The sequence below is a fragment of the Staurois parvus genome, unplaced genomic scaffold (assembly GCF_062004578.1).
Source record: "Staurois parvus isolate SC_StPar_1 unplaced genomic scaffold, SC_StPar_1.0 ptg000189l, whole genome shotgun sequence".
Taxonomy (NCBI): Eukaryota; Metazoa; Chordata; class Amphibia; order Anura; family Ranidae; genus Staurois; species Staurois parvus.
Window position 1 is genome coordinate 607,378 of NW_028317985.1, and position 144,179 is coordinate 751,556.

The 144,179-nt window shown below is 43.6% G+C and overlaps 2 protein-coding genes and 1 long non-coding RNA gene across 4 annotated transcripts in view; 1 reads left to right on the plus strand and 2 right to left on the minus strand.

Annotated features, from left to right (window-relative positions):
- The first annotated feature begins 25,190 nt into the window (after positions 1-25,190).
- LOC149461986 (uncharacterized) lies at positions 25,191-65,710 on the plus strand. Its single transcript, XR_016312741.1, has 3 exons — positions 25,191-25,366; positions 62,812-62,918; positions 63,469-65,710. It is a non-coding gene; the product is annotated as an uncharacterized LOC149461986 (long non-coding RNA).
- On the minus strand, positions 56,795-118,918 carry EPN3 (epsin 3). 2 transcript variants are annotated; one of them, XM_089677595.1, is made up of 10 exons: positions 118,573-118,917; positions 80,260-80,860; positions 77,100-77,215; positions 76,417-76,500; positions 75,818-75,922; positions 67,125-67,254; positions 63,448-63,618; positions 61,847-61,939; positions 59,737-59,943; positions 56,795-59,648 (listed from the first exon to the last, which is right to left on the minus strand). In XM_089677595.1, the coding sequence occupies exons 2-10, from the start codon at positions 80,771-80,773 to the stop codon at positions 59,299-59,301; spliced, it is 1,770 nt and encodes a 589-aa protein (XP_089533721.1). In that variant the 5' UTR covers positions 80,774-80,860; positions 118,573-118,917; the 3' UTR covers positions 56,795-59,298. The 2 variants fall into 2 exon arrangements, with proteins under 2 accessions (XP_089533721.1, XP_089533722.1); XM_089677596.1 differs by lacking the exon at positions 61,847-61,939 and having other exon boundaries at positions 118,573-118,918.
- A 15,458-nt stretch (positions 118,919-134,376) lies between these two features.
- Positions 134,377-144,179, minus strand: part of MYCBPAP (MYCBP associated protein) — a 104,187-nt gene continuing 94,384 nt past the window's right edge. Inside the window, exons 18-19 of the mRNA XM_089677594.1 lie at positions 142,536-142,724; positions 134,377-134,616 (exon numbers count right to left, since the gene is read on the minus strand). Coding sequence (XP_089533720.1) covers positions 134,491-134,616; positions 142,536-142,724 — 315 coding nt within the window. The 3' untranslated portion in view covers positions 134,377-134,490. The remainder of the gene's footprint in view (positions 134,617-142,535; positions 142,725-144,179) is intronic.

Sequence of the window (144,179 nt, forward strand, 5' to 3'; positions counted from 1 at the left end):
CTTCCTTCATACAGGCCTGAGGCCTGCTATTCTCCTTTTTGATGCATATTGTGCTTGCTTTATTGTATACATGTGACATACATATATCTAGTATAATTTTTGGATTCCTTGATTGGGATTTGCCTATATGGTTACTGCTTAAATCCCTTATATCCTTCTTTATGGTATGCCCATGGCATAATTTTTGGATACACCTCCCTAGGGAAGTGTTCACTTGTGTGTTTGTGCTACAGGGACACTAGACTCTTGTAGCCATTTTCCCTGCTGCACATACATGTAGACCGGTTCTGGTGTCATTTTAAATGGTTTTAGGTCTGTGTGTATTGTCTTAACTGAGGTGATGGTAAACCAGGGCGAAAGCCCATATGTCATATTTTTATATGTGTAATAAAGCATAATTTTTGGAAATTTCTTCCTGTGTGTCACGTTCTGTTCACTATGTAGCCGCTTTTCTGTGAATCTCTTTTCACAAAACCCCCCCTTTTTTGTATGCCTCTTTTGGCTACTGAATGGAGACCATACATTGGGTGACACGCTAATTTATTCAATAACCTCTTAAATAACTATCTTAATATATAGGCCCCATGAGATGCCCCTGGTACCTTTTTCATAGGCTTTTTTGAGTTTGGGCAAGGACACAGGGGCCCCATGATCCCCTATTGCCCAGGGGCCCCATGACTTGTCAGTCCGCCCCTGGTGACAACCGAATAACATGGGCAAAGTGAGCAAGAAGCAGAAGGGGAAACATATGGCGAATACAGAATGAACGTCTTCAGAAAGAAGCAAACAAATGAGCCCAATATGGACTGGAGGACGAGCGTTTCGGGACGGGAGCTGTTCCATGGCTGGGAAAACAAGATTGAATTTTGGGAACACAGAGAATGCCGAGAAGGAGACTAAAATGAGATCAATATGAAGAATAGGATGAAGGATGAGAACGGACAGCTAAACACCTATCATCCATCACTAGTCACCGCCACTGGATGGCCGTACGTAAGACAATGTGAGAACTCCGGGAAGAGCTCCTCACTGGGAACCGAGGAAGACTCCATTCATAAAACTCTCTGGGATCATCTCCAGCAGCATCTTCCACCTCGATCATCCCTCACTGATACTAACGGCATCCGGCAACAGGTTCCCGGGAGAGGAGGTGGGGGGGGGCAGCCAAGAGAGGGGTGTAAACAGCATCAACATGTAGTCACCACTGTAATTACTGCTGGAACAATCCATTTACCTGACAGCGTGCGCTGGGCAGGAGCGAGGAGCCGCAGCGGCAGCTGCTGGGATAAAGGAAAGTAGGACAGCGGAATCCAGCACATGGAAGACATCAGATGAAGTTCTCGAGACAAATAGAGTGTGACAAAGAAGAGATACTGGGGGGAGAATGAAGACGCAGAGCTTGTGTCTTAAATGAGGAATGAAGGCGAGGGATAAGATATGGAGAAAAATGGAGAAATATTACAGCGGACTGTATAAGCCAGTAGCAATAAATTCCTAAAGTGCACATACAACTAATGTATCATCGATCAAAAAAAAGCTCTACCTTCTACTACTAAAAAAACAGTCATGGAGCTCCAGATAGCTTGAGCTGTTTCAAATGCTTGATGCATTGAAATACCTCCTTTGATCCAGTCTGGCCAAACAGTACAATCACCTGCTGACTTGGCAATATCCAGCAGCAGCTTAACTCTTCAATAAGACAGACAATTGAATCCAATACAATTACTCCAGCTAATTGCAGTACAGAATATGTTTTTCCAGTTGTTTGAAGTGTAAGAAGATAATCATGTTGGTATTGTCCCCTTTTGGGGGGTAATTGGACATGGTTCATGTCTAATCACAGACCACTTCCCCCACCCCCTCTTTTAGTATTCTATATTTGTTGTATATGGTTGTTATTATTGGGTGCATTAACCTTTGTTTCCACAAGATGGGGATACAGCCAATTCAATCAGGAAGTTTGATTAGTCAATTCATTTGTCTATACCAGTGGTCTGCAAACTGTGGCCCAAGGGCTGGATGTGGCCCTTTGCTAGCCCTTATCCAGCCCTTGGGGCACTGATACTCCCAAATGTCACCAACAATGGGGCACTATTCCTCCCAATAATATCAATGATGGGGCACTATTCCTCCCACTGATACCAATGATGGGGCACTATTCCTCCCACTAATACCAATGATGGAGCACCATTCCTCCCACTAATACCAATGATGGGGCACTATTCCTCCCACTGATACCAATGATGGGGCAATATTCATCCAACTAATACCAATGATGGGGCACTATTCCTCCCACTAAGATCAATGATGGGGCAATATTCCTCCCACTAAAACCAATGATGGGGCCCTTTGCTAGCCTTTATCCAGCCCATGGGGCACTAATACTACCACTGATTTGAGTCACCATTCCTAACACAGAAACCAACAATGGAGCATAATTTCTCAACTGACACAAATGATGGGGACTGTTCCTCCCACTAACACCAATGATGGGGCACTATTCCTCTCACTAATATCAATGATGAGGCACTATTCCTCCAACTGACATCAATGATGAGGCACTATTCCTCCAACTGACATCAATGATGAGGCACTATTCCTCAAACTGACATCAATGATGAGGCACTATTCCTCAAACTGACATCAACACCTAGGATGGTAATGTCCATCCTGGGTGTTGAATGCAGTCTTCAATTTGTTTCCCTCCCTTTATTTGCAGATTGTAGGCCCATCTCAGGTGAAGTTTGGAGAAGATCTGGGCTCCATAGAGGCGTTAAAATAATTTGTCAATGAGGGGCAGCAGATACTGATTTTTGACAGTGATGGCATTCAGCCCTGGTAGTCTATGCCACTTTTTAGAGTTCCATCTTTCTTCAAAATTAAGACAAAGCTTCAGAAAAATTGACCTACACAGATAGAACCTGCAATCAGAGCACAGGTCAATTGTACTTCTGTCATAAATGGAGTAAGAGGAAGGCACCAGGAATGACAGAGAACCCCCTAGACAAAAACTTTGAGGGTGGGCCAGTTTGTGATTAGCAAGGTTTGGCAAGTGAATCCAGGGAAGACCTAGCATAATAGAGGAGGCAACATGAAGCAAGACCAAGAAGGTAAAAAGGGTTTACCTATGAAACACTCTAACGAAGGCCTCAAGAGGCACCAAGTACTGGCTAATGGGGCCACTGGAAAGTAAGCAGCCATTAATGGTCAACACAGGAAGGTGTCGTTGAGATTGAGCAACAGGTGAGCCTCAGATCTGGGACAAGCAGTGCACAGCCCCGGAAATTAATGCAAGAAGAGGTATAAAATGGTGTGGAGATGGGCAGTAAGAGTGGGAGAATTTGCAGAAGGTGAAGAGAAATGGTTCACAGGCCCCCTCAAGTAGTACTAGACCAAGGGGTTTCCCAGATGCTGGGGACATCGACTGAGGAAATGCCCCTTGGCCCGAAAGCAATCTCTTTTGTTGGTTGTGCTTGCCGTAGTTGCAGAGGTTCAACTGAAGAGGTTTCCTAACAGGGAATGTCCACCTCTTTGAATGCAGATGGATGAAAAGCAGGGTATAAATTATTAATATGTTGTTTTTAAGGAAACATTTTTTAATTTAATTCTTTTTTATTGTTTATGAATATGGAAAATAAACGTCCAATATATAACTTCATAGAACATGGCCACAACAAGTCGTATTCATACAGGGGCTTAGTTACTAAGGCATACTAAACCAATACCATTAATAGAACATCTAACCTGTATAGGGTGAATTCCCATAAACTAAGGTGTTGTAGTCAATAGCTGAAACTGGATCGCCAGTAGGGAGACTCCTGCCTAGGATATGACAGTTGAGGGGGACAGCACGTAGCGAACGTGAAAAGGAATTTCAGGTGATTTTTACCTAGAGTATGAATAAATTATTAATTTTATGATACAAGGGTATGTGTACCTTTAAAGCTTTTAGGACACAGTGGGGTTGATTTAAAATGGAGAGTGCAAAATCTGGTACAGCTCCGCAGAGAAACCAATCAGCTTCTAGGTTTGATCCCCGGTTCACATCTATGCGGCTGTGTGGGCCGCATTTTGCATGGGCACAAGAGCCCATTCATTTGAATGGACTCCCATTCCCCGGGACACGCAAGGAAGAAGTCCCTACAGTTTTTTGAGGGAACCTCAGTTCCCAGTACGGTTGCGTTTCACAGTGCGGGCGGTGTGCCATTAGAACTAAAGGCTCCCGCCCGCGGGTCCACACTTCTCTGTGCAGGTGGTGCGGCTGAACGGATTTTCGTGCGGATCCACAGCGGCACCACCCGCACAGATGTGAACCTAGAATGATTGTCAAAGCTTAATTGAACAAGCTAAAGTCAAAAGCTGATTGGCTAGTCCATGCAGAACTGCACCAGATGTTACACTCTCCAGTTTTAGTAAATTAACCCCATTTATTAGCGATAAGCTTGGAATCCAAGTAAAAAAAATGAAAAAAAGAAAATTATTGCCAAGCTTTTTAATAAATCAGCTCCTATCGGTTTTACTACGTCCTCCACCTTGGGGGAGCCCCGGAGGGTAAGAGGAAAGTATTAATTGCTTCTGTTTCATGGAGACACTTATATAATGCCTTAAAAATAGGAACGCTTTACATTTCAAAAGTCTTACTTTAAAGTTGCAATAACTCAGATTTGCTTCTATATCACAGCAGTGTGCTTTACTGGTCTCTAGCTGGGTGTGAGCTCAGGTCAGCTCCGCTGTGACTCACTGAACACCAAAGAACACAGATTTATATTACAGTCTTGTAAATTCCACCACACTTGTAGAAATTACAAGGTAAGACGTACAAAATATAACACATTCTCACCAAAATACAAGGGTTTCTTGAAAGGATTTCTACATTTGTTTTGGTTGCCAATTTCCTACTTACAGCTAAAAGCTAAGCCTTTAAGAACTGATGCTTAGTCGGGCCAACATATAGCAGAAGTGGAACATAAGTGGCACTGCAACCAGTTCTGCTTGTAACAGAATGACCATTGGATAAGCTCCTAATACCAGTGACGTTACATAGTTACATAGTTAGTCTGGCTGAAAATAGACAAAAGTCCATCCAGTTCAACCATCAAAAAAAAAAAAAATTATAATCCTACACCCACAGTTGATCCAGAGGAAGGCAAAAAAAAACAGCAAAGCATGATCCAATTTGCTCCTGCGGGGGAAAAAATTCCTTCCTGATCCCCCGAGAGGCGATCGGATATTCCCTGGATCAAGTTTACCTATAAATGTTAGTATTCAGTTATATTCTGTGTATCTAGGAAAGAATCCAGGACTTTTTTAAAGCAATCCAGTGAGCTGGCCAGAACCAACTCTTGAGGGAGTCTATTCCACATTTTCACAGCTCTCACTGTGAAGACACCTTTCTGTGTTTGGAGATTACATTTCTTTTGCTCCAGAGGTGACTGTCTGCAACACCACAGTAGGGAAAGCTCCACGGTCCATCTATTATAATGCCGATATATGCAATGACATATTATTATTATTATACAATATTTATAAAGCTCCAATAGTTCGCTCAGCGCTGTACATTACAAAGGGGAACAGAACATGTGACAGAACAATAACAATACAATGCAAAACATGAGGGGATCGAGGGCCCTGCTCTTTCGAGCTTACAATCTAGGAGGGAGGGGATGGTGGAACAGGAGGAGATAGCTGTGGGGGATGGAGTGGTAGGAAGAGTGGAGGAGGTCGGCAAGTTAGCAGGGGGTGGGGTAGGCTTCCCTGAAGAGATGGGTTTTCAGTGTGCGCCTAAAGGAGAGTAGGTGATAATCTGATGGGTTGGGGCAGGGAGTTCCAGAGGATGGGTGACACCCCGGAGAAGTCCTGGAGGTGGGCATGGGAGGAGGAGACCAGGGAACTAGAGAGAAGGAGGTCTTGTGAGGAGCGGAGTGTGCGTGTTGGGCGGTACTTGGATATTAGGTCGGTGATGTAGTTCGGGGCAGTATGGTGGACGGCTTTGTACGTCAGTGTTAGGATTTTGAATTTGATCTGTTGTGCAATCGGAAGCCAGTGGAGGGATTGGCAGAGGGGGGTGGCGGAGATGGAGCAGTTGGAAAGGTGAATGAATCTGGCAGCTGTATTCAGGATCGACTGAAGTGGGGATAGCCAGCGACAAGGCAGGCCAGTGAGGAGGGAAGGAGGAGGGACATACACCCTTAGATCCAATTTGTTTGAACAGAATGGTCACTTGCTGATTGACAGAAATCCACAGGCAGCTTGGCTCTTCACAAATGCAGTGTAGAAGTTGTCAAGTAGATCAACACATGTTAAAAAAAAATTATCAGCCAATTAAATAAAACATACGATGCTTATTAAATAATCATTACCATGGTGAGCATCCCAAACATTTCCCAACTTTCATAAAGGGCATTTTACATACAGACATTGTTGTATTTAGGTTCTGTGCTGCCCTAGGCAACACAAAACTCGTCCGCCCCTACAGACACCAACCAACAGCATTTCCCCCCCCCTTGCCCTCTCGTGGAGAAAGCTTGACATTGACCAACCCCCACCCCCGGCGATAGAGAGAAAGACACTCATCTTCATCTCCGAACATTCCTGGGAATGAGAGTCAGGCTCTACATACACCATCAAGCAGCCCGAAGCCTCTCTTGGATTCCACTTGGTTCCCATGGAGCACATGTCCCTTCTTTCATCCATTCTTCTGGGGGGAGGTGCTGCCCTCCTTGAAAAATGCCGCCCTAGGCAAGTGCCTTGTTTGCCTTGTGGTAAATACACCCCTGCATACAGACATATAGCAAGGCATTCTTTCTTATAGACATGTCAAATGATATTATACAATACATAGTAAAAGATTTTCTTATAGAGTATTTCATGAATCTACAAGTTTCTTGAGTCTCGCCTGCTTCTTCAGGAACGGGGACAAACCAAAATCTGTGATGAAATTCTCCATATTATTCATTTTTGGCTACAGGAAGGGATGTTTCTTGTAACGAAACTTGTTTTTACTTATGAAGATATTATATAACGACTAAATCTGTGTCTGTGTAGTTGCTTCAAACCTTAATACCATAAATAATAACATATTATTCGATTTTTACTCCAGGAGTATATAATGAGTTTGGAAATTCTAGAAAAATGCTTAAATAATGAATTAAAATTAAACTAAACCCATTAGATTTTAGTCAACTAAACACAAAGAGAACTAAAACAATTCAGATGACAAAAATATGGCTAAAACTAAAAAGGCATTTTAGTCAAAAAACTAAAACTAAATTACCGGCCTGTTTATTAGGTACATCTGTTCAATTGTTTGGTAACACAAATTGCTAATCAGCCAATCACATGGCAGCATCTCAATGCATTTAGGGATCTAGACATGGTGAAGACAACTTGCTGAAGTTCAAACCAAGCATCAGAATGGGGAAGAAAGGGGATTTAAGTGGCTGTGAACGCTAATCTGAACATTTCAAAAACTGCTGTTCTACTGGGATTTTCACGCACAACCATCTCTAGGGTTTAGGGTGAGCAGCAGTTGTGTGGATGAAAATGTCTTGTTGATGTCAGAGGTCAGAGGAGAATGGGCAGACTGGTTTGAGATGATAGAAAGGCAACAGAAACTCATGTCAATATGGACCAAAATCTCTGAGGAATGTTTCCATTTCTATGTTGATTCTATGCCACAAAAAATTAAGGCAGTTCCAAAGGCCAAAGGAGGCTCAACCCGGTACTAGCAAGGTGTACCTAATAAAGTGGCCGGTGAGTGTGTGTGTGTGAAGGAAACTAGAAAGTAAATAACTGAGTCAATGATCATAAATTGTGCCCACCAGGAGCAGACTGACAACTCATGGGGCCCCCAGGCAATAGGCGATCATGGGGCCCCTGTGTTCTTGCCCAAACTCAAAAAAGCCTATGAAAACGGTACCAGGGGCATCTCATGGGGCCCCCTACTGACCCCGGGCCCTTGGGCAGTGCCCGAGTTTCCAAACGATCAGTCCGCCCCTGCCCCAGTATTATCTGCAGTCCTAACTCTATACATTTTGAGAGCCGCCATAGTAGGAGCACATATATAACAATGGATAGATTGAGGGCACATATGCCTGGAGGGAGCCCACCACTCCTTAAAGGCACAGGGGCACACAATAGCAGCAAAGGTGTCCAATGCGCCCCCTCACCAAGTAACCAACAGTACAAACAAACTGCAACAGCCCCAACCTATCACTGGCCTTTGCAACAAGGAGTACATGAAAGATTGAAGCATGTCAAACAACAACAAAGTTAAAGGCTCTGTTGAATGAACGATTACCAATTACTAGGGACTAAAGGGCAGAGTAGATAGGCAGCTCTGAGTTCCAGTGCCACACCATGGTTAAGAAGCTGCATTCCAGGCTGGTAGGACAACAGCTGGAGGGTCTGCCCATCACCACAGACTTTGTCTTCAGGTCTCTGGCACAAAGACACACACCGTATTGTGATCATCCTCAGAGCCCCTGCAACTGGACTTTGCTACAACACTCATCTGGCAGTATCTTTATTATGTATACCCGGTATATATGTGTACACTATGTATACCCGGTATATGTGTACATTTGTCCCGGGACTTCTATCAGGCCATTTGCTGATAATACCTGTTTGTACATTAGATGTATGTACTGATAATAATCTCTTCTTACATAAAGCTTGTATTATTTCTATACTGGTGTGTCATCTATATACTGTACTTACTGTTCATGTAATATGCTGAATGCAGTAGCTCTTCTGCTCCCAATTACTTTGATTAGATTACTGGTTAATTTCCCAGGATGGGAATTCCCCTTGCTGACAGCCAGCTTTTTGCTTATTTATCTAAAGGATTAGCTTGATATCCCGTTTGGGGGGGGGGGAATTTATCATAACCCCCCCTAAAATATGGCTACAACAGAAAAAATATATTTAGATGGGACAGAATACGGGATTTTGAGGGTGTCACCAGATTCAGGTAGAAGCTACACCCTCATACGTATCAAAGCAGGACCTACAGGTGCAATACATAGGTTAGCCACTACTATGAAACATATATAGAAAACTTCCCCTATTCAGACCACATTGGTCAATGGTCTGATTAGGGGGTGCAAGATTATTGTTCATAACCCCCCTCCCCAAAAAAAAGGTTACAACAGAAAAAATATATTTAGATGGGACAGAACAAGGGATTTTGAGGGTGTCACCAAATTCAGGTAGAAGCTGCTGCCACATACTTATCAAACCAAGACCTACAAGTACACTGCATAGGTTAGCCACTACTATGAAACATATATACAAAACTTCCCCTATTCAGACCACATTGGTCAATGGTCTGATTAGGGGGTGCAAGATTATTTTTCATAACCCCCCCCCCCAATAGAAGGTTACAACAGAAAAAATATATTTAGATGGGACAGAACACAGGATTTTGAGGGTGTCACCAAATTCAGGTAGAAGCTGCACCCACATACGTATCAAAGCAGGACCTACAGGTGCACTACATAGGTTAGCCACTGCTATGAAACATATATACAAAACTTCCCCTACTCAGGCCACATTTGTCAATGGTCTGATTAGGAGGTGCAAGATTACCATCAAGGGTCAAAGTCAGATGCCCTCTAGGTCCATTCATGCTAGTGTTTCATGGTCCGGTCATTGAATTTTACAAAATTGGCCATGGGAGGCTTTTTCCTGGCCTGGTGGTAACTACAATAGCAAACAATGACCAATATAGTCTCCTACCACCCTTAACAAGCCATTCAATTATTTTATGTAGAACCTGAAGACGATCATTTCTATATGATATTTCTCCTTTCCTGTTCAGTATTGTGGATTTGCGGCAGCTTCTGGTGCCGTTACCAAGTTGGTAAGTGATTAATATAACCTGATAGATCGTGAGCCGAGAGAGAAACTGTGGGAGAGCCGGTAGTGACAGCTAAGACAGGTTTGTAAAGCAGATTTTGAATCTATGGAGACATCTGTTGTGTACTGTGTGCTGACTCTGCGAAAAGGAACAGCTGTATATAAATTGGACCACAGTCTTGTCTTTCAGATGGAGATGGCGAGACACATGGAAGGGTCGCCAGGCAGCCTGAGATATAGTAAATGTCAGATTATGATCATTACAAGAAAAAAATGAGGATCAGCCAGCTTGAATATTTATGTACCTATGCAGAATGCTGGAATACCTAAAAAAAAAAAAAAAAAAACAATATCAGGAAATAGACACATTGAGATTATGTAGTATTGTGTCTAATAATGCTTGGCTCCATGCCCAAATCCTCTTGTAGGAGGAAACAAGAAAATGTAGCAATTATCAACAGCGTTTATCCTAGAAGAGTTTCCATTTGTAGTTAATTTAATCTTGTAAGGAGATTTGTTTTAGATTCACTTGATTTATCTCTTATTATTTATTTTATTTTTTGTTTAATTTAATTATACTATTTTTTTAAATTGTATTAATATTATACTATATTACGATGGTTTTTCAAAAAATTTCTGCTTGAAAAAAAAAAATAAGGAGGAGCTGGTCTGCACTCTTGAGAGATCCTGAGCAATCCTCAGGCAGGAGGCTTGGCATGTGGTCAGGACAACCCTTAAGAGTGGGTGAGCCTGCTCAAAGGCAGGAGAGTTCAGGTGGAAGATGTGAGGAAGGCTGAGATGCAGGAGCCTGGGAGGGGGCCCAGTGGGAAGGGGCCTACTTGCAGGCTGGAACTTGAAAAGGAGGATCACTCAGCCTCACCAGTCCCCCGAGGGAGAACTACTTGTGGAGCCAGGACAGGAGCCAGGCCAGAGGAAGGTCTGAAGGCAGCCACCTACCTAAACCAGCTCACAGTAAAGAGACTGAGTGAGTAATCCTGCATCCCCTGGGCCAGCTAAGGAGAAAAGAGCATTCTGGTGGGAAACCAGATCAGCTCCTTACCTGGGACTGTTCATCTTAAAGTGGCAGGCACTGGATCCCCTTGCCCAGTGATTCCTCCAGACAGCTGGGTAAAGAAGAAGATTTATCTGGGGTCTGGGGTGGTACACTAGGAGAGGCTGGAGAGCTCTCCAAGAAGAGAAGTTCTATCTTTGGACTTGTATATAGTTGCCAGGAAGTTGTCCTCAGTTTGCAGTTCCCTTGGGCATCCCATACACCCCTTACCCCAAGTTATTAACACCTTTAATAAAATCCCAAACAAGCTCAAGGACTGTTTGTTGTCTCCTGTGTGCAAGATCTGAAGGAAATGTGTGTTTCCTGGCTGTGTAGAACTATAGGGCGATCCAAATCTTCAGTGACTCCTAAGAGGCTAGTGCTACATACCTAATATCCACATTTTTGTTTCAGAATGGGTACTTCCTAAATAATGAAGGACGGATAAGCATAACAGCCCTGGAAGCTGCACCAGGCTATTTTTGGGTGGATATGGTCCTGCAGCAGCTCTGGCTCCTTACCAACCAAACCCAAAGCCATTCTCTGCAGCACTTCTTTCTGCCTGAAGATGTCCTCAGTCTTCTGGATTGAATGACGCCAAGTGAAGACCAAGGACAATGCTGTCAATGCAGGATGTCACAGGCCCACCCCCGAAGGGCTGTCACCACAATGTATTCAGTTTAATGTGCATTATTACATTATTGTCATCATATCAGCATTTTTGAAGACCACTAAGGACCATCTTAATGTCTTTGGAGACGGTATATATATTGGAATTAAAAAAAAACAAAAACAAAAGAAAAAAATAGCAAAACATACAGCAGAGGGATACCAGGGAGGAGGGGAGGGAAGTTATCAGGTGGGGGATTTGCCCACCGGGCTTTAAATGCCAGCCAACTCCCCGCATTTCCTGACAGGTTCTCTTTAAGCTGATCTCTTTCACATGTACATCTGAAAGAAAAAATGTTTGTCTTTAACAGATTCAGCGTTCAGACTGTATAAACGATCTAAACTATTTATATATCCAGTAAATCATTTACAGATAATGCCACAGGCACTTCATAGAGAGGGTGTACCACACTCTGATTTATTTCTCCGCGTCTGAACAAAGCGTAGTACAGCTCGGTGCAGGAGAAGATGAGGGATTTCTGTGTATGGGAAGACAAATGTCCTTACGCTGACACCACCTTTTATTTATAGAGATCAAATTGTTTGTACTACCAAGTACCATATCCCCAGCAGAGCTTCTATTGAACAGCTGAGCAGAACACTGCGGATGGCGGGCAGCCCTCTAGCTCCCCCTCTGGGACCTCATTAGCTTTACAGATATGGAGTCGGGGTGTGTGTGTGTGTGTGTGCGCTTCAAGACGGAAAAAGACCTGATCCTGCTTAGATTATCTATCTTTTTCATTTTAAAGGAAACTATTTCAGGCAGAAACACAGAAGCTGCCAATGCTGGCTTCTCCTTCTGAAAATGCTAGTTGCCTGGCTGTGAAACTGACCCTCTTCAGTCACTAACTCAGATACAGTATGCAGATAAGATTTTTTGACCTAACTTCATCCATTCCTGCATTTGCATGTCAGTGAGAAAGCAAGGCCAGAGGGCAGTGGGTTAGCATAACGGCCAGGCGAGTAGCATTTTTGGATGGAGGTCAGCAATATCAGCTCCCATAATTCTTGTAGTTACGGTTTACTTTAAGAGAAGTCTCTAGTTATTTTTGTATATACATTTTTTTATGTATATTATATTATGTTTGTCTAAAAATATTTGTAAACATTATATATGTCTACACTAGATTTGATTCAGTCTTTTTGCTTCCTACTGTTTCTCGCGCTCCCTTTCCTTTCTTTCTGTTGTTTTCTTTCTTTCTTTCTTAATATTTATAAATATTATACATGTGTAAATTATATTTTATGTCAGTCTTTTTTAGCAAACCAGCAGTTTTCTCTATTTTTCATTCATTCTCTCCCTCTCTCTCTCTCTTTCCTTGCCTTCTTTTGTTTTTCCTTCTTTTCCTCTTTCTTACTCCTATGTCCCGCTGCTTCTTTCTTTCTTTATAAATATCATACATGTGTATATTATATTTTATGTCAGTCTTTTTTAGTAAACCAGCACAGTTTTCTATTTTTTTTCATTAATTCTTTCTTTCTCTCTCTCTCTCTCCTTCCCTTCTTTTGTTTTTCCTTATTTTCTTCTTTCTTTCTTTCTTTCTTTCTTTCTTTCTTTCTTTCTTTCTTTCTTTCTTTCTTGTATAATGTGTTTGTATAACATTATTTAGAAATATTATACATGTGTACATTATATTTTGTCAGTCTTTTTTTTTAGCAAACCAGCACTCCTCCCTTCCTCCCTCCCTCCCTTCCTTCCTTCCTTCCATCCTTCCTTCCTTCCTTCCTTCCTCTCTTCCTCCCTCCCTCCCTTCCTCCCTTCCTCTCTTCCTTCCTCCCTTCCTCCCTTCCTCCCTTCCTTCCTTCCTTCCTTCCTTCCTTCCTTCCTTCCTTCCTCCCTCCCTTCCTTCCTCTCTTCCTTCCTTCCTTCCTTTTTCCTTCCTTCCTTCCTTCCTTCCTTCCTTCCTTCCTTCCTTCCTTCCTTCCTTCCTTCCTTCCATCCTTCCTCCCTCTCTTCCTCCCTTCCTTCCTCCCTCCCTCCCTTCCTCCCTCCCTCCTTTCCTTCCTTCCTTCCTGCCTCCCTCCCTCCCTTCCTTCCTTCCTTCCTTCCTTCCTTCCTCCCTCCCTTCCTTCCTGTGTTTTGCACTCTTTCTTTCTTTCTTTCTTTCTTTCTTTCTTCTCTCTCACTTTCTTTTTCTTTCTTGTATAATGTGTTTGTATAACATTATTTAGAAATATTATACATGTGTACATTATATTTTGTCAGTCTTTTTTTTTAGCAAACCAGCACTCCTCCCTCCCTCCCTCCCTTCCTCCCTCCCTTCCTTCCTTCCTTCCTTCCTTCCTTCCTTCCTTCCTTCCTTCCTGTGTTTTCTTCTTTTTTCACTTTTCATTGCCCTCCCTTTCATCTTTCCTTCTCTATCTCCCTCTCCTGCACATTTTTCTCCTTCCTCTCTTTTTAATGTGCACTATATAACAATGTTTTCAGACACCTGACCATCACACATATATATAAACTTGATGGACATCCCATTCCGGAGCCATGGTCATCAACATGGAGCCCCCACCCTTCTTCCCATTCTTTGCAGCTACAACAGCCTCCACTCTTCTAGAAGGGATTTTTTTAAATAAGAATGAGTACCAATTCAGCCAAAAGGGCATTTGTGAGGTCAGGGACTGATATTGGATGAGAAGAAATGGTTAGCAATCAGCGTTCCAATTCATCCCAAAGGTGTTCAGTTGGGTTGAGGTCAGGGCTCTGTGTCAGACTCATCACCCCATGTCTTTATATAGAGCTGGTTTTGTGCGCAGGGCACAGTCATGCTTCCCTAAACTGTTGCACAAGGGTGGACGAGGACATTTGTCTGAAATGTATTTGTATATTTTACCATTATCAGTACCCTTCACTGGAAGTTAATTTTAGGGGGTAGGGGGTGTCCACATACTTTTGAGCACATAGTGAGCGATTGCAGAGAAACATACTGCATATCAGCTATTCTCAACTAGGATTGCCAGGGGTTCCTTGAGCTGTGGCTAATTAAACTCCCATATGATGGCGCCTACATAGTTCCAGCTCCTGGCAGAGCCATCGGCATGACACCAATGATCTTTTTTAACTGACTGTTCGGGCTAAATTCAGACGTGTGGCCAGGACTGCTGCATCTCTGAAAAGTGTTTCACGTCTGGTTCGCTTTTCAGAGATGTTTGACAGACAGTGAGAAGAAGATATTTCACCTTTCCAACTGCCCAATTTAACCCTTTAAATGCCCCACTACCATTCCGTAATCACGTGCATTTCAGGTGATTGCGGGGGAATTGCAACACAGTTGCGAGGCATTGTTGTGTTTGTTGGCAGCAACACTCGAAAAAGTGCTTCTCTGAAAAGTGTTTCATGCCCAGTTCACTTTTCAGAGATATTTGACAGGTATGCCACCTTCCCACCGACTGATTTAACCCTGCAGATGCCCGACTACCATTCCATAATCACATGCTTTGCACAAGATTGCGGGGGACTTGCAGAGACGTTACAAGGCAGCCCCATAAACCTGCATGTGTTGCATTTGGTGGCAGCAACACTCGCCAAAATGCTGTTTGGTCAGGATGATCAACCGCCTGGTTTTACTGCCTCCCAGCCACATGAAGCCTTACAGTGGTTGTAAATGCTCAAGGTTTTTTACCTTCATGTAGTCTATGCATGAAGGTAAAAAAAACCTCTGTGCAGCAGCCTCCCCTAATTCTCTCCTAAGCCCCCCCCTCGATCCAGCGATGTACACTGGAGTCTCAACTATCCCGGGACTCCCTCTCCTCATTGGCTGGGACAGCAGTGGAGGCCATTGGCTCCCACTGCTGTCAATCACAGCCAGTGAGCAAATGAGAAGAGAGAGGGGGCAGGAATTTTTTCTTAGAAAAAAAATGTAAGCCTTTAGTATCACTTTAAAGCAGAGCTCCACCCAAAAGGGAAAGTTCCGCTTTAAGCCTTTGTCCCCCGCTCCCCATTAAGGATTGGCACCTTTGACAGGTACCCGCTCCCACTTCGATTGCCTAGGCGATCGGAAGCGGAAGTTGTCCTCCCCCCCTCACTCCCTGTAGTCTTCTGGGACACGTGACAGGTCCTAGAAGACTATGGGACCATTCACAAAGCACAGCTCTTCTCGCGCATGCGCAGTGGGCACCTAGCTGTAAAGCCGCAAGCTGTCACAGCCGAGTGCCCACGCTGAAGATGCCGGCACCAGGGAGAGAAGATGGCCGGTGAAACCAGCAGTGGTGTGGACACCGCAGGACCAAGGGACAGGTAAGTGGTTGTATTTTAAAAGTCAGCAGCTACAGTCTTTGTAGCTGCTGACTTTTAGTTTTGTTTTTTAAGGTGGAACTCTACTTTAAGGTGGCCATAGATTTTCAATCAGTGTTGATGGGGGAATGCCTCCCACAAATCCATTGTTGGTGGGGGGGAGCTGTCCCCACTGGGAAAACACAGTGATTGCTGCTTGCGGCTATAATAACTGCTATCAGTAATCACATGTAAAATCCAATAGGCTGGTTGTACCCAAGTTGATCAGTGGACTTAAAAAGGTTGGGAGAACCACAATCGGGCTCAGGGTAGGATTTCTGCTGCTGTTCCTAATTTTGAGATATGGATTGCGTGCACGCCGGAAAATAATTACACGGACAACTGTCCAGTACAACCACTTTCACATCATCTCATCTCTGTTTATTGCAGGGCGGTGCTTAACCTTTTATACATAGAAAACAATAGAGTACACGTCACTATTACGTATATACAGTCACAGTCTGAAAGGCACATTTTGCTTGGTTGAAATATAGGAGAAATGTAGAAACTTGATGCTTGCTTCTCAACCCGTTATCTCTGTTCACTCCCCTTCACATTCCCAAAGTCTAAGTGAAATCATCTCAGTGCGAAGGGAGGGGTTGAGAGCATCGCTCTGAGCAAAACAAGTTAAGGAGGACTGCAAAGCCCAGCAGACAAAATATATATATATATACTCACAACACATATATTTAGAAATATAAAAAAGTATAAAAGTAAATATGTATAAAATGTATATTTTAAACAGAAAACAGAATAGGCATTTTACCAAATCCATCACAGTCCCCCCTTAAAATGACTATTTTACTCTGTCCCTATAAAGCCTAGCTCATCTGTCCTTATGTACCTTGGAACTCTTTTATGCTGTACGTTAGACGGGTGATGACTATTTCATCACCCCCCTTGCCACAGACTTTGTACATAAGGAAGTCAGATGCTATCCCTACAAAATTGTGAGATTGCTGTTGGTGGGGAGGGACTGTAGAGGAGTGAAAGGTTTATCCTCTTCCATCACAAAAGGGTCCTCCTCTTCTTGATGGAGAAATGTAGGTGTGCTGTTGTCTACAACCTTGCTTATTAACTTCTTTACAAATAATAGAATACAACATACAATCAGAGCTAAAAGAACTAGAATTATTAGTACCATTACACCTATTTGGGCGAGCACTTTTTGTCACCCACTCATCCAGCTAAAATATTGATCCCACAGGTCTGAGATACCTGAGTTCTTCTTCAGCTCCACTGACAGATCTTCTAATTTTTTTATAGCCAGAGTAACCTTACCATTCGGGCCAGTATTGTCAGGAATATATGTACAAAATGTTCCAGTTCCTTCTATCATTTTACAAACACCTCCTTTTTCCGCTAAAATCATGTCCAGAGCCATCCTATTCTGGAATGTCATGTAGGATGTAGGGGGCTAACTGGTCAACGATTCCTTGGAGGGCATCTCTGGTGTAATTCACAAACCTCTGTTGGTTGTAGTATATGTAATCTATCCAATCTACATTTTTATTAACAGTTATTATGGGGATCAAAAATTCGAAGCCTGCTTTTACTTGGTCTCTTGCTTTGAATTTATTAGGCACCCCCCTTGGGACTCCAATGGCATCTATATACACTTGTGGGTCAAAACTACCAGAAGGAGCTTTTCGCTTCCTCCTACGGCCAGGCGTTGGGTCAGGGGTATTCTCTGCTAGGATGTGGAGAGGCATAATGACCTTTGCAAGGGCATACTCACCAGTCCAGATCCCTTCCAATCTTATTCTAATCTTTTGGTCCCCAGTAATCATCCATGACACATATGTATACCTGGTCACTACTATCGGAACATGCTCGTTGTATTAAGATCATATAGATTATGGTCATAGCACCACATGGGATCTATACTACAGAAATCAAAGGTAAAAATAACTACATGAGTGTTGGATGAGTTGTACCAAAATATAGTGGTGTCGCCTATTTCGGTGATAGCCACCTGTTGAGCCTCTGTCAGACTTATAAGAAAAAGGATATACAACATAGTTGTCATGGTGTAGATGACTCCTTTTCCTCAGGGGTTGGACATTCTTGCAGTGGGAGGCGTGTATCCAAGTGTTCTTCCCGGCCACCTTGACAGAAGTGGCTGTGGTCAGCAGAACTTGGAATGGACCATTATATCTTGGCTCAAGGGAATGTTTCCTCATAAATGTCTTTACTAATACCCAATCTCCGGGTAATAGGCTGTGAGTTCCTGTATCTGACTCAGAATCTGGAATGGAGAAAACACTTGGACATAGATATGGGTTAATTCACGTGATAATACAGTCACATAATCAGTTAACACATCAGATTGTAATTGCAACTGTTGCGGAAAGTAACAGCCAAGTCTGGGGGGCTGAGCTAAACAAAATTTCTTAAGGGGACAGGGCATGTTTCCCCCGGGGGGTGTGTCTGACACTAAACAGAGCAATAGGCAAACTGTCTGGCCAACTCATGTTAGTCTCTTGGGCCATCTTTAGCATCCTGTTTTTTAGAGTCCCATTCATCCTTTCTACCTTCCCACTGCTTTGAGGGTGATAGGGGGTGTGTAAGGCCAACTCGACCCCCAGTGCTGTCCAAATCTCTTTTATAAGGGTTGCTGTGAAGGCTGGACCCTGATCACTATCACCTCTGGGACCCCAAATCTACAGACTACCTCACTCAGTAATTTCTTAGCCATGGTCTTGGCTGTCATGTTTGTAACAGCATAGGCTTCCGGCCCACCAGAGAACATGTCCACCACCACTAGAGCATATTCATATCGGCCACTTTTTGGCATCTGTATATGATCAATCTGTATCCTCTGGAATGGATAGAGACGTTTTGCCAGATGTTTCTGCGGTGTCTTTTCCGTCCTCCCCGGGTTGCATTTTGCACATACTACACACGAGGCTCAGTAATTTCTGGTTAAGGTGGTTATCCCTAGAGCCCAGTAATACTTGCTGATCAGTGAGTTCATTAAGTTCTTAGAGAGATGTGCATGTCCATGCGTCCATTGGACAATTGCTGGATACATATGTTTTGGTAAACAAATTTTTTCCTTTCATTGAATACAATTCTCCATCGTAGTCTGCCCCTTTATCAATCCATTCCAGCCTTTCTTCTGTATAAGCGGCCATTTACATAAAAATCAGGTATTGCTTGTCAGATGGCACATGCACTGCCAAAAGTATCTGTACTGAGGTCTCACTCTCCTCTTCAGCCACCTCGGACGTTTTTCGTTGGTTTTTCGCTGCTTCTTTGGCAGCTATATCCGCCAAGTGGTTCCCTCTGGCCTCTTGAGAATTCAGTTTACCATGTGCTTTAACCTTCAAGACAGCCACTTGGTCAGGCAGGAGCAGTGCATCCATTAAATCCTTGATGGCTGGGCTGTGTTTTACCAGTGTTCCAGCCTCTGGCTTTCCAGATGATACCAAATTCATAAGCTACTCCAAAGGCGTACCTTGAGTCTGTGTAAATATTAGCTCTTTTACCTTCTGCCATCTTACACGCTGTAATGAGGGCTTGAAGCTCTGCTTCCTGGGCAGAGAAAGTTGGTGATAATGCTCCTGCTTGTAGAATTTCAAATTCCGAGGTCACAGCATAACCTGTGTGGTACTTGCCTCCTTCATCTGCATATCTGGAACCATCCACAAAAAGTGTGTAGTCAGGGTTTTCCAGAGGAATTTCACTCACTGTAGGGAGATGTGTGGTTTCCATGCGCATCATTTCAAGGCAGTCATGTGGAGTAGTGCAGGGGTCTCCTTCTTCGCCTTCTTCTCCCCCCTAGAAAAATGGAAGAAGGGTGGCTGGGTTGAGGGTGAGACACCTTTGGAGGGTCACATTGTCAGGAATGAGGAGGAAGATTTGCAACCGTAGATGTCTGGCCGTGGACTGGTGTCGGGGTTGTACTTGATTCAGGATGGCAGCAATGTCATACGGTGCCAGAAGAAGCAGGAGGTGTGCTAAAACGAGATCTGAAATTTTGTCCAACAGTGCTTGAGGGTTGTCTTTAGACATGAAGGACCACCCCTAGCTACGGGGTCCAAATGGCAAGAATAGTACCCAATGGGTCTGGTTTGCCCTCCATGTTCTTGAGCTAGGACCTCCGTGGCGTGGCCTTGCTTTTCTGACACAGTTTGAAAGGTTTCTCATAATCTGGAAGTCCCAAGGCAGGAGCGGTGGATATTGCTTGCTTCAGCAGAATAAAATTTTCCAGGGCCTCGCTTGACAAAGTAAATGGCACAGACTTGAGAGCATCAGGGATTCATGTCCTGCAGTAGGATATGAGTCCAAGAAAGGCATGCAGTTGTTTAGCTGCTTTAAGTTGAGGAATATCCTGGATTACAGCTACACGGTCCCCCAGTCTTGTTTGAAAATACTGCCATAAGGAGTGACACGGGTTTGCCCATTTCCTAACGAGAGTTGGGGCGTGGTGGTTGATATTCACGCTGCCCTTCTCTGGGGTCCCTGTCTTGTCTAGGATATCTTGGGGCTCTGCATTCTCTTCTAAAGTGTCCCCGTTTCCCACAGTTATAACAGGTGATCCTTTCCCTGATATTTGGCAATGGTGGTGGACAAGTGTAGGTGGGATCTTCATCATTGACCACCATGAGGGGCGCTGGTTTTTTTTTTTTTTTTTTTCTATGCCTCTGGCCGCCAACAGTAAGTCAGACATCTTCATAGAGCAGTATTCAGGGCAGGCCACCATCAGACCTTTCCTAATATCCTCTTTGAGCCATGAAACAAAAGCAGTTGAGAGCATGTGTATGCGTGCCTTTTCATATTGAGAGAAGCCCAGATCATCAAAGGCCTGTATGAGTCTGGCATAATACTTCTCCACAGACTCCCCTTTATCTTGGGTGATGTCTTGAATCGTGGTAGTCTGATCCGCTAATTTCTCCTTTGCCCAGTCATGGAGCTGGGCACAAAACTCCACGCCTGAAGAATAGGAAATAACACTTGTCAGGCAGGCATCATTGAAGGCCGTCTGCATAACTGGCCAGAAAACATGTCCTGCTTTAATTTGGCGTAGACTGAGCAGGTCTTTCCAAGCAGCTGAGTAAGTTTCTTGTATCTGCACTACCCTGCGATAAAAGGGTATTGGCTGTTTCTCTGGGTCAGGCAGACTCGTCACTAAGGCCGCTGCTTGTGATGGGGTAAAAGCGACATACATTACCGGTGCCCCTTCCGGTAATCTTGAATGTCGGGGTTGTCTTGTGTACTGTTCCTGTTTAGGTTGTACTCCACTGTGCGTGGGTTTGGGAGTCAAATCTATTGGCGCCCTTGTCGCTTGCAGCTGTTGATCATTCAGCTCGAATACATTGTCATTCATGTATCCGGCTTGTGAAGGTGATGCTTCCATATTGGGGAAAACGGGAGTGTGGTAGGAAGCATCCTGGTTTAGAACAGGGAGAACTGGGTATATGCCTTATTTAGGCCTTCCGGGTGTACCAAGATGGCTGCCAGGCAGAAGTGCACTGGGCTGGACAGGAAATGACCATACAGATGTAGCAAGATGGCTGCTAGCAGGAAGTGTACTGGGCAGGGCAGGAAGTGACAACACAGGTATAGCAAGATGGCTGCTAGCAGGAAGTGCACTGGGCAGGGCTGGGGTGGTGGGCATAAAGTGGGCATTAGATGAAGGGCAGGGCTGTCCCTCCCCTCTTCCACCCCACATTCCAACATAGGGCGGTGGTTTTAGCACACACTTCCATTTACAATTTTGTGATACAAATACATTATACAATTGCCATTTTCTTGAATTTCTTCCAACTATCCTTCTTTATGCAACACTTTTCCAGTTCTGTTCCAAACTTCTGTCACGTTCAGCAAACCTTCATCACATAACATTCCTCTCTGTTCCTACAATGATTTATGCCAGTCCTCTGACCTTCAGCTTACAAACTTTCGCTACTTTAGATAACTTTTTAACTGCTTCACTTCCTTCTCTCCTCTTTACACTATCACATACTAATAATCCTTTCTGTGGCTTGACTGTCTTCTGACCCATCTTCCCCCCTCTCTCTGGGTCACCCAACTTCTCACTCTGTTCTGTTCTTTCACCTTAGTCTCAGCTAACGGTTTCAGAGGCAGTGAGGGCAACTATTAGATTAATATCCCTATTCCGCTGCTTTCTGTCTTATCTCAGAACAAACAGTGATTCACAAATACACTCAGAACAGGACATTACACCTGCCGCCCCTCGCTCCGTGAAGCCTCAGCAGCTGAGCTAAACCCTCAGGGGTCTCACACCGTCAACCCCGAGTCACCGTCCGTAGACCCTTGTTGCAAGGTTCCGTCTTCCAGGGGCCAACAGCTCACCTGGTCAGAAATCTCATTGCAACATATTGCAAGGTTCCGTCTTCCAGGGGCCAACAGCTCACCTGGTCAGAAATCTCATTGCAACATATTGCAAGGTTCCGTCTTCCAGGGGCCAACAGCTCACCTGGTCAGGACACTCATTGCAACTTATCTTTCAGTCTACTGAGTTATCACAGTCGCACAGGACGACAGACATTGAACAAATACACAGTCAGCAGAGATCCAATGGCAGGTTCGTTAAACAACGAACAACAACCTCCTCAATCCCCTACAGTCCGGCTTCCGTCCCCTACACTCCACCGAAACTGCCTTACTCAAACTCTCCAACGACCTGCTAACCGCCAAAGCTAATGGACACTATTCAGTGCTCCTACTCCTTGACCTCTCTGCGGCCTTCGACACAGTCGACCACCCCCTCCTCCTCAAAAAACTACACTCCCTCGGCCTCAGAGATTCTGCTCTCTCCTGGCTCTCATCCTACCTGTCACAACGCTCTTTCAGCGTTACCTATAATGCTACCACCTCCCCCTCACTCCCCCTCTCTGTTGGGGTCCCTCAAGGCTCTGTCCTCGGGCCCCTTCTCTTCTCCATCTATACCTCCTCCCTTGGCCAACTCATACACTCTCACGGCTTCAACTACCACCTCTATGCCGACGACACACAAATCTATCTCTCAACACCTCACCCCCTTGGTCTCAGCCCGAATCACACACCTACTGAGCGACATATCAGACTGGATGTCGCTCCACTTCCTTAAATTGAACCTCTCCAAAACCGAGTTTCTTGTCTTCCCCCCAGCCCGGACACCACCCCCCATTGATTTCTCCGTCACATCCGACAACGCTACCATCAAACCCGCCCTGCAGGCCAGAGTACTTGGTGTCATTCTGGACTCCAACCTATCCTTCCAGCCCCAAGTCCAATCTTTAACAAACTCGTGCAGACTCCACCTCCGCAACATCGCCAAAATCCGCACGTTCCTAACCCCAGAAACCACTAAACAGCTCATCCACTCCCTCATCATATCACGACTCGACTACTGCAACTCCCTCCTCACTGGCCTGCCTCGCCGCTGGCTATCCCCTCTTCAGTCCATCCTGAACACGGCTGCCAGACTCATTCACCTTTCCAACCGCTCTGTCTCCGCCACCCCCCTCTGCCAATCCCTCCACTGGCTTCCGATTGCGCAACGGATCAAATTCAAAATCCTAACGCTGACGTACAAAGCTGTCCACCATACTGCCCCGAACTACATCACTGACCTAATATCCAAGTACCGCCCAGCACGCACACTCCGCTCCTCACAAGACCTCCTTCTCTCTAGTTCCCTGGTCTCCTCCTCCCATGCCCGCCTCCAGGACTTCTCCAGGGTGTCACCCATCCTCTGGAACTCCCTGCCCCAACCCATCAGATTATCACCTACTCTCCTCTCCTTTAGGCGCACCCTGAAAACCCATCTCTTCAGGGAAGCCTACCCCACCCCCTGCTAACTTGCCTCCCTCCTCCACTCTTCCTACCACTCCATCCCCCACAGCTATCTCCTCCTGTGCCACCACCCCCTCCCTCCTAGATTGTAAGCTCGAAAGAGCAGGGCCCTTGATCCCCTCATGTTTTGCATTGTATTGGTATTGTTCTGTCACATGTTCTGTCTCCCTTTGTAATGTACAACGCTGAGCGAACTATTGGCGCTTTATAAATACTGTATAATAATAATAATAATAATAATAACAACCCCAGGCGAGAAATAAAAATTACCTGCCGCTCTTGATGACCTCTGGAAGCCGACAAAACTGGCGCCAAGGCTGGACAGAAACAAATCGTACAGTGGTATGTATAAAAAGTACCTACCGTACTCTCAGGGGTGCGCAAATCCCTTTTGGTCTGTCCCAGCCAGCCGCTCAGTCCCTCACGCGGCCTTCCATCGGTCACAACCTGGGGCCCCACGTTGGGCGCCAGCTAAAAAGGTTGGGAGAACCACAATCGGGCTCAGGGTAGGATTTCTGCTGCTGTTCCTAATTTTGAGATATGGATTGCGTGCACGCCGGAAAATAATTACACGGACAACTGTCCAGTACAACCACTTTCACATCATCTCATCTCTGTTTATTGCAGGGCGGTGCTTAACCTTTTATACATAGAAAACAATAGAGTACACGTCACTATTACGTATATACAGTCACATTCTGAAAGGCACATTTTGCTTGGTTGAAATATAGGAGAAATGTAGAAACTTGATGCTTGCTTCTCAACCCGTTATCTCTGTTCACTCCCCTTCACATTCCCAAAGTCTAAGTGAAATCATCTCAGTGCGAAGGGAGGGGTTGAGAGCATCGCTCTGAGCAAAACAAGTTAAGGAGGACTGCAAAGCCCAGCAGACAAAATATATATATATATACTCACAACACATATATTTAGAAATATAAAAAAGTATAAAAGTAAATATGTATAAAATGTATATTTTAAACAGAAAACAGAATAGGCATTTTACCAAATCCATCACAGACTGACTTGGGTAGATTCAACCTGCCCATACATGTTTAGAATCCCGGCTGAACCAGCTGAGATTTGAACCGTATATGGGCAGCTTTAGGGTGACATTCTCACAATCACTGTAAGGGGGGCAATTTTCCTTTGGACACCAGTATAAGGAGCTTTTCCCCAATAGACTCATCTTAGCAGGGGGTTCCACAAGACCTGACAATTTTCAAGGGCTTCTCTGGGGTAAAAAGGCTGCTGTAAATGGTTGGAAAAAGGGGAGACCGCAAATGTGTATATGTGAGACGAAAATAGAAATATAAGGCAGTTAGCATGCAAAATGTTGCAGCAAAAATGCCTTTCAGATAAACTATTACTGAAAATATATTCTCCATGAAAATACACTCTAGATTCCTTTTCAGCAAAACCCATTCCAGCAATCTTCAGAGCTTTAAGCACTTCCATTCTGAAGAGCCGATTCAACTCAAAGAACTAACAAAGCCAAGTGACTTCCTTTTTTTTTGCACACTGGGTGTTTTCATTCCTCTTCCCACAAACTTTGGTCTTCCGTCTGATCTGGAGGTTCTATTCAAGTGAAACCGAGCTGACTGCGTGCAACAATAACAATGCTATTAAACTGGAATACAATTGGGGATTTTTACCGCTAATCTAAAACTTGTGATAAAGAAGGGAAACTTCTTGGCAGTCAAGGACACTTCTTAAAGGTAAGCCAGTCTGTCCATTTCTCAAAAGTGTTCATGAAATACTTTAGGGTAGGGAGGGGGGGTAAAAGCAGGCGGTGGAGCTGTGTTTTACAGCCCCTTGACCTCCTGCCTAAACAAGAGCATGCAGCTGCTCAGGGCTGTACACATGCCACAGAATGTCACATTTGGTGGGCTGTACAGCCACTGAATGGGACCCAGTCAACGGCGGACTGACAACTCATGGGGCCCCCGGGCAATAGGGGATCATGGGGCCCCTGTGTCCTTGCCCAAACTCAAAAAAGACTATGAAAAAGGTACCAGGGGCATCTCATGGGGCCCCCTACTGACCCCGGGCCCTCGGGCAGTGCCCGAGTTTCCAAATGGTCAGTCCGCCCCTGCCCACCCAGCAACAATAGATCAAAGGATCAAAGTGAGAAACGTTGACAGCGCCTCTCCAGGAGTGATGAAGGAACAGTAGCGGTAGGTATCAGGTCTTTTTACCATTCAGATCTCTGCACTAATGGCAAATACTCAGCAGCTGCTCCTGCGCGGTTCCTGGTAGTCCTTCTCTTTGGCTTTTCCAGTATTAGTTTAGCCTCTATGTAGAAGCTGTGAACCGTTCATCATCCGATTCAACAGCGAGCGCTGCAGGGTGAAGTATTTTAAACGTCTGAACTGCAGCGATTATCCTGCCAAATCGACGGGACATCTGAGCGCTGAGGACGTCCAAACTGCCATAAACGTTTTTAATCGCCCCTCCGCATCTTCTCATCCTTTAGCTCGATGAAGAACATCAATGTGACATTTGACTTTTTCTAGTTCTTATGCCCTCTTATGCCCTCGAACTTTGTAGGGATGCCCCAGTTTTTTGCCAGCGAGATTGCTCAATGTTTTACATAATCAGAAGCGGCCCTGTGTTTGCTGGGAGCTTGAACAGAATGAGAGAGAGTATGGAAACCCTGACAATGAACTTCTGCTAGTCCAAAGTATGTGGATGGAAGGAGAAGGATCACCCCACCGACAAGCGAGAAGAGGGGAGCATGAGTCCCAGCCATTCTAGTGTCAGTCAATGCAAATGAAGGGACGGCCGCTGCTCAACCAGGGGCGGACTGACAACTCATGGGGCCCCCGGGCAATAGGGGATCATGGGGCCCCTGTGTCCTTGCCCAAACTCAAAAAAGCCTATGAAAAAGGCACCAGGGGCATCTCATGGGGCCCCCTACTGACCCCGGGCCCTCGGGCAGTGCCTAAGTTTCCAAATGGTCAGACCGCCCTTGGACCCAGTGATTGTAAACGCCCTCCCCCCCAGCTTTCTTGGCCCCCATGCCCTTTGAGTGCCCCCATAGCAAGCCGCTTGCTATAGGGCGAGGGTCAGCAACCAGTAGATCTTGGCCAGGTGACTGGTAGATCACGGTCAGGGCTTACTGACACGCCAATCCTAGAGCATCAAACGGAATGCAGTGCAGAGGGACTACTTGTAAAGCTGGAGCTGTAGTAGGGAGCAAGATCTGCATAAGCCTCCTCTGTAGTGCCGGCTTCTATGGTTGGTGGGTGTAGCAGCAGCCAAGCATGACCCATTCAAGTGAATGAGGCCGCTCTGCAAGTGCCCTGCAACCGTGTGCAGTACAGCAAACAAGGGGTTAAACAGGCAGCGGTGCTCAACCAACCCCAGGGGTCCAATGTTGAGGAATGGCCTTAGCCGCCATTCTGGTCACGCCCTCTGGTGCATTTTGCCCCTCCCACCGGGGTTTGGTCACAGAGGTAGACTCTGTGGCCAAGTCGCAGAGGGTGGGGCGAAACGCGTCAGGGGGGCTTGGAAAGAACTGCGGCTGAGGCCATTCCTCAACATTTCCTTAACCCCTTCATGCCTAAGGGTAAAACAAATCTTAAAGTGTTAGTAAACCCACAAGAGTAAGATCAGTCTGACAGAACATCGTGCCCTCCCCCGCTCTATACAAAACAAGAATACATTTGTTTTCACTGGAGTTGTCTGAAGTTCTTCCATTCTTTTTCTTATTTCATCAGTGAGGTTGGTAGTCTCTCTGTCAGCTGGGTGTCCAGAGATGACCATCATTTACACTGGATTTTCACAAGATAAATTACATCAGTGAGCTATTAAAGTGTTACTAAACCCACAACAGTACAATCAGTCTGTAGATGCAGTAAAGCATTCTTGTTATACTCACTGTGGAACCTAAGGGGTTAATCCTCTGCATTGTGTAAAAAGGATGTTTGCTCCTGTCTCTCTCCTCTTGTTGAAATGACCACCTGATACAGACTGAACTCATGGTCACATGCACATGCTCAGTTTGGTGTGTATTGCTAGAGAGGTTTTTATTTTTTATCTTGGGAGGGTATATGTGATCAGCACAGGGCCAATCAGCACTGTCCAGACAGGGGGTCAGGGGTTTCACATCCTCCTAGAGCAAAAAGAAAACTCCTCCTAAATGCTTTAACCAGTGATCTGCTGAAGTCACAAGACTGCTCTAACTGCTGATGAGAAAAGATATTTAGCAGTTTTTATTTACTAAAATAATAGCACTTCCATGTTCTGTGTACTGTGGGAGACAATATATAGTGAATGCAGGGTCCAGGGAGACCAGATATAGTGAATGCAGGGTCCAGGGAGACCAGATATAGGGAATGCAGGGTCCTGGGAGACAAGATATAGTGAATGCAGGGTCCAGGGAGACCAGATATAGTGAATGCAGGGTCCAGGGAGACCAGATATAGGGAATGCAGGGTCCTGGGAGACCAGATGTAGTGAATGGAGGTTCCTGGGAGACCAGATGTAGTGAATGCAGGGTCCGGGGAGACCAGATATAGTGAATGCAGGGTCCGGGGAGAGCAGATATAGTGAATGCGGGGTCCTGGGAGACCAGATATAGGGAATGCAGGGTCCTGGGAGACCAGATGTAGTGAATGCAGGTTCCTGGGAGACCAGATGTAGTGAATGCAGGGTCCAGGGGGACCAGATATAGTGAATGCAGGGTCCTGGGAGACAATATATAGTGAATGCAGAGTAGAGGGAGACCGGATATAGTGAATGCAGGGTACAGGAGACCGGATATAGTGAATTCAGGGTCCGGGGAGACCGGATATAGTGAATGCAGGGTTCAGGGAGACCAGATATAGTGAATGCAGGGTCCTGGGAGACCGGATATAGTGAATGCAGGGTCCTGGGAGACAAGATATAGTGAATGCAGGGTCCAGGGAGACCAGATATAGTGAATGCAGGGTACGGGATACTGGATATAGTGAATGCAGGGTCCTGGGGGACCGGATATACTGAATGCATTGTCCTGGGAGACCGGATATAGTGAATGCAGGGTACAGGAGACCGGATAAAGTGAATGCAGGGTCCGGGGAGACCGGATATAATGAATGCAGGGTCCGGGGAGACCAGATATAGTGAATGCAGGGTTCAGGGAGACCAGATATAGTAAATGCAGGGTCTCTGGAGACCAGATATAGTGAATACAGGGTCCAGGGTCCGGAGAGACATGATATAGTGAATGCAGGGTCCGGGAAGACCAGATATATTGAATACAGGGTCCGGGGAGACCAGATATAGTGAATGCAGGGTCCAGGGCCCGGAGAGACCTGATATAGTGAATGCAGGGTCTGGGAAGACCAGATATAGTGAATGCAGGGTCCGGGAAGACCAGATATAGTGAATGCAGGGTCCGGTTAGACCAGATATAGTGAACGCAGGGTCCGGGGAGACCAGATATAGGGAATGCAGGGTCCGGGGAGACCAGATATAGTGAATGCAGGGTCCGGGAAGACCAGATATAGTGAATGCAGGGTCCAGGGAGACGAGATATAGTGAATGAAGGGTCTGGGGAGACCAGATATAGTAAATGCAGGGTCCGGGGAGACTGGATATAGTGAATGCAGGGTCCAGGGGGACCAGATATAGTGAATGCAGGGTCCGGGGAGACCGGATATAGTGAATGCAGGGTCCGGGGAGACCGGATATAGTGAATGCAGGGTCCGGGGAGACCAGATATAGTGAATGCAGGGTCCGGGGAGACCAGATATAGTGAATGCAGGGTCCGTGGAGACCAGATATAGTGAATGCAGGGTCCGGGGAGACCAGATATAGTGAATGCAGGGTCCGGGGAGACCAGATATAGTGAATGCAGGGTCCGGGGAGACCAGATATAGTGAATGCAGGGTCCGGGGAGACCAGATATAGTGAATGCAGGGTCCGGGGAGACCAGATATAGTGAATGCAGGGTCCTGGATTTAGTACCACTTTAAAGTCTAAGCACAATTTTGCAACTTTGACATGTGTTAGCAAAACCATACATATCATCACAACTACTTTGTCCATCCAGGTGGATTATACCTTGGTTTGTTTTTTTTTCAGAACAAAATGAGCTTTCATTTGGTGATAAATGGTAATAGATATCTCCTGATTTTTTTTATTTTCAAAGGAAAACCATCTTTTTTCAATTTAGCTTATTTAGTATATTTCTTGCTACTACCATAACCAACCACCAAAGAACAACCCGCAGCGATACCACATATTTGTATGTTGTTGTTTGTACCCATAGTACGGCCCATAGTACGGCCCATAGTGCGCATTTTGCTTTTTTTTTATTCATCCTGCCACTAACCGACACTGATACTAATTTAAAAATGTAAAAAAAAAATCCTGACCCAAAAAAATACTGACCCTGACCCTTGACCCAAACACTAACCATGGCACTGTCCTAGATCAAACCTTGATCTAGGTATTTTTATTTTATTTATTTTTTATTATTATTTTTATTTACAAACACTTTTTTTTCCTCTTTAAAAGGAGAGAGAGAGATACAATGCATTTCTTCTCCATTCAGAGAGAGAAAACAAGGGGGGCAGGTTTCACAGTGAATGGTCACTGTCAGGGGTGGACTGACAACTCATGGGGCCCCCTGGCAATAGGGGATCATGGGGCCCCTGTGTCCTTGCCCAAACTCAAAAAAGCCTATGAAAAAGGTACCAGGGGCATCTCATGGGGCCCCCTACTGACCCCGAGCCCTCGGGCAGTGCCCGAGTTTCCAAATGGTCAGTCCGCCCCTGGTCACTGTAATATCCAGTCAGAGGCTTAGAAGGGCCAATAAGGGGCCGTTTGGATCAGCCAGCCCCCCAACTAGGAAGGCACAGAGAAGCCATACTTTCAGTGTATTGAAAGTTTTTTAAAAGGAAAGCTGACAAACTGCATAGGGATTAGGAATGAGCTAAGCGCACCTGGGTTTGATTCAGGGAGGTTCGATCATGCATATGAAAAATGTGGATGCCGAATCCAAACCAGATTGAAGTCAATAGGAGCTGAATCTGTCAAATAACTTTTCTCAATTTGTAAAGCTAATAGCTAAGGCTTTGGCAAAAAAATGCTTGTGGGGCTGGGCACTGCCCCAGGACACATGTAACAAAGCAAAAAAAGAATAAAAATTTAAAATAGCTTTGCAGTGAGCAGTGAATGTAATAATGCTGAAAGTACATTAAAAATGCACTGTTCTTGTAAAAAAAAAAAAAACCTTCGTGGGGTTCCCTAAACCTGCCTATGAATTTTCAAATCTCTACCATGTAAACAAGTATTATAGCAAAATGACATTTAAAAAAGGAAAAAGGTGTAACACATACCAGACCCTCATGTGTTTTGCTGGCACAGGGATGCACAGGTGTTGTGTAGGTCCCCATGCCGGTTTCCCATTGTTGTCTATTGGGACACAAAGCTTCCCAGACTCATCTGCTGTGTCCAAAAATGACATCCATGTGGGCGTGGGTGTGTGCATAGGGTGAGTTCAGCTCTGTACCCCTCTTTTTTTGTATCAGCATGAGTCTTGGTCATTGGAGGACAGGCAAGCTGAGATCCCAGTACAGCCAGAAAACTGACCACATTGAGGTGGATGTGCTCTCATGCCTAATGTGGTCAGTCTGAAATAGGAAAGCAGAGGGACTGGCAGGAACACCGGATATTTCACACAAAGAAAGCAATATAAAGAAAACAGGATACTTTATTTTTATGCATTCTTTATTTATCATGTAACACAGATTATAAATATATATATATATATATATAATCAGGTTATGCAAAAGAGCATCAATAATGTATCGATAAGTCAAGGCACATAAACATAACCAAGTTATCAACATTACACTTTAGGTGGGTGCACAAAAAAATGTAATAACGGGTGAAAAAAAAACCCATAGAGATAATAGACCCACTCAGAATAGATATTTTGAGGAAAATCATCAAATAGGGAGAAGTTAAAGAATTCTTTTACGAATACCAGTGAATCTTGATGATACAGTCAGTCTTCAGCGAGATAGACAGTTCTTAGCGGGGTAACATTAAGATAGGGTTCTACTGAAATCAAATGTCTATGATGAGTGTTGTATATCAATATATGGGGGGAAGAAACACAAAAAAGGAGAGAAAACCCAAGAGCGGGCAAGTTAGAACCAGTGTGGGAGGAAAAAACAAGCAGAGAAGAGTGGTGGGTGGGGGTGGGGGGAGAAGAAGGAGAGGATACTTCTTATCACAAGTCAGTGGTGTCCCTAAGGTTGGTGTCACCCGGTGATGGAACACTTGGTGACACCCCCTCTGACGATCCCCACAGGATGGATCGGATCTGTGGATTGAGCATAATGGATCGGAGTCCTATCCATTATCCTCCCCAATCCCCAACCGTTGGCTTGCTTTAACACTTACTTTTTTGTGGAGCTCGTGCAGAGATCAGTTAACCCCGTATAGGTTTCAAGCTGATGATCCCCGCAGGATGGATCGGATCTGCAGATTGGGGAGGATAATGGATCGTACTCCGATCCATTATGCTCAATCCGCAGATCCGATCCATCCTGCGAGGATCATCGGCTTGAAACCCCCCGCACCTGCCTAGGGACACGCCTGTCACAAGTACATGGTAACACAGACATACATTAGGAATATGAAATTTTGGGGTAACATGCAAGTTATTAGGGCCTATTTTAAAGGTGGGGTGCTTAAAGTGGAGCATTCACTTTTTACCAACCTGCTGTTCTTTAAGATGCACTTAGGCACAAATAGTGTGCAACTAACCCCCCCCAATCCACATAGATAAAATAAAAGTTAGGCATACACCAATCAGGCCTATTATCCCTGAATAAAACTAGACATGTGCATGCCGTACATTTTCTTTATGTTTCTTTTCATATGTATGTATGAGTTCATTGAAGAATTTCATTTCTGCATATTCGTTATGTTGAACTGAATAATTTTGTTATATTCAGCATTTGTTTTAATATACGTTGGTCCGGGGGGATTAAAAAAAATGTAGCATTTTTTTATTCGAGATTGTTATATATTTTGGGTGGATTTGGTATTCATATATTGAAACTTTTTAGAAAGATTCTGTAAGGAAAACCAGATTCCCAGCACCAGAAAACCAGTGTGTGGGCCTGTAGCACGCGCACTTGGTGTCTAGAGGCCTATTTATACTGCTCTGTCACTATGAGCGGTTGCTGAATGGTCTTCATCTTGTTCCTGTGTTCCATTTCAGCCAACTCTCCCTGATTAAAAATGTCCTCCTGATAGCCGATTTTACATTGCTCTTCATTTTAATGAGAATTGGACAGTGGCAAGACCCCTGTACAGTGCTTGGCCAAAAGCAGCAATGCATTTTTAATAAACCAAGAGAAAGGATCAAATGGTTAGCACTTCTGCCTGGCAGTACGAATCCCAACCATGGCACCACCTGCCTGGAGTTTGCATGTTCTCCCTGTGCCTGCGTGGGTTTCCTTCGGGTACTTCAGTTTCCTCCCACACTCCAAAGACATGCTGGAAGGTAATTGGCTCCTGTCTAAATTGTCCCTAATATGTGTATGTATGAATGTAAGTTAGGGACCTTAGATTGTACACTCCTTGAGGGTTAGGGACTGATGTGAATGTACGGCGCTATGTAAGTATCTGTAATAAATAATAATAAAACTGGTGACAATGTACTTATTGCTTTCTCTGCCCCCTGTCCTAGTGACAGCACCATCCTCCATTTTTTTTGTACGGGTATCATATGGACAAGCCCCCATGTGGTCACAGACAGAAAAACCTAAATGTAATAGGTAAAAGAGATATATACGTGTACTAGGTCAAAGAGATATATACGTGTACTAGGTCAAAGAGATATGTACGTGTACTAGGTCAAAGAGATATATACGTGTACTAGGTCAAAGAGATATATACGTGTACTAGGTCAAAGAGATATGTACGTGTACTAGGTCAAAGAGATATATACGTGTACTAGGTCAAAGAGATATGTACATGTACTAGGTCAAAGAGATATGTGCGTGTACTAGGTCAAAGAGATATGTACATGTACTAGGTCAAAGAGATATGTGCGTGTACTAGGTCAAAGAGATATGTACATGTACTAGGTGAAAGAGATATGTACGTGTACTAGGTAAAAGAGATATGTACATGTACTAGGTCAAAGAGATATGTGCGTGTACTAGGTCAAAGAGATATGTGCGTGTACTAGATCAAAGAGATATGTACGTGTACTAGGTCAAAGAGATATGTGCGTGTACTAGATCAAAGAGATATGTACGTGTACTAGGTCAAAGAGATATGTACATGTACTAGGTCAAAGAGATATGTGCATGTACTAGATCAAAGAGATATGTGCATGTACTAGGTCAAAGAGATATGTGCATGTACTAGGTCAAAGAGATATGTGCGTGTACTAGGTCAAAAAGATATGTACATGTACTAGGTAAAAGAGATGTGTACTAGGTAAAAGAGGTATGTATGTGTAATAGGTCAAAAAGATATGTACATGTACTAGGTCAAAGAGATATGTACATGTAATAGGTCAAAGAGATATGTACGTGTACTAGGTCAAAGAGATATGTACGTGTACTAGGTCAAAGAGATATGTATGTGTACTAGGTCAAAGAGATATGTATGTGTACTAGGTCAAAGAGATATGTACGTGTACTAGGTCAAAGAGATATGTACATGTAATAGGTCCAGGGGCGGACTGACCATTTGGAAACTCGGGCAGTGCCCGAGGGCACGGGGTCAGTAGGAGGCCCCATGAGATGCCCCTGGTACCTTTTTCATAGGCTTTTTTGAGTTTGGGCAAGAACACAGGGGCCCCATGATCCCCTATTGCTCAGGGGCCCCATGAGTTGTCAGTCCGCCCTTGAATAGGTCAAAGAGATATGTGCATGTACTAGGTCAAAGAGAGTGCTAACTGAAAATTCCTTAAGAGTCCAAAGCCTTTATTATTCATCTGGTTGCAATAAGCAGGGCAAAAGTAAATCAATGCGTTTTTGGGGGCCACACAATCCCCCTTTATCAAGGCTGAGGGAAATAGCAGAATTCTAAATGGACTCAAACATAGGCCTAAGCACACTGATGTTCATTGTGGATTGTGTGGTCCCCGAAATGTGTTGGCTGTCCCTTACCAGTTTGTAGGCAGGTGCCTATTGTATACTGTCACTTTATTGTGTTTGAAATGCGGGTCAGCACTGTAGCTAAGTGGTTAACACTTGCATCTAGCAGCACTGGGGTGGTCGGTTTGAAACCCAGCCATGCCTGGAACTTGTATGTTCACCCTGTGCCTGTGTGGGTTTCCTCCCACATTCCAAAGATCTGCTGGTAGGTTAATTGGCTCATGTCTAAGTATATGTAAGTTAGGGACCTTAGACTGAAAGCTCCTCGAGGGAAGGGACTGATGTAAATGTACAATATATATGTACAGTAAAGCTCTGTGTAAATTGATGGCGCTATATAAGCACCTGAAATAAATAAATTGTAAGATGATTTTGGTGTAATCTTACTTTAAATATTCTGGATGATTGCTGCAGTGGTCGGGTTGTGACACATTTCCCCTTAGACTTAGCTCATTGACACCTTGTGCAATACTCTTGTGCATCATGAACATTACAAATTCACATCAGCCATTGGCACCACCATAACCTTTTCCTCATTATTTTGTGTTTCCAACCTCTGCTGCCTATGCAGCCAATGGAATGGTATTCAGCTGCATGAAAAAAGAACCCAGAATAATGTCTTTACAATGGCATCATTTGTCCTCACATTTTCATCTCTAGGAACTGGGACATAGCTGAAGATCTCACTCAGCTGGACTATTTTTCATCAAAAGACATCCGTAGAAAAGGCTGTTGAAAAAGCCAGTCATTCAAACGTCAAACAGCAGTTGAGTAACAAAAATTTTGAGTAAAAACTAAAGTGTATGTAAGTCTTAACAAAAAAGTTAAGACTCATAAAAAAACTTTGTTGATTCTGGCAGAAATATGGTGAGCTGATAATGTCCTGTGCTCTCTGCATGTGCTGATTGCAATGAGTTATATTGTTCCCAACTCTCCCTATGAACTACCAGGGTGTTAGACCCCCTCAGGGCTAAGTCCTGCCCGTTGGGTTCCTGGCATCCAGTCTTTCAATTATTTCCACTATAATGGGATATAGAATTACAAGTGGGTGGGGCTAAACAGGGAGTCCTGGGCTGGAGTGCGACCAAAGGAGTACTGTATTCAGCTGTCACAGTGGGCCATTATTAATGGTGTGTCATGACCTGTGAGCATCTTGTTGGGAAGACTTACCCTTGAGAATGGGAGTACTAGAGAGAATGGAGAAAGAACATCTGAATGTTGGGGTAATGAAACAATGGATCCTTTTCATATAGTGATATCTTGTAACACCGTGGTTAAAATGGTTTACTACTTACAGTAAATAAAGAAGAGAAGGAAGATGTTCATTTATTTATTATTCTGTTTAATTGCTATCATTTGGAGTAAAGCCTGGAGGACCTCACTTTGGTGGTCATCCCACCCAAAACTGATTTTTCAACTGGGTCTAGTTTGTGGTGATAGATCGTAGACTGAACGATCCTGAAGAGCAAGGGGGGAACACGTGGCCTTCCAAGTGCATGGGTGGACAAAACCTGTCTTCACGTAGGGTCAGTGTGGTCACTTTCTATGCCTTTGGAGTTCCCATCTTGGGTATTCTGTGGGGTTTGCAGGCCGAATCAGTTGGATGAATCGGTAAGAGGAGTCAGCAAAAAAAAGTCTTCCGGTGGTCCAGTCGGAAGAGGTGCCTGAAGTGGTTATTCTAAGGATTGACACAAGCCGTCTGCTTTATTGAAAACTCCATTTACTTTATTTCACCATCATGACTTTAAATTGCCACTTCCTTGGTTTAAGGTGATAAAATTGGTGTCTAGTATCAGCTGGTATTTGTGTTGCACTTGGGAAACATTCTTTATCGGCCATCTAGTTGGATCACATATCCAGTTGGATGACATCACTGCTACAAACTGTACACTTCACCGAGTGGTCAATAAATATTTCCCAAGTGACACACACTACTAACTGATACTAGGCACCAATTTTATCACCTTTAGCTCAGGAAGTGGCAATTTAAATCCACAAAATGTGTTTCCTGAAAAGTTAATTGGATGTTTCAAAAAAGCAGTGGACTCATGCCAATCCTTAGAATAAACACTTCTGGCACCTTGCTGATTAGACCACCAGCAGGCTTTTTTGCACTGACTCCTCTTACCGATAACATTCCCAGGTTTGATCACCCATTGTGGCTTTTAGAAAGGGATCTCCAGCCTACTTCTTGGATTTTCAATTAATTCCTTATAATTGGGAATGCAACAAGTAATGGGAGCATGCAAGGCCTCGTTACTGGAGAGTAGGAACTTTCTGTCACATACCTTGATGGGAACCTGAGATGGGGAAGACTGGCCTCTATTACTGCCGCAGTCCAAGCACCCCTGCATATTGGGACAAAGAATACAGTGATGATGGAATGGCATAAGTGCTGATGGATGATGATGTCAAAGATGTCACCGCGACTCCTAAGCACTGTCATCTCATGGATGGAGGTGCTGGTTACTGGAGAGAATTCAGGAATAAGGCAGGGTTGGAAAAAATCAGGCAAAACAGTACCAAGGTAGGCAGAGATTCAGGGACAGACAATGTTAACAATGTGTGGCCAGTAAAATACCAGAATGAAAAATAGAATTCAAAATTTGGAAACAAGTCAGTCAGGAGCAGAACAATAGACAGCGGAGAGCCTCAGAAGTGTCAGGAAACAAGCCAGGTCAGTATTGGAAGATCAAGATGACATGCAAAATAGAAGGTCACAGATTATAGCTGAAGATCTTTCAGCACTGGAGTAGAGCAGGTTTCAACCTTAAATTGCCCTCTTGGCACCACACCTAGCAATGAGCATGGATGCCCTCGTGCATCATGCACAATACTGTGAGCATAACTATGCACAAGTACATACACAAGGGCTCACAAAAGAATCCGGTTATGTGGGCTGGCTTAATATTCCTGAGAATTTCAGTGTGGTACCTAAAGGCCATAAGGGATGTAATCATTACACCAAACTTCAGGTCAGCACACTTAGCCAAACTACATCCCGCAGCACTCAGTGGACCATCTAAACGGAGTGCCTAAGATTCAACCCCATCTCTCTATAGACATGGACTGGCTTTCACCCATTAGTCTTACATTCCAACAAAGCTCATATATCCTCTACTCATCTCTTGACCCTTCTCAGGACCCCAGCCATGAGATGTGTGCTGTGGTCACTTTTGGATGGCTGTAGCACCCTACTTCTGGCCGAACCTCCATCCCCAAACCATCACTCACTCTATATAACAAAGATTTCTTGGAAACAAGCTTGGAAACTGTTACTGACATCTTCCTTTAAAAGTAATGTTACTCAGAGGTGGCTGATGCATCACTTATTATCCAACAGGCTGTTTCCTCAAGAGTCTTTTCAATCATCCCATTACACAGGATAGCCCTTAGGGAGACCGGTCCCCTCTCTGTGTTCTCCCCAGGATGGGGAACTTCATCAATCAATCACATGTCAGCCCAGGTTATTTTGTATCACTCCTCCCAACAGCCATCACAATTTCTCCTCATTGAAGTTAGCTTGTCCTCTAATTGGAGAAGAGGACCACTATTGTTGCACCATGGTGTGAGAATTGGGGGGCAAACTTTTTAGGCAAAGTAAAGATGGAAAATATTACACAATCATTACAGCTTCTCAACCTGGACAATTTTCACACAAAAAACTTCAGAGATAGCTGCTTCAGCACCCCTTACAACAACTCTAAGGTGGGCAACAAGAGAGCCAGAAGGTAAGATGGGGGATCGCAACTGCAGCCTTTAGAGTTAAAAGAAGCAATGGTTTGGCTCTGCATTTCCACTTCTGTTCACCTGTTATGGCTTTTAGAAAGGGCTCCTCAGTCTACCTCTTGGATTTTAAATTAATTCTTTATAAGGGAAAATACAACAAGGAGTGGGAGCATGTAAGACCTAATTGTTGAAGAGTAGGAAACTTTCAATGTCGTCCCTGAAAGTCATATGTAAGTGAAGATAATTACATCTTTTGAACTTGGACCATTTTCACACATGAAACTTCGGGGATGATCACATTAGCACCCCTAACAACCACCCCAAGGTGGGCAGCAAGAAAGCCAGCAAGTAAGATGAGGGATCCAACCACTGCAGCCTTTATGAGTTAAATTGTTCACCTACAACCTGCTACATTATGAATGCATCCTTGAGAACCTCACTTTGTTGGGCAGCCCACTCAAAACTGACATTTCAACAGTTTAAGGAGCGTAATACCATTTACTGGTCTCATATATCTCTCAAACAATATGGTGTTTCAATCTCTGAGCCTTTAGAAAAGGCTTGCAGTCTGCCTCTTGAATCTATAATTCATTCTCCATAATGGGAAGTGCAACCAGGAGTGGAAGCATGTAATAGTGGATAGCAAAAGAGTTAAGAAGGCAGTACATGAACTGCAGACTTTTTAGAAGAAGAGATGGTTTGACTGCTGGATTCTATCTATAACTGAATTATCACATGTAGCACCCTCCTAGGTAGGTGCTAGGTTTAGATAGACAGATTTAGTATGTGTTTTGATAGGTAAATGTAGTTGTCATACTGTAGTCAGGGTGGCTGTGATTGTTTGTTAGCTAAAATCATAGTTTGCTCACTGTACTCAGTGAAGCTGCATTCTGCTAGTCAGGTCTGCTCAGTCTGTTCAGCTGCTGCCGGTCTGATAGCTTCCTCTGCATCCAGAGAGCTTGAGAAATTTTTGGATGTTAGGTGTGGAGCTATACAGATAGCACCATGAATATTGATACCAGGGGCGGACTGACCATCTGGAAACTCGGGCACTGCCCAAGGGCCCGGGGTCAGTAGGGGGCCCCATGAGATGCCCCTGGTACCTTTTTCATAGGCTTTTTTGAGTTTGGGCAAGGACACAGGGGCCCCAGGATCCCCTATTGCCCGGGGGCCCCATGAGTTGTCTGATTGATACAGCCCTGGCCTATTGTAGAGTGGCAGTCCCTGATGACATTCTGGGAGACTGTAAATATTCAGTGAGAACACTGAGCTTGGGGTCTTTTCTTGGAGAGGATTAGTCCAGCTTGGAGGGGGCATGCTGCCCTCCCTGGCAATGCTGCTATGTCTGCTGTCGTGAGGCCTCAGGTTGGAGACCTGAGGGCCCGGATGCTGAGGTCCTGGAACTAAAGAGAGCTGACTGAAGGGGATCTGTCCACTGAAGATCTGGTCTAGTATCACTGGAGTAAAGTGTTTCTTGGAAGTTGGAAGGAGGCAACCAGCTGTCATTGGGCCTTGTGTGAGTACAGACACTTCTTAAAGATCTTGGGCCCCTTTGTGCCTTTGTCACCCCTCTGGTGCTAGAGTCAGCTGTGGATCTAGTAAAGGAAACACTGGCTGGTGTTTGGAAGAGTTCTATCTAGATAATCTTCTACTTAAAGGGATTCTGCTCTCGTGGCTCTAAGAAAGCAGGTTACAGCTAACTATCACTACTACTTTAAAGCTGATGTCTACTTTTTGCTACAAGCACAGACTTTTTTATAGCTTGTCCTGATAAACACCTAAGTCCTCAAGTGTACATAGTTCTTGTTTTTGGAGGATGCTACCTAATTCCCTCAAACCTATCCAACTTCTCCAAAAAAAAACCCACCAAAAAAAAAAAACGCCCTAGGACTTTCTTTAAAGAAAATGCGTGAAAAAGAATCTTTGACTGGGTGAAGATTGTGGGGAGACCAGGGCAATGTTCCTGCGGCTCCTACAGGAGTAGCGCTACACAGATTAATGTGAAATGACCCTGAACCAGGGACAGAACACCCCCAAGTATCCATATTGCCAGGTGACAATTGAATTTTTTTGGCAAATTTAGAAAATCATAGCAGCTACATATTAAACAGGAAAGGTAATTTTCCTAGTAAAAATGACAAAACAGCTCATGTACAGTAGCAATTATATATTCCATCTTTTCTTCAACAACAGTGGAGCTTTCCTTTTACAGGATAATTGTAGGTTGTGAAGTGCCGCGGCTATTTAGTAAACAGAATGGATTACTCATATGGCACAGAAAGCTCCGTTCTCACAGCCCAGCTTTCCCCAGGAAGGTGTAGTTACTTGCTCTGGCGCTCATGTTGTCTGAAAGAGCAGGCCCTGGAGCCAAACAGAAGACACTGAAGGTGGACTTTATAATGGACTGGCTATTATCCTCCATAAGCTGTCCAAACGCACTCATCTCTACCCCAAGACTCGCCTGTGATGACTATGTATAAGTACCAGATCAAGCAAACAACTGTGCCGGAGTAGGCCAAAAAGTTGTAATTAAACTTCCTTTGCAATAAAAACCACCCAATCCATTTACTAAATTGCCTCTTAGCCCAAGACTAAGCAGTAACCACTTTACAACCGAAAAGTACAGTTGCCCTTAAGAACCTCATTTGTATCGCCAATTAAGCCTCCAAGTAGCTTCACATTAGGACCAGCAGCTGCAATGTGACAAGTCAGCCCCGACAAGCACGTGCACCCCTGGGTCACGTTTTCGTGAAAACTTAATGCGCCATCCTAAACCGTTATCTGGGTCATGTGAAGAGAGCTGGAAATAAAAAAAAAAATTCAAAATTCTCTCTCGCCTAATTGTATTTGCCTTTTTTTTTTATTATATGTTCTCACTTTTCCTCTCTTCCCCCATCCTCGTCCTCTCGGCATGCAGCTCCTGCATAAGATCAGCGCATTGTCTCTTCAAAGCAGATGGGAATGAAAAGCAAACAGCGAGATGTGATGGCTGTCTCTATAGAAACACAGCCCCGGGAGTGTGCTTTGCTTTATTTGTCCCAGCAGACGTCAGAAGACCAAGAAGCCCAATGTCACATGTGAGGAAGGATTAGGATACGGAGGAATTCCCCTCCTCTTAGGAGCTTTTCTTGCCCCGAGCCCTCAACCTTTCATTCAGCACAGCTCTGTCACTGCATCTCATCCCAACGCCACATGATATGGCACAATGCTTTGTGTGCAAAACCTAAAAAAGCTGACAGCGGGAAATTTTCAGGTTTAGACAAAGTAGCTGCCGTGCTGAGGATGGTGCGATGATCTCCTCATTGTACTCAGCTGTCTCTGTGTATAAATGAATTTTATAAACCCTTTCTGATGGGGAGAAGTAAATACAATCACACTATGGCTACCTGGACCAGATGTAAATAATTTATTGCATTCTGGAGACAGTGGCCTCATCTATTAACCACTTCATACTCAGAAGAACAGTTTTCAACTTTAGCAAATGAATGCTACTTTCTTTAAAGTGTACCTCCACTTTTCTTTAAAAAAAAAACTTCTCCAAGTGATCTATGTACAGTGTAAGAATTAAAATCTTTTGCCAATCACATAATCCTCCTAGTTAGGCTGCTAGGTAAAACCAGTTTTTGGCTCCTTTTGTAGTCAAGCAGTGGTCATTTACTTTGGTCTGTTCATGGCTTCACAGGATGAGAGTTTGTTTACTTCCTCTTGCCTCTGGAAGAAGTTTCTAGAGCTTAGGAAAGGAACATTCTAGAGCTAATCCCTGGGGAGGGGTGCCCAGATGGTGGTTGGGCTGTTGTTAGTCTGGAATCCAGAGGAGACTGTTTCTGTCCCCTTAAGGAAATGGATCTGTGAGCTTCAAGGGTCTGCTTGACCTTGGAGCCCCTCCTTGACTGGATGCTGGACTACTAGGGACTGATCCTTTGAACTTACTCTGCCCAGGAATAGTAGTTCTGCTTGTGCTAAAGTTGCTTCATGGTCCTCAGACATGAACCTATAGACTTTTCCAGTCTACTTCTACGTGCGCTAAAGTTACTTGATGGTCCGCAGACATGAACCTATAGACTGTTCCAGTCTACTTCTACGTGCGCTAAAGTTGCTTCATGGTCCTTAGACATAAACCTATAGACTGTTACTGTCTACCTCTACGTGCGCTAAAGTTGCTTGATGGTCCTCAGACATGAACCTATAGACTGTTCCAGTCTACTTCTACGTGCGCTAAAGTTGCTTGATGGTCCTCAGACATGAACCTATAGACTGTTCCAGTCTACTTCTACGTGCGCTAAAGTTGCTTCATGGTCCTCAGACATGAACCTATAGACTGTTCCAGTCTACTTCTAAGTGCGCTAAAGTTGCTTCATGGTCTTCAGACATGAACCTATAGACTGTTACTGTCTACCTCTACGTGCGCTAAAGTTGCTTGATGGTCCTCAGACATGAACCTATAGACTGTTCCAGTCTACTTCTACGTGCGCTAAAGTTGCTTCATGGTCCTCAGACATGAACCTATAGACTGTTCCAGTCTACTTCTAAGTGCGCTAAAGTTGCTTCATGGTCTTCAGACATGAACCTATAGACTGTTACAGTCTACCTCTACGGGCGCTAAAGTTGCTTCATGGTCCTCAGACATGAACCTATAGACTGTTCCAGTCTACCTCTACGTGTGCTAAAGCTGCTTCATGGATGTGAACCTAAAGAATGTTACACTCTACCTTTTGTGCTGCTGTTCCTGAGTAAAGTGTCCTCTGTTACTGAGCTTAATGTTTTGAGGTATCCCACATCCCTTTTACCTTCTCCTGTTATAAGGAGTGATTGAATTGCTGCTGTGTGCCTGACTGCCTCTGCACTATTTGGGAAGCAACCAGCTAAACCTAGCGGCTCCTACAGGTGTAGCTGTACACTTATGTGCTGCAGCAAGGAATGTGGGCCTAAAAGCCCACATGATGCACATACGTGGCCATGGTGGCCAAGGTTACTGTGCTGGCAGCATCATGGACAGCTTCCAAACAAAATACTCAAAGAAGTGCTGAGAACTTTTAGACATGCATGTGTATTCAGTTAAAGGAAAACTTCAAACAAATTCAACTCTGGCAAGGTGGATCCCACGTAGCAAGGCTTCCCTCGATAAGCAGCTAACAGTATACCATAGAAATATGAAAAGGGGCACCAGATCAGAATGGAATAAAATAAGTTAATTTTCTTTTGTAGTAAAAAAAAAAAATATAAAAACATCCGACGTGTTCAGGGCACAACGTGGGATAAAACTTGGAGGGACTCACAGTCCATGAAGTCATTGTCTTCTATGAGTCCATCCAAGTTTTATCCTGTGTTGAGACCCAATGGGGGGGGAGTGGTGTTTTCCCTGAAGCGCATTGGATGAGAACCAGTATTGAACTCTCCTCATGAAGTAACAAATGGACAGTAGTGTTGAGTAAAGATGAAGTTACTGTTTTCTCTCCAGGACTAATCCGAGGTGTCAAGGAGAGCATCTTTAGCCTTGTGCTAGATCCAACCACAATGACTTGGAGCTTACACGGGGCTTCTACTCTTCTTTTTGGGAAAAGGTGAACTGAACGAAGGAGAGCAAAGGAAAAGTGAGCATAAATAGCAACGCTGGGCTGGAATATTGGATGAACCTCTCCTTTTCCCCCATTTATTTGGAACAAGCAGTCCATGTTAGTTGAGGTCATGTGCACTGCTCCATGCACACAACACATCCCATAGTCTCTAGTTCATCCCAAGAGCAAGCAAGAGAGGAGGGCTACGTTCCTACATACAGTGGGGCCATGGAGAACGAACATAGTCACCCCTTAACAGGAAGTCAAATCACAGCAGCAAAATAAAGAATTTAGGCCGGGTTCATCTATGTGTTTTTTTAGTGCATTTTGCAGAAACTCACTACAGTCCATTTAACATGGTTTCCCACAAAACACATTCACATCTACAGTATGTGTTTTCAGCTCCTGTGTTTTTGGACAGGGTCAGGGACTTTTTTTTCCCCGCAGCAGATTGCAACACGCATAGGTGTGAACCAGGCTTTAGAAATGTGGAGATGGATGAGAGTAATAGAAGGGACTTTTTGATTTAAGAATACATAATTTAATAGAAAATATTTTTTGAAAAAGAGTTTAGTGTCACATTTAGGAGACCAGACCTGGGAGAAACATAAAGCTGCCATGACTTGACTTCCTAGCGAAAATACTAGTTGCATGTCAACCTGAGCCTTTGTTTCTGAAAATGTTTGTTACCTCCCATGTATTGAAGCCATTGGATTAGTTTAACGCCCAGACAGCTAGCATTTTCAAAAGGATAGGCGAGTAATGGCAGCCTTCATGTTTCTTACATGGAAGATAAGGTAAACCTTTTGCTTTGCCCTTCATGAGCAAGGCATGAGTATGCTTTAAAGGAGACCAGTCATGAGAGAAATATAGAGCCGCCATGACTGACTTCCTTCTGAATATGCTGGTTACCCATCATGGTGACCCAATAGCTTTAACACTTCATGAGTTGCCTGTATGTGAATAGGGGATGCACAAGCCCAACCCAACCAGAGGATAGATGAGATGAAGATATTAAACGGCTTCAGTCAGCACTGCTCCACAAACCATGCCCCCCTGACGCATTTCAACCATCACACATATATGAGCAGGTTGGGCATTCCATTCCAAAATCATGGAGTTGGTACCCATGTGTGACTATAACAGCTTCAACTTTTCTGTGAAGGCTTCCCACAAGATTTTGAAGGGTGTCTGTGGGAATTTGTTTTTGTGGATATGGTTTTGTGCATAGGGGACAGTCACGCAAGGACAGAAAATGGCCTTTCCCAAATTGTGGCCACATGGTCAGAAACACAAAATTGTCCAAAATGTCCTTGTATTATACATTTTTCAGTGAAGATTGCTTGGATAAGTGCTTCATTTAATGGGATGTCCAACAAGTTCACATAAGTGTTATGGTCCCCAAACCTTTGCTCCTATAGTGTAGCTATGAATTTAGCTGTCAGATTTAATTTCCACTTTGAAAAATGTCTCAGCCTTAGAATACCTACAGCTCTTTCTGGGCAGTCACTTTAAATCAGAGCTCAAGTCAAAACCTAAAAAAAAATAAAAGTCAGCAGCCACAAAAACTGTAGCTGATGACTTTTAAATACCAACTACTCACCTGTCCTGAGATCCAGAAGTGTACTCACCACAACTGCCATCCTTGCTACCGGGACCGGCATCTTATGTGTGGACAACCGGCTCTGACAGCATGTGGCTTCAAAGCTGGGTGCCCACTGAGCATGCGTGAGTAGCACTGCACCTTATGAATGGCCTCATAGTCATTGGCAGCACAGTGGCTAAATGGTTAGTACTTCCACCTGGCAGTACTAGGGTCGTTGGTTCAAATCCCAGCCACGGCACCACCTGCCTGGAGTTCGCATATGCTCCCTGTGCCTGCGTGGGTTTCCTCTGGGTATTCTAGTTTCCTCCAAAGACATGCTGATAGGGTAATTGGATCCTATCTAAATTGGCCCTAGTATGTATGAATATGAGTTGGGGACCTTAGACTGTACACCCCTTGAGGGTTAGGGACCTTAGATTGTACACCCCTTGAGGGTCAGGGACTGATGTGAATGTACAATATTAGAAATATCTTGCGAGCCAGAAAGTGAACAAACACTCCTAATTACTACACTCTAATGCTGGATCGCAAACCTCTAGCACATAACTACCAATGTGATAAACCGCAAAAAATAAATATATAGTGTTGCGCTCCCAAACCTCAAATCAATATATTGTTATTTAAATTAGATCTCTATAAATCAGAATGATGTGTGTGAATAAACATAAATACTAATATTCTAATACTTTAAATTGATACAAATAAATAATGTGCATGAAAAGTGAACAATAACAATAAATCACTAAAAAATATAAAAAATAAAATATAAAAATAACAATAAAGATAATGTCCCAAAAAGTGACTTTGTGCTGGAAAATCTTCAATCTACAATAATTATAAATCGGTGACTGCTTGTGAATCCTCCCTCCAGTGAAGATGTGCGCTCACCTCATAAGAAGCCTGCAATTAGGCTATATAAGCTTGCGGTTCACCTCCTTTGGAACCTACTTGTTTAGAACTCCTGCTTTAAGATATCCATGGTATGCGACATATGCTATAGGATGAATCTCCTCTCCAGAGGGTACAACTCCTCTATACTTTCATCTCCATGCGATTCTCCACATACAAAAAAAATCTCGACATGGTGCTTTATCTTTTATAAAAGTATGCCTTTTATTTGCTGATGATATGGCACTCACATATAAAGTGTGCGGATAGTGATAGCACAAATGCAATCCTAAACCGCCGCTGATTATCGGAGCTGTATACTCGTGGTCCGGCAAACAAACTGACTCCCTCCGAGTGACGTTACAGTCCCACCCCTACGCGTTACGCCACTGGTCACGTGGCTTCATCAGGGGGATTTGATTCATTCATTGATCAAATCCCCCTGATGAAGCCACGTGACCAGTGGCGTAACGCGTAGGGGTGGGACTGTAACGTCACTCGGAGGGAGTCAGTTTGTTTGCCGGACCACGAGTATACAGCTCCGATAATCAGCGGCGGTTTAGGATTGCATTTGTGCTATCACTATCCGCACACTTTATATGTGAGTGCCATATCATCAGCAAATAAAAGGCATACTTTTATAAAAGATAAAGCACCATGTCGAGATTTTTTTTGTATGTGGAGAATCGCATGGAGATGAAAGTATAGAGGAGTTGTACCCTCTGGAGAGGAGATTCATCCTATAGCATATGTCGCATACCATGGATATCTTAAAGCAGGAGTTCTAAACAAGTAGGTTCCAAAGGAGGTGAACCGCAAGCTTATATAGCCTAATTGCAGGCTTCTTATGAGGTGAGCGCACATCTTCACTGGAGGGAGGATTCACAAGCAGTCACCGATTTATAATTATTGTAGATTGAAGATTTTCCAGCACAAAGTCACTTTTTGGGACATTATCTTTATTGTTATTTTTATATTTTATTTTTTATATTTTTAGTGATTTATTGTTATTGTTCACTTTTCATGCACATTATTTATTTGTATCAATTTAAAGTATTAGAATATTAGTATTTATGTTTATTCACACACATCATTCTGATTTATAGAGATCTAATTTAAATAACAATATATTGATTTGAGGTTTGGGAGCGCAACACTATATATTTATTGAATGTACAATATATATGTAAATTGACAGAGCTATATAAGTACCTAAAATAAATAATTAAAATAGCCTTTAGGGACCTGTCACATGTCCCAGAGGACCATGGGGAGGGAGAGAGAGGACAACATCCACTTCCAATTGCCTAGGCCAGGGGTAGGCAACCTGCATCTCTCCAGCTGTTGCAGGACTACAAGTTCCATCATGCCACTGCAAGTCATAGCTGTAACTGTCAATTTTGCAATGTCTCATGGGATATATAGTTCCACAACCGCTAGAGAGCCATAGGTTGCCAACCCCTGGCCTAGGCAATCACAGTGGAAGTGGGTGCCTATCAAAATTAGGTACCCGTTCCCCACAAGTGCCAATTCCTCACGGGGTGTAGGGGACCAGTACTTAAAGCGGAACTTTCCCTTTTGGGTGGAGTTCGGCTTAAGTACATAGGACCGCACACTGGAATGAAGCATGCAAGGACACTCCATCCATGTGAGCTTCACCCCTGCAATGTGCCTTTGAACTTACCAGAAAATTTGAATTACCCAAGAAGAGTCAGTTCCTTGTGCAGTCCCTCACCTCCCTTCTTGAACATCACAGCCCTCTCCTCTTCTGAAAGTGTCAAAGTAATGTCTGTGCTGACCCAGCTCCTCAGTTTCCTTTTATGTATAAGCCCAGGAGCCTATGGTAGTTCCAGTGCATCTAACGTACCAGCAAAATTAATCAGACATGCTTGACCACTCTAATACACACTACATTTACAGTATTTATTATTCCTCTCGTGCCAGCACAGCTCTTTACATACTGTACATTAACATCAGTCCCCAGCTAAGGTTGCTGTTTCACACACCAATTGACCTACAAGCATGCTTTGGAGGAAACCAGAGCACCCAGAGGAAAGCTACACGTGCACAAGCAGAATATGCAAGCCAGACTCAAACCAGGTCCCCAGTGCTGCAAGGCGGAAGGGCTAACCACTGAGCCACTGTGCTGCCCATTACTACTAAATTGCAACATGCTGATCACTAGTTTATTATGCAACCGCTGTCTGTTTGTTCCTGGGATAAACAGAGAGGTACGCTTAAAATATTTTTATTTAACGTGTGAAGCTCCAGAGGTCTCCATGCTTTTTATATAACGTAGACCAGATGTTCTCAGTGGGGAGCCCACTTTTATGTTAGACCCCTTTCATTACCACAGGTATTAGCTGGTCTGCACAGCCCCATAGCACTCAGCATACAGCAGTAGGAGAATATTCACTCAGTTGAAGATAATCTGCTACAATGTGTACTGAGCAAAAAGATAAAGATAATAAATAATACTGGCTACATACAGTCATGGCCAAAAATAATGGCATTTCTGGCAGATAATGCACCACTTTGCCCAGAAAATTGTTGCAATTACAAATGTTTCAGCATTCTCATGTTTATTTCTTTTGAATGTATTGGTATGACACAAAAAGGTGGAGAAACAAAAAGCCAAATCTGACACATTCCACCCAAAACCCTCAAAATGGACTGGACAAAATTATTGGCACCTTCTCAGAATTGTAAGAAATAATTGCATTCCAAGTTTGTGATGCTCCTGCAATTTGTAATTAAACTCCCCTGTATCAATTAACAGGTGCTGACAATATAGAAATCACCATCAACATCACCATCAACCAGTTACAATGGTGAAAAATTGATACTTTCTGTTGTGCGTCTCTGTGTGCCACATGGAGAAGAGAAAGAGCAGCAAAGAATTATCTGAGGATTTCAGAACACAAATTGTGGAAAAGCATGGACAATCTCAAGGTTACAAGTCCATCTCCAGAGATCTTAATGTTCCTGTGTCCACCGTGCGCAACATTGTCAAGAAGTTTACAGCCCATGGCACCGTAGCTAATCTCCCTGAATGTGGATGAAAGAGAAAAATTGCAACAAAGTATTGTTTGAATGGTGGCTAAAGAACCTTGATCAACTTCCAGACAAATTCAAGCTGACCCTCAGGCCCAGGGTACAACTGTGTCAGATTGCAGTATATGTTGCCATCTGAATGAAAAGGGATGCTATGGTAGGAGACCCAGGAGGACCCCACTGCTGACACAAAAACACAAAAGCCAGATTGGAGTTTGCCAAAACTTGGTTGAGGAACCCAAAATCCTTTTGAGAGAATGTGCTGTGGACAGACAAAACAAAATTACAGCTTTAGGCCTTTAACCACTTGCCGACCGCGCATAGCCGAAAGACGGCTTCACCGCGGCCGGCCAGTTCTGAGTGGACGTCATATGATGTCCTCCCAGAACGCGCTCTCCTGCGCGCCCCAGGGGGCGCGCACCCGGCGATCTCCGTGATCGCTGTGTCCTACGGACACAGCTGATCACGAGATGTGGTGAAAGGCCGATCCCACCGGCCTTTTACCACGTGATCAGCGGTGTCCAATGACACGCTGATCACAGGAAAATGCAAGTGCCGGTTCTCGGCTGCACTTTCCTCACGCTGTCAGATCGTGAGGAAAGTACTGCCGAGAACCGGCAGTTGTCAGAGCGGGGATCGGCACCGATCATCAGGGCACTGATGATCAGTGCCCTGATGATCGGTGCCCAGCAGTGACCCCCGCAAGTTCCGATCAGCGGTGCGCCCACTAGCCCCGCCCACCCATTCCCAGCAGTGCCCCCACCTGTGCCCAGCAGTGCCCCCACCTGTGCCCAGCAGTGCCCCCACCTGTGCCACTCTGCAGTGCCACCTACCTGTGCCCAGCAGTGCCACCTACATGTGCCCAGCAGTGCCACCCACCTGTGCCCACCCACCTGTGCCCACCAGTGCCACCCACCTGTGCCCACCAGTGCCACCCACCTGTGCCCACCCACCAGTGCTGTCCACCAGTGCCACCCACCAGTGCTACCCACCAGTGCTGCCAGTCAGTGCCACCAGTCAGTGCCCAGGGGTTGTGCCAGTCAGTGCCGCCAGTCAGTGCCCAGAAGTGATGCCAGTCAGTGCCGTCTATCAGTACCCATCATCAGTGTCACCTATCAGTGCTGCCTATCAGTGCTGCATATCAGTGCCGCCTATCCGTGACCCCTAATTAGTGCTGTCTATCAGTGCCGCCTATCCGTGCCACCTCATTAGTACTGCCTATCAGTGCCCTTTAGTGCTGCCTATCAGTGCCCATCAGTGCCGCCTATCAGTGCCCATCAGTGCCGCCTCATCAATGCAAATCAGTGAAGGAGAAAAAATACCTGTTTGAAAAATTTTATAAAAGAAACAAATAAACTTTTTTTTTTTTTCAAATTTTTTGCACTTTTTTTAATTTATAGCGCAAAAAGTAAAGTGCCCAGTGGCAATTAAATAACACCAAAAGAAAGCTCTATTTGTGAGAAAAAAATGATCAAAATTTCATATGGGTACAATGTTGCATGACCGCGCAATTGTCAATCAAAGTGCGGCAGCGCTGAAAGCTGAAAATTGGCCTGGTAAGGAAGGGGGTATAAGTGCCTGGTAGGCAAGTGGTTAAAGAAGAGAATACAGTCCCACATGGTGGGGGGGTCACTGATGTTTTGGGGTTGCTTTGCAGCTTTAGGTATTGGATGTCTGGATCGTGTGCATGGCATTATGAAATCTGGAAACTACCAAAGAATTCTGGGATGCAATGTAAGGCCCAGTGTCAGAAAGTTGGGTCTCCGTCAGAGGTCATGGGTCTTACAGCAGGACAATGACCTAAAGCACACGTCAGAAAGCCCCCAGAAATGGTTTCAGACAAAGCACTGGAGAGGACTGAACTGGCCAGCAATGAGTCCAGATCTCAATCCCATAGAGCACCTGTGGAGAGATCTCCAAAGAGCAGTTGGGAAAAGAAACCCTTCCAATCTGAGAGACCTGGAGCAGTTGGTGAAGAGTGCTCCAATATTCCAGTAGAGAGGTGGAAGAAACTCATTGATGGTTACAGGAAGCAATTGATTTCAGTTATTTTTTTCCAAGGGGTGTGCTACCAAATATTAAACTGAGGGTGCCAATAATTTGGACAAGTCCATTTTTGGAGTTTTGGGTGGAATGTGTCAGATTTAGCTTTTCGTTTCTCTACTTTTTTGTGTCATACGAATGCAAACAAAACAAATAAACATGAGAAGGCCTAAACATTTGTAAATGAAACAATTTTCTGGGCAAAGTGTTGCATTATCACAAGAATGCAGGGGTGTAACAAAGAGTTACAAATACTATTTAGGATAAATAAATAGGCAATAAAATGTACTTTGGTGAAAAATGGGAATATCTTGCAATCAAAATGCTAAAGATTGCAACACGTGGCCCACTTTTAAAATCCAATTCCACCTGTAAAAAAAAAGAAAGAAGCAAATTATAGTTTTTGCTGCAATACCAACCTTCTGCCTGGTGCTGTCCCATGCAAACAACCACTTCCTGTGAGCTCAGGCTGTCATGGACACACCCCCTGGGTTGCCTCATCAGGCAGTCTAGGCTCACAGTGTGAGGCTCCATAGATTGGTGCATAGACGTCACAACATGAGTTCTGTTCAATGCAGCGTTGACGACTGTCTATGGCTGATGCTGGAGAAAAAGAAGAGTCCCCATCATGTGACTGCTGGCATGCTCCTGGATTTAACCATTTCAATACCGTGCAATTTTACCCCCTTCCTGCCCAGGCCAGTTTTCAGGTTTCAGCGCTCTCACACTTTGAATGACAATTGCGCGGTCATACAACATTGTACCCAAACTAAAATTTTATCATTTTCTTCACACAACTAGAGCTTTCTTTTGGTGGTATTTAATCACCGCTGGGGTTTTTATTTTTTGCTAAATTAACAAAAAAAGATCAAAAATTTTGAAAAAAAACAAGTTTTTCTTTGTTTCTGTTATAAAAGTTTACAAATAAATAATTGTTCTTCATAAATTTAGGCCGAGATGTATTCTGCTACATGTCTTTGGTGAAAATAACCCAAATTAGGATGTATTATTTAGTTTGTAGGAAAGTTATAGAGTTCACAAACTATGGTATAGATCTGAATATTGATCAATCCTGAAGTACTGACGGCCAATCTAATTTCTTGAGGTCCAAGAATGTCAGAACAGTACAGATATCCCCCAAATGACCCCTTTTTGAAGAGTAGACGGTCCAACGTACTTCATAGGAGGAATGGCGAGTTTTTTGAAGTTGTATTTTTTTGTCATAATTTTTCGGAAAATGAAAAATTTAAAAAATTATTTTCACTATTTTTTTTTTTACATACTGTCACCAGTACAGTACAGCGTCATCATATAACTGGCATGGCGGTGAACAGGGACACTGACTGGTGACAGTATGAAAAAAAATATATATATATATTTTTTTTTTATTTATTTTTTTTTATTATTTTTAATTTTTTATTACTTTTTTTTATTTTTTTTAAGATTTTTTTTCATATTTTTCTATGACCAAAGTAGTACAATGTTACCATAGTAACATTGTACTACTTTGGGGAAGTGATCAGTATTTTTTTTATTTTATTTTTTTTACACAATTTGCTTATAGCAAAGAATTACTTTGCTATAAGCAAGCATTTACCTGAATGAAATCGATTCATTCAGTTTTTTTTTTTGTTTTTTTTTTGTGCTTAGCTGTGATTTGGTCACAGCTAATCACATGACATGTGCATGTGACCTGCTGTGACCATTCACAGCTAGGCACTAGTATACAATGGATGGCATGAATGAAGCCATCCATTGTATACAACTGTCATGTGACCTGCTGTGATTGGTCACAGCAGGTCACATGGTACCAGCAACGGGGGCCGGTACTCAGATCTGTCATCGGCCCTGTCCGAGGTACACGGGCGGTGACAGATCGCGCCGCTGTGCCGCTCTGCAGTTGTGCGAACTGAGCATGTGCGGGAGCACGCCAAATGGCGTGCACCCGGAATGCAGAAGCACTTTTGCCGCCGCCAAACAGCCATTGGCCGGGCGGCAAATGGTTAAAGAATGTTTGCTGCAATTATTTTACCCCTTTGAGTGAGTGAGGGACCGGTCCGGAGGTGAGCTTTAAAATCCACTTTGAGGTTAAAATGAATCATTATTGATACTACTATACAGGCGTACCTCGGTATACAAATTGAATTAGTTCTGCGGGACTTTTCGTATTGCAAAAAAAATTGTAAACCAAAACCCGGTTTCCCATAGGAATGCATTGAAAACCATATAATCTGTTCCAAAGGTCAGAAAAAAGTAAACAAAGTCTTTTATCTGTTCAAAACTCTTTATAAAGTGCACTTTAAAGGCATAAATACTGTACAGGGACATGATTAAAAATTAATTCATAAATGCTTTGAAAACCAATTAATCCATCCCGGAGGTCAAAGAAAAGTCAAAAAAAGTTTTATCTGTTCAAAATTCTTTATAATGTGCACTTTAAAGGCGTAGTACTGTACAGGGACATGATTAAAAAAAATTGTAAAATTGTAAACTGTATAAAGTGCACTTTATAGGCATATGGGACATGATTAATAAGAAAATCGTTAACGCATTGAAAACCAATTAATCCGTTCCAGAGGTCAGAAAAAAGTTAAAAAAAGTCTCATCTGTTCAAAATTCTTTATAATGTGCACTTTAAAGGCGTAGTACTGTACAGGGACATGATTAAAAAAAATTTGTAAATGCATTGAAAACAAATTAATCGTTCGTATTGCAAAAAAAATTCGTAAACCGAGGCATTATTTTCAATGGATTTTCATTCGTAAACCGAAAATTCCATTAACTGAGGCGTTCGTAAACCGAGGTACACCTGTATTTGTAATGGAAATCAAGATCGTACATTGCTAAACTTGCTAAAATACAGTTGCAAGAAAAAGTATGTGAACCCCTTGGGATTACGTGGAGTTTTGCATGAATTGGGCTTAAAATGTGCTCTGAACGTCATCTAAGTCACAACAATAGAAGAACACAGTCTGCTGAACATAATACTACACAAACATTAGATGTTGCCATGGTTTAATTGCACATAACATGTAAACATTCACAGTGCAGAGAGGAAAAAGTATGTGAGGCCCTAGCTTAATGACTTCTCCCAGAGCTAATTGGAGCCAGGAGTGAGCCAACCTTGACTCCAATCAGTGTGATGATATTGGATGTGTTGCTGACAGCTGTCCTGCCCTTACCTGTTTTGGGTTTACTGGTTTCAAGAAGCACTGTCTGATGTGAACCATGCCTCGCAGAAAAGAGCTCTCAGAAGACCTACGATCGACAATTGTTGACTTGCATGAAGCTGGAAAGGGTTACATAAGTATCTCCAAAAGCCTTGATGTTCATGTGTCCACGGTAAGACAGACTGTCTACAAATGGAGAAAGTTTAGCACTGTTGCTACTCTCCCTAGGCGTTGTCGTCCTGTAAAAATGACTGCAAGAGCACAGTGCAGAATGCTGCATGAGGTAAAGAAGAATCCCAGAGTGTCAGCTAAAGACCTACAGAAATCTCTGGCACATGCTAACATTTTTGTTGACACATCTACAATAAGGAAAACATTAAACAAGAATGGAGTACATGGGAGGACACCACGGAGGAAGCCATTGCTGTCCAAAAAGAATATTGCAGCACGTTTGAAGTTTGCAAAAGAGCACCTGGATGTTCCACAGCACTACTGGCAAAATATACTGTGGACAGATGAAACCAAGATTGAGTTGTTTGGGAAGAACACACAACACTATGTGTGGAGAAAAAAAGGCACAGCACACCAACATCAAAACCTCATCCCCACTGTGAAACATGGCGGAGGGAGCATCATGGTTTGGGGCTGCTTTGCTGCCTCAGGGCCTGGACGGATTGTTGTCATTGATGGGAAAATGAATTCCAGAGTTTATCAAGACATTTTGCATGAAAACGTACGACCATCTGTCCACCAATTGAAGCTCCGCAGAGGACGGGTGATGCAACAGGACAATGACCCAAAGCATACAAGTAATTCAACAAAACAATGGCTGCAACAGCACAGAATACGCCTTCTGGAGTGGCCCAGTCAGAGTCCTGACCTCAACCCCATTGAAATGCTGTGGCATGACCTTAAGAGAGCGATTCACACCAGACATCCCAAGAATATTGCTACACTGAAACAGTTTTGTGAAGAGGAGTGGTCCGAAATGACTCCAGATCGTTGTGCAGGTCTGAACTGCAACTACAGGAAACGTTTGGTTGAGGTTATTGCTGCCAAAGGAGGGTCAACCAGTTATTAGGTCCAAAGGTTTACATACTTTTTCCTCCCTGCACTGTGAATGTTTACATGTTATGTGCAATAAAACCAAGGCAACATCTAATGTTTGTGTAGTATTATGTTCAGCAGATTGTGTTCTTCTATTGTTGTGACTTAGATGAGGTTCAGAGCACATTTTATGCCCAATTCATGCAAAACTCCACGTAATCCCAAGAAGTTCACATACTTTTTCTTGCAACTGTATGTGATTGCTCCAGGAAGGAAGACTCACAGTACAGCCCCTCCCTCCTTGCACATCATAGCGTTTCCTCTTCATGGGAGTGTGCTGGCCCAGCTCCCATGCCCCTCCCCCACCTCTTTACATCACTTTTTTTTAGCAACTGAGAAGGGAGAATACACTTGAGTCTGTAACTTATTCACTGCTTAATAGCCCTGTAATCTAGTTTTCATGAAATTGTTAATTACTGTGCTTTACTGCTTAGGTGTAATAACCTTGGTGAGCTCCTGAACCCCTCCTGCCCCCCCCCCCCTACTTCTGTTTGTTTGGAATGAGCAATGCATGATATACGGGGCCATGTGCACTGCTTCATGCACACTACAAATCCCATAGTCCAAAGCCTATCTTGGGAGCGAACAGAAGGTGGCTACATTACTACATACAGTGGGGCCATAGAGATGAACGTAGCCACTCTCTAACAGGAAGTCAGATCACAGCAGATAAAAAAGTTGGACATTTGGAGGAAATTCAGAGCAATAGAAAATACTTTTTTAGGGTAAGGCTAGTTTAGAGTCAGATTAACCCCTTCTGCGTGGAGAGACTGTCACTTTAATGTTTTTAGGACAAAGTAATAGTCACCATAAAGCCCCACTCCCCTCCCCCCATTTATCTGAGAATAAATCAACGGCACAGAAGCGTGGCTGTTTTATAAATTATTTATTCTTGATATTGATGTTTACTTGGAGCTTTCCTTTAAACCTAAATGACAGGTATATAAAAACTATTAGCACAGCTATGTTATTCGTTAAAAACAATAAAAGCGATTTCCTGACATCGGGTTTCCTTTAATACCTTACATCGCTGAAAAGGGAGGGCTGAGGCTTACAGCCAATCAGGATCTGCTGTATTGCACATGTGCACAGTAAACATGATGCCAGGAGGAGAGAGCAGAGTAATGACTGAGAAGTATCTTGCTGCTCCTGCACCGTCTAATCAGCAAGCTGGGGGGCGTGTTCTGGACCAGGCTGTGATGCTGTTACTGCAGTGGAGGTCGAGAATCTGCCTGTGCTTCAGGATGCTGGAATCGCAAAACTGGCTGTACAGCACTAGAACGCCTTAAGGAAGTAAAACAGTACCCACACATTTATCTCAATAGTATCTTTAGCTTCTTTCCTGGAGTTCAACTTTAACCCCTTAAAGCGATTGCGAACCCTGTACATATACCCAGTGAAGTGTGATACACAAAAATGAAAAAAATTCCGCACCATAGGTTGTACCTGTTTATCTGCAGCCCTCTCTCCTCTACGTCTGTTCAAAGTCCAGAATTTACATATTATTTTTGAGCTTCAAAAGACAGGGGACGAGGATCTGACATCACACAAAGTGTAGCAAAGAGCTGAGAGTAATCTGAGTCCTGAGGGGAGGGAATGGACTCCCTCCACACCACATATGTCAAACACAAGGGTTGTGGGCTGAATCTGGCCCACCAAGCTAATTCACATGGCCCTCGCACCTGTCCTGCAGCTGCGGCACCCCCTTGTCTCTGACCCCACCTTGTCTCAGCAGTCAGCAGCAAAGAAGAGGACAGAAGACCTCCAACAGATCCTGCGCCCCTCTGTGTAGCCACAGCACCCCTCATCTCCGCCTCCCCTGGTCTCAGCATTCAGCAGACTCCAGCCTTCCTGTGGTCCTCCTCCAGACCCTGCACTTTCTGCTTCACAGCTTCTTCCTGGCAGCATCATGAGGTAAAGGGGTTGCACTGTGATGTAAGGGAGGGTGAAGGACTCTTGACATCTGATGTAAGTGGGGCAGGGGGGTGCTCTGGACATTTAGTCTTTCAGATACTACCGGCCCTTTGAAGGCAACCATAATGCTGATGAAATCGAGTTTGACACCCTTATGGTACACAGTCTCATAGGGACACATGCACGGCTGAGGCTGTCAATCACCCTCTGTATGCTGGATCACCCCTCCCCCGTCCCTCTGGACCCCCTGGAGTCCACATTACCTATCCAAAGTGACTCAGGCTCGTAACAGAGGAATAAGAGACAGAAATCACAGTCTGAGGAAGGGAGCTTGACTCCCGAAACGCGTTAGTTTTCCTACCAGGTGGCTCTGAGATGGGACGGGTATTCTAAGACTGTATTTCTTGTATATGCCTGCTGTTTTCATGCGTTTGTATGTTTTTGTCTCTTGGCATTTGATTAAATTTGATGTATGTAATACACGAGGAGTCCGCGCCCTCCTCTGTGTGTTTTCCCAGTTCTCTGGAATTTTCCCAATTCATGGAGGGCTGCACCCGAGGAAGCATTACATACTGATAACTGTTTAAAGTACCCTGGTTTGAGCGCTGGAATGTTTTTCAAGAATATTGACAGAAATCACACTAAGTGCTTTGGATTAAGGCAAGTACACACTAGAGAAGGATACAGTATGCTTTGTTCATTTTCATTTGAGATGTTCACAACCACTATCACGCTGCCTCCCGTTGGCCCTTGAAGTGGTCTTTAATGTACGGGAAGCGACACGGCTTCTGTATCATGTGACTGCTGTGATTGGCTTTCACAGTGATCACATGATCAGCAGCTTGTCCACCTGACTTCTGATCAGAAGCCTTGACCAAGAGTGGCTGGTGACAGCTCGGTCAGTCCGTTGGGAGCGCGCTCAGTACACAACCTTGAGGACCAACACGTGCTGCTACTGTGCATTAATGCCCACTTTTCTTTCCGCCACAAATATGCGCTATGCGGTCGGGAAGAGGTTAAAAGCAGAGAGACAGGAGAATGTTGTGCACAAAGTCGTAGTAATACAAAGCCAGACCCCCGTAGACTGGTGGCAGCTGTGATTCAGCAATACTGTTAATAAACTTTGTAATAATAGCATTCTGACAGCTAACTATTGTTACTCTAAATCTCATTGCTCCATAACATTCTGTTCCACTTAGCGATGACCTATATTCATAATTATGACTCATTAAAAAGTGATATACCAGATAATGACCTCATAATTTTAGAAATAATAAAACTTGCAACTCAAGCACCAAAAATAATTTGTTTCTGTTGGAAATACCTTGTTTGATGATTTTGCACAATGTAATTACAGAGAATTATTGCGTTTTAGCTTTGCCTGGGAAGTGAAAGTCATACGTGCAGCACAGTAAGGGACAAGATTATCTGTAGATCAGGTACGGGGCCTGCCCTAGCCAATCAGAGGAAAGGATTGGTTCCGGCCTGTGGAGGAGAAGAAGTTGGAACTATTGTTTGAGGAGGTGGGGCATATGGGTAGCCCATTATGGGGTGAAGAGGGACAATATTGGGGAAAGGCTGTAGTGACATTGGGGGGGTGTTGGTTGGCATCGGGAATCCAGGCATTGGTGGTAGGGTCCTTAAGGTATTAATTCCAGTTTCCATTGTGTTGATTGGCATAAAACCAGGCATTGGCATGGGCGGCAGTGCGGCAGCAGTGTTCGGCACAGGAGAGGCAGCCCTCATTTGGTTCAGAGAAGGTCTCAGGTCTCCATGTTGGAACGGGTTGGAGGCTGAAGGAGCACTTACAGCTAAAAGTTAAAAAAAAAAAAAGTTTGAATCAAAATTTTCTACCTTACTTTCTTCTTCAGCATCGTACTTTGGTTCATGTTTACTCACCAGATGTGAAAGGGTTTTTGGTTTTGGCAGTAGAACTATAAGAGATGAGGCTGTCTAGGTTGACCAAGGTTCGAGCAGCTGGTTCCAAGAAGGACTCAGGAGTGTTGGGGCGAAGTTTAGAGTCAAGGTGATGATCTTCAGCTTTTAGATCTGGACTATGTGTGGCTGATTTAGCGGTGTGTTCAGAGTCTCCAAAAAAGTCCAGCTCTGCAAGAAAAATATAGACCTTTTGGCAAACAAGATGCAAGAATGAAAAAAAACAGGCTACTCTAGGAGGATGTAATTGTATTTTAGTGCATGTACATTTTGGGGTCTGTTTATTAAAAGTTTTCTGGACAAATGTCACAAGCATTCATCCAGTCACCTCAAATGTTCACTGTATTTAGCCTCATACATTTATTTCCTATGATCATCAACTCCATTTAGTGGTCATAATGCAGAATTTTCCCCATTAACGTATTTCAGGAAAATACTGCATCATGGACACTAGGTGGGGCTGACGATCATAGGAAATACATGTATTAGTCAAAATATAGTGAGAATTTAAGTGAATGCATTTGACATTGTCTACCAACTTTTTTTATAAATAGACCCCTCTGAGTTATCATTTTTAACATTCATCTCAAATTAGTTGAATGTGCCTTTCACATCTTTCTTGCATTTTCAAATTGTAGTCAATATAGTTCCTCTCTATTAAGGTTCTCATTTATTCAGACCACTCCACTCATCCCTATCCAGCACTATAGAGATGAGCCATATCAAATATATACTTTTTGTGGATGTTTCTACTTCTGAAAGCCCCCTAGTAAGCACTGGGGCACCCATTCAGAAAATTTTTGGAACGCGTAATTATGGTTCTCATACAGAATCATGAGGTATAGAACTACTTGATCTCACCAGCAGGTGGTGCTGTCAGTGAACCCTAGAATTGTAGCATTCTGTGCAAGAACACACCAGAGAGATGTGTGTTGTTGGGAAAATTGTATTGTGGAGCTGGGGGGCACCCAAAGAAATACAAGGGACTTTCCAGAGTATCAGGAATAGCTATGCATAAAATGAAGAGCAGACTGACAGCATGCCAATTAGCCCCAAGAAAGCGAACTGCTATCCCTGGTGATGTCACTGACCAAATATAGTAATGTCCACATTTGGTCAATGAGGTCATGGGGGATCCCCGGTGGTGTCACTGACCAAATATGGTCTTGTCTATATTTGGTCAGTGATATTACCGAGATATGTCAGTGGCGGGTGGGCAGGTTTTGTTAGTCTATAGTTATAATTTATTTAGATCTGTTACACTGGGTGATATGATTTATGATGTATTTACATTGTGGGACATTTCAGGTTTTTTAGAGAATTCAAAAAGTGTGTCTTTAAAATTAAATTTTTATTTTGGTGAATGAGTAAGGGTACTATATATCCTTTACTCACTCATGTGGAAAGCAGTATCTGGGAGTCCCCTTATTTTTAAAGGGGCTTCCTCTTTTAAAGCTTAGCCCTTTGAGGACCAATGGACGTATTAGTCCCATGTTTTTAATTGCCTTATCAGCTGATTAAGAACTTAAAATACTTTTTTTCTTTTGGTTTGAGTCAAAATATTAGTTCTTATCAACAAATGGATCTAGCTTTTTGCCAATTATTTTATGAAATGGCTTAGTTACAGCAACTGAAGTGTACGAACTTTAAAAACAAAAAATTGATTCTTTTGGCGTTCTGTAATCTTATGGTCCTCAAAGGGTTAAAATCCTCAGTGGTCAGCTGAATGGGCAGGGCAGGGGTATATCACTGGTTGTTAGGATGCTGGAAGCCTCCAGCTTCTTAACAACCAGGAGCTCTGAATGGGAAACTGTCATATTTATCAGATGTAGCAATACAGTACTGTTGTTAATGTTTCACTTCCCATTACAGCGGGAGCTTCAGACTTGACTGAACACCCATTTAAGTTGGCACTTTTCCAGACTTATGGACAAGTAAAATTCAGATCAAACTAGGAACTCACCCCTAGCACCAACCACATATAAATGGTCAGCTGCAATATATTCAATTGTGTTCTTGGGTTTAGATCCCTATAAAGGAACTCGGCACTGCATTCATGGCAAAGTCATCTTACCAAAAGAGTTATCTGTCTGGATGGAGGATGGTGATTGGGCGTCCTTCGTGGGTTGAGGTGGTACAAATAGATCATACATGACTTCATGTGGACCTATAAAAAAATAAAATGACCTTTTACATTTAAGCAAGGCCTGCTGAATCAATCAACCAGTTTTAAGTTTGACTGGAGTAAAGGAGAGGTTTAAAGAAGAAAAAGTAAAAGACACTTCAAATTCCTACAGAAAAGGACTGATTTGTCTTCAAAATAAAATTAGTTTCTACAAGACATACAGTAGTAGACTAAAGCTAGCCATAGATGGATTAAAACCAGGGGCGGATTGACAACTCATGGGGCCCCTGGGCAATAGGGGATCATGGGGCCCCTGTGTCCTCGCCCACACTCAAACCACACCCACAAAAAGCCTATGAAAGGTACTAGGGACATCTCATGGGGCCCCCTACTGACCCTGGGCTCGAGTTCCCCAATGGTCAGTCCGCCCCTGATTGAAACTCAACCTGTTCACCATGAACTGGCTAAATTTTGTATGGTTCCTGTTTGACCAAAGTTGACTATTAGATTGACTTCCATTGAATGGGAACATTGGAAATTTGTTTTAGTCAACCACTTCAACCTACAAGGCTACAGATGCTGATCAGTGTATTCTGATAACAGAGAGTTCTGCTGTCAGTACAATGTCCCAGTGGGGAGAATTCCTCCATCCCTTGTGTTGATGGAGGGATCTGTTTGTTTGTTTTTGTACAGTCCTCTATGGCCAGTTTAAGATTAGATTAGTATTTTAAAAGGTCGGTCCACACAAAAGAGATAATTAGTGGACCCTGGTAGGTTGTAATATGTCTTGAACACTCCAACAGTGAGATTTCCCTGCCAGAATCCCCTCTGTGTTTGTTCACCTGGTAGTTTTGGGTGTCCACCCCTCAGCTTTGTATGTCCCAGCTCCTATTATATTCTCCTTTATCCAACAGGGATGGTAAGAGCCCACCAATATGGGAACAGCAGGAGTGCAGAACGAGGAACCCAGTGCAGAGTTATCATCAACGAAGACCCCGTGAGACAGAGCCTGAACTTTGAAGTAAGGGCCTATTGACACCACAATGCATTCTACTCCAGCATGCATACTGTAGTGCGCCATGTTATACAGCCATTTAGAAAGAATGGCGTGAATTAAGCTTTTGCTGGGGAGAATGTCACCAGCACACAGAGTATCACCAATATGGGCCCAAAAGTTTTAATAAACAATCACATATTTACAGCAAGGCAACGTTTCGGAGTCTCGCAGGACCCCTTCATCAGGCATGTGACACATGCCTGATGAAGGGGTCCTGCGAGAGTCTGAAACGTTGCCTTGCTGTAACTATGTGATCGTTTATTAAAACTTTTTGTGATCCTCGATGTGCTGCTGACATTCTCATTTGCTGATTCCAGCCGACGGTCGCTGCAGCACCCACTTATACACACAGCCATTTTTAACACAGGAACGTGTGCGTTTGGATTGTACACTTGAAGCCTTTGCTGGCCACATGTTGAGAGTCCGGACCAGAAGAAATGGACCACTTTATACACAGACCTGTACTGGATGTAAATTTTGTAATCAGTCTCACCTTTCTCCTTGTCCCCCCAAGGATCGAACACCGGGCTTTTGGATACCTGAGGCTCGTCCCAGCCTGATGGCGAATCGCAGCTGAAGATGATGCTCTGACTTGCGTTGTCCGCTTTTAACTGAGTGCTGTGAGACGCATCCCAGGGCAGGGGAGAGGTACTGGAATTTTGATCTGAAAGAATGATCCCAAAGCTTTGTTATACATGACAGAATGTTTTAGGATTATTACGCTTCTATCATTACATAATATTTACCCATTTATTTCAGCACTTTGAAAAGACAGTGACTATTTTCTCCAACACTTTCAAGTTACCTTCTGTTCCATAAAAGAGCTATTGTTGCTAGTTATGTATTATTCATTGTACATTTGGCAGAAACATTGTTTTTCTTTAGCGCTTTACACAAGACTGATATATCTTCTGCTCCAGGCAAACCATTTATCTCCATGCTGCGTGGAGTGGAGCAGAGCATGATTATTTTACCAGATCTTTAGTGGAACCCTTTACCTGGAATGGCCATAACAAGCTCTTGGATCCATGAGCCATACCCCACACCAGGGGCGAACTGACAACTCATGGGGCCCCTGGGCAATAGGGGATCATGGGGCCCTTGTGTAATTGCCCAAACTCAAACCACATCCAAAAAAGCATATGAAAGGTATCAGGGGCATCTCATGGGGCCCCCTACTGACCCCGGGCCCTCGGTCAGTGCCCGAGTGCTCGAATGGTCAGTCCACCCCTGCCCCACACCACTTGAAACTGAAGACACTGTATTGGATTGAGTCACTTTCTGAAGGAATTACATGCTTTAATGCAATAATGGCAACCTCTTACCATTACTTGCACATTATGTTCATTTCCTCTTGCCATATATCAGCTGTCTAAATGATATGTGCAAAGTAAGACCACATTTATTGAACTCTAAAGTCACAAGTGTTGCTTTAAAGGTCAGGTCATTTGAAGTGATATTTTCCATATAAGTGGAGTCTGTTCTTGACTAGTGAAGAACCTGAACCTGGAAGGAAGCTGCTTTGCCAGCGGCATTTATATAAAGGAGTGGAGATGTTCGTGACATCATTGAACTAATATGACCACAATGACACTAATCTAATATGGTCATACGGTCAATAACACTGACCTAATAAAGCCACGTGGCCAATGACACTGACCTAATATAGCCATGTGGTCAATGACCTAACAAAGCCATGTGGTCAATGCCAATGACCTAATATAGCCATGTGGTCTATGACCTAACAAAGCCATGTAGTCAATGACAATGACCTAATAAAGCCATGTGGTCAATGCCAATGACCTAATATAGCCATGTGGTCTATGACCTAACAAAGCCATGTAGTCAATGACAATAACCTAATATAGCCATGTGGTCAATGACATGGCACTAATATGGTCATGTGACCATACTAGATCAATAATGTCATGAGCATCCCCTCAACTTTGTGTACCCCATAGCTGCACACACTCAAAGGAACAGGAATGATTGTGACATCATTGACCAAATGGGGGAGATTTACTAAAAACGAGTGCAATCAGAATCTGGTAGCCAATCAGCTTCTAACTTCAGCTTGTTCAGTTAAGCTTTGGCAAAAAAAACTGGAAGCTGATCGTTTTTTATGCAAAGCTGCACCAGATTTTGCACTCTCCAGTTTATATAATTAACCCCCAATATGTCTTTGACATAAGATGGCCATGTACCCAATATTAACCGTTTCAATACCGTGCAATTTTACACCTTCCTGCCCAGGCCAGTTTTCAGGTTTCAGCGCTCTCACACTTTGAATGACAATTGCGCGGTCATACAACGCTGTACCCAAACTAAAATTTTATCATTTTCTTCACACAACTAGAGCTTTCTTTTGGTGGTATTTAATCACCGCTGGGGTTTTTATTTTTTGCTAAATTAACAAAAAAAGATCAAAAATTTTGAAAAAAAAACCACATTTTTCTTTGTTTCTGTTATAAAAGTTTACAAATAAATAATTGTTCTTCATAAATTTAGGCCGAGATGTATTCTGCTACATGTCTTTGGTGAAAATAACCCAAATTAGGATGTATTTTTTAGTTTGTAGGAAAGTTATAGAGTTCACAAACTATGGTATAGATCTGAAAATTGATGAATCCTGAAGTACTGACAGCCAATCTAATTTCTTGAGGTCCAAGAATGTCAGAATAGTACAGATATCCCCCAAATGACCCCTTTTTGCAGAGTAGACAGTCCGACGTACTTCATAAGAGGCATGGCGAGTTTTTTGAAGTTGTATTTTTTTGTCATAATTTTTTGGAAAATTAAAAAATTAAAAAAATTATTTTCACTATTTTTTTTTTTTACATACTGTCACCAGTGCAGTACAGTGTCATCATATAACTGGCATGGCGGTGAACAGGGACACTGACTGGTGACAGTATGAAAAAAAAATATATATATTTTTTATTTTTTTTTATTTTTTTATTATATTTAATTTTTTATTAAATTTTTTTTTATTTTTTTAAGATTTATTTTTCATATTTTACTATGACCAAAGTAGTACAATGTTACCATAGTAACATTGTACTACTTTGGGGAAGTGATCAGTATTTTTTTTTTTTTTTTTTTACACAATTTGCTTATAGCAAAGAATTACTTTGCTATAAGCAAGCATTTACCTGAATGAAATCGATTTATTCAGCTTTTTTTTTTTGTGCTTAGCTGTGATTTGGTCACAGCTAATCACATGACATGTGCATGTGATTAGCTGTGACCATTCACAGCTAGGCACTAGTATACAATGGATGGCATCATGAATGAAGCCATCCATTGTATACAACTGTCATGTAACCTGCTGTGATTGGTCACAGCAGGTCACATGGTACCAGCAACGGGAGCCGGTACTCGGATCTGTCATCGGCCGTGTCCGAGGTGCACGGCCGGTGACAGATCGCACTGCTGCGCCGCTCTGCATTAGCACAAACAGCGCATGTGCGGGAGCACGCCAAATGGCGTGCACCCGGAATGGAGAGACACTTCTGAAGCCGCCAAACGGCCATTGGCCGGGCGGCTAATGGTTAATGACCGAATATAGTCATGCAGTCAATGACAATGTCGGAATATGGTGATGCAGTCAATGACATTGACCGAATATAGCCACATGGCCAATGACATTGACCTAATAGAATCATGTAGTCAATGACACTGACGAAACATGGCCATGTGGCCATATTAAATCGATGATCCCTGTTTCGTTGTGTATTTGCAGCTGAAGGGCAGGGAATTCACAGAAGTTGACTTCTGGTTTTGGCCAAACACTGAAAATGAACCCAGAGTTGAATCCAACCTCTTCCCTATTCTTGACAACCTTAAACTTTTGGGTGCTTACGCCCACCTTTGTGTCTCAGCACCTCCTGTTACATTCTTCATATTATGAAATAAATAAATAAATATAAATCCAGCACAGATGCTGGGGGCTGCTCATAAATGATCTATTAAAGTCCCAGAGATGTTTAAGAAAATGTCAGGGCGTTCAACCCTCTAGCATCTAATAAACACTAAAACAACAGCTTTGAGTCGACCAACACTTTCAGATCAAGACCACCGTTAGCTAACATCAGGGCATTTATGATCACTTCTAGCCATGTTCCAATTTCAAACCTTGATTCCTTTCAGACAGTTTCAGAGATCACGTACTTGTAGGTCTCCAGGCTGGAAACAAAGGGCTTGTGTTTGTTGATGGAAAGGAACTGGTATGTTGGGAATCCCAGTCACTGGAAGATGACTGAGGTGGGCCAAATATATCCATCAGATCCGACAGGTGTGTCTAGAAGATGATGAGCATAAGTTATTAACAGATCAAAATATAATCTGATGTACTGTCTAAATTGTGATTTTTCTATAAAATTTGACAGCCCTACTGTGCACTAAGTAAAAGGAGGTATGCATTAATAAGATATCACCTTTTGATGGCAGGGTAAGGAAGCATGTGATGATCACTTATTTTATTTATTACAGGCATTTACAGTCTCTGCCCTCAAGGAGCTGACAATCTAAGCTCCCTACCTTAAACACATACATAAAAATATTCGGGCTGATTTAGAGCCAATTACTTAACTAGCATGTTTTTTTAAATGTTACTAAACCCAGGACCCTGCATTCACTATATCCGGTCTCCCTGGACCCTGCATTCACTATATCCGGTCTCCCCAGGACCCTGCATTCACTATATCTGGTCTCCCCGGACCCTGCATTCACTATATCTGGTCTCCCCGGACCCTGCATTCACTATATCCGGTCTCCCCAGGACCCTGCATTCACTATATCCGGTCTCCCCAGGACCCTGCATTCACTATATCCGGTCTCCCTGGACCCTGCATTCATTATATCCGGTCTCCCCAGACCCTGCATTCACTATATCTGGTCTCCCCGGACCCTGCATTCACTATATCTGGTCTCCCCAGACCCTGCATTCACTATATCTGGGCTCCCCGGATCCTGCATTCACTATATCTGGTCTCCCCGGACCCTGCAATCACTATATCTGGTTTCCCCGGGCCCTACATTCACTATATCCGGTCTCCCCGGATCCTGCATTCACTATATCCGGTCTCCCTGGACCCTGCATTCACTATATCCGGTCTCCCCAGACCCTTCATTCACTATATCCGGTCTCCCCGGATCCTGCATTCACTATATCTGGTCTCCCCGGACCCTGCATTCACTATATCCGGTCTCCCCGGACCCTGCAATCACTATATCTGGTCTCCCCAGACCCTGTATTCACTATATCAGGTCTCCCCTGTCCCTGCATTCACTATATCCGGTCTCCCCAGACCCTGCATTCACTATATCAGGTCTCCCTGGACCCTGCATTCACTATATCTGGTCTCCCAGGACCCTGCATTCACTTTATCTGGTCTCCCAGGACCCTGCATTAACTATATCTGGGCTCCCCGGACCCTGCATTCACTATATCTGGTCTCCCCGGACCCTGCATTCACTATATCTGGTCTCCCTGGACCCTTCAGTCACTATATCAGGTCTCCTCGGACCCTGCATTCACTATATCTGGTCTCCCAGGATTCTGCGTTCACTATATCTGGTCTCCCAGTACCCTGCGTTCACGATATCCGGTCTCCCCGGACCCTGCATTCACTATATCAGGTCTCCTCGGACCCTGCATTCACTATATCTGGTCTCCTAGGATCCTGCATTCACTATATCTGCTCTCTCCGGACCCTGCATTCACTATATCTGGTCTCCCAGGACCCTGCATTCACTATATCTGGTCTCCCAGGATCCTGCATTCACTATATCTGGTCTCCCAGGCCCCTGCATTGACTTTATCTGGTCTCCCAGGACCCTGCATTCACTATATCTGGTCTCCCAGGACCCTGCATTCACTTTATCTAGTCTCCCAGAACCCTGCGTTCACTATATCTGGTCTCCTACACTACACAGAACATGGAAAAGCAATTATTTTAGTAAATATAAACTGCTAAATACCTTTTCTCATCAGCCGTACATAGCAGTCTTGTGACTGCTAATCTGTCCAGCAGAGCACTGGTTAGTTAAAGCTTTTAGAAGAAGTTTTCATTCTCCTCTCACTGTCCTATGAGACTGCATGACCCCTGACCCTCTGTCTGGACAGTGCTGATTGGCCTTGTGCTGATCACATGCACCCTTCCAAAAAAAAAAACCTCTAGCAATACATGCCAAACTAAGCATGTGCAGCTTGCCCCCAAGGCTCTGTTCTAACAGAAGATGAGTCGGGAACAGTAGAAGAAGGGGAGGATCAGAGAAGACAGGATCAAACATCCTTTTTACACAATGCACAGGATTAACCCCTTAAGTTCCACAGTGACTATAACAAGCATGCTTTACTGCATATATGGACTGATTTTACTGTTGTGGGTTTAGTAACACACAACAGAGGCAGGGGAGTGAAGAAAAGGTAAGACTCGAAGACTTTGTGCGAAGGAGTAGTTATAAAACATTTGCATAGCTGTTCATCCATCAAAACTACATGTGAATTAATTCTGTGTAAATGGGGCAAAATCAAATTTTCTCTGGGTTTACTCTTTGCAGTTTGAATGTGTAATTGCGGAAATACTATGGTGTTGATTTACTAAAGGCAAATAGACTGTGCACTTTGCAAAGTGCAGTTGTTCCAGAGCTTATCAATTGAGGCGAAGAATACCCAATCACTTGCAAGAGAAATGAAAAAAAAAGAGCATTTTGCTTGCACATGATTGGATGATGGAAGTCAGCAGAGCTTCTGCTCATTTACTAAGCTCTGGAGCAACTGCTCTTACAGTCTATTTGCCTTTAGTAAATCAATCCCACATTACGGCCACTAGATAGAGCTGACTGTCATAGGAAATAAATATGTTCCTTAGCGCCGCCCAGTGGCCATTTTGTGGTATTTTTCACGTTCACAGATTCGAATTACAGAGAACGTAAAAAACACATATTTTGCCCAGTTTTCACAGAGCGAATAAATATGCAGCTTCCAAGGTTAAACAGCTATGCAAATTTTTATGAACACACTTGTGTAGGAAATACAGGCGTACCTCGGTTTACAAATGCAATGCGTTCTCTGGGACGTTTCGTATTGCAAAAAAAACGAAATGCGGTTTCCCATAGGAATGCATTGAAAACCAATTAATCCATTCCGGAGGTCAGAAAAAAGTAAAAAAAAGTCTTTTATCTGTTCACAATTCTTTATAAAGTGCACTTTAAAGGCATAAATACTGTACAGGGACATGATTAAAAATCAATTTGTAAATGCATTGAAAACCAATTAATCCATTCTGGAGGTCAGAAAAAAGTCAAAAAAAGTCTTATCTGTTCAAAACTCTTTATAAAGTGCATTTTACAGGCATAAAGGGACATGATTAAAAATTAATTCATAAATGCATTGAAAACCAATTAATCCGTTCTGGAGGTCAGAAAAAAGTAAAAAAAAGTCTTTTATCTGTTCAAAATTCTTTATAAAGTTACTGTACAGGGACATGATTAAAAATTAATTTGTAAATGCAATGAAAACCAATTAATCCATTCTGGAGGTCAGAAAAAAGTTTAACTGTTCAAAACTCTTTATAAAGTGCACTTTAAAGGCATAAATACTGTACAGGGACATGATTAAAAATCAATTTGTAAATGCATTGAAAACCAATTAATCCGTTCCGGAGGTCAGAAAAAAATCAAAAAAAGTATTTTATCTTTTCAAAACTCTTTATAAAGTTACTGTACAGGGACATGATTAAAAATTAATTTGTAAATGCAATGAAAACCAATTAATCCATTCTGGAGGTCAGAAAAAAGTTTAACTGTTCAAAACTCTTTATAAAGTGCACTTTAAAGGCATAAATACTGTACAGGGACATGATTAAAAATCAATTTGTAAATGCATTGAAAACCAATTAATCCGTTCCGGAGGTCAGAAAAAAGTCAAAAAAAGTATTTTATCTGTTCAAAACTCTTTATAAAGTTACTGTTACAGGGACATGATTAAAAATTAATTCGTAAATGCAATGAAAACCAATTAATCCATTCTGGAGGTCAGAAAAAAGTTTATCTGTTCAAAATTTTTTATAAAGTGCACTTTACAGGCATAAATACTGTACATGGGCATGATTAAAAATTAATTCATAAATGCATTGAAAACCAATTAATCCGTTCTGGAGGTCAGAAAAAAGTAAAAAAAAAAGTAATTTATCTGTTCAATACTCTTTATAAAGTGCACTTTAAAGGCATAAATACTGTACAGGGACATGATTAAAAATCAATTTGTAAATGCATTGAAAATTAATTAATCCGTTCTGGAGGTCAGAAAAAAGTCAAAAAAAGTTTTATCTGTTCAAAACTCTTTATAAAGTGCACTTTAAAGGCATAAATACTGTACAGGGACATGATTAAAAATCAATTTGTAAATGCATTGAAAACCAATTAATCTGTTCTGGAGGTCAGAAAAAATTCAAAAAAAGTTTTATCTGTTCTATACTCTTTATAAAATGCATTTTAAAGGCATAAATACTGTACAGGGACATGATTAAAAATGAATTCATAAATGTATTGAAAACCAATTAATCCGTTCTGGAGGTCAGAAAAAAGTCAAAAAAAGTCTTTTATCTGTTCAAAATTCTTTATAAAGTGCACTTTAAAGGCATAAATACTGTACAGGGACATGATTAAAAAAAATTCCAGAATGGCTCCAAAACTCAATGCAAAAAGTGCTCCAACACCTTCACACTAGACGCCACATTCTACCCACAGACTCCAGCATGCACGGGGGCCGGCGCTATAAACCTCCCAGGCGCAATGCATCCTGCGGAAACTTGCTTCGTGTTGTGAAAAAAATTTGTAAACAGAGGCATTATTTTCAATGGATTTTCATTCCTAAACCGAAAATTACATTGACAGAGGCGTTTGTAAACCGAGGTACAGAGGTGGACTGACAACTCATGGGGCCCCCGGGCAATAGGGGATCATGGGGCCCCTGTGTCTTTTACCAAACTCAAAAAAGCCTATGAAAAAGGTACCAGGGGCATCTCATGGGGCCCCCTACTGACCAAGTTTCCAAATGGTCAGTCCTCCCCCCCCTGCCGAGGTACCACTGTAGTATGTAATGAATATGGCTGTCTCCATCTACATTTATAATTACAGACTATACATGGAAGCAATGGGGTTGATTTACTTTAGGAAAATAGACCGTGCAATTTGCAAGCGTAGTTGCCCTCTGCAAGTGCAGTTTCTCCAGACTTTATTAAACGAGGCGAAGTTTCCCCCCATCCACATAATTGAATGATGGAAGCCAGCAGAGCTTCCCCTCAGCTCTGGAGCCACTGCACTTGCAAAGTGCACAGTCTGTTTCTCTAAAGTAAATCAACCCTGGTGTTTTTAAAGTGAATCTGTTGCCAGAAAATAGAAAGTCTCCCTGCAAAAGAATGAGGCAGGTGGCGACTCCACAATCTTTTTCTGGAAGAGCTCCGCCAGATAAAGAATTGTCACCTGTAGGTGTGTTGAGTGTCTTCTGCATGCTTGTGGTTCAACCCGCCAACCTCTTCATTACTACCGTGTCCCTGTAGAGTAGTAATGTAGCGGTCAGCGGGTGGCACCGCAGGGGGCAACGGGGTGCCCAGGCATCTGACATTGCCAGAAGTTTGCTGAACATTCTTCAGCCAGCCTAGCTCTTCAAGAAAGTGAAGATCAGACTTATCGCCTGCCAGACTGGTATTATCATTCTTCTTTTTTTCTTTTTTACTTTTATTTACTGCAAGCCTATAACATTGAAAAAAAAAAGCACTTTTTCTTTAGGGTAACAAAAATTCTCTTTAGTAGATACCCCCCCCCAACTAAAGCAGAAAAACACTTTGAGGTTTTTTCATTCAAACAGTGTGCTGAACTAAAAAAAAAAATATCCACACAATAGATCTTCCCCCACTGCGCTGTGAAACCTAAGGGGTTAATCCTCTGTCAGAATATACTGATCAGTACACCAGCCATTGGCTGCAGCAGCTGATCAAATGCTGGTTTTCCGGCAGGACCATTTGACAGAAGTCAGTCATTAGACAAGCTTGTTCCTGTTGAACCGGCCAAATTTCAATATGCGTATTACCAGCTTAAATTGTTACTAAACCCACAACAGTACAATCAGTCTGTAGATGCAGTAAAGCATGCTTGTTATACTCACTGTGGAACCTAAGGGGTTAATCCTCTGCATTGTGTAAAAAGGATGTTTGATCCTGTCTTCACTGATTCTCCCCCTTTCTACTGTCCCCAATCCATCTGCTGATAGAAGAGACTTGGGGGCAAGCTGCACATGCTCAGTTTGGCGTGTTTTGCTAGAGAGTTTTTCTTTTTGTTGGGTCAACACAGGGCCAATCGGTGCTGTCCAGACAGAGGGTCGGGGGTTATGCAGCCTCACAGGACAATTAGGGAAGAATGAAAACCCCTCCTACAAGCTTTAACCAGTACTCTGCTTGACAGATAGAAGTCACAAGACTGCTATATAGTATTTAGCAGTTTGTATTTACTAAAATAATTGCATTTCCATGTTCTGTGTACTGTGGACAGATATAATGAATGCAGGGTCCCGGGAGACCAGATATAGTGAATGCAGGGTCCGGGGAGACCAGATATAGTGAATGCAGGGTCCAGGGAGACCGGATATAGTGAATGCAGGGTCCAGGGAGACCAGATATAGTGAATGCAGGGTCCGGGGAGACCAGATATAATGAATGCAGGGTCCTGGGAGACCAGATATAGTGAATGCAGGGTCCTGGGAGACCAGATATAGTGAATGCAGGGTCTGGGGAGACCAGATATAATGAATGCAGGGTCCAGGGAGACCGGATATAGTGAATGCAGGGTCCGGGGAGACCAGATATAGTGAATGCAGGGTCCGAGGAGACCAGATATAGTGAATGCAGGGTCCGGGGAGACCGGATATAGTGAATGCAGGGTCCGGGGAGACCGGATATAGTGAATGCAGGGTCCGGGGAGACCAGATATAGTGAATGCAGGGTCTGGGAGACCAGATATAGTGAATGCAGGGTCCTGGGAGACCAGATATAGTGAATGCAGGGTCTGGGGAGACCAGATATAGTGAATGCAGGGTCCGGGGAGAGCAGATATAGTGAATGCAGGGTCCTGGGAGATCAGATATGGGGAATGCAGGATCCGGGGAGACCAGATATAGTGAATGCAGGGTCCGGGGAGACTGGATATAGTGAATGCAGGGTCCTGGGAGACCAGATATAGTGAATGCAGGGTCTGGGGAGACCAGATATAGTGAATGCTGGGTCCGGGGAGACCAGATATAGTGAATGCAGGGTCCAGGGAGACCAGATATAGTGAATACAGGGTCCTGGGAGATCAGATATGGGGAATGCAGGATCCGGGGAGACCAGATATAAAGAATGCAGGGTCCGGGGAGACTGGATATAGTGAATGCAGGGTCCTGGGAGACCAGATATAGTGAATGCAGGGTCTGGGGAGACCAGATATAGTGAATGCTGGGTCCGGGGAGACCAGATATAGAGAATGCAGGGTCCTGGGAGACTAGATATAGTGAGTGCGGGGTCCAGGGAGACCGGATATAGTGAATGAAGGGTCCGGGGAGACCAGATATAGTGAATGCAGGGTCCTGGGAGACTAGATATAGTGAGTGCGGGGTCCAGGGAGACCAGATATAGTGAATGCAGGGTCCGGGGAGACCAGATATAGTGAATGCAGGGTCCTGGGAGACTAGATATAGTGAGTGCGGGGTCCAGGAAGACCAGATATAGTGAATACAGGGTCCGGGGAGACCAGATATAGTGAATGCAGGGTCCAGGGAGACCAGATATAGTGAATGCAGGGTCCTGGGAGACCAGATATAGTGAATGCAGGGTCCAGGGAGACCAGATATAGTGAATGCTGGGTCCGGGGAGACCAGATATAGAGAATGCAGGGTCCAGGGAGACCAGATATAGTGAATGCTGGGTTAGGGGAGACCAGATATAGAGAATGCAGGGTCCGGGGAGACCAGATATAGTGAATGCAGGGTCCGGGGAGACCAGATATAGTGAATGCAGGGTCCGGGGTTTAGTAACACTTTAAGGCTGTAATGCTGGTTTAGTTTAGGGAGATATAACAGAGATACATACTTATTTCATTCATTTCTCCCCCAGTAACCCACCCTCTTCTCAACACTCAATCCAGCCCCAGTATATGGACTGGCCATCATCGACCTCATATACAAAGCAGAACTCCTGGCCCTGCATTATACATGATGAGATCAATAAGGGGGCAGCAGCATCAAAGTGGCATCATGGGACCAGTCGTCCAATGGGAAGGAAGCCTTTGGAAGTGGGGAGAATTAATATTACCTTTTTAGACTCTCTAGACTAGGGCTAGGCTCACACCTTTGCATTTTTGTTTTCCTGCATTTTTTCTGCATTTTTCAACACATTTTGCACATGCTTTGACTCTTTTTTAATATATTTTCATGCGTTTTCTTGCATGATGTGTTTTTAGCATTGTTCAATAAAATTGTATTTAGGATCAAAACGCATGAATTAAATAAATGGACCTGAGCTACTTTTATAAATGCACAGAGATGCAGAGCGCACATGTAAGCATTGCCATTGCTGACACATGCGTTTTAGCACGTTACGATGTGCACATTAAAATCTGAATGGGACTTAAAAGAGCAATAGATTGTGTGTGTGTGTGTTGGGGGGGGGGGAGTTCTTCCACAATGGGATTTTACTAAACTGGTTGGAATTTAGTACTAGATGTGTATCTACACCTTGGACTTTGCCATGATTATGTGCATCGCAACATGACAGATAACACGTATGACCAGGTTGATCTATGGTTTCTATAGTCTAGAGCATTACCTCTTTTTTCCTCTCTATCTCTGGCTCCTCTGGCTCCATTGACAGCTGGGTCTCTATCAGAGCCTTCTCAATTATTGATATCTCTCCTTGATGTGACTTCATCTCCTAAATGAAGGATGGTTTCTGTTAGAGACGTGCCAAGTTGAAGGAACACATTCAGTAAATAGCAGAAAAGGAAAGCTGCCAGGAGACAAACAAGGAAGCTGCCAATGTTGCCCTCCACCTTCTATGTGCTATCATGGTGATCCTCTGGCTCCTGGGCTTTCTAAATTCGAGATCTGAGCCAGTGGCTTTAATTACCAAAGCCAGATTAGTATGCCCTTTGGACAACTCTACAGGCAATTTATACAAGAGGCCAACAAACACAGTCTATGAGAATCACTTATAGCAAGTTTCCTTGAAATTATGGTTGACCTAAAAGGTGCATGATTGGTGGAAGGTATTTGGACCATGTAATACTTACAATTCATATTCCTCTTTACTTTTTCTCAAGGCTGCTTGGATTTTTAGTTCTTCACTTATAGCAAGTTTCCTTGAAATTATGGTTGACCTAAAAGGTGCATGATTGGTGGTAGGTGTTTGGACCATGTAATACTTACAGTTTCATATTCCTCTTTACTTTTTCTCAAGGCCGCTTGGATTTGTAGTTCTTCCTCTTGATCAGGAGCTGAAGGTTCTTTTTTCTGTGAAAAAAAAATGAAATCAGCAGCCACATAACATAACCCAAATACAATTAAAAAGGAGTAAGGGGGGGGGTATTTGTTGTAATTTTTGTATAACATTTTTAAAAATTTTGTATGTTACAAATAAGTATGTATCAAAATACAAAAACATTGAAAAAATATGGGGAGAAGCTCGAGAAAGGAGCGTTCATGTTCAGAAACGTGTCACACACTGGAGGATGTCAAATGCTGTGGTCCAGGGTGCGTTCCAGAGGACTCCACAGAATGATAGAGGTGCCGGATGGACTTCCTCGACCCACAACTGCTACTTACCCAGTCTTCCCCAGCATCCTCTCTTGGAGATATGGCAGTCACATTACATTTTGATGAGCTTATTATCATACTTCACCATGTGAGTTGCCTGATTTTAGTTCCATTAAAGTTGTTTAAAGTCTACACTGTTGTTGTGTAGGTTACTACACCTAATATCCCACACTGGATTTTTTATATATTCTCTGCCACTTTGTGCGGACGATAGGATTGCCTTCATTTTCTACCAGTAATCCTTGCGCCTAAATCCATATTTTTTATTACAACATCAGCAAAGTTCTGGAACGTACCTTTTCAGCTTCTTCTCTGCTCATAGCCAGGGCAAGCTGTAGCTGGAGTTCCTCCTCTCCTGAGCTCTGAGGCCTGGCTTGTTCTATTTCCGTGGAAAGTGTTGAGCTTTCTGAGGCTATAAGAAAAAGGCATGGGATGTGTTAATCAAACCTTCCAGAGAAGACGTAGCCCTGACAGATCCCATTGGGTCCAATCTAACCAGGGGAGGACTGGGCTGAGGGGCATTTTGCCCTACCCAGGCCAGTCAGAAAATATATGTAAGACTGGTGGCCCTAAGTGCATATACGCCTCCTCAAACCTTAATTAGAGCAGGGCCCGCTGTAAGTGACAGCTGATTTTATATAGCCTTTGTACAGGGCATCCTTTCTCAACCTTTTCACCCCAAGGAACCCTATAAATAATATTCAGTTTCCTACAGCTCATTATACATTAGCGTGATCAGTACGTTGAAGAAAGTTTTAACTAAAAGAATAATGACGTGGCCTGTTTAGCACTTTTGACACCCATGCAGATCATTTTGTTACCAATCCCTGACAAAATTATTTTAGTAATGTTCTTGAAATAAATAAGTACAGAAAGAAAGGTAGGCAGTAAAAACTGTGGTGTCCTCTAACTTTGGTGGTCAGTGTCAGGGGCGGATTGACAACTCATGGGGCCCCTGGGCAATAGGGGATAATGGGGCCCCTGCGTCCTTGCCCAAACTCAAAAAAGCCTATGAAAAAGGTACCAAAGGCATCTCATGGGGCCCCCTACTGACCCGTGCCCGAGTTTCCAAATGGGCAGACCGCCTTTGGACCCAGTGATTGTAAACGCCCCCCCCCCCAGCTTTCTTGGCCCCCACTCCCTTTGAGTGCCCCCATAGCAAGCCGCTTGCTATAGGGCGAGGGTCAGCAACCAGTAGATCTTGGCCAGGTGACTGGTAGATCACGGTCAGGGCTTGCTGACATGCCAATCCTAGAGCATCAAACAGAGTGCAGTGCAGAGGGACTACTTGTAAAGCTGGAGCTGTAGTAGGGAGCAAGAGCTGCATAAGCCTCCTCTGTAGTGCCGGCTTCTATGGTTGGTGGGTGTAGCATCAGCCAAGCATGACCCATTCAAGTGAATGAATGGTCAGTCCGCCCCTGCTCTGCTCCACCCTGGAGTAGACTTTCTTTTTGAAAAATGTTAATTATTGGGAGTAAGTTTTTTCTTTCAGATGGTGCCAACCTTCCTCTACATTATCTGCGATCCTTTTTATAAAGGCTTCTTTAAAAAAAATACAGACTGTATATGCCATAGCAATGAATTGTATTCAACATTCTAAAGAAAGAAGAGGAAGGAGAGCAGGGATTTCAAATCCCTGGACTGCTATACCAGTTGCATGGGTACTCACAGCTCATCACCCACTGAGGTAAGTACAGTGGGGACCAGGGGTGCGGGGAGGGTATAGGGTGTTAGTCCACCTTTTAATTTTTTTTCTAAAAAAGGTGACCTTACATTTTAATATGTAAATGTAGTTTTAACAGTCATTTTCAATCTTTCAAAACCTGCAGCTTTCATGAAACTAATATCTGGTGATCTTGCCCAGAAGGTCCTTGTTCAGAAACTTCCTGATATAGGGTGACAACTGGGACTCCCAAACATACTCCTGTATTGTCACTCTTTCACATGCCAACAGACACACACATTGCCCAGGCATGGTCTACCAATACTGCTATCAGGATGCTGGTCAAGAGCAGGGGCGGACTGACCATTTGGAAACTCGAGCACTGCCCGAGGGCCCGGGGTCAGTAGGAGGCCCCATGAGATGCCCCTGGTACCTTTTTCATAGGCTTTTTTGAGTTTGGGCAAGGACACAGGGGCCCCATGATCCCCTATTGCCCGGGGGGCCCCATGAGTTGTCAGTCCGCCCCTGGTCAAGAGTAATGTTGTACAGTCACCAGTAGAGTGAGTGCATGTAGGGAGGAAGTGGCTGAAAGACGATGGAGAAGACCAGAAGCACGTAGGATAAAAAAAAAAAGTTGAAAACAGAATTTAATAAAAAAATAAAAAACATGGGATTATTTATGTTTCACAGTGCTATAGCAAACAAAATTGTATCCCATTAGGGTTTAGGTCTACATTTTGTGGTTACAAGACACCTAACTGATTGGAGTAATGTAAACAGTTAATACACAGTCCCTCACTCATATGGCTCTAATGCTAAGATGGGGCTCACAGCTGCCACAGGCATGTGCTCGGGCCCTGGGCAGTACCTGAGTTTTCAAATGGTCAGTCCGCCCCTGGTCAGTGTAGAAGTCATCCCTTTCGTTGGTAGCAGAAAATTCTCCACTTGCATTGGTGATCAGGTAGGAGATCAATCCACCATTGCTCTCTGCCATTTAGGCCAGACAGAATGGGAAAGGGGGGGGGCGGGGTCGTCTACCCAATGATTTGATGACCAATGCATGTATGGCCTACAGGTATGGAATGACAAAGGAATACTTCCTGTAACAATTAAAATTAAAAAATTAAAAAAAGCTGAATAGTAGAATGTAATGCACTTGGGATATTGCAGTGACTGGGGGCTTTGTGGAAAATTACCCTAAAGGTGAACCAGAGGTGGACTGACAACTCATGGGGCCCCCGGGCAATAAGGGATCATGGGGCCCCTGTGTCCTTGCCGAAACTCAAAAAAGCCTATGAAAAAGGTACCAGGGGCATCTCATGGGGCACCCTACTGACCCCGGGCCATCGGGCAGTGCCCAAGTTTCCAAATGGTCAGTCTGCCCCTGAGGTGAATCAACCCTTTACCTTACCTTGTGCACAGACTTATATTAACCAGTGTTTCATGGAGGTAGTAGGATTTCAATACAACCACCAATGAAAGGACTGCAAATAGGAGAAACAAAGAGTCTTGTGACTGCTCTCACTGGTAGATTCTTCAGTTCTCCTGCTGGATTTGCCCAAATGTTCCTAGTGGTAGCCAGAGTTAGATGAGATGAAAGATTCTACCATCATATTTATGCTTTCACAAAATGAAAGAGAATATCTAAATGAAAATGGTATTTCTTTTTGGTTTGGCACTGCTCTTGCTTGCTGCCATTCTTGCTTTGCATCCAAAGCCAATGGCATACATGAGCCTAATAGCAAATATGGCCCTTGCCATAAAAAACTATTGGTTATCCTATTATTGATTACCTTCGTTGTAGCGTATCCTGTGCCTGCTGTCCACAGCTGCGGTTACTTGCGACAATCTTCTCCTCGTTGTCTGAGCCTGCGCCCTCTCTTGCTTAAGCCTTTCATCGTCCTTCAGCAGAGCTACGATCACCTTGGCCTTCTCCCTCACATTAATCCCCTGGTCTCTCCCATCACGGTCGAGGAACTGAAAGTCTTTCAGAGTCTGCACAGCGATGACATTTTCCTGACACTCCTGGACCACCTTGTTTGATCCATTTTTGATCAAGTAATCCAGCAAGGTCAGACCTTTATACACATGGCGCCAGTTCTTTCCACTGTCATTGAGCCTCCTCCAGACCATCATCATAACCTCTGGGTATACTTCTGAGCTGTAAGTCATTTGAGATATTTCAGACATGAGGGTGGCTGAAGGACCCCAGGGATCATTTGAGGTGGCCTCTCGCACCTTCACTTCGGCATCAGAGTAGTTGTGAACAATATTCTTTACTTGGCGACGTATGGAGTTGGTTGCCATCTTGGATGTTGCACGTGCCTATGAAATAGTTATGTTCGCCCTGACAATAAAAGTCTGTTTTCTGTGTCAGTTAAGGGTTTCAAATAGCTGTAAAAGAAGAAAACACAAAATTAAAGTGTGACTGCAAGATGTAATGGAAGGTATTTACTAAAACTGGAGCACTCAGAATCTGGTGCAGCTGTGCATGGGAGCCAATCATCTTATGACTTCAGCTTGTTCAATAAGCTTTGATAATAAAGCCTGGAAACTGATTGGTTTGCATGCACAGCTGCACCAGATTTTGCATGCTCCAGTTTTAGTAAATCACCCTTGTTGCATGTAGGCTCCTTTCACACGGACATTCAGTCTAGATCATCTCTGTTTTTCAGATGGATCCAGACTGAACCACAATGTATGTCTATGGGTAGGCGGATGTAAACAGATGATCATCAGTTTACATCCACCTACATCCATGTCAGTTCAGGTCCTTTTTTTTATACGGAACAGCCAACATCCAGATCCGTTGAAATGAAACAGAATGGATGTAGACTGATGCAAACTGATTTAAACCAAATAGAACTGAACTGATATAAACCGATGTAAGGTCCCTGTCACACGGAGCGGACCCGTCAGTGGATCCACCTGCTCAGCTGAGCAAGCGGATGACAGGTCTGTGTCTGCTCCGCTGCTGCAGATCGGACACAGACACAGCCCAATGTCCTCTATGGGCGGACCGCCTGCCCGTTTCCAACTGATCTGATGGACGGAAGGGGAACGTATCCCCATCTATCTCCTTTTGGCAGATCAGATCAGTTTGGACGTTGGAGGGTGTAAACAGACATATAGCCATTTACACCCACCTCTCCATAGAGGAGAATAGAGGTTCCAATCAGGTCCGCCTGAAAAACGGGCAAGAGGACCCAATCTGAATGTCTGTGTGAAAGGGGCCTAACTGCATATATATATATATACTCAACTGACTGATCTTGGATCAATGGTAACATAACATGAGCTGATTAAGATGAATTCTGAAATAAAATTTTATACCTGGAATTCAGAATTCATTGTAATCAACTTTTATACATATCAAATAATACAATTACCTGTGAGCCACTGTGAGTTTAAATTGTGAAATAAGTTCGCTAGCTCCTCTTTACATCCTCATATACATGTATAATATTACCAAATAAATTGTAACAATGGTGCCGTGCCCTTTCAATAAATGTGTAATTGTTTATGTTAAATGTGCATAATGAACTGCTTATATACGTTCATTAAATAACTTAATAGAAAAACCTAAAAAAATCACATCCCCCAGAAGAAGCCACGTGACCCTGTGGCGCAACGCGTTGGGGAGGGGCACTGACATCACCACGCACCCGATTCTTCGGAACGGCGAGTAAAGGCAGTATGTGTCTGCACGCCGCTCAGGCTGGACACACAGTTTTTAACCAAAGCGCTTAACAATTTTATACTTTGTGAGTGTGAATTTGGCACAAATAAATACTTATCCCTATATCAAAGATAAGGCACTGTCTCTATTTCTTTTCTCCTCGGTACACACCTGGAGTACTAGGGAGAGAACACATAGAGCCAAGTGAAGGGAGGACCCACACTCTGGATTCATCTCTAACAGCATTACCAGGGTAAGGAGGGGAACTATCCGATCTGCTTTATACAAAGGAACACACCAGATTACACCCATGTTTGGGGGTCTAACAGCACAAATTACCTGCATTGTTTGAACAACTACTTACAGTATATTGAGCAAACCGCAAGTATGATGGGACTCACATTTAATTGAACTCACTTACGAATTGGACACTTATATGTAAAATTTTAATCACTAATAATGTTGGTTTATATTGATTGATATATAAAGTTTTTTTAGGTTTTTCTATTAAGTTATTTAATGAACGTCTATAAGCAGTTCATTAAGCACATTTAGCATAAACAAATACACATCTATTGAAAGGGCGTGGCACCATTGTTATAACTTTTATACATAATTATGTGTAAATATGTATATCCCATACCTGGCTGATGCCCCTGGAAGCTGGAAATCACTGTAGTATACAATGCTACTCTACTGATTTCCATTTGCTACCAGGTCCTGTACCGAGCAGCTTCCTTGCTGCATTGTGAACACAACAGGTCAGCCACTTGGCAGGGGTGCTCTACAGACATCGCTTTGCTTTTCCTGAATGAATTCAAAATGTTCTCTGATTGGACAAGGTGGAAAGACAGGACAATGATGCATGCTCTTCACCTCATCCAATCAGTTTGCAAAGCATTCTGTGGATGGAACCTGTTCCATGGCCACGTGAAAGGAGCCTTAGCCCACTTCATACTGATGCAAATTGTCATGCGATTTGACCATTCAACTTGCATCCAATGATTGGTAATGGAACCATTCTAATTAATGCGACTCCCACTTCGACAAAGTCACACTGATTTGAGAAGCAGTTCATGAACTACTTTTGCCGATTTTGGGTGCGACTTGCATAGACATCTGTGCATGAAGTCGCAAAGATGTCTATCAAGTCGCACTGCCATCCAACTTTGAAATTGTGCGACTTCAAGTGAAGTTACACGATTTCATAGTTGGATCCATACATTATATTCCATACATTGTAATATGAGATTACCTTGATAATGGGCAGCGATGCCTGAGATGTTGTATTTAATTGATATTAACAAGGATTAAATATTGCTCTCTTTGCTGCAGCACCTCTGCCTTTTATTTATTTTGGTGGTTGTTGGGAACACGCCTGGTTGTGTGCATAGACGACATGTCACATTGCCTATTGCTGTTGATATCACAAACTGGCTATCGCAGTGGTCATGTAATTGAGCGCCTGTTCTACTGTCTCCTGACTGTAAACAGTAACTGGGAGCTATTGATGACAGCTCAGTCACCATGCTGGGGGCACTGAGTGAGCATGCTGGGGGCACTGAGTGAGCATGCTGGGGGCACTGAGTGACCATGCTGGGGGCACTGAGTGAGCATGCTCCCAGCGCAGATGACGGCTATATGCATACTTATGGCAGCACACCAATAAATCCCACTAGTGTGCTACCACATACTGTACATGCATATGGCGGGCGGAAACAGATTAAAGTGTAGAATAGAAATAGAGAAGGGATAGTTTAATTCTCCATCTGGTTATTTTTGCTGTCTCTTTCCCCTTGGGGTAATTGCCCTTCATTTGCAAGAGGAAGTAAGTGGAAATCTCCCCAAAGTGAAATTTCCTCTGATACAGTTAATACCAGAACAAGCGTCCTCATTGGAGGATTTACCGCAATCTCTTGTTCTGGTTACAGCTTTATGGTTTTTCTGTGTTTACTATGCTTCAGTTTATAAATGATCAGGAAGCTCTGTGCAGAGTTGTTCGTTCATACTGCAGAGCTGAGGCTGCAAAGATGGAGATTAATCTTCTTTCTCTGTCTCAAAGGTGAAACATCAGAGGTCTGTTTAGACCCTTGTTATCCAACCAAAGCCTCCACAAAGGGGCTAATAAAAAAAAAATTGAAAAAATTATAAAAAATATAATTGTAAAAAAAAAAATAGTAAAAAATAATAAAAAAAAATAAAATAAATATTGACAACAGTGACAGAACTACCTGGATCACAAAGGTCACACTTGCGAACAAGCCCTGGTTTTCCACCACTGTGTGGGGGCCCCAAAATGACAGGAAGGGGGCCCACTGAAGAAAATGTGAAAGGGTCCCGCTGCAGGACTGTAATTAAGGGCCCCACAAGGGGAGTAAAGGGCCCTGGGATCATTAAAAAGGGCCCCACCCAGGGGGTCAGTGGGGCCTTTTATGGTTTCTTGTACCAGGGTCTTGAAGGTTCTAGTTACGCCTCTGGTCGGGACGGTTGCCATTTTGTTTGTATTATGGACACACAGAGCCGCATTGGGAGTGAGTCTGCATGAGTGCCCCCATAGCAAGTGGCAGGGGGGAGGAGCCTAGAACCCCAGTGGGGGACCCGAGAAGAAGATCAGGGCTGCGCTGTGCAAGGTCATTACACAGAGCAGGTAAGTACAAAATGTTTGTTATTTTGAAATAATAGAAAGTTTACCTTTACAATCACATTAAAGCTGGCCATACACCAGTACAATTTCTAATAGAAAGGGGTCAAAGCGATGTTCTTTATTCACCACAGTAATGAAAGAATTAGAAAGAGCAAGATGGAATTTTTTTTTCGAATAACCACATTTCTAACAATGTTGTTGGGAAATTCCAATCATTTCAAAATCGAAAGTTAAAAGCAAACAAAACTTTGAAGTACTGTCAGATGACGTTTGCCAAGTCTCTAATGGCCTTACTGAATGTATTGACAAGATTTTACATTCCAACGTTTGTATGAAAATCTACCAGTGTAGAGCCAGATTAACATTCAAGTTTTACTTTTCCGTACACTTTATTTTGATGCAAGGTAATCCCGACCGTCCGACACGTGATACCGCTCCGTGTACATCATGACCGCACTTGTTTGGACTCGTTAAGCTACTTTGTCACAAATAATAGAAGGAATGCCGCAATCACATTAAATGAATATTTAAACGTTATTTTAATAATAGATCTTAAACAATGAGAGTAATCAGTATTGCTTCTTGACAGACATCATGGGTTGTGCATGTTAAAGAGGACCTATCATTAAAATTAATCAGCCAGGCATATATTAGCATTACCAAATCACATTACTACTTTGAACAGAAAGAAAGTACAGCTTGCTTTCAATGAAACCGTTGTGAAGCCAGTCTGATGAAAACATAAAGCCAAACATGATGAATGTTCTATACCTCATATCCTCATTGGAAGGACTGGATCAGGTTAGGGAAGACCCAATCCAGGCCTCTATGCATCTCTGCAGTAATGTATTTAGGTATTTAGCCGTCTCTCATAGATTCTATGGGCCAACTCTCTGGGCTCTGATAATTTTTTTACAAGGTAGGTTGCCAGGTCTTTCCTCAACCCTCCCCAATTGCTCAGGCTTGGGACTGGTATGCAGTATGTGATAAGACATTTGTGTAACCAATTTGTACACAGATTCTAGGGCCAATATAAAAAGGAGCCAAATGCTCTCCATCCTACCCTGATCCTTCAAACGCATAAAGACAGGTCTTCTAGATTGGTCATCCAACTCCAATGGTGGAAGAGCCATGTTCCATCCCTGGCACAGTGGGTCTCGGAGATGGATAGTATCAATAGAATGGAATTGCTTCTGGCCCAGGAATCAGATACCTAGGAACAATATCATAGAACATGGCTCTCCTAGTTAATGTATAGAGCAGGGGCAGACTGACAACTCATGGGGCCCCCGGGCAATAGGGGATCATGGGGCCCCTGTGTCCTTGTCCAAACTCAAAAAAGCCTATGAAAAAGGTACTAGGGGCATCTCATGGGGCCCCCTACTGACTCCGGGCCCTCGGGCAGTGCCCAAGTTTCCAAATGGTCAGCCCGCCCCTGGTATAGAGGAACCTTTCTCAACCTTCTCAGCACAGAGGAACCCTTGAAATAAATTAAGGGAACCCCTGCTACAAATTACTATATCTACAACTCATGATACATTAGTGTGATGCTCAGTGGGAAGCATGCTCCTGTGGTCATTGGGAAGAATTCCCCCTAAATATAGCTAAAAAGATCAATGGTGTCAGTGGGAACTTATCTAAGAGGTAGAAATTGCTCATTGCTCAAGGAACCCCTATCAACCTCTAGAGGAACCCTGGTTGAGAAACCCTGGTATAGAGAATCCTCTGATCTTCAAGCCCTTATTGAAGGGTACACTTAAGCCTTGTACCCCCTATCCTTTAAATGGTGGATTGACTCTTGGGCACCTACTCTTGGATACACTTCTTTCCTTCCTCCCTTTTAATAATTTTCTACTCTTCCCCTTGCCCCTTTTCTCCCCCCCCATTTTTTTTGGGCCGCACCTTTCCAAGGATGGTGTACGGAAGACAGCATGCCCATGGGCCCGCGTACATTGGCCTCTGAGTTATGCCTCTTACACAGAGTATGTTATTTGTTTCTTAATGTTCTAATATCTTGTCTTTGGGTAATCCACCATTCTGGACCTGCCTACATCTCTGCCAGTCCCTAAGCACTGGACTGGATTTCCACTCCTATTTCTTTAGCTGCTCTGTTGCCACACATATTTATGGAAGATGGTGCATGTTTACATGTATATGTTATTTTAAGTTATTGTATTTTTTTTATTTGTTTTTTAACCTACTTGATACTTTTTTATGGTGTTTTTGTACTTTTGTATTGCTTTTGTAATACTCTATCATACAAAAACTTTGTATGCCAAAACGTGTGCAAAGTCCAACATACGTCCAAATAAATTATTCCTCCGTGTTCAACTTCAATGTCCCAAAATATCCAGATAAATAGAGTACTTCAAAAAACAGAAATCGAAATAGTGTATTACCCCAATAAATAGATTAACCACTTGCCTACCAGGCACTTATACCCCCTTCCTTACCAGGCCAATTTTCAGCTTTCAGCGCTGCCGCACTTTGATTGACAATTGCGCGGTCATGCAACATTGTACCCATATGAAATTTTGATCATTTTTTTCTCACAAATAGAGCTTTATTTTGGTGGTATTTAATCACCACTGGGCACTTTACTTTTTGCGCTATAAATAAAAAAAGTGCAAAAAATTTGAAAAAAAATTTTTTTTTCTTTGTTTCTATTATAAAATTTTTCAAACAGGTATTTTTTCTCCTTCACTGATGTGCGTTGATGAGGCAGCACTGATGGGCACTGATAGGCAGCACTGATGGGCACTGATAGGCAGCACTAAAGGGCACTGATAGGCAGTACTAATGAGGTGTCACGGATAGGCGGCACTGATAGACAGCACTAATGAGGTGTCACGGATAGGCGGCACTAATATGCAGCACTGATAGGCGGCACTGATAGGTGACACTGATGATGGGTACTGATAGACGGCACTGACTGGCATCACTGCTGGGCACTGACTGGCGGCACTGACTGGCACAACTCCTGGGCACTGACTGGTGGCACTGACTGGCAGCACTGCTGGGCTGCACTGGTGGGTGGCACTGGTGGGCAGCACTGGTGGGTGGGACAGGTGGGTGGGCACAGGTGGGTGGCACTGGTGGGCACAGGTGGGTGGGCACAGGTGGGTGGCAGTTCTGGGCACAGGTAGGTGGCACTTCTGGGCACAGGTGTGTGAAACTGCAGAGTGGCACAGGTGGGTGCACTGCTGGGCACAGGTGGGTGATCTGCTGGGCACAGGTGGGTGCACTGCTGGGCACAGGTGGGTGATCTGCTGGGCACAGGTGGGCGGAGCTAGTGGGCACACTGCTGGGCACAGGTGGGCGGAACTTGCGGGTGGCACTGCTGGGCACCGATCATCAGGGCACTGATCATCAGTGTCCTGATGATCGGTGCCGATCCCCGCTGTGACAACTGCCGGTTCTCGGCAGTACTTTCCTCACGATCTGACAGCGTGAGGAAAGTGCAGCCGAGAACCGGCACTTGCATTTCCCTGTGATCAGCGTGTCATTGGACACCGCTGATCACGTGGTAAAAGGCCGCTGGGATCGGCCTTTTACCACATCACGTGATCAGCTGTGTCCGTAGGACACAGCGATCACGGAGATCGCCAGGTGCGCGCCCCCTGGGGCACGCAGGAGAGCGCGTTCTGGGTGGACCTCATATGACGTCCACCCAGAACTGGCCGGCCGCAGTGAAGCCGTCATTCGGCTATCTGCGGTCGGCAACTAGTTAATAAATATATACTATAAATTCAAAAAGTATACTTCACAATTAATATACAATCAAAATACATGTGTAAAAAATTATATATAAATAAATTCAAATAGTGAGCAATGCGTGAATCGTGAAAACATTCAGTGTACATTCTATATATATGTGATCATTCTGTGTACATAAACCCCAATTGTGAACACTCTGTGAACACTTCTAAATAACTGGAATGCGTACAATTACCCTAACTAGAGTAATAGCAAGCCTTTTAGAGTACACATGCAAAAAATGTAAAATATGCAGAACTACTGGTGTAAATAGTAGAGTGATACCAGAATTCATCTCCTGTACTACAGGAGTGGAATTTAAAATTAAGACATTTATTACATGTTCTACAAAATATGTTACATATTTATTGGAATGCCCTTGCCAGCTCCAATACGTGGGAAGAACAAAGAGACCCCTTCATGTATAAATGTCTATGTGTATGAGAACTTTTTCCCCTTTATGGGTTTTTCTATTAACATGAAAAATTTAATAAATATTTAAATTAAAAAAAAAAAAAAAAGAGACCCCTTCATGAAAAACTGAGGGAACATGTAGCCAACATTAAAAAGGGAAAAAGGATCACAGTGAGACATTTTAAAGAATAGCATAAGGGTGATCCTAGCCCGTTTTGGGTTCCTGGTGCCCGCCATTTTGGATATAGGAACCAAATGCAACTTCACAGCTGGTTCCCTCCTGCACATGTGTGATTTTGCATGCTGCTGAAAGATGTGGGAAGTGGATACCTGTCAAAAAAGGTTCCCACCCCCCATAAAAAGAAAAGTCAAAAGTGTTAGGGCACGGTGTAGGGAGTTAAATAAGCGGCATTTTGACTTTGGTGTGAAGGTTCACCTGAATTGATAAGTGGCTGTAAACCCTTACATATAACCAGTGTAGTGACTGGTTTCAGGTGATACACTGAGATTAACTCATTGGCGGCGATGGTATACAAATATGCAGCCTTTCTGCAGCAGCCCTGCACGCTCCCAACACATTTACCCACGCCACACAGAAAGGTTGCGATCGAGAGCTCTCCAATCATGTGACTGCTGTGACAGTCAATCACGGCGGTCACATGACCCCAAACCCTGCCCCACCTCCAAGAATCACAAACCCCTTAAAGGGCCGGGAGGCGCTGGCACCAAGGGGTTAAACAAATCCTCCTACATAATTTATACCTGTTTATCTGCAGCCTTTTCTTCTCTTCATCTGTTCAAAGTGCTGAATTTATAAAGCTTGTCTGAGAGTTCATAAAAAAAAGGAGGAGTGTTGAAATGATACTCTGCAGATCTCAGAGAGTCCTGAGAGCTGTTTGGAAAGAACAGATACACCCCCCGCGATATAGCACACAGGAGTAGAGCTGGGGATGTCAATCTGCCAGAGTTCCCTCCCCTGTCACCATTTTTCTCTTGGTTGTCTGAAAAACTTGTCAGAAGTGATTCTAGTACTCTAGATTGAGATATGTACATAATACTTCCGCCTGGCAGTACATGGGTCATTGGTTCAAATCCAAACCACGGCATCACCTGCCTGGAGTTTGCATGTTCTCCCTGTGCCTGCATGGGTTTCCTCCAGGTACTCTGGTTTCCTCCAACACTCTATAGACATGCTGGTAGGTTAATTGGCTTCTGTCTAAATTGGCCCTAGTATGTGTATGTATGAATGTAAGTTAGGGACCTTAGATTGTACGCCCCTTGAGGGTTAGGGACTGATGTGATTGTACATTATATGTATGTAAAGCGCTGCATAAATTGACAGTGCTATATAAGTATCTGAAATAAATAAATATGCTTTGTTCATGTCAGAGGTTTAAAACCACTTTAAGTCTAAATTCCAGGCATAAAAACTTCAATTAAAATATATTCCTAAATAGCCAAAAAGGATATAAATAAACTTTGTGTGCAACAAATGCAATGTGACAGTAAAAACTACATATAGTTACATAGTTAGTCTGGCTGAAAAACGTCCATCCAGTTCAACCATTAAAAAAAAAAAAGTTATAATCCTATATCCACAGTTGATCCAGAGGAAGGCAAAAAAACCCAGCAAAGCATGATCCAATTTGCTCCTGCAGGGATAAAAATTCCTTCCTGATCCCCCGAGAGGTAATCGGATATTCCTTGGATCAACTTTATCTATAAATGTTAGTATCAGGGGCGGACTGACCATTTGGAAACTCGGGCACTGCCTGAGGGCCCAGGGTCAATAGGGGGCCCAATTAGATGCCCCTGGTACCTTTATTATAGGCTTTTTTGAGTTTGGGCAAGAACACAGGGGCCCCATGAGTTGTCAGTCTGCCCCTGGTTAGTATCCATTTATATTCTGTGTATATAGGAAGGAATCCAGGATTTTTTTAAACCAATCCACTGAGCTGGCCAGAACCAGCCTTTCCATGTACGGAAGATTACATTTCTTTTCCTCCACATGGTGATCATATCCCCCCCCCCTTATGTATTATACATGGAGATCATATCCCCCTTATGTAATATACATGGTGATCATATCCCCCCCTTATGTATTATACATGGAGATCATATCCCCCCTTATGTATTATACATGGAGATCATATCCCCCCTTATGTATTATACATGGAGATCATATCCCCCTTATGTATTATACATGGAGATCATATCCCCCCTTATGTATTATACATGGAAATCATATCCCCCTTATGTATTATACATGGAGATCATATCCCCCCTTATGTATTATACATAGAGACCATATCCCCCTTATGTATTATACATGGAGATCATATCCCCCCTTATGTATTAGACATGGAGATCATATCCCCCCTTATATATTATACATGGTGATCATATCCCCCCTTATGTATTATAGATGGAGATCATATCCCCCCTTATGTATTATACATGGAGATCATATCCCCCCTTATGTATTGTGCATGGTGATCATATCCCCCCCTTATGTAATATACATGGAGATCATATCCCCCCTTATGTATTATACATGGAGATCATATCCCCCTTATGTATTATACATGGAGATCATATCCCCCCTTATGTATTATACATGGAGATCATATCCCCCCTTATGTATTATACATGGAGATCATATCCCTCCCTTATGTATTATACATGGAGATCATATCCCCCCCTTATGTATTATACATGGAGATCATATCCCCCTGATGTATTATACATGGAGATCATATCCCCCCTTATGTATTATACATGGTGATCATATCCCCCCTCATGTATTATACATGGAGATCATATCCCCCCTTATGTATTATACATGGAGATCATATCCCCCCTTATGTATTATACATGGAGATCATATCCCCCCTTATGTATTATACATGGAGATCATATCCCCCTTATGTATTATACATGGAGATCATATCCCCCCTTATGTATTATACATGGAGATCATATCCCCCCTTATGTATTATACATGGAGATCATATCCCCCTTATGTATTATACATGGAGATTATATCCCCCCTTATGTATGATACATGGTGATCATATCCCCCCTTATGTATTATACATGGAGATCATATCCCCCCTTATGTATTATACATGGAGATCATATCCCCCTTATGTATTATACATGGAGATTATATCCCCCCTTATGTATGATACATGGTGATCATATCCCCCCTTATGTATTATACATAGAGATCATACCCCCCTTATGTATTATACATGGTGATCATATCCCCCCTTATGTATTATACATGGTGATTATATCCCCCCTTATGTATTATACATGGAGATCATATCCCCCTTATGTATTATACATGGTGATCATATCCCCCCTTATGTATTATACATGGAGATCATATCCCCCCTTATGTATTATACATGGAGATCATATCCCCCCTCATGTATTATACATGGAGATCATATCCCCCCTTATGTATTATACATGGAGATCATATCCCCCCTTATGTATTATACATGGAGATCATATCCCCCCTTATGTAGTATACATGTTGATCAAATCCCCCCTTATGTATTATACATGGAGATCATATCCCCCCTTATGTATTATACATGGAGATCATATCCCCCTTATGTATTATACATGGAGATCATATCCCCCCTTATGTATTATACATGGTGATCATATCCCCCCCTTATGTATTATACATGGTGATCATATCCCCCTTATGTATTATACATGGAGATCATATCCCCCCTTATGTATTATACATGGAGATTATATCCCCCCTTATGTATGATACATGGTGATCATATCCCCCCTTATGTATTATACATAGAGATCATATCCCCCTTATGTATTATACATGGAGATCATAATCCCCCTTATTTATTATACATGGAGGTCATATCCCCCCCTTATGTATTATACTTGGAGATCATATCCCCCCTTATGTATTATACATGGAGATCATATCCCCCCTTAATCTCCTCTTCTCAAGAGAGAATAAATTCAGTTCCTCATATTTCCTCATAGCTGATCTCCTCCGTGCCTCTTATCAGTTTAGTTGCCCTTCTCTGTACTTTCTCCAGTTCCCCAATGTTCTTTTTGTGAATTGGTGCCCAAAACTGAACTGCATATTCCAGATGAGGTCTTACTAATAATTTGTACAATTAAAAGTGACATCATGACTATGCTGTACTCAGTCTGTACATAGAGCAGAGCTGTGGGAGGGACCCAGCAGGATCCGCCCACTACAGACAGACTGCAGAAAACTACAGTAGGGGGTGGAGTCAAGACCAGTCACCCTTCACAAGGAGAGAGAACAGCAGTTCTCAGTCTTTAATACAGGAAGGTCCTGTACAGAGGTAAAGTTGCAGATTACAGCACAGATCTAGAATAAATACATGAAGCGCGCCAAGATACCAATAAAAATACACATGCCAACATTTGCTTATCCCAGAGTTAATATTTAAATTCTTGTTTGAGCCCCGTTGCGACTGGTTCCTTTTACAGCAATATTCAACTTTGCGATTAGATAAGATTCTCTGTAAAATAATTTTTTTTCTCCTGTAAAAATAATCATAATTAATAAACCACAATTGCAGCTGGTTAACTTCCTTGAAAAGAGCAATTATTTCCCCAGCGGGGAAGGAGACACTGTCTATATAGATATTGAGAAACGAACCCATTATTTTAAGCAGTGTAAGCCTGTATATAGATTCTAGATGTGATTGGAAGGGGTGGTGGGGGGGGGGGGTGTAGATAGTCATTTCTACACACATCAGCAAAGTTTGGGAAGGGGAATCAGGATGTGATCACACTATTACAATTATAATGGCTCTTCTGTGCATTGCTTACTGATTGAAACCACAATTTCATTTAAAATTCATTATTTGTAATGGGTTTGTTCACACCTGCACCCTGGATCATGAATGTGCTATGGTGTGGAAAAAGATACATTGCCTCAAGTTTCAGTTGGAAACTTTTCTTAATCACTCAACTCCTGCTGGCCTTTTCAAAAAGCTCCAGTGGCATCATGTGCTTGGAGTCCAAGTCCAACCCACATGGAAGAAAAATATATTTTAAATATATTTTTAAAATATTCTTCCCAAATATATTGACTTATATTTGAAATACTACAATTTTGGCTGTATTCAATATATTTATATATATATCTATATCTATATATACACACACTGTATCTTGTAATGTGTTTTTTTTTGCAAAATATATGAAAAATATTTTTAAAATTACATTTTCAAATACTGCATGTCTTTAAAAACACATTTAATCTATGTTTTTGGAATGCATTTACAAATATTTGTAAAAAATATGCTAAAATGACTTTTTTATATGTTAAAAAAAAAGCTGAAGAATATACTTAAAAATATATATTTGAAAAAATATTTTTCATATATTTTGTAATATATAAAAAATGCATTTCAACATGCAGTATATATATATATATATATATATATATTTTTTTTTTTTTTTTAAATATATTGAATACGGCCAAAATTTTAGTATTTCAAATATATGTAAATATATTTGGGAAGAATATTTTTAAAATATACTTCAAATATATTTTTCTTCCATGTGGGAAGAGCTGCAAAATCAGCTTACATTATTTTTACATATCTCGTCATAGCAATGTACTGTACAAGAGGATTTAAATGCAATGCTTCTGCATTGTGTTTACAATGGGAGAGTTGCAATGTCACAAGTACTGTCAGTAAAGCTCAGGCTCAGGTATTTCTGTTCTGTATAGCTACTCCCTGCAGCAATAAATCACTGCTATAGTGATCTGTTGCTGGCTGATTGTAGCCAGCAGTAGATCACTATTAAAAGTGATGTATTGCTGCATAGCTGCATGGAAGGGGAGGGGAGGGGGGGTTGGATGAAAACCAGACCGCATTAAAAGAAAAATAGGTAAAAATAAAATAGAAAGTTTAAAAAGTTTACAGAATATAATCCTAAATCCATAAACAGAGTGTAGGTTCCCTTTTGCCACCAAAACAGCCCTGACCCATCATGTGCACTACTAGACCTCTGAAGGTATGCTGTGGTATCTGGCAACAATCTGTCAGTAGCAGATCCTTTAAATCCTGTAAATTGAAAGGTAGGGCCACCATGGATCGGATTGGTTTTTCCAGAAAATCCCACAGATGCTCAATTGCACTGAGATCTGGAGAATTTGGAGGACAAATCAACACCCCAAACTCATTGTAGTGTTCCTCAAACCAATATTGAACCATTTTTGCAGTGAGGCAGGGTGCATTATCCTGGCTGAAAGAGGCCACTGCCATCTGGGAATACCGTTTCCATGAAGGGGTATAACTGGTCACCAGCAATAGACCTAAGAGGAAAAACACAGCTCTAGGTCTGTGCAGCAGGATCCACCCAACCAGGGGCGGACTGACAACTCATGGGGCCCCCGGGCAATAGGGGATCATGGGGCCCCTGTGCCCTTGCCCAAACTCAAAAAAGCCTATGAAAAAGGTACCAGGGGCATCTCATGGGGCCCCCTACTGACCCCGGGCCCTCGGGAAGTGCCCAAATTTTCAAATGGTCAGTCCGCCCCTGCACCCAACACTCCAGCTGTAGAGGTGCTTGCCTGGCTTCACTCCGGAAACAGCAACAGCAGAAGTGAATGGCTGCATACTCTACTGGGACCCCATGATTTATTTCAATATATTCATAAACTTCGGTGGATGTATGTCTGCTGGGGCTGGTTGATTCACTGACACACAGTAGGGCCACCAAAGCCTTAGTGGGCATTTTATTGTTTTATGCTAGGAAAGCCATTGTGTTGCAATGGAAGTCCCCTAATGCCCCTACATCTAACTATTTGAAGAAGATAATTAATTCTATGCTGTCATTGTATAAGGCCACCTACTTCTCAAGGGGATGTCCTCATAAGTTTCATAAAATTCCTGATATTTGGGTGGATTCTCCAGATTCACTTGAGGACACTTAGACTTAACCCAGGCGTATTTCAGTGTTCCTTTCTATAGATCTAACTCTGATCCCTGATTGTTTGGTTATTCACATTGGTCTGGAGCCCCTGAATTGCCATTCCTGTACAATTCCTAGCTGGGAGTTTGTTCTGCAGTTTGGGTGTTTAAGATTGTCCTGTTATACCTTGGGAATGAGCATCCAGGTTAAATAATTGTTAATTGTTAAAATTATGTTGTAACTTGTTTAAGTGTGGTACCGATCCTGGGTATGCCCTATAGGCTCTGTTTTGTACCTCTAAAATTCAATAAAAAGAATAAAAAATATATATATACTCATAAACAAATATCAAATAGTTCTTAGCACACAGATAAAAGGACAACCAGGAGAGATGTTGATGCGTTTGATGCAGCTCTTATTCACAACCTTATATGAGTAAGCGCTACGGAGCGTGAAACGCATCAACATCTCTCCTGATTGTCCTTTTATCTGTGTGCTAAGAACTTTTTGGTATTTGTTTATGAGTATACAGTACTTAAATCGATCATCATGTCCCAGCAGAGTGTGCAGCCATTTTTTTCTATTGTTGGTCACCAACAATGTTTAGGTAGGTGGGACGTGTCAAGTAGCATCCACATGATTGGCAGGACCCAACGTTTTCAAGCAGGACATTGCCCAAAGCATCACACTGCCTCTGCCCGCTGGCTTGCCTTCTTCCCATACTGTATACTGGTGCCATCTTTTCCCCAGGTAAGTGAGGCACACACACCCGGCCATCCACATGATGTAAAAGAAAATTTGATTCATCAGACCAAGCCACCTTCTTCCATTGCGCCATGGTCCAGTTCTGTTACAATTGCCCATTGTAGGTACTCTTGGCTGTGGACGTGGGTCAGCATGGACAGCCTGACTGGTCTGTGGCTGTGGACCCTTATACACAACAAAATGCGATACCCATTTTTTCTGCCTTCAACACATCAACTTCAGGGACAACATATTTACTTGCTGCTCATTGTATCCCACAGAAATTTAGATGCCATTGTAATGAAATAATCAATGTTATTCATTTAACCTGTCAGTGGTCAGAAAGTTATGGTTGATCGATGTATATATATAAATACATATTAAATATACAGTATATACAAATATCTTCTCCCTAATCCTCGGGTTGCAACAATGATGTTGGATGATCTGGATATCATTTGTGTTAATTGGCCTCATCAACGCAATCTAAGCTTCTCTGAATGTTATGGTTAACAATTTACACCAAACGTTTTTTCTTCTGCATGTGTCAGAGTTTAACATCAAAAAGGGAATAAAGCTCTCCTAAAAAAAAAGACGCATACTCTCACTTTCAGCTTTTCCATTCTGCTACTTTACATAAAATTCACACTAACGTAATATAATTTAATCAGCAGACTTTGTTGATTTTATTTGAATTTTTCTAATTATTTACTATTTATTCTCAAAAACAAGCAAGGTAACAGACATACAGTATATTGTCAAAAGTATTAGGACACCTGCCTTTACACACACATGAACTTTAATGGTCCCCCAGTCTTAGTCCGTAGGGTTCAATATTGAGTTGGCCCCGCCCTTTGTAGCTATAACAGCTTCAACTCTTCTGGGAAGGCCGTCCACAAGGTTTAGGAGCAGGGGCGGACTGACCATTTGGAAACTCGGGCACTGCCCGAGGGCCCAGGGTCAGTAGGGGGTCCCATGAGATGCCCCTGTTACCTTTTTCATAGGCTTTTTTGAGTTTGGGCAAGGACACAGGGGCCCCATGATCCCCTATTGCCTGGGGCCCCATAATCCCCTATTGCCCGGGGGCCCCATGAGTTGTCAGTCTGCCCCTGTTTAGGAGTGTGTCTATGGGAAGGTTTGACCATTCTTCCAGAAGCACCTTTGTAAGGTCAGGCACTGATGTCAAACAAGAAGGCCTGGCTCGCAGTCCCCGTTCTAATTCATCCCAAAGGTGTTCTATCAGGTTGAGGTCAGGACTCTGTGCAGGCCAGTCAAGTTCCTCCACCCCAAACTCGTTCATCCATGTCTTTATGGACCTTGCTTTGTGCACTGGTGCTCAGTCATGTCATAAACTGTTCCCACAAAATTGGGATCATGAAATTGTCTAAAATATCTTGGTATGCTGATGTCTTCACTGGAACTAGGGGGCCAAGCCCAACCCCTGAAAAACAACCTCACACCATAATCCCCCCTCCACCAAACTTTACACTTGGCACAATGCAGTCAGGCAAGTACCATTCTCCTGGCAATCCCCAAACCCAGACACGTCCATTGGATTGCCAGACATAGAAGCGTGATTCATCACCCCAGAGAACATGTCTCCACTGCTCTAGAGTCCAGTGGCAGCGTGCTTTACACCACGGCATCCGATGCTTTGCATTGCACTTGGTGATGTAAGGCTTGGATGCAGCTGCTCTGCCATGGAAACCCATTCCATGGAGCTCTCTATGCACTGTTGTTGTGCTAATCTGAAGGTCACACCAAGTTTGGAGGTCTTTAGCTATTGACTCTGCAGACAGTTGGTGACTTCTGCGCACTGTGCGCTTCAGCATGCTCTGACCCCGCTCTGTCATGTGACGTAGCCTACCACTTGGTGGCTGAGTTGCTGTTGTTCCCAGTTGCTTCTACTTTGTTATAATCCCACTAACAGTTGAGCGTGGAATATTTAGTAGCCAGGAAATGTCACGGATGGACTTATTGCACAGGTGACAACCTATCACGGGACCACGCTTGGAGTCACTGAGCTCCTGAGAGCGACCCATTCTTTCACAAATGTTTGTAGAAGCAGTCTGCATGCATAGGGGCTTGATTTTATACACCTCTGGCCATGGAAGTGACTGGAACACCTGAATCCAATAGTGTATATGTATCCATGTTTGTTAAATATGTAATAACGAAAAATTAGGCAGAATACTTTAGGTTAGACTATAAAACCTAAAAGATGTAACTTAGGGAACCAAGACATCACCAAAACTAAAAAAAACTCCACGAATCTCCTGCCAATTTAAGTGGGTAATACCATAAACTAGAGTAAAGATAATTTGGGCATATGGTGTCCTCATGGTTCCATGGCCATCTTGGGTTGCTAAACCCTTTCATATATCAGCCAATTAGAAATGTATTCCAAAATAAAACCAAATAGAAACGGCACACATTGCCAACATGTTTCAGAGACCTTGTGTCAGGGTTGCGGGAATGACCAGAGGTGTGTGGACTGACACAGGGAAACACAGACTTCAGGTATAGTGTGTAAACAAGATAATTTATTAAGGACAACACAAACAATGCAGTGCAACAAACCAAACCCAAAACTAACACAAATACATACAACAAGGTGAAACAAACCCAAACCTAAACTGATATATATATGTATATATATATGGAGCACAACGCAGTCAGGCGGGCCGGGTCGGTAGCTAACGGGCAAACAGGGTACCAGGAGCGAGCGGAAGAGTGGTCAGGAATAGCCGAGGTCAGGACAGGTGGAGTTCGTTCAGAGTCAGAGTCAGGATCAAAGCAGGATCAGGCAGGAAGCAGACAGGATGCAGGTACAGGGGCTCATGGGAAACATAAACCAAGGCACTGATCACAGGCCTGGTCCTGCCTAAATACACCTCCTGCAATCAGCCTCAGGTGATGGCCTGATTGCAGGAGTGAGACTCTGGCTGCTGAGAGCACCCGCTGGCCAGCCTTGGTACTGCAGCCCACAAGGCAGGTGAGTCCTGCCACCATTGGTGAGTCCATTCCTGACACCTTGCCTCCTTCATCAGGGCCTGAAGGAGGATAAAGATATTTGTGGACTTTGCAGTGAAAATCAAGGTATCAGTTGTGTTTGTATAGGCAAATATTTGTCAGTGGATGCCTATTATCCCTCCCTCTGAGCTTTCGTATTCCAACAGCAAGAGGTTTCCCAGATGTCCGAATACAATGATCATTGCAGGCTGCTATAGCCACTGGCATTGACTAAACGAAAAAAAAAACCAACAGGCTGGTTGTACTGAAGTCAACCAATAGATCAGCTTTAGTACAACCAGCCTGCTCCAACATGGATTGAAATTCATCTAGTTCATCAGAACAGACCAAATTTTGATCCAGCTATGGCTGGCTCTAGGAGATTTCCCCTCACTTCCTGTCCCAGTGGCAGGAGGTTTCCAATGCAGGAAAATGGGGAGGGGGTAATTCTATCCAATAAGGACACAGACAGTAATAAAGACCTAATAGAGGTTGTGATCCTTCCCAATGGTATCCAAAACTAGAAATGCCAATACTTATATCTTCTGAATAGTTTGAACCAAAGCTAGGAAAAATGCATTTAAGGCAGAACTTGGCCTGGTTTTAGGTGGAGTTAGCAATTAGATGGAGTGCATTGTCTATCTTGGTGTCCTGTTTAGAGCGGAGCTCTGGTTTTCAGACCACCTGCCTCCACCCACCCTCTAAAGTCCCCACCCCAGGTAAAAAAAAAAAAAGTATGTAGATACCTCTTTGCTGTAGCCTTCTAGCCAGTCTGGTCACATCACCAGGACTTATTCTTCATCTTCAGGCAGCATTGAGGAGTGGGCATTCTTTCAGGAATAAGCAGCACCTAAAGTGTTACTAAACCCACAACAGTAAAATCGGTCTGTGTATGCAGTAAAGCATGCCTGTACTCGCTGTGGAACCTAAGGGGTTAATCCTCCGCATTGTGTAAAAAGGCTTTTGATCCTGTCTTCTCTGATCCTCCCCTTCTTCGACTGTCCGAAATGCATCTACTGATAGAACAGAGCCTTGGGGGCAAGCTGCAGATGTGTATTGCTAGAGAGCTCTTTTTTTCTTGGGAGGGTGCATGTGATCAGCACAAGGTCAATCAGCACAGTCCAGACAGAGGATCAGGGGTTATGCAGCCCCATAGGACAATCAGGGGAGAATGAAAACTCCTACAAGCTTTAACCAATGCTCTGCGGGACACTGATAGAAGTCACAAGACTGCTTTAACTGCTGATGAGAAAAGGTATTTAACAGTTTATATTTACTAAAATAATTGCATTTCTATGTTGTGTGTACTGTGGGAGACCAGATATAGTGAATGCAGGGTCCGGGGAGACCAGATATAGTGAATGCAGGGTCCCGGGAGACCAGATATAGTGAATGCAGGGTCCGGGAAGACCAGATATAGTGAATGCAGGGGCCGGGGAGACCAGATATAGTGAATGCAGGGTCCTGGGAGACCATATACAGTGAATGCAGGGTCCGGGGAGACCAAATATAGTGAATGCAGGGTCTAGGGAGAGCAGATATAGTGAATGGAGGGTCTGGGGAGAGTGAATATAGTGAATACAGGGTCCGGGGAGAGCAGATATAGTGGATGCAGGGTCCTGGTAGAGCGGATATAGTGAATGCAGGGTCCAGGGAGAGCGGATATAGTAAATGCAGGGTCCGGGGAGAGCGGATATAGTGAATGCAGGATCCAGGGAGATCAGATATAGTGAATGCAGGGTCCGGGGAGAGCGGATATAGTGAATGCATGATCCTGGGAGATCAGATATAGTGAATGCAGGGTCCGGGGAGACCAGATATAGTGAATGCGGGGTCCGGGGAGACCAGATATAGTGAATGCAGGGTCTGGGGAGACCGGATATAGTGAATGCAGGGTCCTGGGAGGCCAGATATAGTGAATGCAGGGTCCTGGGAGGCCAGATATAGTGAATGCAGGGTCCTGGGAGACCAGCTATAGTGAATGCAGGGTCCTGGAAGATCAGATATAGTGAATGCAGGGTCCGGGGAGACCAGGTATAGTGAATGCAGGGTCCTGGGAGACCAGATATAGTGAATGCAGGGTCTGGGGAGACCAGATATAGTGAATGCAGGGATCAGGGAGACCGGATATAGTGAATTCAGGGTCCTGGGAGACCGCACATAGTGAATGCAGGGTCCTGGGAGACCGAGTATAATGAATGCAGGGTCTGGGGAGACCGGGTATAGTGAATGCAGGGTCCGGGGAGACCAGATATAGTGAATGCAGGGATCAGGGAGACCAGATATAGTGAATGCAGGGATCAGGGAGACCGGGTATAGTGAATGCAGGGTCCTGGGAGACCAGATATAGTGAATGCAGGGATCAGGGAGACCGGGTATAGTGAATGCAGGGTCTGGGGAGACCAGGTATAGTGAATGCAGGGTCCTGGGAGACCAGATATAGTGAATGCAGGGATCAGGGAGTCCAGATATAGGGAATGCAGGGATCAGGGAGACCGGGTATAGTGAATGCAGGGTCCTGGGAGACCAGATATAGTGAATGCAGGGATCAGGGAGACCGGGTATAGTGAATGCAGGGTCCTGGGAGACTGGATATAGTGAATGCAGGGTCCTGGGAGACCGGGTATAGTGAATGCAGGGTCTTGGGTTTAGTAACACTTTAATTGATGATGTATGAGCATCACTTCTGGAATACTGTGAGCCCAGCCTGAATGAAACCCCCCCAAGTGTGTGTAAATGACAAACTTGGCTAATACTGAACCTAACCCCTAAACAGGGCCCTTAAAAATAATTACCCCCACTTAAACCCTATTTTATTGCATATTTTTATTAACAATGTAACTATACGAAAAAAAACTAACTAAGATGTTATGAGATGTCAACATGTTATCTCTCACAGTCAAACAATAAATCGCTACCGACTGTGTGTTTATGTACCTTTTATAGTTCTAGAGCTACAGACAGACAGCACCAGAGGCACTATACTGTCTGAACCTTTGGAAATCCTCTGGAGTCTCCCTACAGATTCATTTACTTATCAACACATGTATTACAAAGAAATCATTCTAGCATGAACCTATAACAAGGCGTCGGAGGATTCCTGTTCCTGTGCGTCAGCGGAGGAGCAGCGGAGGGTTACGCGGTAACAATAAATTAGCATAGATTTTTTTTTCTACCTTTTTTTAGATATGATTATTTCATTTAACAAGATAAGTAATAAGTGCCAGGAGCCACACAGATAAGGTGCTGCAGGCTGCATTCCACACAGTGACTGTAGCAGTGACACTGACCTTGAAAAAGGTGAGTGCTGATAATATGTACACCTAGATACACAAACAGGAACAGGTATGGATTGTCATTACTCCTTTCTGTGCACATGACACAACATTCATACTCTCTATATATATAGGGCATGGTTTGTGTAGCCGGGGAAAAGGGTGGGACTTAGCACAAGAAGAAACCCTGAAACACTCCCTGAAACTATAATATCATAAAACCAACATATTCTATTTCAAAACAATTTTTTTTTAGCTTTTTACTTTTTTTTTGCATTGCTCTAATACAGTGTGCAGCTCCCAAGGGCCCCTCCTTGGAGTCCAATTGTTTAGACGCTTTTACCTCCACACCTAGATCTGATATGTACACCTGTACGAATACATTGACTTCTGTTGATCCCCACGAAGGTACCATAAGGGACATTTTGTGCAAAAAATATTTGCTGGGCAGATGTCTTCTGCATTATCACCTTATTGTTTATACAGTGATACCTCGGCCCAGGAGCGGACTGACAACTTATGGGGCCCCCGGGCAATAGGGGATCATGGGGCCCCTGTGTCCTTGCCCAAACTCAAAAAAACCTATGAAAAAGATACCAGGGGTATCTCATGGGGCCCCCCGGGCAATAGGGGATCATGGGGCCCCTGTGTCCTTGCCCAAACTCAAAAAAACCTATGAAAAAGGTACCTGGGGCATCTCATGGGGCCCCCTACTGACTCTGGGCCCTCGGGCAGTGCCCGAGTTTCCAAAATGTCAGTCCACCCCTGCCTCGGTTCACGAACGCTTCTGTTCATGAACAACTCGGTTGGCAAATAGAAAAGTTTGCTAAAATTTGCTTCGGTTCATGAACTCTATTTGGTTGGCAAACAAGAGCCGTTGCCATCTTTCCTGCTCTGACACGTGGTCATGACCAGGGGTGGACTTACCATTTGGACACTCGGACACTGCCCGAGGGCCCAGGGTCAGTAGGGGGCCCCATGAGATGCCCCTGGTACCTTTTTCATAGGCTTTTTTGAATTTGATACAAATGGAGAAACAGAAAAAGGGCGCACCGACCTAGTGCATTATCATTTAAAATAATTTATTAAAGAAACAAAAATAGGTATCATACTCACAATGGACATAATACCACAGGCATGTCAAACTGAACAAGGTGTATGATCCAAACAACATCTGAGTCCATACGATGGAACCCTGGATGACCAACTGCCTAACGCGTTTCGAGGACACAACCTCTTCCTCAGAGCCAACACTACAGGAGTCTGCACTTCTCTTTATATAAGTTACTAAATGGTAACAAAGGGGCTGTATCAGAACCACCCGAAGGCGGAGCCTGACATCACATGACCCTATTTGTGTTTCTTTAATAAATTATTTTAAACGATAATGCACTAGGTCGGTGCGCCCTTTTTCTGTTTCTCCATTTGTATCCAGTGTATTCGGACCACCCCGGTCTGTTGAGGGCAGCAGTGTATATTCCAGAAAATTCCAGAACATTCCTATTGGGTCTACTGAGTCCTTTCCTAGCGCAGGAGTAAAGTGTTTGTTGTGTTGTTTTTGAGTTTGAGCAAGGACACGGGGTCCCCATGATCCCCTATTGCCCGGGGGCCCCATGATTTGTCAGTCCGACCCTGTCTATTACTGACCCGGCTTGCCATTGACCTGCTCTTGGATCCTGTTTATGCTTTTGCTCATCGGTTTCTGATCCTGGCTTCCTCCTGACCTCGTCCCTGTCTGATGTTTTGGTACCTCATTGCCTGCTAGTTGCTGACCCTGGCTATTACTCTGACTACGCTTCTGGTTCCAGTTTTGGCTCTACAGTCCTGCCGAGTGCTTGTCCTGTCTGTCATTACATCAGCTCCGGTTGTCACGGTGTGTTCCAGCCTCACACTTAGCAGAAGTTCCAGCAAGCCACGTACCCAGCTCTTGCAGTTCCAGTGGAAGTTCTCCTCTGTTCCTGACTGGATGCCCTGTCTGATTTACCGAGGGTACATCACCAGCCGCAAGTTCTACAATCAATATCCACAGGCACTCATGTTCCTCCTGACCCTCGGCACCATCTGTTCCACCTTCAGTGGGGCCTGGGTTGGAGATACAAGAGAGGATGACCTCGTCAATTCAGACTTCTATCAGGTACGTGACAGCATGGCTGTGCAGTGTGTTATAGTACATGTACCTTTTCTGGTGCATTTTGGGGTGTTTGGAGCGTATTCAAAGGGATGAAAGACCTTTATGTAACAAATGTTAACATCAAAATAACTTACAAGTGCTAATGCATTGCAACAGTGTGAACCCAGCCTAAGCCCTTAAGGCTAGAACTAAATCTAGAACTAAAATATCCCAATAGTGATAGATGTAGCCGAAGAACCCGGGGGCTGACTATGCCCTTTGAAATGCAAAAAATTGACTCAAAAGACCCAAAAAATGTAAAAGTAAATATATATTGTATAAATATAAAAATGTTAAAAGCTAAAACTTTTTTTTTCATTTTGGATAGTGTCAGGGAGAACTAAAAACACTGTACGGCTCCATTCACACTTGTGCGACTTGTCATGAGACTTTGGACACCAAAGTGGCATGACAAGTCGCAGTCCATGTTCTTCAATAACAGCCATTCAAATATGAACGACTTAAAGCCGCAGCGACTATATTTATTTATATATTTATTTCAGGTACTTGCCGTCAATTTACGCAGCGCTTTACATATGTATTGTACATTCACATCAGTCCCTAACCCTCAAGGGGAGTACAATCTAAGGTCCCTAACTCACATTCATACATACATATACTAGGGCCAATTTAGACAGGATCCAATTAACCTACCAGCATGTCTTTGGAGTGTGGGAGGAAACCGGAGTACCCACGCAGGCACAGGGAGAACATGCAAACTCCAGGCAGGTGGTGCCATGGTTAGGATTCTAACCACCGACCCTAGTACTGCCACTGTGCTGGCTAAATGTTCCTGCACTACTTTAAGCTGATTTTCCTGCGATTTGAGTGACATAGACTGCAATGTAAACCCTCAAATGTTGCATGAAAGTCACACCTGAATGTTATTTATGCAACAACTGTGCAAGAGTTGTCCATTATCATTGGTCAAAGCCAAAGTCGCATTCAAGACACAACCAACCAGTTGCATCACAGTTGCACTCCAAATTTGCACTGAATTGTGCTACTTTGGAGTCACACAAGTGGGAATGGAGCATAAGTTCTTTTATGCCATTTATTGCATGTCTGATTAAGGAGATTTCCCTTCACTTTCTGTCCTGTAGACTCAACAGGGTGTTGAGCAGATATCTTTTTAATGTGAGGGAGTCAGCAGCCTGAATCTGGAGGAGACAGCCAGCTCCCAAGAAATCCCAGAAAATTTTGTCAGCTCCACTATGGGCTCCACTATGGGCAGAGAACCACCCACGGACTGCGATCGGTAATTGATGATACTAACGTACAGTATAATTTTCTGTACCTGAGTCAGCCAATTCGAGAAATCAACAAGTCAAACAAGATCTGTACACTTGTTGTAACCCCAATGTGCTTTATGAAATTTCCTCTTCAGCCTATGACTAACCGATACATCAGTGTAATGAACGAGATACAAATTTCAGGCGAGAACGCATTTAATTAAGTACTCCGCCCTGGGATTTCACCTATTGTACACATCCTCCACACCCCATCTACAGACCCCTTGCAATTCCTGTCCTACCGGCATGGCTGTGCTTCCCACATAGAATCTGACACATTCCACAATTCCAAGAATCTTACATTCCATAGATAAATATGTACACCCTACAAACCCCAAGGCAAAAAAAGGGGAGCTGCTGCCTATTGCAATCAAAATCTAAGATTCGGATTCAGATAGAGCAGGACAGAAGATGGATACTAATAACAATTTGTCTCAAGGTGATGGATGGAGGCACATCAGCAGAACAAGGTGACTTCTTTACTGAATCCATAAAACGGTACAACAGGAAACAAGATGTCTTATGTCAGGGGAATTGAATTAAAATTCAAGAAGGTCCTCATGTTTGATGGGGTGCAGGGGTGGACTGACCATTTGGAAACTGGGGCACTGCCCAAGGGCCCCGGGTCAGTAGGGGGCCCCATGAGATGCCCGTGGTACCTTTTTCATAGGTTTTTTTGAGTTTGGGCAAGGACACAGGGGCCCCATGATCCCCTATTGCCCGGGGGCCCCATGAGTTGTCAGTCCACCCCTGATGGGGTGCATACATATGATAGATACTAGTGATGGGCCAAACCTCCCCCCCCCATTCAGTTCGCGATCAAACATTCAAACCTAACGAAAGTTCAACCGTGAACTTCGAACCGGGACAAATCATTAAGTGGTATCTTACCACATCCAAGTGTGCAGTATTTTTTTTTAAAAACCTACTTAAATACCACGTGTTATTTTATTAAATCATACAGTATTTTATTAGTGAAAACATTCTTTATTGTTTCAGGTGCCAGCGGGATTTCCCCCAGACCTTCAGGTCTGGTATAGATATTGAGGGGAACCCCCATGCCAAAAGTTTTTTTTAATGGCGTGGCCCTCCTCCCCCCAAATCCATACCAGATCCTTATCTGAGCATGCAGCCCGGCAGGTCAGGAAAGGGGGGAACCTTCTGAACCATACCAGGCCACATGCCCTCAACCTGGGTGGGGGATGCTTTAGGACAGAGTGTCCCCCCCCCCCAAAAGCACCTTGTCCCCATGTTGATGGGGACAAGGGCCTCTTCCCCACAACCGTGGCCGGTGGTTGTGGGGGGTCTGCAAGCGTGGGGCTTATCCGAATCTGGAAGCCCCCTTTAACAAGGGGGCCCCCAGATCCCACCTCCAACACTATGTGAATGAGTATGGGGTACATAATACTGTAAAAAAAGTGTAGTGTAAAAAGAAGAAGAAGTAGAACGTCTTTGATGAGTCCTTTATTAAAAACAAAAAGAAAAAAGTCCCACGCAGCAGATACAACGTCAATCACGATGCCAGCCGCCACCGGCAACCCGAAAAAAGAAAAGGATCCACTTTTGACACTGGCTCCCGGCCGTCTGACTTTACCTGAAGTGTCCCCATCACAGTGCCCCCCTACATCACAAGTCCCCAACAGAGTGCCTATCTATATCATGTGTCACCATCAAAGTACCCCCTTATATCAGGTGTGCCCATCAAAGTGCCCCCTTACTTGAGGTGTCCCAATCAGAGTGCCCCCCTATATCAGGTGTCCCCATCAGAGTGCCCCTGTTCCTGTACCTTCTGGCACCAGGCAGGCAGAGAGCAGAAGCTGGAAAGGGTAGTAAGCTGCAGGTTTTTACAAAGGAAGTTCCCATTCCATCCACCTGTTATCAGGACCATGGATAAGGGGGTACCACGAGTTCTCCTGTACCGGGCCCAGGCCAGCAGGGGGGCCCAGGCAGCTGGGTGAATCAGATGTGAGAAGGAAGGGTGATTGGCACAGCGGGGGGGGGGGGGGGGGCACTGGAACCAATCCCCTGTATGGCTCTCTCTGCAGCAGCTGAAAGCTGGCTTCTTCTCCTCTGCCTCCCGCTGGCCTTCAGCTGCTGCAGAGAGAGCCATACAGAGGATGAGTTCCAGTAATCGTCCCCCTGTCGCACCCATCACCCTTCTTGTGCATAATACCTTTACCCCTTACTGCCTGGCCCCCCTGTGTGCTCCCACCCCCGCAGTGCTGCCATCTTCCCTCCTCTCCTTCTCACTGGCAGCTGCAAGCACACGATAGGATCCTTCGGGATGGAGAATGGGGGAAGGGTCAGTACTGATCACTCACTGTTTTCATCCATAACTAAAGCATAGTAAACTGGATTTTTTTTTGGGGGGGGCTGTCAAGTTTTCTGTATGGGGCCCCGTGGTTTCTAACAGCAGTCCTGCCTATTATGCTGGGGGAGGGAAAGCATATGACATCATTGGTTGTTAGGACACTGGTGGAGTTAAAACCAATTACTGCAGAAGGGGGAAAACCTGCACAGGGGAATGGCTGGTAGTCCAGATAGGACTGACAATTGGTTTGAGTATGGACCATGGCCCACCATTTTGTGATGGCTGTCTTACGTATTTCACCCTATGATTAAGTGCCTGTGTGTATAAAATACATTCGAGATTGTGAGGAAAATTCAATGAAACTTTTGATGTCCCTTTAAATTGTAAACAGAAAGATCAGGGATGCTGGATCACCCCATTACCAAAATACAGCAATGGTCCTATTTGGTCAATGATAGGAATGTCCCATCCGGAAGCTGAATGGGTCCAGGGATGCGTCACTGGTTGCTAGGATACGATCAAGCTGCACAACTGACAGCATCCTAGCAACCAATGATGTTGTGTGGCCCAGAGGATGAATATGCACTGAGGATGTAATGTCCAATATGGACATATCTAGTCAATGAAATCTCCTCGCTGGCAGATGAATGGAGCAATCTATGCTTGGTTGCTAGAACGCTGTCTGCTGCACAGCAGACAGCATCCTAGCAACCAAAGATGCTTTGCAGCCCAAGAGATGAACAAATGGGATTTCCAGTAGGGACATATTTGACATCGATGCCGGCAGCGTCCGAGCTGGAAACTGAAGGGACACAGTGGGCTGTACAACCAACAGTGTCCTAGCAACCAAGGATGCTATCCAGCCCAGAGGATGAACATACACTGAGGATGGAGTGTCCAGTATGGAAATATTTGGTCAATGATGGAAATCTCCCAGTCAGCAGCTGAATGGGGCCAGGGATGGGTCATTGGTTGCTCAGACAGTGTTAGCCGCACAGTCAACTGTGTCCTATCAACTAGGGATGCTATGCAGCCCAAGGCTGAACATGCACTGAGGATGGAATGTCCAGTATGACATATTTAGTCATTGATGGGAATCTCCCAGCCAGCAGATGGATGAGACCAAGGATGTGTCATTGGTTGCTAGGATGCTGTCATGGCCAACAGTGTTCTAGCAACCAAGGATGCTGTGCAGCCCAGGAGATGAACATTCACTAATGATAGAATGCTAAGTATGGACACTTAGTGCCTCCCTCACTACTGCCTTGTTTGATAATTCCATTCACCTGTTTCTGACATAAATACCCAACATTTGTTTACAACACTCTAAACTGCTCTCCCACCGCCCTAGAGGCAGAAATACTGCTACAGGGCAGCAGGGGTGCACAAAATGAGGTATATATATGTGATTTTGCATCCCTGGGTAGGGGGCGCGCGTGAGCCGTGAGTGCGCCCTACCCTACCTGCTAGGCTGTCAATCACCGGGTCCCGACCAGTGATTACTCGCTGCCACCCAGTGATCGCCGAGTATTACCAGTGGAGGAGAGAACTGTATGTAAACAATACAGTTCTCTCTCCTGTCAGCTCCTGCACACTGCATACAAAGCAGTGTGCTTACAGTGTAAAGCACACACACACAGCTTACTGGGAAACAGCACACAGTTAACCCTTTGATCACCCCACCTGTTAACCCCTTCCTGCCCAGTGCCATTAGTACAGTGGCAGTGCTTTTTATTAGCACTGATCACTGTATTGGCATTACTGGGGATGTCAGTGACACCAAGCCAGTTCCCCGCCAGTGTTAGAATGCCCGCCGTAGTCCCGCTATAAGTCGCTGATCATCTCCATTACCAGTAAAAAAAAAAATTCCAGTATAAATACCGCCATTTGTAAACGCTATAACTTTCACATATATCAATGAATTTACACGTATTAGGATTTTTTTTAGCAAAGACATGGAGCAGAATACATTTTGCTTTAAATTTATTATGAAATTTGATTTTTTTAAAATTTTTAATGGACATGTTTAATAGCAAAAAGTCGAAAATATTTTTTTCTCAAAATTCTCTTTTTTTTTTTTAATAACGCAAAAAATAAATAACAAACAGGCGATCAAATACCACCGAAAGAAAGCTCTATTCGTGGGAAAAAAAGGACGCAGATTTAATTTATGTACAGCATTGCATGACCAGGGGCGGACTGACAACTCATGGGGCCCCCGGGCAATAGCGGATCATGGGGCCCCTGTGTCCTTGCCCAAACTCAAAAAAGCCTATGAAAAAGGTACCAGGGGCATCTCATGGGGGCCCCTACTGACCCCGGACCCTCTGGCAGTGCCCGAGTTTCCACATGGTCAGTCCGCCCCTGTGCATGACCGTGCAATTGTCAGGTAGAGTAACAAAGCGCCGTAATGCAAAAAATGGCCTGGTCAGGAAGGGGGGTAAATCCTCTGGAGGGCAAGTGGTTCATGAATTCAAGCGCTTGTTTCCTGTTCTACGCTGTTTTATGGATTTAATTAGGAAGTTGCATCAATACGTTGGTTTGTCTTGAAATACGGTTGCCAATGATGAACTGGACCTGGCATCAGCATGCAAGCGTGGGACTCCTGGTGTATACATTGGTCATGGTAACTATTGGTTGTTGTAAGCTGTGATTTTGCTGTTTTTAAAAATAACATACAGTAAACTAGTACAAAGAGTAGAAAGGTCCGTTTCCCAGATAAACTAGTTTCTTCTAAATTGTACAAGACAAATAACAGCTAGAAAGGCTTTGCCACACAGGGAGTGCAGGAAAACCTGCAACAGGGACACGAGACAGACACAAATAAAAAAAATTTAAAAACCAGACAAGGATTCTAGTATTCCCCTACTCTACCAGGAAAAGTTTAAAGTGATTCTAAAAGGTAATTTTATTAAATAATAAACATGTTATACAATGGTTTTGCACAGAGTAGCCCTGATCCTTTTTTTCTTGGGTCCCCCCCCAGCGCTCTCTGCTTCCCCCCCTTCTGAGTGCCCTAATAGAAAGCGGCTTGTTATGAGGCACTCACGTGGGCTCAATCCTGAACCACGCTGTATGTATCCACCAGTGCCAGGACATGGTCATCCAGCACCCAAGGCAAAGATGCCAAAATGCGCCCCCCAGCTGCATGATGTGCAAGCCTAGGGGACCTATACCTAACAGTCACTTGTTCATATCTGATTCATCAGTCAGGTTTTGCATTGACCTAAAAGAAAGTAGTTTTTTCAATGCAGTCCCACAACAACAGGCAGGAAGAAGGGGGAGAGAGAACGTATCCTGCACCACCTCCCAGCTCTCTCCTTGCCTCTCCCAGAGCTGGGCTGACAGGAGTAGTGATGCCGCTGTTGCTACTCTTGTCAGCCATATAACAGAAGGAAGGTGCCCCCATCCCTACAGTAAACCATTGGACCCAGGGCAGCTTCCCCTCCTGCTCACCCCTTCTCCCGGTCCTGGTGTCCACTGACACACACAGCGTGGCTCAGCCTTGCCCCAGCTCTCTCCTCATAGGCTGATTAACAGCCACAGGAGCCAATGGCTACAGCTGCTGTCCCCATGACCAATAAGGAGAGAGAGAGAGGAGAGAGACACTGCTCTTGGGCCCAGCGTGCAGAGAATGCATTAAGGCAAAAAAACTTCTGGCTTCAGAACCACTTTACTGTAATCTGGACAGATACTTTAAGCATGTTTTTGACTTTCAATATATTTTTATTAAAGTATTTCATTGTACAAGTCGTAACATGAAAAAACATGTGGTTTTTGTAACAGTGACCACCAATACTATAATTCCATATAGTATATTCCTCCGAAGAGGAGATTAAGGGGGGAAATAATCTCCATGTATAATACATAAGGGGGGATATGATCACCATGTATAATACATAAGGGGGGGATATGATCTCCATGTATAATACATAAGGGGGGATATGATCTCTATGTATAATACATAAGGGGGATATGATCTCCATGTATAATACATAAGGGGGGATATAATCTCCATGTATAATACATAAGGGGGGGTATGATCACCATGTATAATACATAAGGGGGGATATGATCTCCATGTATAATACATAAGGGGGGATATGATCTCCATGTATAATACATAAGGGGGGGATGTGATCTCCATGTATAATACATAAGGGGGGATATGATCTCCATGTATAATACATAAGGGGGGATATGATCACCATGTATAATACATAAGGGGGGATATGATCTCCATGTATAATACATAAGGGGGGATATGATCTCCATGTATAATACATTAGGGGGATATGATCTCCATGTATAATACATAAGGGGGATATGATCTCCATGTATAATACATAAGGGGGGATATGATCTCCATGTATAATACATAAGGGGGGGGATATGATCTCCATGTATAATACATAAGGGGGGGGATATGATCTCCATGTATAATACATAAGGGGGGATATGATCTCCATGTATAATACATAAGGGGGGATATGATCTCCATGTATAATACATAAGGGGGATATGATCTCCATGTATAATACATAAGGGGGGATATGATCTCCATGTATAATACATAAGGGGGGATATGATCACCATGTATAATACATAAGGGGGATATGATCACCATGTATAATACATAAGGGGGGGTATGATCTCCATGTATAATACATAAGGGGGGATATGATCTCCATGTATAATACATAAGGGGGGATATGATCTCCATGTATAATACATAAGGGGGATATGATCTCCATGTATAATACATAAGGGGGGATATGATCTCCATGTATAATACATAAGGGGGGATATGATCTCCATGTATAATACATAAGGGGGATATGATCACCATGTATAATACATAAGGGGGGGATATGATCACCATGTATAATACATAAGGCAGGATATGATCTCCATGTATAATACATAAGGGGGGATATGATCACCATGTATACATAAGGGGGGATATGATCTCCATGTATAATACATAAGGGGGGATATGACCTCCATGTATAATACATAAGGGGGGATATGATCTCCATGTATAATACATAAGGGGGGATATGATCTCCATGTATAATACATAAGGGGGGATATGATCTCCATGTATAATACATAAGGGGGGATATGATCACCATGTATAATACATAAGGGGGGATATGATCACCATGTATAATACATAAGGGGGGGTATGATCTCCATGTATAATACATAAGGGGGGATATGATCTCCATGTATAATACATAAGGGGGGATATGATCTCCACATATAATACATAAGGGGGGATATGATCTCCATGTATAATACATAAGGGGGGATATGATCTCCATGTATAATACATAAGGGGGAATATGATCTCCATGTACAGTCAGGTCCATAAATATTGGGACATCGACACAATTCTAACATTTTTGGCTCTATACACCACCACAATGGATTTGAAATGAAACGAACAAGATGTGCTTTAACTGCAGACTGTCAGCTTTAATTTGAGGGTATTTACATCCAAATCAGGTGAACGGTGTAGGAATTACAACAGTTTGCATATGTGCCTCCCACTTGTTAAGGGACCAAAAGTAATGGGACAATTGACTTCTCAGCTGTTCCATGGCCAGGTGTGTGTTATTCCCTCATTATCCCAATTACAATGAGCCAATACAAGGTCCAGAGTTCATTTCAAGTGTGCTTTTTGCATTTGGAATCTGTTGCTGTCAACTCTCAAGATGAGATCCAAAGAGCTGTCACTATCAGTGAAGCAAGCCATCATTAGGCTGAAAAAACAAAAACAAACTCATCAGAGAGATAGCAAAAACATTAGGCGTGGCCAAAACAACTGTTTGGAGCATTCTTAAAAAGAAGGAACGCACCGGTGAGCTCTGCAACACCAAAAGACCCGGAAGACCACGGAAAAACACTGTGGTGGGTGACCGAAGAATTCTTTCCCTGGTGAAGAAAACACCCTTCACAACAGTTGGCCAGATCAAGAACACTCTCCAGGAGGTAGGTGTATGTGTGTCAAAGTCAACAATCAAGAGAAGACTTCACCAGAGTGAATACAGAGGGTTCACCACAAGATATAAATCATTGGTAAGCTTCAAAAACAGGAAGGCCAGATTAGAGTTTGCCAAACGACATCTAAAAAAGCCTTCACAGTTCTGGAACAACATCCTATGGACAGATGAGACCGAGATCAACTTGTACCAGAGTGATGGGAAGAGAAGAGTATGGAGAAGGAACTGCTCATGATCCTAAGCATATCACCTCATCAGTGATCATGGTGGTGGTAGTGTCATGGCATGGGCATGTATGGCTGTATATTTATTGATGATGTGACTGCTGAAAAAAGCAGCAGGATGAATTCTGAAGTGTTTCTGGCAATATTATCTGCTCATATTCAGCCAAATGCTTCAGAACTCATTGGACGCTTCACAGTGCAGATGGACGATGACCCAAAGCATACTGAAAAAGCAACCAAAGAGTTTTTTAAGGGAAAGAAGTGGAATGTTATGCAATGGCCAAGTCAATCACCTGACCTGAATCGGATTGAGCATGCATTTCACTTGCTGAAGACAAAACTGAAGGGAAAATGCCCCAAGAACAAGCAGGAACTGAAGACAGTTGCAGTAGAGGCCTGGCAGAGCATCACCAGGGATGAAACCCAGCGTCTGGTGATGTCTATTCGTTCCAGACTTCAGGCTGTAATTGACTGCAAAGGATTTGCAACCAAGTATTAAAAAGTGAAAGTTTGATTTATGATTATCATTCTGTCCCATTACTTTTGGTCCCTTAACAAGTAGGAGGCACATATGCAAACTGTTGTAATTCCTACACCGTTCACCTGATTTGGATGTAAATACCCTCAAATTAAAGCTGACAGTCTGCAGTTAAAGCACTTCTTGTTCATTTCATTTCAAATCCATGGTGGTGGTTTATAGAGCCAAAAATGTTAGAATTGTGTCGATGTCCCAATATTTATGGACCTGACTGTATAATACATAAGGGGGATATGATCTCCATGTATAATACATAAGGGGGGATATGATCTCCATGTATAATACATAAGGGGGGATATGATCTCCATGTATAATACATAAGGGGGGATATGATCTCCATGTATAATACATAAGGGGGGATATGATCTCCATGTATAATACATAAGGGGGGATATGATCTACATGTATAATACATAAGGGGGGATATGATCTCCATGTATAATACATAAGGGGGGATATGATCTCCATGTATAATACATAAGGGGGGATATGATCTCCATGTATAATACATAAGGGGGGATATGATCTCCATGTATAATACATAAGGGGGATATTATCACCATGTATAATACATAAGGGGGGATAGGATCTCCATGTATAATACATAAGGGGGGATATGATCTCCATGTATAATACATAAGGGGGGATATGATCACCATGTATAATACATAAGGGGGGATATGATCTCCATGTATAATACATAAGGGGGGATATGATCTCCATGTATAATACATAAGGGGGGATATGATCTCCATGTATAATACATAAGGGGGGATATGATCACCATGTATAATACATAAGGGGGGATATGATCTCCATGTATAATACATAAGGGGGGATATGATCTCCATGTATAATACATAAGGGGGGATATGATCTCCATGTATAATACATAAGGGGGGATATGATCTCCATGTATAATACATAAGGGGGGATATGATCTCCATGTATAATACATAAGGGGGGATATGATCTCCATGTATAATACATAAGGGGGGGATATGATCACCATGTATAATACATAAGGGGGGATATGATCACCATGTATAATACATAAGGGGGATATGATCTCCATGTATAATACATAAGGGGGGATATGATCTCCATGTATAATACATAAGGGGGGATATGATCTTCATGTATAAATACATCAGTGGTTCATATAGTGAACTCGGTGTACAGTTATTCACCCTGAGGTCATCACAGAGGACAAGGGGGCACTCTTTACATCTTGAGGAAAAGAAATTTAATCTCCAAACACGGAAAAGTTTCTTCACAGTGAGAGCTGTGAAAATGTGGAATAAACTCCCTCAAGAGTTGGTTCTGGCCAGCTCAGTGGATTGGTTAAAAAAAGTCCTGGATTCTTTCCTAGATACACAGAACATAACTGGATATAACATTTATAGGTAAAGTTGATCCAGGAAATATCTGATTGCCTCTCGGGGAATCAGGGAGGAATTTTTTCCCTGCAGGAGCAAATTGGATCATGCTTTGCTGGGTATTTTTGCCTTCCTCTGGATCAACTGTTGGTATAGGATTATAACTTTTTTTTTTAATGGTTGAACAGAATGGACTTTTGTGTTTTTTCAGCCAGACTAACTATGTAACTATATAAGAGTATAACAAGAGTTTGTACTTGTTTAGGATATGAACTAGTTGTACAGAGATGATTTGCAGTTCTCTCACAAGAATTCAGGTGGCTAACAAGACACTCACTAGGATGTGTTAGTTAATCCAGTTGAAAAGTTGAGTCCACTTCAAGAGAGAAGCTAAAGCCTAGTACACATCCGAAAATCGTAGGAAAAATTCCGCTTTCAAACCGATTGTACGATAATCTGATTGCTAGTATTCAAGCAAGACAAGCAACATTTTTCTTGTATGACACCAGATCGTACAATTTTTGTTTAATCAGCGCCGTTGTCATCCAAAAATACAATACAAATACAATACAACACATGACATCACTTTTGAATTTTTATTCTGTCCTACAAGAATTTTCAGAACTTTAGTAACCTCCTCACTTTCGATATCAGACTAGCATGCAAAAAACAAAAATGGACGATTGTTCGATATTCTCATCATGTGTACAGAGGCCTAATGGACAGGTAAGAAAACTGGGAGGTGTGAAAAGATAACAGAGTGGAGTAAGAAAGAAGTAAGATAAGGGGTGAGGGAGGAAAGGGAAAAGGAGGACGAAGACATGTTTTTTTTTTAAATATCTGTTTTTGGAAATTTAATTTAACCCTTATGACCATTACACTCATTTTAATATTTAGTATTTTTTTGTTAAATTTATTTTTTGTACCTGAAGTCTGGCATTTTGAAATTTAACATTTATTTATTTATTTTAATAAAATATTCAGTATCATGATATTGTGCCGCATGAGGAGCAAACGCAAGGACCTTCAATAGTGGTGTCCTTCAAAATGACTTTATACTGTTGCCAACTAGACTCTTTATATTCCCATTTGCTCAGCCCTTCCAATTATAAGGCTAATTTTTCTGTTTTCTTACTGTTAAAAATCAGAATTTTAAAAATAAGCATTTCATAAGGTTCTGTCAACCGTCACAGTCCCTACAGCATAGTATCATGAGTGGCTAGCTAAGGTAATGCCCCCCCAAATTATTTTAACGTGCTGCCTGCTTTTTGCAATGTAAATTAATTCAACCATTTAGTAAACTTTACTTTTTTAACATTTGAAAATAAACATTTTCTTTTGTTGTCCATCTCAATCCGCAGATATAGTACCATGAGTAGTCAGCTCAAGTGCCTTACACAGCAGTGGTCCTCAACATGACTTTAACATATTGCCAATTATGTACAATGTATGAAAATTAATTCAACCTTTTGTAATCATTAGGCTCATTTATTTTTTTCACTTTTCCATATTTGATTAGAAAAAAAAAAAAGAAAGATTTCCTAAGGTTTTGTCCCTCATCACAGTCCTTGGCCATAATACCCAGAGTACCTACCCTAAGTAAACTGATTAAAATGAGTTAACTTACCCTTTAAAAAAAAAACTTACTGTCAGTTATGGACAACGAATTAAAATTAAAAAATAAATTAATTAAAATTCCGAAATCTTACCTCTTCGATACTTTTTAATATGGAGGACAGCTGCCTAGATCCATGACGTCCTCCTTTACACCTTCAAAATTGTCTGGTTATGCTACATTTAGGAAATGCTGGCCTGTATGTAGCTGAAGAATGAACAGAGTTCCCATTAGCTCCAGAAATAGTGCTCCATTGTAGATCCCTCAGTCCAAACGTGTGATTGTAGATGTCTCCACCCTTGCGCCAATCTTGCTCTTGTCTACGACTGCGATCTATGGAATAGTTTTATGCAACAGCCCTCCTATTCTGCCTATATAGACCTGTCTGCCTATTGTCAGTGTGTGTTCATCTACTACAGTTTCTGTCACTCACAGAATGGATATTTCTCTTAGGTGTCAGGCTGATTTGAACTTGTTAAGCTGGTTAGGTCTGACTCAGAAGCCCCGCCCACTTTAACTCTAAATATTCTCTGACGCTTGAGACGGCGGCTAGGCAATACTTGCACGTCTCCTTCTCTTTTTAGTTGTCAGAGATACTGTTGTGTAAGCTGGTTACACAAGGACAGTTTACAAGGGCTTTATTTTGGACTTATTCTTTTTAAGGGTTCAATTTTACCATGATGAGCGGTAATGTGCATGTTGGTATTGGACGCATTGTCGTGTATTGATCTACAGTGGGAGGGATTTACTAAAACCGGAGCATGCAAAGTCTGGTGCAGCTGTACATAGAAACCAATCAGCTTTCAGGTTTTAGTTCCCTTTTATACGAGCGTTCCGTATGTCCGTTTTTCATCTGTCCAGTTCCAGATGAAAAACGGACACCCATGTATTTCTATGGACTAGTGGATGTAAACGGATGATCACCAGTTTAAATCCGTTAATGCCTGCATCCGTTAACATCTGCTTTTTTGAACTGAAGAAAAAAACAATTTTTCTTCTGAAGCTCTGAAAGCTGATTGGAGGGCACTAACCCCCCCCCCCCCCTCCGCACAATCTGCTGGAAATCTCTCCCCTGTCACCATTTTTCTCTTGGTGTCAATAAAATCTGTCAGAAGTGATTCATGCTCATAGCAGAGGAATGAGACAGCAGGCAGAAATGGCACTGAGGGCTCGTTCACATTTGGCTGTTTTACCAACGCTTGCCAAACACCCCTATAGTGTTTGGCAAGCGTTGGTCCGGCGTTTGCAGAGCGTTTTTTAACGCTCGGCAAACGCTCCGCAAACGTCGCATGCGCGGCTTAGCGGCGGTTGCTAGGCGTTTGCCGAGCGTTAATAACGCCCCACAAACTCTTATAATGCAGTTTGAGTGGTGTTACCACGCAATGCCCCGCAACCATGCACAACCGCTGGCGTTTGCGGAGCGGCACCATAGAATAGAATAGGAGGCTTCAACGCCTCCTGACTCGACCAGAGGCATCCGTTTTGCCGCGACGCAAACGCTCCCGTTAGAACAGCACCATGTGCTGTAATGTGCAGAATTGGCAGAGGTGTCTGGGAAGCGGTAAAAATGCTTCCCAAACGCCTCTCTGCCGCCTGCACACAACGCTAGTGTGAACGTAGCCTTAGTGCTCTGGATTAAGACAAGTGCACACTATAGAGGGCTATGCTTTATTCTTATTTCATTCTTGAGGATTACAACCTCTTTAAGGCAAAAAAAAAAAAAACCAAACATTCCATATTCCCTCCCCTCTCCAGCCCCCCTTTGACTTACCTGAGTCTGATCTTGATCCAGCAGTGTCCACAAGAGCGAATGCTCTCTCCCTCCTCATTGGCACAGAGACAGCCAGCTAATCACAGCCAATGAAGAGGGAGTGGGGGGGCGGGGCCGAGATGTACTCTATGTGCGTTTATGTATGCACAAAGCAGGGCTTGAGCAAGTCCATATGAATGCCCCCATTCCAAGAGACATGCTACGGGGGCACTCTGCAGGAGGGAGGAGCGCCGGCGGGGGACCCGAGAAGAGGAGGATCGGGGCTGTTCTGTGCAAAACCAGGTAATTATGACAGGTTTGTTATTTTAATTTAAAATATCAGGCATTTACAGTCACTAAAGATGTATTATGTCTTATATCTTTCTGCAAATAAGCTTTAAAGTGGTTGTAAAGGCTGAAGATTTTTTTTTTTTTTTTTTACTCACCTAAGCCCCCTCTGAATCCAGTGTTGAGCACTGGAGTCTCAGCTATTCCAGGACTCCCTCTCCTCATTGGCTGAGACAGCAGCGCCTTCCACTGCTGTCAATCACAGCCAGTGAGCCAATGAGAAGAGAGAGGGGGCAGGGGCCAAGCCGCCACTCCATGTGTGAATGGACACACCGAGCAGCGGGTGCCTCCATAACAAGCTGCTTGCTGTGGGGGCACACAACAGGAGGGAGGGGCCAGAAACCTCTGAGAACAGGAGGATGTGGGCTGCTCTGTGCAAAACCACTCCACACAGCAGGTAAGTATAGACATAAAAAATGTTTTAATCCTTTAGTATAGCTTTAACGATACCACTAACCCAATGTATATATACAGTGAATTGCCACATTTTGTTCTTTAATGTGTGCTGCAGTAACATGTGTAGAAATTTGCTTTTTATTGCACATTATCACAAGCGTAAAGATGTGAATCCAGCCTTAATGTGTATGAAAACAAGGATTTTTTTTCTTTTTTGCTCCCTTTGGATCTGCTAAATAATACCAGAGGTGTTGAAAGTGTTTTTATAATAGCTGCTCAGAAAACAGTGACTTCACAGATCCATATCAGAGGCAGTATTGACTGCGCCACATGGAGGAACAACCTGACTGCAGTTGCTCAGAGTGGTGTTGCCGTGATCCCCTATTGCCCGGGGGCCCCATGAGTTGTCAGTCCGCCCCTGGCAGTGCCATATATTGCATGTGATCTGCACAGGAACCGCACCACATTCCTGTACGAATCACGTGTGATTTGTGTGCAGTGCAATTGGAGGCATACATTTTGTATGGCTCTGATCACACTGCACCCGTACCAAAAAGGTGCAGGACCCTTTTTTGGTCCGCACTAGAATCGGATCACATGGGTATTCACACCTATGCGATCCGATTCTGCACATTGCACCGTGTTTTGCGCACCACTTTCAGGAGGTTGTTAACATACACACCCGCAGCGGTTCGCATGAATGGGGTGTGATTCTGATGAGGTGCAGAATTTGCACAAAACGCTGCTAATTCCATACCAGGGCTCAAGGGTAGATTTGTCTAATTGACCAGATGAGGTCTTACTAATGATTTGTACCGGGGAAATGATATCTCACTGGAGTCTATACCTCTTTTAATACAAGAGAGGATTTTGCTCACATTAGAACCCGCAGCTTGGCATTGCATGCCATTATTAAGCTTGTGATCTACCAGAACTCCCAGATCCTTCTCCACCATTGATTCCCCCAGTTGTACCCCCCCAGTATGTATGATGCATACATATTCTTAGCCCCCAAGTGCAGAACCTTACATTTATCATTTAGATGTTAACCCCTTTCTGTCCAGTGTCATTAGTACAGTGCTTTTTAGTAGCACTGATCATTGTATTGGTGTCAGTGGCAGTTAGTCAGTTCCCCCATTCAGTGTCAGAATGCCCGCCGCAGTCCCGCTATAAGTGCCTGATCGCTGCCATGACTACTATGAAAAAGAAATCCAGTATACAGTATATGCCGCCATTTGTAGATACTATAACTTTCACGTAAACCAATTAATTTACACGTATTGGGATTTTTTTTTGCAAAAACATGGAGCAGAATACATTTTGGCCTAAATGTATGACGAAATCAGATTTTTAAAATTGTTTTACTGGATATATTTTATAGCAAAGAGTCAAAAATACTAAAAAGGAAAATGGTGCAGCGCCCTTATATTAGAACCATGAATAAATAAATAAAATCAATTTTTAACAAATAATAATTCTATAACTTATAAATAATTACCCTTAATTTCTCCAATTTATTTAATTAAATTTGTTAAAAATTGATTTTATTTATTTATTCACGGTTCTAATATAAGGGCGCGACACCATTTTCCTTTTTAATTTGTTACTTTTTGTATATTCAATGAGAATATAGCTAGGAGCTCGCGAACTTACCTTAGAACATAGATTTATAGTGGCTCATAGAGTCAAAAATATTGGTTTTTTTTTTCAAAATTGTCAGTCTTTTTTTGTTTATAGCGCAAAAAAATAAAAAACCACAGGGGCGATCAAATACCACCGAAAGAAAGTTCTATTTGTGGGAGAAGAAGGACATACACTTCGTTTGGGTGCAGCGTTGCATGACCGTGCAATTGTTAGGTAAAATACCACAGCGGCGTATCGCAAAATATGGCCTGGTCAGGAGGGGGGTAAATCCTCTGGAGGGCAAGTGGTTAAAGTATAACTGAAGGCAAAACTTTTTGTTTTTTTTTTTTAGTTTTGGATAGAGTGGAGAGGGGTTGGAACACTTGTAGGGTTTCTATTGCTGTCGTGTCTCTGTTAGGGAGCATCACCCTCTCTATTTGTCCTTTTTATTGTTATCAAAGAAAGGGAAAGGGAAAGAATATTACAACTTTTGGGTGGTCACGACAGAACAGGATACAGAGGGGAAATCCTCCAATGGATACAGTAGTTGACAACCAGGGATTTCCTCAATCTGGAGAGATTTCATCTCACTTTTTGTTTACCTATGGGACAGGAAGTGAAGGGAAATCCCCCCAAAGAATAGAAATGGCTCTACTCTATCCAAAGTGAAGAAAAAAAGTTGTACCTTTACATCCTGTATAAATTGGCCCTAGTATATGAATGTAACTTAGGGACCTTAGATTGTACACCCCTTGAGGGTTAGGGACTGATGTGAATGTACAATATATATGTAAAGTGCTGCGTAAATTGATGGCGCTATATAAGTACCTGAAATAAATAAATAAAATAATGCTTCTACTTTAAGTGAAAGCAGAAAATCTTGTATCCTGCAGATGATGGCACCTTTAAGTTTTAATAATATCTGCCACCCCTCTCTGCCAATCCCTCCACTGGCCTCCACTCAGTGTCCCCCACCCCTCTCTGCCAATCCCTCCACTGGCCTCCACTTAGTGTCCCCCACCCCTCTCTGCCAATCCCTCCACTGGCCTCCACTCAGTGTCCTCCACCCCTCTCTGCCAATCCCTCCACTGGCCTCCACTCAGTGTCCCCCACCCCTCTCTGCCAATCCCTCCACTGGCCTCCACTCAGTGTCCCCCACCCCTCTCTGCCAATCCCTCCACTGGCCTCCACTCAGTGTCCTCCACCCCTCTCTGCCAATCCCTCCACTGGCCTCCACTCAGTGTCCTCCACCCCTCTCTGCCAATCCCTCCACTGGCCTCCACTCAGTGTCCTCCACCCCTCTCTGCCAATCCCTCCACTGGCCTCCACTCAGTGTCCTCCACCCCTCTCTGCCAATCCCTCCACTGGCCTCCACTCAGTGTCCTCCACCTCTCTCTGCCAATCCCTCCACTGGCCTCCACTCAGTGTCCTCCACCTCTCTCTGCCAATCCCTCCACTGGCTTCCCATTGCCCAATGGATAAAATAAAATTAAAAATATTCACAATAACATATAAAGCCATTTATAACTCTGCCCCAAATTACATCACCAATCTTGTCTCCAAATATTACCCAAACCGTCCTCTCCGCTCCTCGCATGACCTCCTGCTCTCTAGCTCCCTTGTCTCCTCCTCCCATGCTCATCTCCAGGACTTCTCCAGAGCTTCCCCCATCTTCTGGAACTCTCTACCCCAATCTATCGCCTACTCTGCTCACTTTTAGGCGATCTCGGAAAACCTATCTCTTCAGGGAAGCCTATCCTGCCTTCAGCTAATAATGGAATCTTCTATTCCTCCTACCAGTCCATCCCCCACAGTTATTACCTTTTGTACCAGTAGCCCCTCACTCTTAGATTGTAAGCTCCCAGGATCAGGGCCCTCTTAACCCTCCTGTATTGAACTGTATTGTTGCTGTATTCTCTCCCTTTATATTGTAAAGTGCTGAGCAAACTGTTGGCGCTATATAAATCCTGTATAATAATAATATTATTGTTATATTATTTATGATAATCAAAAGTGAACTGTGACAATCGTGACCCAGCAATCAAAATCTGAAACCCGATTGGTTATTATAAATTGTTGCACATCATTCGCCGGCTCATGAAAGCCCCGTAATTGACAGGTAGATCTAATAATATCCTTTCCAGTGAAATGATCATGTATATGCCATTATGTACAGGTTTCCTTGTGCTGTGCACGCCCAGATCTAGGGCAAAAGGGAAGGGCATGAAAAATGGCATTGCACCCAGTTTCCTGTAGATCTGGGTGGAAGGTTGGAGCAGCAACAGGTACAGTCATGGGTGGACAGGTCCGTCCTGTTCATCCCTCCCCGTGTGTCACATGCAGGAATTCCTGGCGACTGACAATATCAGTGGCAGATTAAAATCAGGTGTTATGTACACAGTAAATACGGTTCTGTTTTGAAGCCTTTCGTCGCGTCGCACAGAATACACAGGTCAACCAATGCTCTCAAGTAACAAGCACAAACATGCAACACAGTGGGTGCCGAAGGGTCTCCTTGCGAAGCCGCCAGCGAAAATTGTTTTTCTTGTGTTCCTGCGAATTTATGAATCTGCTTTACATTCTCGCAGTCCAGGTTTCAGCAGCACCTGTGCGGCTTAGAGGGAATCTGAAGATCTTTAACTCTTTAAAGCCCAACTGAACTTTCAGTGTAAATCAGCTAAATACCTCCCAGGATCATGAATACAAAAAGGTGTGCAAAGTCTCACAGTTCATTTTCTTTCAAAAGCAGCCACAGCCTGAGTAGAAAAGCCTGTCTCCTGCCAGCAGCCACAGCCTGACTCCTGCCAGCAGTCACAGAGAAGGACCCTTTTATTTAGCCCTGGTTCACACTGATGCGGTGCAGAATTTGCAGCGTTTTTTGTGCGAATTCCGCACCGCATCAGAATCGCACCCAGTTCATGCGAACCGCTACGGGTGTGTATGTTAACAACACCCCAAAAGAGGTCCGCAAAACGCGGTGCGATGTGCAGAATCGGATCGCATAGGTGTGAATATCCATGTGATCCAATTCTAGTGTGGACCAAAAAAAGGGCCTTACACGTTTTTGGTGCAGCTGCGGTGCAATTAGAGCCATACAAAATGTATAGCTCCAATCGCACCGCACACAAATCGCATGTGATTTGGACAGGCATGCGGTGCGGTTCCTGTGCAGATCACATGCGATATACCGCCCCGCATATATGTGAACCCAGGCTCACTGCTGAAGCAGCAGGCTCTCTGCAGAGCTTCAATATGCTTCATGCTCAGTCAGACCTATAGCTCTGCATTTAGCAAAGCTCATGCGCATTGCTGATTGGAGATCTCTAGAACAGCAAACCACTGTTCACCCGAGACAAATGGCAGCTTGTATGAGATGCGGCACATCACGGGCTCCTGTCAGCCGTCTTCCATAGGACTAAGTATGCAGGTGTACAGGTTTCTGCCCTATGCAAGCTTGAGCCTGGGTTCACATTCATGCGGTGCGGTATATTTATTTTTATTTATTTCAGGTACTTATATAGCACCATCAATTTACACAGCGCTTCACATATATATTGTACATTCACATCAGTCCCTAGCCCTCAAGGGGCGTACAATCTAAGGTCCCTAACTTACATTCATACATACACATACTAGGGACAATTTAGACAGGAGCCAAATAACCTACCAGCATGTCTTTGGAGTGTGGGAGGAAACCGGAGTACCTGGAGGAAACTCACGCAGGCACAGGGAGAACATGCAAACTCCAGGCAGGTGGTGCGGTGGCTGGGATTTGAACCAACAACCCTAGTACTGCCAGGTGGAAGTGCTAACCATTTAGTCACTGTGCTGCCCGTATATCGCATGTGATTCGCACAGGAACCGCGCCGCATTTCTGTGCAAATCACATGCGATTTGTGTGTGGTGCAATTAGAGCCATACATTTTGTATGGCTCTATTCGCACCGCACCCGCCGCAAAAAGGTGCAGTACCCTTTTTTTGGTCTTCACTAGAATCGGATCGCATTGGTATTCACACCTATGCGATACAATTCTGCACATCGCACCGCGTTTTGCGGACCACTTTCGAGGTGTTGTTAACATACACACCCGCAGCGGTTCGCGTGCGTTTCTGATGCGGTGCAGAATTCGCACAGAAAACACTGCGAGTCCCGCACCACATCAGTGTGAACCCGGGCTTAGGGCTCTTTCACATGGGGCAGAACCGTTTAGCGGATCAGCTTGCTTGGCGTGGGATTTCTCCACTGATCCCCGCTGAGCAAGTGGATGACAGCTCTGTGTCCCCTCCGCTGCTGTAGAGCACACACGGAGCTGCTTGCTCTCTCCTCAATGGGCAGTCGGATGAAAACAGACCGCCTGTCCGTTTTCATGTGATCTGATTCGATGGATGAAAGGGGATTTGGATCCCCATCTGTCCCTTTTTGGCAGATCGGATGTCGGCGGGTGTAAGCAGACACATGTCCGTTTACATCCGCCGCTCCATAAAGGAGAACGGAGATTCTGATCGGGTCCGCTTGAAAAATGGGCAGGCAGACCCAATCGGAACGTTCATGTGAAAGAGCCCTTAATTATAACTATGGTTAAGGGCCCCGTAGGGCAGAAACACATGAGTGTGGAGGTGATCGTGTTACTTGCTATCCTGGAATAAAATAAAGCATTGCATGTGTCTCGGACGTGGGTGTCGACTATACTTATTCTTATGGAAGAGGTCTAGTTCCAGCTGAGCAGGAGTTGCGTTAGATCCCTGCATACAGACCACTGCTTCCATACAGAAAGTAATGGTCCTTCTATGCAGCATGCTGGCAGAGAACAGGCTTTTCTACATTTTCTATGCATGGAAGCAGTGGCTTCTTTGCTTAGGTTCCATATGCTTCCTGCTCAGTCAGGCCTATAGCTCTGCATTTAGGCCCGGTTCCCACCTATGTGTTTTTACTGCTTTTTGCATTTTGCAGAAACACACTACATACTATCCTATGGGACACTTTCACATCTATTGTGTTTTAAGCTGCTGCGTTTTTTGGAAAGGTTTAGGGACATTTTTTCCCACAGCAGATTACAACACGCATAGGTGTGAACCAGGCCTTAGCACAGCTCATGCCCTTTGCCGATTGGAGAGCTCTGGTTCTGACTGAGCAGGGGTTGTCTTAGATCCCTGCATACAGACCATGGCTTCCATACAGAGAGTAATGGTCCTTCTATGCAGCATGCTGGCAGAGTACAGGCTTTTTTACTTTTTCTTTTTGTGGAAACAGGGGTATCTCTGCAGAGGTTCCATATTCTGCCTGCTCAGTCAGACATAAAACTCTGTATTTAGCAAAGTTCATGTACCTTACTGATTGGTGAGCTCTAGCTCTGACTGAGTGGGGATTGTGTTAGATCCTTTCATAGAGACCATTGCTTCCATAGAGAGAGCAAGGGTCCTTCTATGCAGCATACGAGCAGAGGACAGGCTTTTCTACTTTTTCTCTGTGTGAAAGCAGTGGTCTCTCTGCAGAGGTCCAATATGCTTCCTGTTAAGTCAGGCCTATAGCTCTGCATTTAGGCCCTGTTCCCACCTATATGTTTTTACTGCTTTTTGCATTTTGCAGAAACGCACTACATGCCATCCTATGAGACACTTTCACATCTATTGTGTTTTAAGCTGCTGCATTTTTTGGAAAGGGTCAGGAACATTTTTTCCCGCAGCAGATTACAACACGCATAGGTGTGAACCAGACCTTAGCACAGCTCATGCCCTTTGCCGATTGGAGAGCTCTGGCTCTGACTGAGCAGGGGTTGTCTTAGATCCCTACATAAAGACCATGGCTTCCATACAGAGAGTAATGGTCCTTCTATGCAGCATGCTGGCAGAGTACAGGCTTTTCTTCTTTTTCTTTGTGTGGAAGCAGTGGTATCTCTGCAGAGGTTCCACATTCTACCTGCTCAGTCATACATAAAGCTCTGCATTTAGCAAAGTTCATACCGCTTCCATAGAGAGAGCAAGGGTCCTTCTATGCAGCATATGAGCAGAGGACAGGCTTTTCTACTTTTTCTCTGTGTGAAAGCAGTGGTCTCTCTGCAGAGGTCCAATATGCTTCCTGTTAAGTCAAACCTATAGCTCTGCATTTAGAAAAGTTCATGTCCCTTACTGATTAGTGAGCTCTAGTTCTGACTGAGTGGGGGTTGTGTTAGATCCTTTCATAGAGACCATACTTCCATAGAGAGAGCAAGGGTCCTTCTATGCAGCATACGAGCAGAGAACAGGCTTTTCTACCTTTTCTCTGTGTGAAAGCAGTGGTCTCTCTGCAGAGGTCCAACATGGTTCCTGTTAAGTCAGACCTATAGATCTGCATTTAGCAAAGTTCATGTCCCTTACTGATTGGTGAGCTCCAGCTCTGACTGAGTGGGGGTTGTGTTAGATCCTTTCATAGACACCATTGCTTCCATAGAGGGAGCAAGGGTCCTTCTATGCCGCATACGAGCAGAGGACAGGCTTTTCTACTCTTTCTCTGCGTGAAAGCAGTGGTCTCTCTGCAGAGGTCCAATATGGTTCCTGTTAAGTCAGACTTATAGATCTGCATTTAGCAAAGCTCATGATTGGTGAGTTCTAGTTCTGAGTGGGGTTTGTTAGATCTCTACTATTGCTTCCATACAGAGAGCAATGGTCCTTCCATGCATAATGCTGGCAGAGGACAGGCTTTTCTACTGCAACCGCCCGCACACAAAACGCAGGACCTGCGGGTGGGTGCCATTAATCTTAATGGCACGCTGCCCATACTGGAAATCGCATCCACGCTGGGAACCGCACTGCAGTGCAGTGCAGTTCCCAGTGCGGGCTGCAATTTCTGGATAGGTGCAGAGACCTTTTCCCTAGGTTTTGCGAGGCGAGGCAGCCTACTTAAATGAACTGCGCAAACACAGCCTGCACAACACGCAAAGGCGTGAACCTAGGCTTAGTGTGAACCAAAGTGTTGTCACTTCAAAGGGTAAAGGGACCCCGGGGCAAATGAAACCCTGCTTAGGGCCCCAACTAGGCTTGAGCTGGCCCGGCTCACCAGAGTGGTCTTTGTGTTAGTTTTATACCGGCCGTATTAAAAATGTATCTACTGCCATCATTAATTCCATACACAATCCCTTATTCCTTGTGTTCATTCCGCTCAGGGTCTCAGTTGACAGCAATCTGTCCTTACATAAGTACACTGTTCTCATTTATACTGGATGCCTGGTGAGGGTAAACCAAAGAACTCATAAAAATTTCAAACCTGTTTCTCTTGGATAAGTTTATTGATTTTTCTTCAGAGGCCAACTCTACCCAAAATTGATATATCCGCTTTGACAAGCCCCAGCAGGTTAAATCTCTCGCTTCCTTTATTTTGTTATATACAAAGACCTTGATAGGGACATTTCCCCACATTACTCTGCGATTCCCACAAGGCCATAACAATGCAATCATACCTCTGTGTTATGTTCTGAGAACCCCTTGGGGAACAAGGACACCTTTATAATGATCCTAGTAGTTGCTCAGAACTGGGGGTCTGCTGGAGGTAGATCACCACTGGAGGCTCCGAGAGACATAAGAAGCCAATATGAGATGAATGGAAGTGACAGAAATAAGGAGGCTGCAATTACTGACCTTCTAAGAATACCAGCTCTCTGGCTGCCTCTGGCTTCAGCACGTTCAAAGTCACTGATCTGAAAAGGCATGGACATTCAAAAATCAGAGGTAAAGCTAAACGCAGGACTTTAACCACTTGCCCTCCAGAGGATTTACCCCCCCCCCCCCCTTCCTGGCCCTGCCATTTTTTGCGAAACTTTGACAATTGCGCGGTCATGCAACGTTGTACATAAATTAAATTTATGTCCTTTTTTTCCCCCACAAATAGCACTTTCTTTCAGTAGTATTTTATCACCTGCGCTATAAAAAAAAAAGACCGATAATTTTGAAGAAAAAAAAGAACTATTTTTAACTTTTTGCTATAAAACATATCCAGTAAAAAAAATTTAAAAATAAAATGTCTTCATAAATTTAGGCCAAAACAAATTCTGCAACATGTCTTTGCTAATAAAAAAATTCCAATACATGTAGGTTAATTGGTTTACAAGCTATAGCGTCCACAAATGGTGGTATACACTGGAATTTTTTTTTGACTAGTAATGGCGGTGATCAGCGACTTATTGCAGGACTGTGGCGGGCATTCTGGGGGGAACTGACTAACTGCCACTGACATCCCCAGTGAACCTAATACAGTCATCAGTGCTAATAAAACATACTAACACTGGACTGACACTGGGCAGGATGGGGTTAACATCTGGGGCAATCAAAGGGTTAACAGTGTGCTGTATTTTGCTATGTAGATAAGCTGCTTTGTATTGCTCTGCTGTGCAGAGCAATACAAAGCAGCCTATGCATGCTGACAGGGGAAAGATCTGTATTGTATATATACAGACCTCTCTCCTGTCAGCTCCGCTGGAGATCACTGAGTTCTGGCCAAGATTGACATGCTGAGGAGCCAATAGTGGTACGGGTAGGGAGCTCACATATATATACACGTGATTTTGCACATCCCTGCCGCCCTGTAGCAGTACTACTGCTATAGGGCAGTCGGGAAGCGGTTAAAGTAGAACTAAAGCTACCAATTTAAATCAGTACTAAACTCATTGATTTGGTGGTTTTCCAAAACAGGTAAATTCAAGTCATGTCGTGAATGATAACTGTCACAGTTGCATGTGCTTTCAATTGAACTGTCAAGCCATCAAATGGCCAGTGTCATAACCAACCACATGTGCAGCACCATGGCAATTGCAGATCAAACAGAGGCTAAAATGGCAACTTCCTTGGCTCTAAAGGATGGGAGGGTTTAGTTCTGCTTTAATTGAATCCTAACACAGTTAAATTCAAGTAATGTCATGAATAACTGTCACAGTTGCTTGTGCTCTCAATTGAACTGTCAAGCCATCAAATGGGTGAAGTTACAACCAATCACGTCAGCAGCACTATGCCAACTGCAGATCAAACAAAGGCTAAGATGTCAGCTTTAATGGCTTTAAAGGATAGGAGGGTTTAGTTTCACTTTAACCCCTTGGCGCCTGCGCCTCCCCGTCCTTTAAGGGTTTCAGAAGCCGGGAGGCGGGGCAGAGTTTAGGGTCATGTGACCACCGTGACATGCCGTCACGGCGGTCACATGATCGGGAAAGGTCCCGAATGAAAGAGGAGATCGGGACCAGACATGTGTGCTGGGAGTGTGCAGGGCGCTCGCTCTCAGCACATTTATTTTTTAATAGAATGCAAATGTGCAGCCGCTCGGCCTCTAGGTCCAGATGCCGGGAGGCCGCAGATTTGCGTTCGGCTGGCGTGAAGAGGTTAAAATTGAACACCAGGCAGATATAAAAGACCCAAATAAATTCAGCTCTGTATTCATTAATATATCATCAATACATGATGTATTTTTTAATGCAAGCAGTGTAAGTGTGTGAATTTTCATTTTCGTTTAACAGAGCTGGAGTTCAAGAGGTGGAGCAAGCAGCCAATCAGTTCATGTGCTGATAAAGAACATTCTGATAGGAGGAGAAAGCAGATAAACTCATCACTAATTTGCTTCTCCTTTCACTATCCAGTCACAGGCTGGGGCTGGATAACCTGGATTCATAGGAAGTGGATTGCATAATGCTGGCCATCAGGCTGAGGACATCTAGTGGCAGAAAAAAAGTAATGCAGGGAAATCTAAGGATTAAAGGAGAAGTAGGGCCAAAGCGCTTTTTGGTATACCCATCCTGGGGATCCCAGGAGTGCACTACATTCTGCACTCCTGTAATCCATGATCTGTAGTCATTCGCCTTTAATGTCGGGGTCCCGACATCCCTGAACTGACAGCTGGCTCAGCCTCTCTGGGAACCACTGAGAGCATGAGCCAGCTGATCCCGCCCTCTCCCCAGTCTGATGCTCCAGTGAGCACGGGAGGGGCAGAGCAGAGAGCTGGAGACTGACAGTCACTGCTCTCGGCTCAATGAAGACTGAGAACTGAGCGATCAATGGTTTTTGTTTGGATCTTGGTGGAGAGGCAGCGGGGCACAGATTCAGCATCGGATCAAAGCTGCATCCACCTGAGTATGAATTTTTTTTTTTTTAAGATAATTATATGCCTTGTGGAGCAGCACCTAAACTGGGATAACGAGGGGCAGAACTGAGTGTGCTGTGTGCAAATGTGCTAAGAAAGAACATGCTGAGATACTGTATTCCTTCTACATTCTATGCCTGTAACACAAAGCAGTGTCATCCACCTGGCTCAGTTGTGTTATGGACCTGTGTAAATCTCAGGTTTGGAAGTCCATATATATAATTCATTTGGCAAGTAAAACAGCTCCATTACATATATTGTATCTCTGTATTTGTGTTTGCCTGGAGATCAGCTTTAAGTCAGGACACTTGATCTGTTTCTGTACTTGTTCCAGGTCAGTGATTTAGAAAGCAATGAAGCCCTTGTATCAGCATTATAGCTAAGTAATGAGCAGTTTCAGTAGTCAAAGAGAGTAGTGGCCACTTTCATAAGCTCTTAATATGGTTTCCAATCAAACTTTCCAGAAGATACAAAACCACATAACCAGTTTTGGGAGAAGGGGGGCATTAAAGTGTTACTAAACCCAGGACCCTGCATTCACTATGTCTGGTCTCCCAGGACCCTGCATTCACTATATCTGGTCTCCCCGGACCCTGCATTCACTATATCCGGTCTCCCCGGACCCCGCATTCACTATATCCGGTCTCCCCGGACCCCACATTCACTATATCCGGTCTCCCAGGACCCCGCATTCACTATATCTTGTCTCCCCGGACCCTGCATTCACTATATCTGGTCTCCCCGGACCCTGCATTCACTATATCTGGTCTCCCAGGACCCTGCATTCACTATATCCGGTCTCCCAGGACCCTGCATTCACTATATCCGGTCTCCCCGGACCCTGAATTCACTATATCCGGTCTCCCCGGACCCTGCATTCACTATATCCGGTCTCCCAGGACCCTGCATTCACTATATCCGGTCTCCCCGGACCCTGCATTCACTATATCTGGTCTCCCCAGACCCTGCATTCACTATATCTGCTCTCCCAGGACCCTGCACTCACTATATCCAGTCTCCCCGGACCCTGCATTCAATATATCCGGTCTCCCTTTACCCTGCATTCACTATATCCGGTCTCCCTTTACCCTGCATTCACTATATCCGGTCTCCCAGGACCCTGCATTCACTATATCCGGTCTCCCCGGACCCTGCATTCACTATATCCGGTCTCCCCGGACCCTGCATTCAATATATCCGGTCTCCCTTTACCCTGTATTCACTATATCCGGTCTCCCAGGACCCTGCACTCACTATATCTGGTCTCCCCGGACCCTGCATTCACTATATCTGGTTTCCTAGGACCCTGCATTCACTATATCCAGTCTCTCACAGTACACACAACATGGAAATGCAATTATTTTAGTAAATATAAACTGCTAAATACCTTTTCTCATCACCAGTTAGAGAAGTCTTGTGAGTTCTATCAGTGTCAGGCGAAACACTGGTTACAGCTCGTAGAAGGAGTTTTATTTCTCCTGTAGGAGGATGCAGGACCCCTGACCTCTGTCTGGAGAGTACTGATTACTCTGTGTTGATCACATGCACTCTCCCAAGAGAAAAAAAAAATCTCTCTAGCAATGCACACCAAATTGAGCATGTACAGCTTGCCCCCAGCCTCTGTTCTATCAGGAGACATTAAGGAGACATTGGAAGAAGGGGAGGATCAGAGAAGAGAGGATCAAACATCCTTTTTACACAATGCTTTACTGCATATACAGACTGATTTTACTGTTGTGGGTTTAGTAACACTTTAAATGCAAGTGTAAAAACAGTTCCGCCAAAAACATGAATGTGAAACTCTATTGAAGAATGATGTTCTGTAAGCTCTCCAAAGTGTCCAGATTCCCACTGGGACATGTATTGCTTTTTAAGTCTTCAGCAATGGTCACCAAATCTTCTGCCACTGAGACCAGGATTCCATAAAACTGAAATAAAATAAAAAAGTATAATTGTGAGATTATGCTCAAATGGGAAAGCAGGCTATAGATAGATTGTACAAAGAGGAAAGTGAGAGAGAAAAGCAAGAGAGAGAGAAGCGAGAGAGAGAGAGAAGTGAGAGAGAGAAGAGAGAGAGAAGCGAGTGTGAGAGAAAAGCAGGAGAGAGAGAAGTGAGAGAGAAAGAGAGGAGAGAGAGAGAGAAGTGAGAGAGAAAGAGAGGAGAGAGAGAGAAGTGAGAGAGAAAGAGAGGAGAGAGAGAGAAGCAAGAGAGAAAGAGAGGAGAGAGAGAAAAGCAAGAGAGAGAAGCGAGTGTGAGAGACAGAGAAGTGAGAGAGAAGCAAGAGAGAAGAGAGAGAGAAGCGAGTGTGAGAGAAAAGCAAGAGAGAGAGAGAGAGAGAAGTGAGAGAGAAAGAGAGGAGAGAGAGAGAAGTGAGAGAGAAAGAGAGGAGAGAGAGAGGTGAGAGAGAAAGAGAGGAGAGAGAGAAGTGAGAGAGAAAGAGAGGAGAGAGAGAGAGAGAGAAGTGAGAGAGAAAGAGAGGAGAGAGAGAGAGAAGTGAGAGAGAAAGAGAGGAGAGAGAGAGAAGTGAGAGAGAAAGAGAGGAGAGAGAAAGAGAGAAGTGAGAGAAAGAGAGAGAGAGAGAGAAGCAAGAGAGAGAGGAGGGAGAAAGAGAGAAGCGAGAGAAAGAAAGAGAGAGAAAAAGCGAGATAGAGGGAGATAGAAGGGAGAGAGAGAGAGAAGGGGGAGAGAGAAGGGAGGGGGAGAACGAGAAGGGAGAGAGAGGGAGAAGGGAGAGAGAGAAGCAAGAGAGAGAAGCGAGAGAGAGAATGGAGAGAAGCAAGAGAGAGAGAAGAGAGAGAAGCGAGAAAGAGAGAAGCACGCAAGGGAGAGAGAGAGAGCAGGATAGAAAGAGAGAGAGTGGAGAGAAGAGAGACGTGAGATAGAAAGAGAGAAGCGAGAGAGAGAGCGAGAATTGAGACAGAAAGAGAGAGAGAAGAGAGAGAGAAGCAAGAGAGATAGAGAGAGAACACAGAGAGAGAGAGTGAGAAAGAACAGAGAGCAAATAAAAGGACAGAAAAGGAGAGGAGACAACAAGAGAAACAAGAGGAGAACAGATGAGGAGAATAAAGGAGAGGACAGTAAAGAAGAGGTGAAAAGAGACAAGAAGAGAGAGGAAAAGGAGAAATGAGAAGAGTAAAGGAGAATTGAACAAAGAAGTAGTGAAAAGCGAAGGCAAGGCAAAGAAAGGGAAGGGAAGGCAAAGACAAGACAAGGTAAAGGCAAGTGAAGAGAGAAGACTTTTTGAAAAAGTGTAATTATTGGGAGCCATTTTTTTTTCTTTCAGATGGTGCCAACCTTCCTTCACATTAGCTGCAATCATTATTATAAAGGTTTCTTTAACAAAATACTGACTGTATATATCATAGCAATGAATTGTATTCAACATTCATCTTAACCTGTGACAGCTGTGGGAACAAATGTAAAGACCTGATGCATGCAGAGACCAAGATCTAGTACTAGTGTTAAAGTAAGGCTAAAGGTAAAAATAACAAAATAAAATGTATCGATCTTTTAATCATAAGGTTAATTCCTGGTGATCCTTTCAGTAATATCTACTTTGCCAAAAGGTTAACAACACTAATGCTGCAGCATGGAAATCACTGTAGAGATGTCATCCTATGCAGGTGCTCATATAAGTTGTAGAGGAAGGGTATCACCATCATCACCGCTGATATCCTTCCTATGAAGTGTGGGTCAGAAGCAGGGCACACCAAGCTCCACCCACTTACTTTGTGGCTGACAGCAAAAGCGCCATCCACATCGCCCAAGTTTAGAGATACCATGGATGCATCGCCTAAAGCCTCATGAGCCTCACTGATTTACGGCACCGTTAGATACCTCCTTCCTGTTTCTGCTGCAAGGAGATTTCCTCATCGTCCATTATGACCTCACAGGGTAAAAGGACAAGCGAAGAGCTCCAAGAACAAGGTAAGAAACAAAAATAGGACCCATGGCCATATCCAAAGCCAAAATATGTAAAGAGTATGGAAAGGCTATAAACTGATCATATATTTTATTTTTTATTTGTGATTTCCCTTCCCTTCCTGTCTTGTAGACTCAACAGTAAGGAAATCTCTCCAAGGATGTGGAAATGCCCTCTTCAAAAGTTGTTATCACAATAAGTGTCCCCAACTGTTCCTGTTCTGGTGACAACCCAAAAGTTTGGATTTTCCCATCATTTTCAGTCTCGATGACAATGTCATCAGGACAAATAGAGTAGGTTACTCTCCCCAATGTGAACATTGACAGCAATGAAAACCTCCAAGAGTCTCTTCCCTCTTAGCATTTTGGATTTAGATTTACTTTAAATCAAAATCTCATACAAGGTTTAAACTGTAAGTTCACCTTTTCACCCCCTCGTCCCTGCAGTACCTACCTCTGTAGGTGGTAAGCTATCAGTGCCCACACAGCCAGTGTAGCGGTCAGAGTATCTGAAATCCCTGCTCTGCTTCCCCTTCCTTCTGTAGGGCTTCAGGGACAGATCAGAGCAATTTTGACTAGTCACATGCTGGCACATGAACGCTTTGACCAACTAAAATCACTCTGATCCAGGGGCGGACTGACAACTCATGGGGCCCCCGGGCAATAGGTGATCATGGGGCCCCTGTGTCCTTGCCCAAACTCAAAAAAGCCTATGAAAAAGGTACCAGGGGTATCTCATGGGGCCCCCTACTGACCCCGGGCCCTCGGGCAGTGCCCGAGTTTCCAAATGGTCAGACCGCCTTTGGACCCAGTGATTGTAAATGCCCCCCCCCCCCAGCTTTCTTGGCCCCCACTCCCTTTGAGTGCCCCCATAGCAAGCCGCTTGCTATAGGGCGAGGGTCAGCAACCAGTAGATCTTGGCCAGGTGTCTGGTAGATCACGGTCAGGGCTTACTGACATGCCAATCCTAGAGCATCAAACAGAATGCAGTGCAGAGGGACTACTTGTAAAGCTGGAGCTGTAGTAGGGAGCAAGATCTGCATAAGCCTCCTCTGTAGTGCCGGCTTCTATGGTTGGTGGGTGTAGCATCAGCCAAGCATGACCCATTCAAGTGAATGAATGGTCAGTCCGCCCCTGCTCTGCTCCACCCTGGAGTAGACTTTCTTTTTGAAAAATGTTAATTATTGGGAGTAAGTTTTTTCTTTCAGATGGTGCCAACCTTCCTCTACATTATCTGCGATCCTTTTTATAAAGGCTTCTTTAAAAAAAATACAGACTGTATATGCCATAGCAATGAATTGTATTCAACATTCTAAAGAAAGAAGAGGAAGGAGAGCAGGGATTTCAAATCCCTGGACTGCTATACAAGTTGCATGGGTACTCACAGCTCATCACCCACTGAGGTAAGTACAGTGGGTACCAGGGGTGCGGGGAGGGTATAGGGTGTTAGTCCACCTTTTAATTTTTTTTCTAAAAAAGGTGACCTTACATTTTAATATGTAAATGTAGTTTTAACAGTCATTTTCAATCTTTCAAAACCTGCAGCTTTCATGAAACTAATATCTGGTGATCTTGCCCAGAAGGTCCTTGTTCAGAAACTTCCTGATATAGGGTGACAACTGGGACTCCCAAACATACTCCTGTATTGTCACTCTTTCACATGCCAACAGACACACACATTGCCCAGGCATGGTCTACCAATACTGCTATCAGGATGCTTGTCAAGAGCAGGGGCTGACTGACCATATGGAAACTCGAGCACTGCCCGAGGGCCCGGGGTCAGTAGGAGGCCCCATGAGATGCCCCTGGTACCTTTTTCATAGGCTTTTTTGAGTTTGGGCAAGGACACAGGGGCCCCACGATCCCCTATTGCCCGGGGGGCCCCATGAGTTGTCAGTCCGCCCCTGGTCAAGAGTAATGTTGTACAGTCACCAGTAGAGTGAGTGCATGTAGGGAGGAAGTGGCTGAAAGACGATGGAGAAGACCAGAAGCACGTAGGATAAAAAAAAAAAGTTGAAAACAGAATTTAATAAAAAAAAGAAAAAACATGGGATTATTTATGTTTCACAGTGCTATAGCAAACAAAATTGTATCCCATTAGGGTTTAGGTCTACATTTTGTGGTTACAAGACACCTAACTGATTGGAGTAATGTAAACAGTTAATACACAGTCCCTCACTCATATGGCTCTAATGCTAAGATGGGGCTCACAGCTGCCACAGGCATGTGCTCGGGCCCTGGTGTCCAATTAGTTCAGTCTCAGGATGTGAGACGTCAGCCCAGGCTGCTGGTGTATGGACTTGTCTTTCTAGAATATAGGTCCCACAGGAACTCCTTGTGGACATACTGTAAGCTTAATCAATGTACAGAGCAAGTCCCCGGTTTCCTTCTGAGGCCAGCACATCTTGGCCTTCCCTAAAGTCTAATAATCTATACGATCTCCTTCCAAGAACATTCTTTTTATACCTCCATGTCCTGACTCTGCCTGGATTCGCTCTGAAACACTTGCTGCTAACGAAGGGATAAAGTGTTGCCTCGTAGAAAACAGAGGTCTTTTATAAAAGCTACGTCTTCCTAAAATTGAAGGATACGTACTCGGCGGCAAACACCTTCATTTACAGTAAAGGCACACTGCACATAAAATGTTATTATTTGATTCATGTCAAAATGGTTTCATGGATACACAGAAAAATTAAAGTTTATAGTATCGGAACACGGATGTCTAAGTCCAGTCCAATGCCTCTTTTTTAAAGTTTTGGATAGGGTGGGAAGACTTCAGATTCATTTCATATCATAGACCCACCCTCCCAGGGGTGGACTGACCATTTGGAAATTCGGGCACTGCCCGAGGGCCCGCGGTCAGTAGGGGGCCCCATGAGATGCCCCTGGTACCTTTTTCATAGGCTTTTTGAGTTTGGGCAAGGACACAGGGGCCCCATGATCCCCTATTGCCCGTGGGCCCCATGAGTTGTAAGTCTGCCCCTGCACCCTCCCCATATTCTAAATGCAAATAATGAGGTTCAGTCCTATTGTTGTGGACTGACTGCCAAAGCCCGGCCACTTGTAGAGTTTCTGTTACTCCAGCCATTGTCATTGACACTTCTGTTCTACTTGCGTCTTAATTGAACCAACCAAATAATATAATTGAAGTCATTCTTTCAATTCGCTGACAAATTCATGCAGACTCCACCTCCGCAACATCTCCAAAATACGCACGTTCCTAACCACAGAAACTACAAAGCAACTCATTCACTCCCTTATCATCTCCCAACTTGACTATTGCAACTCCCTCCTCGCCGGCCTACCCCAACACAGGCTATCCCCGCTTCAGTCTATCCTGAATTCTGCGGCCAGACTCATCCACCTTACCAACCGCTCCATATCTGCCACCCCCTTCTGCCAATCCCTCCACTGGCTTCCGATTGCCCAACGAATAAAATTCACTGCCCCAAACTACATCACCGACCTGATATCCATCTACTACCCAAAACTCACTCTCTGCTCCTCACAAGACCTCCTTCTCTCCAGCTCCCCGGTCTCCTCCTCCCATGCCTGTCTCCAGGACTTCTCCAGGGCTTTCCCCATGCTCTTGAACTCACTACCCAAATCCATCAGCCTGTCACCTTCCCTCACCTTCAGGCGCACCCTGAAAACCCATCTTCAGAGAAGCCTACCCTGCCCTAATTTGCTGATCTCCTCCGCTCTTCCCACCACTCCATCCCCAACAGCTATTTCCTCCTGTACTACTCTCCCCTCCCTCCTAGATTGTAAGCTCCAAGGAACAGGGCCCTTGAACCCCTCATGTATTGTATTGTTACTGTACTGTCTCGTATATTGACTCCCATTGTAATGTACAATGCTGAGCAAACCGTTGGCGCTATTTAAATACTGTATAATAATAATAAAGCCTCAACTTATACAGTCAAACCCTGCCCACTCATCAGCCCCCTATCTGATGGAAGTACCTGTATGAAAGTTCTCTCATTGGGCAAGGACATGATGGGTATCCAGGACTAGCCTCAAAGCTGGGCAAGTCAAGCCCTAGATTAAGTAATACCAAAAGCAAAGCTGGACACGAGAGGCATTGCTGGTTAAATGTTAATGGCAGACTCCTTGTGTTACCTTTTCTTGGGCAGGCTGTTTAAATTTAAAGGTCACAAATGCAGATTGCCTTCTGAAAAAGCTACCTAACCAAATGGTTTCAATGCCTTTAGAGTCCCGGACCAGTTATAGTAAACCTAAATCCTAACTGGATGACATTCTGTTTGTCAAAGCACTGTGCATCATAACAATTGCCATTTTTTTCCCCCTAAAAAAATGGTTTACACCTTTTTTCCCACCTTTTTTCATCTCAGCATTGCTCATCTCCTTCAGCCTCTTCCAGCCATTTCTTGTCAACATGCATTGGCTGCAACATCAGCTGAACATTATTGCTTTTGACCAGCTTCCTGATAATAATGTTGAACCAAGTATGTGCAATGCATGTTGGCACAGCTCCACTTGGTCTTCATCATGGGGCATATGTGACAGGTTGACAACACAGGAGCAAATATGAAAGACAGTTGTCACTGCATAGCAGGAAATGCCTGAACAAGGACCTTCGTGGCAGCAGGTGTTGTTTTAAAGGCTCCATGTACACTGCAGCTGCTAAAGTGACGTTCAGGAGCTGTTCAGCATGTTTTTCAGCAGCCCCTGAACTCTCCCTAATGTTTTCCTGTGTCCATGTACACACAGTTGTTTGCAGTTGTTTACAGGCAGTTGAGTTTACAGTTGTTTTTTTGAATGCACCAAACTTGCTTGTAAACGCGGTTAATCGCATTTACAAACGTTTGCGTTTATAAGCGTTTTTTAACTGTTTCATATCAGAAATGCATGCAAAGTGTTTTCCATGTATTCAAATGGACCCGGTACACCAGTGCAGTCAGTTTTAGGTTTTGCGTGAAGGAAAAAATGGTAGAACGTGCTGCATTATGCTCATGATGGGATCCATAGTGAATACAACCAGAAAAGACAGGTCATCTCCACACATACTGCTCTCTCTGCTTCTGCTCTCTCTCCTTCTCTCAAAATGTCTGAAATAATTAATTATTTACTCTTCTTCAGTGCATTCTGGGCATTTGGGAAAGTCTTCTAAATGCAAATGCGTATAAACGCGGTATGCAAACGCGGCTAAACTGATGTTTTGTAACCTACGTTTTCCAAGCAGTCAGTTTCCATCATTCAGAAGAGTTTTCCAAACACCTCGTGTACATGAGCCCTAATGGTGGATATCTTAAAAGATTGAAAATCACTTATGAAATCACAATACCATGTAAAGCATATATGAGAGTGGGTTTACATCAACTTTAGCAGAACTTTTGACTTTGATGGCTGAAAGCTTATTCCAGGTCTGTGACTGGACAATCAGCCAAGTTGCTCTTTCCAAATGAGGTCAGCAATGGCAGCCCACATAAAATTAAAGTGGAACTAAACCCTCCTGTCTTCACAGTCAAGGAAGCTGCCATCTTGGACTCTGTTTGATCTGCAGTTACCATGGTGCTGCACATTATTTATTTCAGGTACTTACTGTATATAGCGCCATCCATTTATGCAGCGCTTTTTTACACATATATATATTGTACATTCACATCAGTCCCTAACCCTCATGTGATGAGTTATGACACCAGCCGTTTGATGGTTTGTCAGCTTGGTTTAGAACACGAGCAACTGTTACACTTATCATTCACAGTGTAACCAATCTGGGAAACAGCTATATTGATGGGTTTAGTTCCACTGGAAACTGGTGGTTTAGTTCCACTTTAGGGTGGCTCACAGGTTCACTTTAAACGAGCTTCAGTGAAATGCATGGCTGAACAAAAAGGTGCATTTCATATTAGCCTGCGATTCTATTTTCACTGGTAGGACTGTGGACATCCATTCACACACCTCAGTGTACAGGCTCTCCTGATACTTCTCTTGTATAATTGGATCTATTTGGCAGAGACGGGACTGTGGAGGAGACAAGTCCAGGCTTTCTCCGGATGACACCAGCTCCTTGTTCTCTCCAGAGAGGCCTGTCGTCTTTGAGGATTTCTTGTCTTCCTTGCCCTTCACCTTCCTGCTGCTAGGACGGTCCTGGATAAAATATAAAGAAAGAAAAATCCTTCAATTTAAATGCACTCAACTTTTCAGCCAAAAAAGTGACAGAAACTGCTGATGCATCACATGTGCTTATCCGTGTCAATGAAGTAAATGCTTATTTTACATTATATCTAATCTTATACATTTAATAGCAGTCGGGATTAGCTAATTGCACGATTTTGGTATCATATGGGGGGATTGAAATAAATCTGGCCTGGCATAAAACATTTCAAATATAACAGTGCTTAAGTGCAGTGACCTTGTGGTAAAAACTATCCATTTCACTGCGAAACCTCAAAGGATCGTAAGACCAAGGGGTACGTGGATATTCAGCATTCACCGAAATTAGATGAAATCAACCCTAAACAATATCCTTTTTCTCCAAAAATAATCCATACGTATCAAAAACTTAAAGTCTCTGTAATCTATTTTTCTTTAAATTGTTTCTTACTTTGTTTTTCTGCCTCCTTGAAACATTATCCATGAGCTCCCAAACCTTTCCTTTTCTCATTAATTTATGTGTTTTGGGATATATACACTATATATCCCATAGTCCATCTTGGGAGTGAGCAGTAGAGGGTGGCTATGTTCCTACATACAGTTGGACCATGAAGAATGAACATTGCCACCCAAGGGCCACTGCCCCTGATGATGTCTACTATGATGGAATGCGTTGGGGTGGGGCCAGCGGAAGTGATGCCATAACTTACAGTGATACTGGAAGTATCGGATACTCATGTTATATGCTATATTATATGCAATGCTGCCTGTGGGGCTAGCTTGCTTTGTGAGTTTGTACTTTTAACTTTTTTTTAATGAATTTCATGATCAGCTTTTATTATACTGTGAGTGTTTCCCCTCATGTGTCTTCATCATTGGGTACTGTTGGAGTGTTCTGTTATTTAGCACACATGATGATCCTGGAGGCTGCTTGTATCATGAGAGCTTTATTTTATTTATTTATTTATTTCAGGTACTTATATAGAGCCAACAATTTACGCAGCAGTTTACATATATTGTACATTCACATCTGTCCCTGCCCTCAAGGGGTGTACAATCTAAGGTCCCTAACTCACATTCATATATACACATACTAGGGACAATTTAGACAGGAGCCAGTTAAGCTACCAGCATGTCTTTGGGGCATGGGAGGAAATCAGAGTACCCAGAGGAAACCCGCACAGGTGCAAGGAGAAGATGAAAACTCCAGGCAGGTGGTGAGGTGGTTGGGATTCGAACCAATGACCCTAATGCTGCCAGGCAGAAGTGCTAACCACTTATCCATTGTGCTTTATCACCATTCCTTATGAGGAGGCCATATATAGTCCATAAGGTACAGTTGTGTCCAAAATTATTCAACCCCCACTGAAATTGAGTGTTTTGGCCAGTTTGACATTGCTTTTGATCATTCAGTCATCTTGCTTACATTTACATTAAAGAGGCACTTGT

Excerpts from the sequence above, each read along its gene's own strand:
- EPN3 (XM_089677595.1), bottom strand. The coding sequence starts at position 80,773 with ATGGCAACCAACTCCATACGTCGCCAAGTAAAGAATATTGTTCACAAC. Across the intron at positions 75,923-76,416 it reads GTAAAGAGGAATATGAAACT|GAGATGAAGTCACATCAAGG; the intron begins GTAAGTATTACA and ends TCCTTCATTTAG. Across the intron at positions 67,255-75,817 it reads AGATAGAGAGGAAAAAAGAG|ACACACCTGTCGGATCTGAT; the intron begins GTAATGCTCTAG and ends ATCATCTTCTAG.